The sequence below is a fragment of the Canis lupus genome, chromosome 4 (assembly GCF_003254725.2).
Source record: "Canis lupus dingo isolate Sandy chromosome 4, ASM325472v2, whole genome shotgun sequence".
Classification (NCBI taxonomy): domain Eukaryota; kingdom Metazoa; phylum Chordata; class Mammalia; order Carnivora; family Canidae; genus Canis; species Canis lupus.
The window spans coordinates 8,462,745-8,594,807 of NC_064246.1; the positions used below are offsets into that span (position 1 = coordinate 8,462,745).

The following is a 132,063-nucleotide window of genomic DNA, read 5'->3' on the forward strand; positions in this document are numbered from 1 at the left end:
AAGTGTCAGGAACTGGGGTGAGGTGCAGATGAGAAGGAGCATTCCTGCTGTTTTCCTGTGTTGAAAGTAGTAGTTAAATAAGAGAGGGCAGCAAATTGCCTTTGATATGTGGCTCAACTGTTCAGGGAAAGATAAGAACATTGAAAGGGATATAGGACCAGGTGAAGTCTGGTCTTCTACCAGAACCTTTGACCATTAAAGGTTTTCAAGGAGTTGAACCTTGGGTTCTCAACCCTGACCACATTAGAATCACCTGGGGGGGCTTTTAGAAGAATATGGAGCCTGGCTCAAGAACCCCCATCTTCATTCCGATTTAATTAGTAAGGGGTGAGACCTGGGTCTCTGCATGGTTATAGAAGCCCTGCAGGTGATTTTTTTTTAAGATTTTATTTATTTAATCGTGAGAGACTCACACAGAGAAGCAGAGGCAGAGGGAGAAGCAGGCTCCATGCAGGGAGCCTGATGTGGGACTTTATCCGCGGACCTCGGGATCATGCCCTGAGCTGAAGCAGATGCTCAACTGCTGAGCCACCCAGGACTCCTGCAGGTGATTTTTTAAAAATATTTTTTATTCACTTATCTGAGATAGCAAGAGAGAGCATGAGCAGTGGGGTTGGGCAGGGAGAGGGGAAGCAAACCCCCCACTGTGTAGGGAGCCCGACACAGGACTCCATCCCAAGACCAGGGACCTAAGCCAAAGGCAGACAGCTGATTGAACCACCCAGGCCCCCATCCCCTACCCCACAGGTGATTCTAATGCAGATCAAATTGTCATCTAATGTTCAAACTGGCCCATGAAGCAGGCAAGATGGGACAGACATGAGAAACGCAGACTCTCCTACCCCACCTGGACCTACTGACTCACACCCTATGTCTTCACAGGATAGTCCAGTGATTCTTTCACAGGAAGTTCAGAAGGCATTGCTTATATCAGCTCAGTGCCAACACTGTTGCTCTGGAAGGACTGTAGTGTCTCCTTGCCTCCCTGGGCCATGGCCAGGAGACCCAGTCCTCAGATGGGCACCGACAGCTCTGGGAGTGGAGCTTGCAGGGCTGGTTTAGGCTCAGGGGAGCTCCTTAGTTTAGAATGCGTGGCTCCCCTGGGTCCGCTGCCGCTGAGCTCTTCTGGAACCACAACCGTGGACTCATAGTGCCATTGAGTTGTGGGGCTCTTCTCATTATTGCAAGATAGGCTCTCAGAGCTAGAAGTGGAATGAATCAAGGCAAGAAGGGGCTGTGGGGAAGGCTGATAGGATCCTCACCCCGATGGGAAAGTGCCATATATACAGAACCACTGTCGTTTTTAGTATTTGAAATAATGTATAAATTGCCCCAAACTTTCTCTTACTCTAGACATAGTTTACTCTTGTAAATACAGCTTGGCAAGGAATATTAAAATTTCCCAAACCATAAAATGTTTCCACTGCCTTTACAAAGGACCTGCAAATGATGAGAGAATAAATTTACTGAATGTCCTTTATTGTTTCCTGGCATACATCATTACCCCTAAGATAGCAGTGGGACTGTTTTGCGACTCAGTGGCCAGCGGGGGGCCTGGTATGCTATAGGGCAGTCTGAAGTTTCCTGAAACCATGAGCTTCTGTGTAAGGCAATGAATAGGACAGTTAGAGAAATCACCTTTGGCTTGCTATGGCATCTGTGCAGTGAGCCCAGAGTTGTTGATACTTTAAGCCTTGCAATTCACAAATGATGCAGCTCCTCTCATGTCCCTAGTGGAATTCAGAGTCAATTAACCAACCTGACTCCTGGCCTCCATTTTTCTGTAAGTAGAGTGACACCATTCATTCAACTGACATTTATTCTGCACTGTTCTGGGTCACGTTGAGTCAGGCACCAAGAACAAAGCTGCAGAGCCTGAAGAGCTTCTGGTTCTTCCACAAATAGCCTAATGTGTGACCTTAAGTGTTGTGATCAGGGAAGAGCAGGGGCCACTGAGGTCCAGAAGGAGATTTTTTTTAAGATATTATTTATTTATTCATGAGAGGCACACAGAGAGGCAGAGACAGAGGCAGGCTCCTCACAGGGAGCCCAATGTGGGACTTGATCCCACGACTCCAGGATCATCCCCTGAGCCAAATGCAGATGCTTAACCACTAAGCCTCCCAGGCGTCCCTTGAAGGAGATTCAAAAAACACTGGGGATGCCGGAAGAGGGGATATCTGATATCTGAGCGGGCTCTGAAGGGTGAATAATTTTTTTTTAATTAATTTATTTCAGAGAGAGAATTGAGCATGAGAGGGATGAGGGACAGAGGGGGAGAGAGAGAGAGAATCTCAAGCAGACTGCTGAGTGTGGAGCCCAACGTGGGGCTCGATTTCATGACCCTGAGATCATGACCTGAAGATGAATCCAGAGCCAACTTGTTAACTAACCGAGCCACCCAGGCTTCCCTGAAGGGTGAATAAGTTGTTCCAAAAGAAGAGTGAACAGGCAGATGGGATGGCATAAGGTCTCCAAAAACTTATGTAAAACAACGGGTGCTTTCATAAAACGTTTCCTTTTTTTTTTTTTTTTTAAAGATTTTATTCATCCATTCATTAGAGACACAGAGAGAGGCAGAGACACAGGCAGAGGGAGAAGCAGGGGATCCCTGGGTGGCTCAGAGGTTTGGCGCCTGCCTTCAGCCCAGGGCGCAATCCTGGAGTCCCGGGATCGAGTCCCACGTTGGGCTCCCTGCATGGAGCCTGCTTCTCCTTCTGCCCGTGTCTCTCTCTCTCTCTCTCTCTCTCTCATGAATAAATAATAAATAAAATCTTAAAAAAAAAAAACAGAGGGAGAAGCAGGCTCCGCGAAGGAGCCCGACAAGGGACTTGATCCCAGGTCCCCAGAATCACGCCCCAGCACCAAACCACTCAGCCACCCGGGCTGCCCTCATAAAACGTTTCCATCCTGTAATTAGGACACAGGTCAAGTGATCTGTTTATGTGTCAGCAGGTGCTGGGAAATCTGAGGAGATGATCCGCTGTGGCCCCTTGGCCTCACATCACAGTGTGTTATGATTCCATGATGGATTGTACAGCATTTTCTGCAGGATCTTGCACAACGTTTACATGCCCAGGCCTTATTTCTTTCAGAGCCTGTGATTATGGACATGTGCCAGGCATATGGGAGACAGAAAGGCTCTCTAGCAACCAACATCAGGCAAGGTGGCAGCTCAAGTCCATCTTTATGTCTGGAGAAAACTTAGTGATTATAAAAGCTCAAATGTGTCTTGTCTGCTTGTCTTCATGAAAAGATGGTACTTTGAGTTCAGAGAGTTGGATCTTGAGCCCATTCTCCGGAGGTAGTAGAGCTTATGTTGCAAAGAAGGCACCCTGAGGTTCCACCCAAAGGACACCTGATGCTTGCTGGGTCATGGTTTTATGGTTGAAAACACTGCGAGCATGTGGGCCTCCAATCACCTAGTAAGGGTGGACTGGAAGCGTCAACAGCCTGCCCAACATCTTTGTGCTAGCCAAGTGTGATAAGAATGCATGACCTTTCCACTGCACTTCTCTGGCTACCAGTCCATCAAGGACAGGTCCCTAGGTACCCACTTTCCTGTCTGGTTCTCCTGACTCCCTGAAGAATGTACACAAACATTCTAGAGAATGTTGAGCAAAACCTTTATTGAATGTGCTGTGCGATATCAGCAAAACGAAAGCATGAAACAAGTCAGTAAGGAGGAGTTATGGCCCTAGAAAGCCGATGTCAGGGAGGAGAGGACAGAGGCAAGTGCCATCTGGGGAAATACGCATTGTCAACCTTGGGCAGAAGCTCAGAGACCCCCCCCCTCCCCCGGCCCCCGCCACTCCCTGCTTCCCATTATGTCTCCAAGATGGAGAATCTCTAATGAAAGTCCCACAGGAACACAGAAATTGTTTTTGGCAAGTTGGGAAGGCCAGTTTGGGTGGGAGGAGCACTTGTATTAGAAATTGGCGTGGTCAAAGCCACAGTCACCCCATGGCTGGTTGAGAGTGCATCCCAGTTCTCCTCAGAAGGTGTGGCCTAGGGGAAGGGAAGTGAGAACTTAGCCCAGCCTGTTCCAAGACTTAGGGAAGAGAGCACCATACCTTCCATCCCCTTTCTTTCTCCTGCCCTCAGGATGGTAATAAGATGTCAGAGTGGGGCTCTGGGAGAAAGAGTGAAAGGGGAAACCATTAAGATGGGCTCTAAAACATGGTGTGAGAAACAAGAAATTGCCTTTGAAATCCTAGGATTTCACAGGAGTGGGAAGACAACGGGGAGTGGAGGTCGAAGGGCAAGCTGGTGAACCTGCCTATTTGGTGTGTCCCTCTGCAAAGAACCCCAGGAATCTAGATGGAGATGACTTTGGAGATTGAGGACAGTGCTCACTCACCAGACTCAACTAGCAGTGTGTTCCTGGCAGGCCGTGGCCAGCACCATGCCCCACTGGGCTCTGGTCCTCTCCATGGCTGATTCCCACTTGCCCTCCTGGCAGAAGCACCTGGGAAGATAGGTTCAGCTCATTCCCCCCATGGTCACAAGCCATGTGACTGACTCCTCTCAACAAGCTTCTATCAGACACACCCTAGATGACTATCTCATGGATGAATAAGCCATACAGGCTCAGCTACTCCTACCAAAACATTTCCATTGTGTTGGGACCTCAAGTTGGGAGGAGCCTGACAAAAGATGAGAAAGTTGGTTTTAGGGATCCCTGGGTGGCACAGCGGTTTGGCGCCTGCCTTTGGCCCAGGGCGCGATCCTGGAGACCCGGGATCGAATCCCACATTGGGCTCCCGGTGCATGGAGCCTGCTTTTCCCTCTGCCTATGTCTCTGCCTCTCTCTCTCTCTCTGTGTGACTATCATAAATTTAAAAAAAAAAAAAAAAAAAAAAGTTGGTTTTATACCCCCTGCTGCAGACGAAAGAATGGTATAACATCCCAGAGGGCAGGAGACATATTCTAGAACAGCCATGTACCTGGTCATATATTTACTTGTCTTAAAAGGATTGGTATGCTTCATATGCCACCTTTGTTCCAAAAACTACTTAAGGCTACTTTATAAAAATCCACACAACACAATAAAATGCAATTTTTTTAAAGTGGGTTTAGAAATCAGCACAAAGGGAAAACAAGGGAAGGACAGCCAAGAGGAAGCCAGGTATAAAGTCAGCCCAAGAAGCACCTGCTGTGAGAAATGCAAGTAGTCCGATTTGCTAGCAGAACACAAAGGAGGCAGGTTCTGACCTTGCATCCAACTTAAAGCCATGGGTAGATGGTGAATGCTCAGCTCTGAGCAGGTGTTTGACTCCATGTTTCCCTGCCAAGTGTGTCCAAGCAAGGTGACCTCTGGAAAACATGGGAATGAGTCAGAAGAGCATTCTTTAAAAGTTTGCAAGGGAATCTTGAGAGTTACATGGATCCACTCCCAGCCAAGGTAGGAGTCTCCTCCATCACATGCATCCAGTCATGGAGCTTCTGCTGTAGCAGCTCTGAAACCAGAAGATGTTGCAAGGTACCTTCCAGAGAGTTCCTTGTAAGGCCCTGATGTCTGCCTTCCCTTTGATGAAGTTGCAGATAAACGGTTCTGCTTCACAGGAGAGTCCTGTTCAAATTTGAGAGGGTGAGTGTATTTGTGTGTGTGTGTGTGTGTGTGTGTATGTTAGGTGGAGGGGGCTGCTCTTAGCCAGATGATTTTGTGGTAGGCTGAAAATTGGCCCCCTCAAAATATCTGGCCCAAAGATATCATCTCTGGAACTTATAGATGTTACTTAATTTTGAAAAGGCCTTTTATAAAAAATGTGATTAAGTTAAGGATCTTGAGATCACCAGATTATCCCTGATTATCCAAGTGGGTCCTAAGTGCTATCACAAATGGCCTTATAAGAGAAAGCAGGCTAATTGACACGCACAGAGGAGGAGGTGATGTGGAGCTGGAAGAGATTGAGAGAGCTGGAGAGCTGTAGCTATAAGCCTTGGAATGGCAGCAGCCGCTGCCAAAAGCTGAAAGAGGCGAGGAATGCATGCCCCCCTAGAACGTCTGGAGGGAGCATGGCCCTGCCAACACCTTGGTTTTGACCCAGTGAAACTGATTCTGGACTTTGTGCCTCTAGATTTGTGAGAGAATGTGTTGTTTTAAGCCACCAAGCTTAATTTGTTACAGCAGCCACCGGAAACTACCACAAATTTCTGGGCACTGTTATGTTCTTCTCTGCCTTTTTTATTTATCTGTGTCGTGCCGGGACATCATCATTCAATGTGCTGGCTGAACACACTGTGCTAACCCTTCCAACATATTCAGATACATTTCCTGCTGGGCTCTTAGAAACAATTTAGTTGACAGGCATCTTCTATGGTTAATATGAGGATAAAATGACTTATTAATTATAAAGCCCTTAAAATAGTACCTGACTCAAAGTAAATATATATAAAAAAATATATATATATACATACACACACACACACACACACACACACACATAAGAAGTCATATATATCATACATATATAGTGCCTGGCTCACAGTATGTATAAATATTTGTCAAATGGAATAAGTGAATAGGATAAATAAATAGAATCCTGTTTTGGGTCCTGGGGTTCTTGCTTTTGTACTGCTTTTCCGCTGTTGACTCTTCAGGAGCCAGAGACCATTTTAAATTTAGTCTGGTTAATAACATTTCCCTTGAGAATATGTTCCCAATTTTGTAATGAAAGGTTATGGGTAGATGTGTTAGATACCAGAAAGAGACAATCCAAGCTTTAGGGCTCACAGCTGTTCCACTGAGAAAAGTCTGCAGTGAAATGCTCATTTCTTTCTACAGCTTCTTCCCTTGGAAACAAAGGACTAATATTTAAATCTAGTCCTGTTCCTGTGAGTTCTGTATTTAAAAACAAACAAAACAAAACCCAACCTCTCTTCTATTTAAAGAACAGTAAATAACCCTTCTCTCAACAAGGACAGGTGGGTAGACCCAGGGCTGCTCTGTTAGGTGGGGGTGGAGACCAGCACAGCCCCAGCACCCTTTCCTCCCCCTTCAGACTAGGAATAGAGGCCAGGGTTTTAATCCTGATTATGTCAGTGTCTACTTGTGTGACCTTGAGCAAATCCCTTTATCCATCTAAGCTTCATTTTTTTACATAGAAGACTGTGATTTTTAAAAACATCTTTAACTTTTCTGATTGATGCCTTTTTGTCCTGTAAATATCTAAAAAAAAAAAAAACAAAAAGAAAGAAAGAAAAAGAAACTTTGGGCTCTTTGTCCCAACTTGGTTCAAAGTGCTTCAAACACTCTGATGGTAATCTTTTGACAAAAGACCACTTACCTATTTTCTGCGTGCCTTATTAGTTTATGATGTGCTCTCGTACCCTGGGCACTTTTTCTTCTCTGTTTCTGGGTGGCGTTGAAAACTCCCCGGCAGCAGTGGACTCTGTCAGAATAGCCACTGTGTGATCATAATGGATCAGACCTTATGAGGCAGGTTGTCTGCAATCGCTTGAGTTGCATATGCTTTTCAATGAAAGTGGGGATATCTGAAAGTTATTTGTCTGAAAGATTTTATTTCAGAGATAGCAAGTTGGGGAGGGGCAGAGAGAGAATCTCAAGCAGACTCCCCGCTGAGCACGGTGCCAATGCATGGCTCCATCCCACTAATCATGAGATTATGACCTGAGGTGACCTGACACTCAACTGAGCCATGTAGGCGCCCCTGAAAGTGATTTAATTTTCATAGCTTCCAGAGGATTTTCATATAAATACCCTATGGTGTTAGAGCATATCTTGATTTCACAGGGGAGGAGAGATGGCTTGGAAATCATAGACATCTTTCTAAAACACCAAGCACCACCGATACCTTGTAACTTCCCAGTATAACTGACTAGTTCTGCTGTCTCAGAAACCATTATTTAAACAAACTTTTAAAAGAAGTCAGGGGAAAATCTAACAGCTGTAAAATGTAGGTGGTGGGTATATGGGTTTTCCCTGTAGAATCCTTGCAACTTTTTGTACCTTTGAAATTTTTTTTTAAAGATTTTATTTATTTATTCATGAGAGGCAGAGAGGGAGAGAGAGAGAGAGAGAGAGAGAGAGAGAGAGAGAGAGAGAGAGAGAGGCTGAGACACAGGCAGAGGGAGAAGCAGACTCCATGCAGGGAGCCTGATGTGGGACTTGATCCTAGGTCTCCAGGATCATGCTCTGGGTGGAAGGCAGGTGCTAAACCGCTGAGCCACCCAGGAATCCCCCTTTGAAATTTTTCATAAAAAAATTTGAAAAATGCTCAGGGAAGGATGAACCCTGTAGGAGTGGAGTATAGGGCGGGGGAGAACTAATCACTCCTTCAAATGCACCTACTGTGCACCCATGTGCAGCCTCTCTGCTCTGTTCCTGGAGTCTTGGCTCAACTCAAGGAGGGATGTAATAAACTACACACTGAAGGGACACTTAAGAGCAGAGTTGGATCAGATAGGTCTCCTCTGTAGTCCTTTACCATACCTTGCCCAGCCCTTAGCTAACTCATGTTCACGGACACTAAGGAAAGGGGTTTCTGACACTTGTTTATTTATTTAAAGATTTTATTTATTTATTCATGAGAGACACAGAAAGAGAGGCAGAGGGAGAAGCAGGCTCCCTGTAGGGCACCTGATACAGGACCTAATCCCAGGATCCCTGGGATCATGACATCAGCCAAAGGGAGACACTCAACCATTGAGCCACCCAGGCCTCCCTCTGACACTGGTTTTATATATATATATATAATTTTTTATTTATTTTTATTTTTAAAGATTTTATTTGTTCATGAAAGACAGAGAGAGAGAGAGAGGCAGAGGGAGAAGCAGAGGGAGAAGGCAGAGGGAGAAGCAGGCTCCACACAGGGAGCCTGATGTGGGACTCGATCCCAGGACACCATGATTACACCGCGGGCTGAAGGCAGGCGCTAAACCACTGAGCCACCCAAGGATCCCCATTGACACTGGTTTTAAAAAAAGTTAGCAGATACTTTTTCAGGTGCTCAAGAAAAGAATGGGATGTATTGTATATGGGTTAAATTAGTATGGGGCACCTAGGTGGCTCGGTTGAGCATTTGACTCTTGATGTCAGCTCAGGTCATGAACTCAGGGTTGTGAATTCAAGCCCTGCACTGGGCTCCACGCTGAATGTGGAGACTACTTAAGAAATAAACAAATAAAAATAAATTACAAAACCGGTGCTATTTATCTTCACTTATCTGAGTTGCTGGTCAAAGATTAGAGAAGCTGTGATCATATGGTCATTTTTTCTAACACTTATTTTTTAACTCATTCTTTTTGGTTGTATGCCTTTAAACCATGTTTTGCTCCCTCTTTCCATTTACTGGCTCCATCCTGTGGGTATTCTGCTATGTCATTCCAATTGGTTTTGTTTTTTATTTTGGATCCTGACATTGTGTTGGCTTCACGATCCTTGAGATGTTAACAATTCCTGAGACCCTTCCTTATCCGACCTTACATGGCTTCCTGATTATCATTTTTAAAACTCCCAGTACCCAAACTCCATCCAGGTATACAGGATACTCAGTTCCCTGCACACGTGTTACACCCTCTGCCCTCTAGGACTTGGCATGGGTGTGTGGTTTTCTCCCTCCAGGGACACTGGAAAGATCCTTTCCTTTCCTCTTCCTTTCTGAGGACCTTCTGGACTTCTAAGACCAGAACAAGTGTTCCTACTCTGCATCTCCCTTGATTCCAATGTTACTCCTTAACAGCACTTATCACCCTACACTGCCATTACCCTCTCATGTTTGCAAATCTATTGTTGCTCTGTAAACTTTTTTTTAAAGATTTATTTATTTATTTATTTTAGGTGGGGGAGAAGGAGACAGAGGAGAGAGGGAAAGAGAGGAGAGAGCAAGCAAGTGTGGGAAAGAGGGGCAAAGGGAGAGAGAGAATCTCAAGTGGGCTCCACACCCAGCATGGATGGAGTCCAAAGTGGGGCTGGATCTCCTGAGATCATGACCTGAGTTGAAATCAAGAGTTGGACACCCCACCAACTGAGCCACCCAAGTGCTCCACTGCTCCATAAACTTTAAGAAGGCCATTCACCACTGCGTCCATGCTGACACACATACTACGGGCTCAGTAATTTCTGCTGCATGAATAAGTGAATGAAATGGGGAGAGAGAAAAGGGAAGGTGCTACGTATCAATTTATCCAGTATTGGCTTTATCGAGATGGAGTTTACCCTTATAAAGTAGACAATTCACTGGTTTTAGTTATTTATTTTTGGATCAGCCATTTCTAAAGAGTAACTCAGTCACAGGGGAAAACATTGAAATTTATAAAAAATTTACAAAAGCTTAGTTTATTCTGACTTTATTAAGAGAAAAATGTTTCTGTTGTAAGAACATAAAATACTGTTTTAAATATATTAAGAGCCAATAACTTAACATTTAAATTAAAAAGATATAAGCAGCTGAGTGAAGTAAGTCAGTCGGAGAAGGACAAACATTATATGTTCTCATTCATTTGGGGAATATAAATAATAGTGAAAGGGAATATAAGGGAAGGGAGAAGAAATGTGTAGGAAATATCAGAAAGGGAGACAGAACGTAAAGACTGCTAACTCTGGGAAACGAACTAGGGGTGGTAGAAGGGGAGGAGGGCGGGGGGTGGGAGTGAATGGGTGACGGGCACTGGGTGTTATTCTGTATGTTAGTAAATTGAACACCAATAAAAAATAAATTAAAAAAAAAAAAAGATATAAGCATGTCAAAATAATGAAACAAAGGTCTTATTATGTGCGAGTCTTGCATTCATGCTCTTCCCTCAGTTCAAATGCTTACCTGAAGGGGTCTACTTGCTGGAGTCTACACTTGCGGGCGGGGGGGGGGGGCGCACCTCACTCCCTAAGGCAGTGTCCCTGTGTCTGTGTGCATATATATGTGGTTTAGTGGTCTCTTATATGGGGGGGTGGGGGTGTGTGTGTCATAGTGATGGGGGTTTCCAATGCCATAACCATCGCTTTCTTTTTCAGGAAGTGTATCCAAATCTTTGCCTCATTTTGCTCAACACAAATGAGGAGCTTGCTTTGTACTTTATGTCTTCTCTTCTTCGGACGCAGTTGGTCATGCCACAAATAATAAAGAATCCAACTGTGGATAATAAAAGAAGTATTTAGAGTGGCACATTCTGCTGAAAATCATTCAACAAATCCGTATTTGGGCAGGCCCTGTGCTATGGGAAATACGTATTTCCTCACATATACTTCCAGTCTCTTCCAGAACCAATCTGTTTACCAGGCTGGGGGAGTCAGGGATAAACACATAGGATGTGAATATAAGACATGGACGATATAAAACACGAGGTAACATAAATGAGCAGAATGGTTTTCAAATGGTTGTGACAGATGATTTTGTTCTCCTGGACAGAAATTACGACTGATAACTCGACAACTAGAAGCACCCGTGGAAGTCGGGGCAAAGTGGTGCTGACACAGTCTAAGGAGAGCCTGGACATGTCCGCTGTGGTGTTGAACTGGGCTCTGGGAGGCCAGTGGGAGTGAGTGCACAGACTCGAGGTTTTGGAAAGTTTTCCTTTCATGGAGAAACAAAGAGGACTGGCTGTGTGTGATGAGGTGGAGAACAGGCCACTCTAGGCCCTGGGGAGAGCATAAGACATATTTGGAAATGAAGAGAAGACCTTAGTAGAGGATGTGGATAGCAACGTGATGGTAGAGAGGGAATTAGAACTGGGATACTGAGGCCCACAAGTAAGCAAAGAGAAAACTAAAAGACGTTCCTCAGGAAGAGACTAGAGACTAGAAACTCCTGTGTCAGCAGTAAGGCAGATGAAAAATTTGGAGGGACTTCAGAAGTGATGCTTTATGAAGATTTAGGTGGCATCAGTCTCTGGGCGGAAAGCTGTGCGGAGGCTGTTATAAACCTTTAGGCAGGAGACAAGAGCTGCCTGAGGTCTGAGTGATAAGGAATGTTTCTAGAGAAAAGCATCAGGAAAGGATTATGTTTGGGTGGGTAGAGGGGGGTGAAGTGGAGCTGGACTTCAGAGGTAACGGCACGGTCATGCAGCACCGCCTGGAAGGCAGTGGAAGGGCGCAATGCCTGGGCTGAGCTGGAGATGCTGGTCTAGGAGGCCTACGTCCTGGGAGAAAGAAGGTCCATGCTGTGGCACTGCCATCACGCTGAGTGCGTGAACAGCAAGAGAGAAGAGGAGGGCTGAGGACGAGTCAAACTAAATGATCTGACAGACCAGGCAGCCTGTTTTAGGACAAGGGGTTCTGAGTTAGCTTCCAGAGCTAAGCTAAGGGAGGAGGACTCTAATGGAGAGCTGGCAACCAGCTTCCCTTGGAGTTTTAGGAACACAGTTTCAGGAGACTATAGGAGAAAGAATGTTTTATGAAGAAGGAAGGTGGTGAAACAGGCTGGGACCAACAGTTCTAGAACAGATAGCTGTACGTGTATGTTTGCAAAGGGGAAGGAGCCACATAATAGAGTGAATAATGAAGGTGCAGTGTCTGAAGACCTGAAAATGAAGAGCAATGACCCAGCATTAGGGGAGCCTGAGGCCACAGGACCTACAGGAGGCCACAGGAGGTTCAGAGCTGGGCTGTTTCTCTGCTGCTTCTGTGCTTTCCTCCCCACCTGCACACCTCTTGAGTCTGCTCCAGAAGCCTACAGCCAACATAGGCTGTGGCCCAGGAGTCTGACTGTGACCAGAGGGAGGAGGACACTTACAGGGAGGAAGATGAGCACAAGTCCAGGACAGGAGGGAGGGAAGAAGGAAAGACCAAAGGATTTCTGGATTGAAAGAGGAAGGGAGCTCAAGGAATTTATAAGGGGCTCAACTCTCAGCAAAGTGAAGGCAGACATGGGAGGAAGGAGCATGGAAAGTTCCAGAACAGTGCGATGGGAGGTTCACTGGAGGTGACCACGGAGGCAGAGGAGCAACGCCGAGGTCTAGTTGAGGCTCTGCAGCTCTGGACTCGGGGAAAACAGATGCTGAGATTCACCCAAATGGCTCTAATAAGGCATGTCTGGTAAAAGGGCAAGAAGCTGATGGTTTTAAGGGACTAATGGTGATGAATCCACAGCTGCCTACATGTGTCGGTATGGTTAAACGAGAGGCAAATGGAGGTTGAGGAGGTCAGGGGACTGGAGGTGAAAAGGCAGCCTAGAGCAGAGATGGTGGAGGGAGGCAGCAAAATGCCATGACTGGGGGGTGGAGGGTCCAGATGCCAAGGGGGCAGAGTTCAGAGTCTGAGGTCTCAGTACGAGTGGTGTGGAGTGCAGGTATTGGGGAGGTAGAGAACAGGGCCCCTAGAAGCAACACAACACAGAGTGGATGTCCTTGAGGTGACAAAGAATGAAAAGGAAGGACCCTGAGATGTGCACTACAGTCCTTGCATGGGACGCAGGTGACCCAAAGGCAATCGGGTGGGGAGTGTGGCATGTAAGGGCATCTTATTTTACAATGACCTTTGTCTCCGAGAAGGATGCCTATCTGAATGTGTGAACATTAAGAGGCTTTTACCTTTTCAAAAGTCTTGAGATTTATAGATGGCACAATCACTTCCCATATCCCATTCCATTCTCTGGAAGAGGTAGACCATGGTGCTTTCCATCAGTAAGCCACCCAAGATGGCCAGAAAGGAGAGCTTCCGGCTGATATTCAGGGTCACTGGAAAAGAAAGGTAGCTAATAAGTTCTTGAGTGTTTAATTGATATCAGCATGTAAATTCTGTGGCATCATGAATGGAACTGTCTTATAAAGTTGTTTTTAGAGAGTCTCTATTTGTTCGTATTAGCCTGTGCTGATATCTTCTCCCACGGTTTCATCTCTAGAAAGAAACAAAGTGTGTTCTTATAACAAAAACACTAGGCTTCTCCTGAAATCAAGACACAGATTTCCATGGAGAAAATAAAAAATAAATTCTAAGGTTGTAAAGAGGTTAGCAGGAAAAAAACCAGAGATTTCTCAGTTTTACAGCTTATAAGATGAGAAGTATTTGGATAAAAGGTACCAGGTTAAGAGGCTCATTTAAAATAACCCTTCTCACAATGGATGGGAAAAATGAAGGGCTGCTCATCCCTTTGTTGTAGAGCAGGTTCTGTGCTTCCTGGCTTGACAACTTGTAGGCTGGGTACATTTGGACAAGTCATTCACAAAGTGGAGGTAATAATGACTCCCCTACCAACCTTGCAAGATGGAGATAATGCACATGAAAGCATCCCAAAGACTAAAAAATAATATGTCATTACTTTGAGCAAATATGGACTCTGTGTTATGTATAAGGCACTAGAGAAATGTCAGGCATTGTTATTATTCTATGAAGAATTCCAGTGTTTTAACAGGGTTTATAAAACTGTGTTGGAGAAATAGGACTTCAGGCTTGTATGTGGGGTGAAAGCTGAAAAGACAAGAATAAAAGATAAACATACCTCTAATTGCCTGAAAATTTGATGTAAGGACAAATACTTTAATGAGTCGGAGGCACAGGGGCGTGTAGTCATGCTCCCAAATGACAGCTGGAATGAGCAAGAGCTTTCCATAGCTGGATAATAATAATGCTTTCAGCAGCAAAGTGAAGTTGGGTTTTTTTTTCGCTGTCATTGGTCGTTCTATCCACAGGAAAGTAAAAATGCCAATAAAAAAGGCAGTTTGTTCTAAGGAGGAAATGGAAAACAGAAATATGAATGTTGCTATCTAAACCGTCTCTCTCTAAAAACATATAAACCACAATTCTGAAATACAACTTATTAGCTGTCTTCATGAGAACTGTTTCATCAAGATCAAATTTTCTTCCCCCCACCATTACCCCTCCTTCTTTTTAAATAAATAAGTCCCTGCCTGTTGTGTCAAATCCTGCTGGTGTGATTGCAGAAACATATTTCAGCAGTTCACTCATGAAGTATTTCATGGACCACTGTAGTCATCAGTTCTCTGAAGTTCTTTCTAGGAAGTAAGGTTCTATTTAAACATCTTCAGTGTTTGAGATCTCCACAGAAAGACTAAAACAGGAGTAAAGAGGAGGTTTTTAAGTCTGAAAGATGGGACCCACCCTAAAGATTACATATGAAGGTGTTTTTCTTTGTTCATTCATCCACTATTTACTGAATGCCTATTATCTACATATTTTGAATCTTGTTAACAAAACTGGAAACTTCCTTATTCATTTTAACAAACCTTCTGAGTGCAATTCCTTAACCTTCCAGAAAGTATTCACAATCTGAGTCCAGACCAGAAGAAGCCACAGTTCTACTGGCTTCACAGAAAAGAGCACAGTCTGTTCTGTTCCTATTAACTAGGAATTTAACATTTCTTTCAGCTGTGATATTATGTGTATTAAGATGGTTAGTCCTCTGATTACCCGACTGCGTATGTTTTGAGTGGTCTGTCCCAAATTCTGTTTTTCCCCATAAGCTGTGTTATTCAGGTTTCTATAGAACTAGGTTTTTTTCTGGAACTTATATATCAAATTATAGGAGAGACAACTGTATTTTTCCTAAAATGTTGTATAACCAAATAGAGCCAAACTAAAAGGTTCCAAACATAGTTGATTAGAATCAATAATTTTGGATGGCTGACCTACATGACATTTGATATATCCCTCAGGGAAGATATCCCATCTCCCTGCAAAATAACTCAAGGACTTGTCAACTGCAAGGATCTGATTAAATAGGCAGATTTTATAGTCTGGATTTGGACAAAAAAAAAAAAAAAAAAAAAAAGCAACAACCTTAACAATCTAGCAATAGTGAGCTGCCTCCTGTCACTGGAGATACTCAAAGCTAGATCATGTTGCAGAACTGAGAGGATTTCTCTCATGGGATAGAGGGCGGACTAGATAACCTCCACATCTTCCTAATTCAGAACTCAAGAGATGTATGCATCTGCACCAGCCCTCGGGCTCTGCACAATCTTTCCCAGGACAGATATCACGGAGCCTCTACTCCTGAGGCTTTCACTGATCAGATGGCTCAGCGGGACCTGCTACCTGCCTACAGGGTGCTGCATGGAGAAAACTCTAGGTGGGGATTCCAGAGAGCCACCGGTCTCTGGAATAGAGACTAACACTAGAGATAACACTAAACTGTTGCGGGACTTTGGGGAAATCACTTGCTTCCCCATGATCTGGGGACTCCAGGATCATGCCCTGGGCCAAAGGCAGGTGCTAAACCACTGAGCCACCCAGGGATACCCTCAAGGATGTTTTTAATATTATTATGTGAATCTGGAAATTCTTAGTATATAAATTTTATTTTATTTACTAATTTTAAAAAAGATGTTATTTTTATGAAACCTCTACACTCAACATGGGGGGTTGAAGTCACAACCCTGAGATCAAGAGTCACTTACTCTCCCGACTGAGCCAGCCAGGAGCTCCAGGATATAAATTTTAAAACCTTAGAACTGCATGAGAGGATGAAGGGAGTAAGAGCAGAAAGAGAAGAAAATGGGATAAAAGAAGACACAGTTCAGAAACATGACACTGCAGTGGACTGGAGACTTGATATTACTATAGTAATATTTCCTTATCATCAAGGAGTTTTAGGGCAGCCCAGGTGGCTCAGCGGTTTGGCGCCGCCTTCAGCCCAGGGCCTGATCCTGGAGACCCAGGATGGAGTCCCACAACAGGCTCCCAGCATGGAGCCTGCTTGTCTCTGTGCCTCTCTCTCTCTCCCCCTCTGTGTGTGTCTCTCATGAACAAATAAATAAATAAATAAAATCTTAAAAAAAAGGAGTTTTAGAGGCAGAGAAGCACGGAAGCCAGTAAGTAAGGAAATAGTCACATAAATCTGTACAATTCTGACCTAAGTCACAAACTGGAATTGTGAAGAAAAGCAATTCCTGGAACACCTGGGTGGCTCAATGGTTGAGTGTCTGCCTTCAGCTCAGGGCGTGATCCCTCAGTCCTGGGATCGAGTCCCATATTGGGCTCCCTGCATGAAGCCTGCTTCTCCCTCTGTCTCTGCCTGCCTCTCTCTCTGTGTCTCTCATGGATAAATAAATAAAAATATTAAAAAAAAAAGAAAGAAAAGCAAGGAATTTAGGGGCAGTAGCCACTTTCCCTGTATGAAGTCAGATAAATAAGAAGTGTTCCCTCTTAAACAGATTGCATCAGTTCAACACAATTAGCACAATACATTGCATAATGTCTAACAATTATCAATCTGTTTTAAAAATAGGACCTAGGGAATCTTTAAATTATACAATCAAGAAATTAAATTGAGGAATTTTATCAACAATATTATATATACCTCAAAACACTAACTCTCTACTCTGCTAAATATAGTCATTTCCATAACACATGTGTGGTAACAAATAAAAAAGTAAGAAAGCAGATAATTTAGACATATTCACCTAGTAGGTTAGTGATAGAACTGAACATTTAGTCTCAAGTCTGGTATTAACCCCCTCTTCTTGCCAATGATTAAGACTACCCACCTTACCTCTAATCAGAATAGTGGTTACTAGTTAACTAAGAATAGAAAGCATAGCTTTTTCCTACCTAGAGAAGCAATTGCAAACATTCTATAGAAATCCCATTCCTTGGCATATCTGATGAAGTCATTAGGATCAGTGTTCTGGTTTGAATCTTGAAGCTGCCACCATCTCAGGTATGCTTCACAAAGCAAACAAAATATGCAGAGTTTTCCATGCATCTGGTGGTCAAAAAGACAATGCCATGCATTGGGTAAAGAAACAATTATATGTAATACCAAATAGGCACAGATATAGCTAAGTATTTGTGGTTTTGAAGAACCTCCCATCTCATAGCTTTTTAAATTCAGAGCTGCCCAATTAAGTGTATAATTGTGTTGTCTGTATACCAGTGGTTCTTCATCAGCAATGTCCATCAGAATCACATGGGGGAGATTTTTCACACGGCAAATGTCTAGGCCCCAATCCTGATTAAGAATCTTTGGAAGTAATCCTAGACATGCAATTTTGAAACAGTTTTGTGGGGAAGGAGGATTCTGATGTATACCCCTAGTTAAGAATCACTGCTTTAAATAGTAGTTCACTCGTCTCTATATTTTCAGCATCTGTCCTATACACAGAACCAAGCACAGAATTTATGTGACTCATGATAGGTGGAAGCAGCAATAAGAATAGAATTAACCTGAAGATTCTATCATACCTCACAGGAAACTATTAGTCTGAACACAAATTTTTAAAAAAGGGCCCTATGCCCAATGAATATAAATTAATATATCAAAGAGCAATTAAAAGGTAGAAAATCCATTGCAAGTTCTAAAGAGTCTGAAATTTTGGCAAAAATAGAAAGTACCAGGCAACAAGAATTGGCTTTTTATTTATGTATTTATTTATTTACATTTTTATTTCGTTATTTTTAAGTAGGCTCCATGCCCAGTGTGGAGCCCAATGTGGGGCTCAAACTTGCAACCTGGAGATTAAGACATGAGCTGAGATCAAGAGTCAGATGCTTAACTGACTGAGCCACCCAGGAATCCTAAGAATTGGCTTTTTTTTTTTTTTTTTTTGAGAATTGGCTTTTTAAAACACATTACTCTAATGGGGCATCTGGGTAGCTTAGTCAGTTAGGCGTCAGACTCTTGATTTTGGCTCAGGTCATGATTTTAGGGTCCTGGGATTTGAGCCCTGCATCAGGCTCTGTGCTCAATGTGCTCGGCTCCAGCATGCTGGAGATTATCTCCTTCTTCCCCCCATTCCAACCCCTCGCCCCCAGAGCACACATGCATGTACTTTCTTTCTCAAATAAATAAAACCTTTTTTAAAAAAATTTTTTTAAATTACTCCATGGGTTGAACTTTCTATATCAATAGAAAGTGGGGAAAAGAAAGTGTGTGCAAATGCAATATAGCCCAGGAATAGGTATCAGTGTGGACTTCTGAGAGGTTCTTCTAGTTGGCACACTGGTTCTCCCGGCTCCACTCTGGAATTACCCAGGGAGTTTTAAGAAATACTAATCCTGAAACCATCCCCAAAGATTCTGATTTAACTGATTTTGGGTGAGGCCTCAGCTTGGAAGGATTAACTGCCACTCCCTCCCTCTCTTCCAGGTGATTCTAATGTATACCAAAGTTTGGGAATCAATGCTCTAGCAATTTAAAAACTGCCCTGGTTATATGACTTAAGGGTGGAGGGAAGGAATTTCCTTAGTAGAATATGAAATGCAATAAACTGTTTAAAAATATTTCTCTTTTAAAGTTTGCTTACTTCCTCAGTATAATTCTCTCCCTACTTTGATATATTTAAGTTTATTGTTAGAAATAATTGGTGTCTTTTTCAAAAGGTAGCCTACTAAAAGGCAATCCAGATTATGATTTGTCAGTTTCCTTCTAGTTACCATATTCATGAATACTCACTAAATATTGTGTACCTGTTTATCAATGTCTGTTATTTCTAGAAACTTCCAGACTTGTTGGGATAAAAGACCCATCCTCATTAGAATTTCTTTTAAAATAACGTTCTTTAATTCTGCTCAAAATTATTATTCTTTAAAAATGTAAAAGCATCAAAAAGTGAAATTAGAAAATAAAAAAAATTATCACAACTTACGTTTATTTTAGTATTGAAAAGAATATGCCTGTAGGCCTGGGCTTTGCATAAAATAGCATTAATCAAGATGATAACAGGATCATACTCGATATACTTGTCTACAGGTTTCTGGCAGGATTTCTGAAATAATGTGAGATTATATTAGAACAAGCAAATTCATACATTCTGAAATCTTAAAGGATTTCAAACTAGAGAGTCTATTTTGAACTTGTATAGCAATAAGGACATATCAGCATTTACTTAAGTTAACTTCTCAGATACAAAACGTTTACCTATAAGAAGCCCTGGTTTCAGAAATGACTATCATCTTCTAGGCTAGAGATAGTAATCTCTTAATCTCATATGTAAGAAGCTAAAACGATATTTGATTTAAAGACTGATTTTAGGTAGGAAAGTATCCCAGAAAATCCTACTTTCAATTTGTAGGAATTGTTATAAAATAAATAAATAAAAAATGAATAAAGTACTTTCATTGAGAAATTGTTCCCTGTTGGCTGGATGGCCAATTTTGTGGTTCTCGAAATGTGATCTGAAGAAAGGGCTTGAGAAAAGTAACCCTATGCCCAGAGTTTCTGAGAGCTAAAAGCAGGTAAAGAGTGTAGCACAATGTCAACAATCTGGGGGTGGCAGATACCTAGAGAAGCTTGTTTTTTTCCTTCAATAACATCCAGACTATGGAAAGAAAATGTCTTTCTCTGTGACAGTGAAGACACTGGAGGATCCTGAGCTGTACATAAGGACGTGGGTTGGTCAGCTTGGTTCTAGGCTAGCGAAGTAAGACTTTTGGGTTCTCAGTGACTCCTATGAAATTGTCTTTTTTTTTTTTTTGGACACATGTGATTACAATGCTATCAAATCCCAACACCATCGGAACATATAAACACAGGTGTGCAGGAACAAGCTCATCAGAAATGAGACATTTGAAACAGTTTTGGTTACAAAAGTTGCATCAAGGCTACTCTTCTAATGGCTACAATTCAAACATAAACATTTTGAAACTTTGAGAAGATAAAATGAAAATAGAAGTGATAGATATGCAAACATACTGGGATGGTCTAAAACTACATCAAAATGCTAGGAAAAAAATGAAGTGTGCTGAAAAACATTAACCCTGCACTCCAAATGTAATGAAAAAAATCACTTCCAACTTAAAGTGTTTCTCCATTCATGTCATCTACAAGAAATGGGTATGTTTTTGTGTCATCAAGTGAACCAATGAAGGGAGATGTGCTATTATCTCAAATTTAAATCCACCTAATGAAGCTGAGGCATAAGAGGTTAATAATTTTGCAGTTTCTCAGCTGAGTGAAGAGTAAACAGGGTGTAAACAGAAACAGAAGCCACAGAATCAGAAACACATGATAAAGAGCTGTTTTCTGGACACCTCCCTGGGCTACCTGTGTGGAAAAACACTTCCTCTCTACAAACAACACTGCAACACTAGAGATGCTGCTTCATTGTAAAATGAAGCTGCTGGCTGGTCAAGGGTCTTTTCTCTGTCCTTTAAAAGTTCCCTAAAACCCATCTCATGACACTGCAAGTCTATGCCAGGATTCAGGCAATTTTTAGAAGGAAGTAGGCAGAAACCAGCACCGGGAGACACAGCAGGCCAGATTTTCCCCTGCAATCACTTGTCTGACAAATATGTTTGGAGTGCTACAACATTCATTAGAACAGCTCTCTTTGCTTAGCCGTTTTTATGGACCAGGCACTTTCAAGGTGTTAGATTCACTCTGAGAAATAAGTCTCTATCCTTCAGGACTTTATAATTTAGAAGAGGAAGGTGAGTAAGCCTGCACCTGTAAGCGGCCGCTTATATCACCCTGTATAATGGAATGAACACGGGGTGACACGAACCTAAATAGAAGTGGCTTCTGGCCTCATGTGCTGTTACCTGCAATGCCCATCTTCCCTTTCCTAGCATTCTGAGTATTTTATAAACATTGAGAATTCATTAGAGTCTGCTGGTTCCCTACCAGTTTCAGGCTAATTTTTCCTTGTTCTTCTTCAATTATTCACTTTTTCCTTGAGTGCTTCTTTCACCTTAAATGTAAGGAGGGAAACCATATACAAATGTAGCAAAACATTTTAGTGGCAGATGGCAACATTTAGATATGTTTTCTGATTTTGGCAAAATTGTTCCACTTACTAGACAAATATCCTGAAAGAGAAAGTTGTCCTCTAAGAAATCCCTACAGCACGGGTACCATGTATACCCCAGAAACTCCTAACTTCTACCACTTTTATCTCACCGTGGATATAGATTACTTTCTGCTGTTATGTTCTTCAGTTCTCTAGTGAATCATATCTCTTTTAGAATATAAACTGGCCAATATTCTGTGGATGTTCTTTCTGCTTCTTCCTCCCCATTATCTCTAGGGCTATCCTCTTCCCCACTCATTCTCAAACCTGTTTCATTTTAGCTCTACAATAAGCAAACACATATCTTGAAAGTGGAACCCCCTACATTTTAAAATCCTAAAGGGCAGGACAGTGTCTTATTCATCTTTGCATCCAGCATCTAAGGGTAGAAGCTGAATACTGTAGTATATGAACAGACTCGAAGTTTAGGAGAATCTCAAGGGAGTCTTGATTTGTTATCATTGTGAATTTATCAAATATGAGCATATAAAATAGTCTAGGCAGTACAGAATATCAAAAGTACTATATCTTTACACATAATTATACTAAACTAAAGCTGGATGAGAAGGAGTGGCTAAAAGCAAAGGACATACTTCCATTAGATGGAGAAAAATTAGGGAAACACAGAGGGGCAAAAAAAAAAAAAAAGAAAAGAAAAAGAAACACAGAGGGGCAAGTGGGAAGGAATGGCAATGGAAAAACAGGAAGAGCAAAGAGAAAGAGAAGGGAGATTCGGCTGAGAAATACAGGGAGGAGATCAGGCTGAGTGTACTGCTGACTCCAAATACACCAGCTAAGAGACAATGTATGAGTTACCAGCTTATAGAAACTTTGGCTATTTTTTCAAAACATATAGCCTGACGTCTATAAACTTTTTACTTTTTACTCTCATCACTTGGGAGAACCTTCATAAAATTATTTTACAATTTAATTTTCTTTTTTTAATTTATTTACAATTTAATTTTCTGAGTCTAGCATCAACTAAATGATTTTACCTGACTAATGCCACTATGCATATTAGTATGTGTTATCATGATAAAAATGAGGATATTACACACTCAATGTCATCAGGGAATGTCTGTGTACAATAATGTACTGTTGCACCCTTCAATATTCCAAACAGAATTCTAGAGAAGCCAGCATCTGATGATTAGAAGGATTTTGTTAAATGCCAATGATTTAAAAAAATAAAGATTCATTTATATCATTAAAGATAACTAATTTAACTGCAGAGACAGTTACAGCTTTATTCACAGTTATGTGGCTGTCATCTCTAAGATTGATCATTTAATTGGGCCAGTCCAGAAGTCGTTATTTTTAGATGGCATATCTTTTACTGTTCTCTCCCTTGTACCAGGTTGGCCAAGGATATGACCATTTAAAAACCTAAGAATGGTTCATTCATCTAGCAAATATTTATTGTGTACTTATTACTATGTGTCAGGCATGTCTTGGGTGAGCCAGCTATATTAACAAATAAATTATACATACTCTTTGTCCTTGTATGGCTTATATTCCAGTGGGGGGAGACAGGTAATAAATAACATATAAGCCAACTGTAAAGACTATTCAAAGATGACAGGTGCTCTGGGAAAGATGCAGCAGGGAGAGGTGATACGGTGGTACACCAGACTAAGTAGGGGGAATCATTAATAGGGTGGTCAGAGTAGGCCTCTCTGAGATGTTAAAAATAATTGAAGGAAGTGAGGGAGGAATTAGCCATGTTAGACACAGTGCAAAAGTCCTAAGGAAGGAAACTGGTTTAAGAACTATCAGGAGGCAATGGAATTGCAGTAGAGTAAGGGAAAAGTAGCAGGAGACTACACAGGCCTTACAGCCAGTGCAACTCTGAGTGAGATGGAAAATCACTGGAAGGTTTGAGAAAGCGAATGACATGATCTAACTTACATTTTAAAAGCCACAGTTTGGCTACTGTGTAAGGAGGCTGAAGAGGTGCAGGGGTGACATAGTTTAAGAATTAGGATAATAGGGATCCCTGGGTGGCGCAGCGGTTTAGCGCCTGCCTTTGGCCCAGGGCGCTAACCTGGAGACCTAGGATCGAATCCCACGTCGGGCTCCCAGTGCATGGAGCCTGCTTCTCCCTCTGCCTATGTCTCTGCCTCTCTCTCTCTCTGTGTGTGTGACTATCATAAATAAAAATTAAAAAAAAAAAAAAGAATTAGGATAATAATCCAAGTGAGACATGATGACAGCATGAATCATGGTTGTAGAGGTGGCAGAAAGCAGTGGATTCTGAACATAATCTGAAGACAGGGCTGACAAAATCTGTCAAGCAAACAAGGAATGTGGAAGAGGAATCAAGTATAACTCCAAGGTATTTTGGACAGGAACTAAAATACTAAAGTTACCATTAACTGTGAAAGTTAGATGTAACTATAAAAATCCAATTGGAGAGATCAGGTAGGTAGCTGGATACTTGTGTCTGGAGTTGAAGGAAGAGGTTCAGGCTAGAGGTTTAAGTTTGGGAACTGTCAACGTTTAGATGGAATTTAAAGCCATGAACCAGAATGAGCTCCTCAAAGGAGAGTGTGTAGACAGACAGAGGCCCAAGAACTTAGGGAGACTTAGGGTACTCCATGTCTAAGAGGTTGAGGCAGGTGAGGCAGGACCAGAAATGAGATTGAGAAGAATAGCCAGTAAGATAAAACCAGAAGAGTCTGGTGTCCTGGCAAACGCACACAGTGTTTCCAGAGGGAAGTAGTAAGGTCAAATGCTGCTGACAGTTCACTGAGAATGGACTATGGGATTTAGCAAAGTAGACGTCAGTGATCACGATCTTAAGAACAGTTTCTAGTGAAATGGTGGGTGGGGAGAAAGCGTGTCTGAAGTTGATTCAAGAGAAAGTAGTAAAGGAAATAAACGAGTACAAATATCTCTTAAAGGACGTTGCTGTCAAAGGGAAGGGAAATGAGGAGGAGCTAAAGGAGCCAGTGAGATGAAGAGTGTGTGTGTGTGTTTTTTTTTAACTTAAAGAAAGACTTAGTACATACACTGGTGATAATGATCCAGAGGAGAGCAGAAGAGTATTGCTGCAGGGATGTCCCTAAGTAAATGGAAAAGGATGGGTGGGATCTAGTTGCACAAGGGCACACTGATTTTAGATTTGTGGACAGCTCATCCACTCTAACAGGAGGGAAGGAAGACAGAGTGTATGATAACGGGTGGTAGTACTAGGTTTCTGTGTTTGCAAAGCTTATGGAAGTTCTCTCTCTTTCTCTCTCTTGTTTTTTAGCAAAGCAGGGTATGGGAAACCTGAGAGGTTTGTCGGGATGGTTCATCAGATTGGGAACATGAATAGATTAGTAAAATGTAACTGATGGCCAGATGGCATCAAGGGCTACATGAGGTTAGTGGTCATGAATTTAGATGTTTTTTCCTCAGGGTGAGGAGACAGATCAGACAGTGTGTGGGATTTAATCAGAGTTGAAATTTTGCCAAGTGAGGGAAACCACTTGAGAGAGGAACAGTGATTATGTCAGTTGACAACAGATTAAATAGGTACACATTCATGCTTTGTCTACTCTCATAATATTACAGGCCATTTTTTTTTAAAGATTTATTTATTTATTCATGATAGACACAGAGAGAGGGAGAGACACAGGCAGAGGGAGAAGCAGGGTCCATGCAGGGAGCCTGACGTGGGACTCGATCCCGGGACTCCAGGACCACACCCTGGGCCAAAGGCAGGCGCCAAACCGCTGAGCCACCCAGGGATCCCCAGGCCATGTTTTTCTCACGAAGATCATTATTAGAAAATCGTCAGGAGATCAGAAATGGGACAAAAACGGACTGACTGCCTATTACACGGCAGGTTCTTTGCTAATACCTCCAGAAGAACCTCCAATTTTGGGACCTTTTAAATATCAAATTATTCTCTATAGACTACGAACGTACTGAAAGCAATATCTTCATTCATTTTTGGGTTTCGTATCACCAAACGTCAAGCTTAGTGCTCTGCACACAACACATACTGTGGATTCAATAACCACAAAGGATGAAACCTGAAATTCAGGAAAATTTGATACAGGTTATGGACCATAAGGATGACAATGTTTATCTATGAAAGGGAGAATGTCTAAGACCTAAAAAGCCTGGGCGTGAACTCCAATGTCAACATAATCTTCGAGGATCCGTTCGCAGCGTTAAGTCTCACCAGCAAACCGCCGTGGGATGGTGAGTTTTCACTATAGGTAGCCGTGTAAAAGCTCCACTGATCCCGGACAGGTATGCCAAGCATCGAGCTGAGGACTATATTGGAGGACCCTGAAACTCGTTGATTTTTACTGTCCTAAAAAGCTGCTATATAGATCCCATCGCCTCCCACGGCCCCCAGATCCCGCAGCGCCATTTTCCGCCCAAGGACACCCCACAGCTGACAACTCACGCAGATGGTTATCTTCAGCACTCCGTGGTTATAGTCTCGGTACAACTCCTTGGCCTCCTGGTTGCATTCGATGCACCTGTACTGGCAGGGCGCCGAGGCAGCAGTAGGCGCTGCTGCAACCCCTTCCGCATTCCCCTTGCCCGCGGCCACCCCTTCTGGGTTCCCCTTGCCCGGCCGTAGCCCACTCCGCCCACCCGTGCCCATTTCCACGCAACTGCACCCGAGAACTTCCGATTCAGTGGCGGGGCGGGTGCGTGGGGGCGGCGGGGAACGTCAGAAATCAGACCGGAAAGCCTGTCCCCTGCGGTGCTTGCTGGGATTCGTAGTCTCAGTCCCAGAGAGGGAGCTCGCGGCGGGCCGAGCTGGGACTACAACTACCAGCAGGCAACGCCACGCCCCCTCCCCGCCCCCTTGCCACGGCCCACCTGCCCGCCGCGGGTTCAGGCCGAGAGGCCGCAGCGTGCGGCGAGGGCCGCCGCACATGCGCCTTGAGGAAAGATGGCACCTGCCGGCTGCTGCTGCTGCTACTGCTGCTGGGGCGGCGCTGTGGCCGCCGCGGACGCCGTCCGGCGCGTCCTGGTGCTGCTGCTGCTGGGGGTCCTGTCCGCCGGGCCGCGCCCGGCCGCCCTGGCCACCGAGCACTACTCGCCGCTGTCCCTGCTCAAGCAGGAGCTGCAGCACCGGCAGCAGCAGGAGGCCCCGGCAGGCGGCGGCTGCAGCCCGCAGTCCGGGGACTGGGGAGACCAGTACTCGGTCGAGTGTGGCGGTGAGTGGGCGGCGGCGGCGGCGGCGGCGGGCGGGCGTGCGGGGCGGCGGGGCCGTGGGGACTGCGGGCGGGCCCGGGCCTCGCCGCCGCCAGCCGCCAGCCGCCAGCCGCCGCGCGGCGTGTGTTCCCGCGGGAGCCGGCCCCGCCGGGTGTCACGCTGGGGCCGCTTCCCGCCGCTCGCACCCGCGCCGCTGCGCGCCCTCCTGTCGTACCGCCGTGGCGAGGGTGGCGAATGGGGAAAAGGGCTGACAGCGTGTCCCTGCGGCCAGAGCGGCCTCTCCGGAGGCCTGCCGACTGCTGGAAGGGTGGAAGAGGAGATGGCCAGTGGCCGGTGCCCGCCCCGGGCCCCGAGGGTGCGGGGGCGGCGAGGGAGGGGCCGACGGACCAAGGAGGACGCGCCCGCGGTGGGGCCGGTGCCGGACAGCGGACGCCGGGAAATCAGGTGTTCTGACCTCCCGGGTTGCTGTCTTGTATTACACGCGACCTCTAAAGATCTGCTGCCTGAGGGAAACGAGGGAACACAAGAGCGAGCCCATTTGATCTGCTCGTTGACCTCTTGCTTCCAGTTATCGAAGACGGACCTGTGACCTGGCCTGTGCCTCCCAGAGGGCAGGAGGGGCTCCGCAGGCCTCGGGCCCGCGCGTCAGAGCTGCGTGTGCATCGGCTCGAGGATCGAGGGTCGCGGATCGCGGATCGAGGGTCGCGGATCGAGGGTCGCGGCGCGCCCAGTCACGGGGGTGGGCGCTGTTGCCGTCAGTCTAGGAAATCATGGCAGACGCCTCAGGAGCAGAGTACGCGTCCGCAGTTTCTTTTGTTTTGTTTTGAGATTCTCCGGTGGGTCTCTCGCCCTTCAAATCCCTCCCCTTCCTTTCCCCTTCCCGTCCTTTTCCTCTTCCCCCGAATTCCCTGAAGGCGTTGCTTAGCTGGGTCTGCCTAACTCAAACTCACCAGAAGCTGGCTGGTTCCTTCTAGGGCCTGACAGCAGCGTTCTCTACTATTGTGTGACTCGGAAGACAGATGCAATGTCAAAGATTAGCACACTCTGATTTCCTTTAAGCACAATCTGACTGCCTTAAGGAAGTCTCACCCGCTGGAGGGTATGTGACTTCTTTATTTCGTGGTAGGCCTTGGCTAGTAACGGTGTAAAAAACATGGCCTGCGTTGCAGGGTGGGAAGGGATCGGCTTTTACCCCTGACGCCCTCTGTGACTCTCTGAACACGTTGATTGCTTGTCTTTGCAAAATTGCCTCCTCTAAATTGGAAGACACTGTTACCTAATTACAGGGTTTCATTTTCTTCACAAGAATGCTGTGAGGAAAGTGAGAATAGCCAGCACATAGGGAGTGCTTGCTGTATGCCAGATGATGTCGTAAGAACTTTAGGTTGCTTAGCCTCTTCTCTTAAATCTGTCGGCACACCAGCCACTACTTCATTGAGTGGTAACTCCTTTTCCTCAGATGGGGAAACAGACACAGAGAAATCACCCCAACTTTGTCTTAGACCCCCAGTACTTACAGGTAGGAAACCACATTTCTAGTATTTGCCAGCCTGTGGTACGTTATTATGTAAATCTTCATTTGCCTTTTCCTCCTGTAGTCGTGTGATGCTCACTGGCTCAGGGAGACCCAGATTCTAGGCAATGGAAGATACAGATAAATTTCTTTCTTCTTTTTTTTTTTTTTTTAAATTATTTATTCATGAGAGACACAGAGAATGAGGCAGGGACGTAGGCAGAGGGAGAAGCAGGCTCCCCATGGGGGAGACCCCGATGCAAGACTTGATCCCAGGACCCGGGAATCACGGCCAGAGCCAAAGGCAGACGCTCAACCATTGAGCCAGCCAGGCGTCCCTACAGATTGATTTCTAGTATGAAATTGATTGATATTCTTGACCTAGGTGGATCATTTCACTGTGTGACATCAGGCTTCTGCCAGTGTTTGACTCCGTATTTGAGCCAACTCTGACCTGTCTCCTGCTTTTCCTCTAGATCATAAAGGTTTTCATGAACTAAGTGTTTGGAGAAATTCTTCTGTCCGTTCTACCAATTCCCTCATACGTGGAAACCATCATCTAGTATTCTCTGCTTCAGAGGTTGAACACTATATTATGAGGTTTTAAGCATAATTTATTCAAATGTTTCAAATTTTTATTTATCTCCCCCACGTAGTACTTATTTTCTTAGTTTGGAATTACAAGTGTGCTGTTACAAATGTGTGGCCTGAGTCTTTGAGCCAGCCGCCCCTGGGCCAACAGGAATGTCCCGTAGCTGCTGACAGGTGCGAAAGTGGCTTGGCTGCTGCTGCTGTCAGCCCCAGTTAATCATTCTCAAAAGCAACTGCTTACGCTACTTGACACTCCAGCTGTTTCTCTTAGCTTTACTGGCTGCGGTATGTGACAGAAGCCATCTCTATCGTGGTAGCGACTCCCAAAGTGTCTCTCATTTCTCTCTCCTCGTCTTGGACAAGTAGGTAGAAGCCGGGCGCTATGAAACCTGCCCCGGTTCCCTCACTGTCCTAAGAAGAACGGATGTAGGAACAAATTCAGGCTTTACAACTAATCGTATCGTAGCTCATGTTCTGAATCCAGAATCCCCTTCTGATCAACATAAGGGCCAAGATAAGTGCCAGGAAGTAGATCACGCCAGTTCTTCAGAGCCTCACCATCTGTTAATCGTATCCTCATCCCTTGCTGACCTTTCCAGCCACAAGCCTGTCCATATCAAGCCAGTCCCTATCCAGGAGACAGATACAGAAGCCACTTTTCAGAAGTCTTCCCACAGCTTTTGGATTCTAAGTCTCCACACCTTTGGATGGCTGCGTGTGTATTCTCTTAAGACAGAACCCCTGGTGATTATAGAACCAAAGACAACAGCTGGTGGGAGGGGAGCCTGTAGGTCTGAACACAGCACTGGCAATGACTGATTGTGCTGTGTGGACCACCATCACATGGAATCCAGTGCCCCGAGAGCAGCCTCATGCTCAGTGGGCTGAGCCCCACTGAGGTCCAGCTGTAGACACAAGCATGCATGACCCAGGCGCCAGGGCTGACTGACTTTGCCAGGCCGCCTTCAGCTTTCTTCTCCAGCACAGGTTTTACCTTTTATTTGAAAGGCATGTATAACCACAGATGTCAGATCATCTCTGTTTTCCTGTGGGAAAAATAATTTACTTTTTTGTTTGTTTGTTTGTTTGTTTTTAGGATGCTTTACTGCACCTAGTACTTTGGACTATTGAGCTAGAATGGATCTGTCCTTTCACAGGAAAGCCATCTGTGAGCCTACTACTTGCTACTCAGTATTCTGGGCCTTGGGGATATAGCACAGCTGGCTGACTTGCCCTAGTGAAGTCTGCGTTCTGGTGGGGGAAGAGATCAGTGTTTAGTAGGCCTACAGATAGGTGCCTTGAAGAGTAAAAAGTGCTGTGCTACTTTGCAAGGGGGCCAGGGAAGGCCTCTGGTAAAGTGGCATGAACAGAGCCCTGGACAGAGTGAGCTTTGGAGAGATCTTAGAGATGTCTTAATTTGACACCCCAGTGTTGTAGATCTAGTGAATTAAAGTCTAGATAAGCTGAACCCTGTCTGTTGATTGAAGACTTCATCTCTCTCTCTTCTCTTCCTGCGAAAGCTAACTGTATCTCATTCAAAGGTGGTATTCATCTGGTATTAAATACATCTACGTGTTCTTACAAACTAAGATGTAATAGTTCAAACGTGTACTTCTTGTAATTGTTTCAAAATACTTTTGGTTTTCCTTCTTTGAAAATATAGTACTTATAAGAACAATGATTCTGATTTTTTTTTCTTTTTATTGCCCTTTTTTTAAAAAAGATTTTATTTATTTATTCATGAGAGAGAGAGAGAGAGAGAGGCAGAGACATAGGCAGAGGGAGGAGAAGCAGGCTCCATGCAGGGAGCCTGCTCCAGGACTTGATCCTAGGACCCCAGGATCACGCCCTGAGCCAAAGGCAGACGCTTAACCACTGAGCCACCCAGGCATCCCTTTACTGCAGACTTTTGTCTGCTCCTAAGTGAGGTAGTCCTTGTACTTTGTGTCTTTATGGTACTTTACGGTACTTTTGAAATGGCCACCTTCATCTAGCTGGCAGCTTTAGCACTGCCTATATGCTTAATGCCTCAATCAAGTCAGTGATTAATTTACAATCTGAAATAATTTTCTTTAGTGTATTGAAATTAATAATCCAAGATTTGAGCTTATTCTCCCACAGTTCTTTGTGAAGAAAAGAGCAGTTGTGTCTGATTTGGGAGGTGTTAACTGCCAGAAAATTAAGGAAGTAGTTACAAACCTAACTGTATTTTTGACAGCCAGTAAGACTTGAAGATTGTCAATATATCTTTCTTAATGGAGGAATCAGTTATATAAATATGTGACATAGATCTTACAGCTCACCGCACTTAAATCGTTGCTGTGCCTTAGAGGTGGCAGGGAATCGGTAGAGGGACATTTTATAATGAGAGTTATTTCCTTTTTTATTCTGGCTATGAGGAAGTTAAGGACCAAATGTTATGCTCAGTCACGGTAACTGTGGTAACCCTATTATATTTGCTTGATCCTTTTTCCCTAAGCCTTGATTTTCTGTGTGTGTTAACACATATCGTTTTGTGGCAGATCTCTTCCAACCTTCTTTAAGGTACACGCAAGTAAATTTGCTAGCTTATTTAGAGTGCAGAGACTGAGGCATAGAGTGATAAAGAGATTTATTTTTCTCCCCCAGCCATGGCCACTGTGGCATTGCCTGAAGGATCCTTGCCTCTTTTGCTTCCTGAACAGCATCTTTCAGAAAATTTTTGGTTTAGGAGTTGCGTTTTGTAGCATGAACCCTATGTTGATGATGGCTGTGGTATTTGCATACTCCTTAACTTTCTCAAGTAGATCTGTTGTTATTAAGAATTACATTTACCTTTTAAAAGACCCGTACCCTGGTAGACTTGTTCAGCTTTGGTTAGTGAGGGTTTGTTTTCTTCCTCCCTCTGGATGAAAGATATATGGCCTCGGTTTTAGAACCTACCTTGGGAGGAACTTGCCTACAGGAAGTGGGAGAGCGCTTTGTGTATACAGACTTTTCAGGAAGTTAGTTCTACAGCGTGTAGACATGGCTTGGCTTCATTGCGCTCCCTAAATACTTGGCCAACTGACATAGTTTTGAAGCTTCCCCTTTTCACAGTGTGGTGTTTTAAAGAGATCATCTTATCCTTTTGTTTGGGCTTGTTACCTTACAGATAGAATAAATGCAAAATTTACTACAGTGGCATAATCTTAATACTTTTCATTTTGGCTTAATGCTTTCTAACATTTTCCTTCTGTTTTTTATTTTTACCTTTTACTGAAATGTGACATAGATGCAGAAAAATGTATCGCTTACTTCTTGACTTTTCACAAACTGAACAACCTAACTAGAAAGAACCCCAAATACATAACTGCTATCTGTTTTTAAGCTTGCTAATAAAGTCTTATTCCATGTTACCGTAGTATCATTTGGAGATAATTTTGTATGACTATTTCTGGCTTAGTTACCAGCACAGTGGATTTGCTCCACTCAGGTGATGATGTTCCTTGTGTCGACACTCAGAAGTCCTGGGTCAGATGATCCACCTCTTCTGCATGGAAGAGCAGTTGAGTACTCTTCCAACCTTTTTCCACCTGTGTTTGGGGTGTTCCAAATGACTCTGGTGGTGCCTGGGTGGCTCAGTTGGTTGATTGTCTACCTTCGGCCCAAGTCATGATCTCAGGGTCCTGGGATCAAGCCCCATGTGGGGCTCCTTGCTTGGTGGGGAGTCTGCTTCTCCCTCTCCCTCTCCCTTTCCCCTTGCATGTACTATCTCTCAAATAAATAAATCTAAAAAGTGATTCTGTTCCCTTTTCACTAAGGGTTTCACATTATCACCTAGATGAGCTTCAGCTTTTCCAGTAGAACTGATGATATTTGAAAGCATGTGTAGGTATATGAGAAAGTGTTCAGCTCTTAAGAGGATGTGCCACTTTGAGCATCTGATGTGTGTTCAGTCCATGCTACAACCCCAGGCTGTGAGTAGCCTTTGCAGCTAAGGCTGGCTGCTCACTTTGCTGGCTCTAGCACCCCCCAACCCCTGGTTCTGTTCTGGATCAGTGCCACATCATTTGCTTTCCTGCCTCTCTTTCTATTCTGTGCAGCTGACCAGCTCCTTTTCTTTTGGTTTTATACATTTTTTATATGTGCTTATACTTTTGTGTGGGTTAGTACAGCTTTGATCAGATTATATTCATGCTTGGTTATAAAGCCATTCTGCCTCTTTAAGATGGCTTTTCAGATCTTTGTTCTAATGGATTAATTATATGTTGACTTTATAATCTCATTTCCAGTGGGCAGCCTTTATTTTCAAGTTGTTTTATGATAACTTACACATCTCAGATACAGATGAATAATATTTTGTTAAAACAAAAGAAGCATATGAATTCAGAGGAGGAGAACTTTTCCTCCTATTACTTTTCCTGCTATTACATTCTAAAAGAAACTTACCACTTGGGACCATCCACCACCTTGTGATGTACAAGGTCCTCGACAGTGGTTGTCTTACAAATGCAGAAATTGATGAAAGCAGAGGCAGTATAATTGATCCTGCCTAACGGCTACTTGGCCTTCAGGCAGCTCCTCCAGCCACAGTGATGCTTGTTGCTTTTCCCAGGTCACCCTACACCTAGGACTAGGCTTGCCTGACTTCCAAGTGCTAACCCATCCATGGGGAAAGCCCAGTCATCCTTGTTTTCAGGTGAACTTGGCACACTTTTATAACTGGTGGTCAAGTGGTGAGTGTAGCCAGCTGCTGTTAAGCTCCTTATAAAACATCTTCCTTTAGGAATTGGCTCTGGGTTTGCTGTTAGCAAGGTTTCAGTCATTTTTACCTGCAGACGTGAACATATGGCAAATAGATGGTACTTCCCAAACCACTGTCTCCTCTCCTTACTATGAGGTTGATTTGATTGAGAAGGAAACAATCAGAGAACTTCCACGCTTCCCCACCATCATAGAAACAACCTACCTGCAGCTCTGGGGATAGCTTTTGCTTCCAGGGTGGGGTTGTGGGAGCCACACTGAGTGTAGCACTCTTCCTGTGCGGGAGATCTCATTCCCTCTCGCCTCCCATCAGTATACAAATGGCTGTAGTAGCTCCTGTCCTGAAAAAACTAGTAACAAAGACGGGACCACACATCCGTCCATCCGCCTCTCATCTCTGGTTCCTTTACAACAGAATTCCTCAAAGGAGATGTTTCTAGGCTCTGTCTCCACATTGCCAATTCTTTCTTGAACCTACTGCGGTCAGCTCCTTATGTCTCTACCAAAACCGATCTTAAAATCAGCTGTCTGTGGGGTTTGGGAGGACAGGAAAGAAGTTTGATGGCATTGTTCTACATAAACAATCTCTTGTTAGGACCCAGCATTGGCAAAATGAGTGGTGACAAGTGGACCATGCATCTCTATTGGTGTGGTGTCCTAGAGCAAGGATGTGGCAAGTCTCAGCTTTGCAGTTTGTCTTGTGACCGTAAACACATCCATTAACACTGAGCTCATTTCCCCATGCGTGTGATAAGCCTAAGATATGTTCTACCTGCCTCAAAGAATGGAAGACCAAAGGAAGGAGTGTTGTGAGAGCATTTTGAAAGCTGTAAAGTGCTATGAAAACCAAAATAATGTTAAGGAAAGAAGGAAGAAGAAATGAACAGAGTGTGCCTGGTTGGCTCAGTTGGTTAAGCATCTGCTTTTGGCTCAGGTCATGATCTCAGGGTCCTAAGCAGGGGGAGTCTGCTTCTCCCATTTCCTCTGCCCCTCCCCCCATATACATGCTCTCAAATAAATAATCTTAAAAAAATAAATGAATAAGAAAACCCTCCAATAGTTTTAATATAGATATGTGTACAGTGAACCCTCAAACGATGTGGAGGTTAAGGGCACCAATCCCCCCACACACCATAAAAAAAATCCGTGTACAACTTCTGATTCCCCCAGAACTTACTACTAGCCTACTGTTGACCAGAACAGATAGTTGATGAACACGTTTTGATATTCTGTATTATATACTGTATTCTTAGAATAAAATAAGCCAGAGAAAAGGAAATGTATTAAGAAGATCATAAGGAAGCGGAAGTACATTTACAGTAGTATACCATATTTATGTTAAAAATCTGCGTGTAAGAGCACCCACACAGTTCAAACCCCTGTAGTTCAAGGATCAACCCTACTAACATTTAACAACCATTTCCTGTGAATTGTGGGCAGTATATCTTCTCATAAAAGCCCTAGGAGGGTATGAGGTGGTAGTTGTTCCTGTTTTACAAATGAGGAAACAAGCTAAGAGGTACAAAAGGATTTGCGCAAAGTCAGCCAGCCAGTGAGGCATCTGATGGGGGGTCAGACTGGCTCCGTGTCCCGCGCTCTCAACTGCTCTCTTGCTTTGCCTCCATACTAATTGTTCTTCCTCTGACTTCACGTTTAATTAGATTTCACTATAAAAGCTGGTTCTTTGAAAATACTGTCTAAAGTTTAGACAATTATCTAGCAAGACTCATGAAAAATGAAAAATATTTGACATTAGGGATAAGGGAGTATAATGGAAAATGAAAATCGTTGTAATAACTATAGCTTTATGGCAAAGATGTAAAACAAATGTTCTTCAAGTAGTTCTTTTTTTTTTTTTTCAAAGGTTTTGTTTATTCATGAGAGAAGCAGAGAGAGAAGCAGAGACACAGGCAGAGAAAGAAGCAGGCTCCCTCTGGGGAGCCTGATGCGGGACCCAGTCTTGGGACTCTGGGACCATGCCCTGAGCCGAAGGCAGACGCTCAACCACTGAGTCACCCAGGTGCCCCTGATAGTTCTTTAGAAAAGACTTGGTAAATTACCAACTTGGTTTATCCTCCTCCTCTTGAATGTCTTGCCCCCACCAGGGTCAGCTCTTTCTTCTCCTTAGACTTAAGCTTCCTGAGCTGTCATTGAAATCCTGCCTCCATCCCCTGTTTACTCATCTATTGTAAGTTAATGATTATCAAATTCATATCTGTAGCTCTTATCTTTCTCTGGAATTTCCTAACTACAGGCAAGACAGCTTCTAGTTTAGTGTCTCCCAAGCACTTGGCTCTTGACTGGATTCTAAAACCATTCTTCCCCTTAAACTTTCCATTTCCGTTCATGGCACTGCAGCTTCTGTCACTACACAAACTGGAAGCCAGTGCTTTTGTCCTCTGTCCATGCCAAAGTTTTCTCAAAATCCTGTCCTTTTTACTTATGTACCTATTTAGAGTCTGACCCTTCCTTTTAACCCAGTAGTCTCTGTCTTTGTTTGGACTTTTGCTGTGGTCTCCCAGGTGGCTTCCCTGTTCTCGTCTTATGGCTCTTCTCTCCTCACACGACTGACCGTGATCCTTCTTTTGCTTCAACCTTTGGTGGCTTCTTAGTATCAAGGAAGACAGGGAATGAATGACCTGGACACCAAGCTTGAGCAACAAGAAAAGGAAATAAGGGAAATTGGAAGCAGTGCCTAGAACAAAGTCAGAATAAGTGAATTAGAAACAGAGGAACAGTGGAATCAATGAATAGATCCAAGAGTTGGTTCTTTAAAAAAGAGTAAGGTAAATAAGTCTGCTAAGGGTAACCCCTAACTAGGAAAGCAGAAACAAATGTATGTTAGGAATGAGGGATTGTGTGGACAATTGTAGAGGCCATTAGAATTAAGACATAAATGTGGACAAATCCCTACTAATAAGATTAAAAATATGGATCAATCAATAAATGCCCAGGAAAAAAAATTGCCCAGGAAGATGATCCAGAAGAAAAAGATGAGATTCTGTATTGTGTTTTGAGACTATTTCTGTAGTAACTAAATTTTTCTTGCAGGGCTCCTGCGTGGCTCAGTCTGCTTTCAGCTCAGGTCATGATCTTGGGATCCTGGGATTAAGACCTGGAGCTCCCTGCTCATTGGGGAATCTGCTTCTCCTTCTGCCTCCCCGCACCCACTCCACTCATGCTTTTTATATCTCTCTCAAATAAATAAATAAAATCTTTAAAAAATATAAAATAGGGACATCTTGGTGGCTCAGTCAGTTAAGTGTCTGCCTTCAGCTCAGGTTGTGATCTCAGGGTCCTGGGATCAAGCCCTGTGTTGGGCTCCCTGCTCAGTGGGAAGCCTACTTTTCCCCCTCCCTCTGCAGCTCATCTTCCTTGTGGGTGTGTGTTCTCTCTCTCTCTCTCTCTCTCTCTCTCTGTCAAATAAATAAATAAAACCTTTAAAAAATAAAAAATAAAAAATAATCTTATTTGTATTATCTGAGCAAAGAGGAAAACAGAAGCTATTCCTAATTCTATGGAAACTTATACCATCTAAATACAGATAGTTGGGTTGTTTATTTTTTTATTTATTTATTTTTTTTATAAAGTGGGTTTTTTTTTTAAATTTTTATTTATTTATGATAGTCACACAGAGAGAGAGAGAGAGGCAGAGACACAGACAGAGGGAGAAGCAGGCTCCATGCTCCGGGAGCCCGATGTGGGATTTGATCCCGGGTCCCCAGGATCGCGCCCTGGGCCAAAGGCAGGCGCTAAACCGCTGCGCCACCCAGGGATCCCAGTTGGGTTGTTTATATAAGATAAAGCCATAGTGAGCTAAACAATTTTAGATTGAAGAACAAATTTAACCTTCTGTTCAAGACAACCCTGTGTGTGACTATAACAAACTGTTTTTCTTTCACAGACCCTACCAAACCAGGAAAAAACACTGATGCCAGAATTTAATATAGTTGTGAGGGCAGGGGTGGGAAGAAAGCTATAAAATAGTTATAAAAATCCTAAGTAAAATATTAATAAGCTGAAGCCAGCAACCAGTTAAAGTAATGATGTGCCTTGGTCAATTAGAATTTATATGAGAAGTACATAGATGGTTTGACTTTTTAAAAAAATGTAATTAATCACCTTAATAAGTCAAAGGAGAAAAATCATATGATTATTTTTTTTTTCATATGATTATTATAAGGACATTTCCAAAAGCACTTGTAAAGTTCAGCCAGCTTTCCTGACTTAAAATTTTTGGTTTTTGGTAAAGCAAAGAATAGGAGAACCCTTCCTTTGTTTTTGTTTTTTTAAAGATTTTATTTATTTATTCATGGCAGACACAGAGAGAGAGAGGCAGAGACACAGGCAGAGGAAGAAGCAGGCTCCATGCAAGGAGCCCGATGTGGGACTCGATCCCAGGTCTCCAGGATCACACCCCAGGCTGAAGGCGGCACTAAACCACTGGGCCACCGGGGCTGCCCAGAACCCTTCCTTTGTATGGTAAAATACATCAATATTAACCCATAGCCATATAGAGCATCTTCCCACTGGATGCTTATAAATGTTAAATAAAAATCTTACCAAAACGAGGAAATTCTGGATCATTAAATGAAGTATTAATATCTGGAATAAGCAGTACTAGTATTGAGTACTTTCTTTTGATGTTTTATCTAGTAAAATAAGATGTTAAATGAGTATAAATATTAAGAAGACCTTGATATTGTTACGTTTAAATGACACAATTATCCACCGGATAAATGAAAACATTAATAGAGCTGTTAAGAATTCAGTTATGTAGATAGGTAAAATATTCAGCTCTAGCCAGTTAAGGCAGAAGATTTACAATATGCTGTCTTTCTGCCTGGACCACTCTGCCTGTCTCCCTGTCTGCTGGCTGCCCATGGACCTTCACCTTTAAAATCTGAAACCTTCCTTAGGTCTCCCTTTACTCTGTCTGGGTCAGATCTAGAACCAGACTGCCTGGGCTCAATCCCACCTCCACTGCTCTGCTAGAGGGTGCCATGGACAAATTACTCAGCCTTTTTGCCTCAGGTTCCTTGTCTTTAAAATGGGGATTAGAAGTGTGCCTGTACCCTGTTAACTCTGTCAGGATGAGCTGATGCTACTATTCAAGTCCTTAGGAAACTGTCTCTACTGCTTCCCTTGACCATTCTGTAGTTTGTAAGTTCTCTAAGTTGCTGTGATGACATTTCTGTGTGATTTTGATTCCTGTTGGTTTCCCTCATTGAACTATAATCTTTATATAGAAGGACTGGGGTCATTTCTAGTGTTGAAGACCATAGTAGATGCTCAACAAATATGTGCTGAAACAATGATTATCCAGCAATTTTCTTTTTAATCACAACAAATTTGAATGTGTAAATTCTATAGAAAAATTGTAAAATTTCACATAGGTTAATAAAAGACATGAATAAGATTAAATTTTGTAAAGAAGGCAAATACTCCTCCACTCACTAATCTACAGTTTTAACAGTTCTAATAAAAATCATTGGGGGTTACCTAGATGGCTCAGTAAGTTAAGCATCTGACTCTTGATCTCAGTTCAGGTCTTGATCTCAGAGTTGTGAGTTCAAGCCCCACGTTGGGCTCCACACTGGGTGTGGAGCCTACTTAAAAAGAAAAAGTCATAGAGAGACTTTTCTGTTTTGGAACCTTAACAAAATGATGGAAGCTTATATGAAAGAAGAATGTTGATCCAAAGCCAAGAAACTTTTGAAAAAAAAATAAGACTTTGCTTTACATTAAAATGTATGCATTTATTATTATTTTTTTAAGATTTTATTTACGAGAGAGACAGAGGCAGAGGGAGAAGCAGGCTCCATGCAGGGAGCCCAATGTGGGACTCAATCTCAGAACTCCAGAATCACACCCAAGCAGAAGGCAGACACCAAACCACTGAGCCACCCAGGTGTCCCAAAATGTATGCATTTATTAAAGGGGTATAATATTGAAACAGTATGATACTATTCAAGTCAGATTAAGCAGATCATTATAAGGGATTAGTCTAGAAACAACAACAAATACAGGTTTATTGTAGAGAATTAAAAATTTAAAGATATTAAAATATCAATCTCACTAAGTTTAAACAATGCAGAAGGAAATTAGTCATGGGGGAAGTGCTTATATTGTTACATTAAAAGGGCAAGTTACAAAGTAGTGTATCACCTTCCATTCTCATAACCTAATGATAACAATGGTAGCAAACATCTTTTAGCTGCTTCTCCCTGCTAGAAACTGTACCAAATACTTTACTTTTATCTCCTTGTTTAGTTAGATCTTCTTGTGTTATCAACCACTCTTAAGCGGAATACTTTCATTGACCCTGTTTTACAAATGAAGAAACCAAAGATTGATGAGGCTGGGTCAGTTGGTCAAAGAGCTGGTAAATACTGGTAGATGACAGGAATTCAAACCTAAGCCATCTGATTTCAGAATTGTCAACCTTAATTACATTAATTACACCAAGACTTTCACAGTGATTCTCAATGTGTGGAAGTATTCAAAGTGACTTTTATTGGGGCACCTGAGTGGCTCAGTTGGTTAAGCATCTGCCTTTGGCTCAGGTCATGATCTCAGGTCTTGGGATCGAGCCCCAGGTTGGTCTCCTTGCTTGGCGGGGAGTTTGCTTCTTCCTCTCCCACTGCCCCTTCCCCCTGCTTATGCTCTCTCTCTCTCTCGCTTACTCTCTCTCACATAAATAAATGAAATCTTAAAAAAAATTTTTTTTATTTATGTTTTGTGATTTTTCTATGTTTTCTGGACTGAATATGAATTACTATTGTAATTTTTAAATATCAGTGTCCATGTAGATTGGACAGTCATCTGTCAGAGCTATTGTAGTTATATATGAATAATCTCAAAGATTCCTTTCCAAAAAAAGTCTGGAAACAGACCCTGGTGACTGTAATGTGAAGGTGGTGTTCAAATTGATAAGTCAATAAGTGGTCCTGAGATAACTGGAAAATAGGCATTCTTCTCTTTATCTTAGGCCAGAAGAGATCAAATCACGTAAAAATTAGCAAAGGAAACACATAATTTACAAAAGAAGAGATACAAATGGCCAATAAGCCAAAAGTTTGGTCTTGTGAGTGCTATTTTCAGATTAGGAAGAGATAAAAACAATACTCTGAGCAGAGGGAAACAGACTGTCCTCTACACTGGTAGGTAGGAATGAAACTATTACCTATTGGGTGGGAAATGGGGCAGCATATATGAAAGGTCTTTTTTTTTTTTTTTTTTTAAGATTTTATTCATGAGAGACAGAGAGAGAGAGGCAGAGACATAGGCAGAGGGAGAAGCAGGCTTCCCACAAGGAGCCTGATGCTGCACTTGATCCCGGACCTCAGGATCACACCCTGAGCCAAAGGTAGATGCTCAATCGCTGAGCCACCCAGGCATCCTGAAAGGTCTTACCATCATTTACACCCTCTGCCTCAGCAATTATATTTGTTAGGATTCAATTTAATTGCCAAATTGGGGGAATTTGCAAAAATACAGGTCAAGCATACTTCTGAAATGCTGTATCAAGAGATATTAAGAGAGAAAGGACATCTTAATTGCCCAAAGATAGGGGTATGGCTAAGTTTCATGGAAGGGAACGCTGTGCAGCTCCTAAAATTATACAGATGGATATTTATTGAAACTGCAATGAATTCCACTAAATGGTTAAGCCCACTAAATGGAGGGATCGTTAGAAGAAGGGCACGTGTATACAACGCTTAACTGCAGTGCTTAGCATATGTTGTCAGATACTAGCTTTAAAAAGAAATAGGTTATAAATTATTATATACCCAGCTACCTACCAACAACCATTACTGGTTCTTGACTCTTGTCAGACTAAAGCCTTTCTCTTGGTTCCCAGACTCCCCAGTCTGAACACTCACTTCCCAATCTTGTATTTTCCATTTTCCAACACCAACTCCTTCCAGCCAGGGTTGTCCGCTTACTGCCCCTTTGCATTTTATCTTTGTACTTCTATATACAGACTCATGCCACCTGGAATACCCGTACCCTTTCTGTACCCAGTCCAAATCTACCCACCCTTTTAACCCGCTTGTGCCTTATGAAATTTAACCTTTCCAACTTCAGTAATTGCCCCCATCTGGGGCCTTTTTGGTATATCAGGTCTGGTCTCCAGTTGTTAAGACAGACACAAGTGAGAATTTATCTCAGTCAGTTCTCATGGCCTCTTGAATGTAATTTGATGCTCTTTAATGACTGCTGAATTATATCATACCTTTAAAAATAATTATTGAGGAGCGCTTGGCTGGCTCAGTGGGTAGCACATGGAACTCTCAGTCTCAAGGTTGTGAGTTCAAGCCCTGCTTTGGGCATGGAGCCTACTTAAAAAAATAAATAAAAATAATTTATTGAGACAAAATTCGCATAACGTAAAATGATCTGTTTTCCAGTGAACAGTTCAGTGGCATGGAGTACAGTCACAGTGTCTTACAACTACCCTAAAACATTTCCATTACTCCAAAGTCAGCTCCCTTACCCACTTGGCAGTGTCTCCTCCTTCCTCCTCCAGCCACCAACGTGTATTCTGTTTCCTTGGATTTATGTATTATGGTTATTTTGTATCCGTGGAATCATACAATGGGTGACCTTTTGTGTCTGGCTTTTTCACTTTCGTTGGAGGTTCTTACACATTATTTGTATTTTGGGAGTTCTTTCACATTGTGATATCAGTATTTCATTCTTTTTTAAAGTTTATCTTTAATATTTGAGTATTTCCAAATATAGGCAAGCATTTCAGATGTAGCTTAGAGTGAATTCTCCCAATTTTGAAATTCTTTTAGTTAGCTAAAATATAGATGTAGATTTATTATTGCAGGAGGAAAGTGTTGACTAATTCATGGTGATTGTGGTCCTTCTTTTTTTTTAAGGCTGAATAATATTCCACTGTATGTATACACCAAGTTTGTCTATCATCTATTGATGGACATTTGAACTGTTTCCACTGTTTGGTTAAATAGTGCTTCTGTGAAGATGCATGTATGCATACTTGTTTGAGTCCCTGTTTTTAGTTCTTTGGGGTATATACCCGGGAATGGAATAGTGGGACTGTATGGTAATTCTGTGTTTAACTTTTTGATGAACCAGTAAACTGCTTTCCGTAGTGGCCTCACCACTTTACATCTTCATCAGCAATGCACAAGCGTTCTAATTTCTCTACATCCTTGCCAACACTTGTGGTTTCCCATTTTTGGAAAAAATATAGCCATCCTTGCGGGCACAATGTGATGTCTTATTATGGTTAAATTTGCAGTCCCTAATGAACAATGGTGGAAAGCATCTTTTCATGTACTCAGTGGCTATTTTTTGTATCTTTGGAGAATTGCCTATTCCAATTCTTTGCCCATTTTTTAATTGGGTTGTCTTTTTGTTGAAATCAAGAGATATTTGTATGTTTTGGATACTAGACCCTTAGTATTATACCTTCTTCTTCTTCTTTTTTTTTTTAAGATTATAGTTTTAAGTAATCTCTATACCCAACGTGGTGTTTGAACCTACAACCCTAGAGTTGTGCACTCTACCAGCTGAGCCAGCCTGTCACCCCTGGCCTATCTTTTAACATTAGATTTCCCTGGTTGACTTTGTTCTCCCCTTTATGATCTTTTTTTAAAAATCCATAGTAAATGCTGCCAGGTAGGAGATGTCTAACACAGGGATCTTAACAACTACTCTATTAATGACTGGTTATGAGGATATTTGGAAACCACAGAATGTTACACAGCTTCGAAGAGAAGGGTAGGATGACCCTTTTAGTGTTTCTTGCTTTGTCCTTATTTTGGTTTTGTGGATTCTTAACATTATAATTCATAGTTAGACACCTAAGAGGCATAAATTTAAGGTGAGGTGAATAACCAGGAATGTTTGCTTTTCAGAGTCCTCCTTTTTGAACTTCCATGACTCAGACTGCGAACCCAAAGGACCACCACCCTGTGACTCATTGCTTTCCCTCAACACTGAAAAGATTCTGGTATGCATCTTCTATACAACCTAAAGAACAATAATACTGGTTTCAAAAGGCGAAGGTCACTTCTATTTATCAACTAGGAGTTGGTTCTAGTTGGTTCTACTTGGATAAGATAAAGATAAGTCAAAAAAAAAAAAGATAAAGATAAGTCATCTGGTATTTAGTCACACTGAATTATTATGACTTGTGAATTGGATGGTAGATCATTCTAGGTCTCATCCTTTTTACTTTTAAGTTCTAATGAATAAAGGGAGATCATGGCTGAACGTTATTTCTGGAAACCTAATGTATTTGAAGGTAGAATATGATCTTATTTTTCCAGCCTTGCCTATGTGGATATCTTTTATGTTTTTAGTTATCGATACCAGCTAAGCTGTATAGGAGACCTCTCTACTCTGGGGATGAGTACCTGGTGCTGTGTAACATCCGACTCTGCCTACCCATGTCAGATGTCAGCACCTATGATCCTCCAGCCTTGCTACCTTAAGGTGGAGGGCTCTGTTTTTTGTTCACACTTAATACTCTGAAGCTGTGTTGTTCTTTCAGTGCCCAGCATTAACATACTGTTTCTCCAGATTTTTTCCTTCAACATCCATATAGATATTGTTTGCTTCTTCCATTTAAAATTTCCCCTTAGGATACTCTTTCTTCTTCAGAGAAAGCTTTGCCTTTCCATATAAGAACTACTGAAAAAAAGTAGAAATTGCAAGCTAAAGAATGATCAACAGATTTTACCTCATTCACTGCATAGCAGTCAACTTGTTATATGGAAAAACTTGAATTAGACCAAACCAGAATGGGCTATCTTGTAAAGTAGTGAGTTGACCATCACTAAAAACACTGAAGTAGAAATTGGGCAATCCCCCCCACCTTGGATACGCAATTATTAGATTCTTAGAATTATTAGGGACCTACCTTCTTATGGCTAGGAATTCAAATATTTTCTATGTGTTGCATTTCTAGTTTAGGATGGCACTAGCTAGTAACCTATGGGAGAAAGCTCACCAATCCTGACCTATCATTTTCCCTAGGTTGAAAATATGGGAGTTTGACTCTTCATTTCTTCATTAATTCTCCAGATATTTATTTTGCACCTATAATGTGCCAGGGGTTTGCTAAGTCAATACTGGGACTACCACAGTGAGCCAGCTAACCTTAGTCCCTGTGCTCGTGACTCCTAGTCACTAACCAGATAATTACACAGATAAATGTAAAGTATAGGGAAAGGTCAACATAATCTCCCTTAAGTTAGGGGGATCCGTTAGGACAGCTGTCAGGAATTGAAATGTAATTAGGGACATGAAGGTTGGGGCGGAGTTTGTCAACCAGTGAAGTGGGGCTGTGTACAAAAACTTCCTGGGTCGGAGCTGCTCATTGCTGTCCACAAAGGACATCTATAGATGTGGTATTAAAAGTGGGAAAGACTCTTTTTAATCAAGAAATTAATTTGTCCATACTGTACTTTCTTGCCCATGCTATATTTCCTATTTCTAGTAAAATAAAAAACACTTAGCTCAGATATGCTCTTCAGTATACTCTTGATGCTGTTTGGTAAATGATTTCTTTTTATGGGGTTTCATTTTTATTCTCTTCCGGTATCTTTCTGCCCAAAGGCTTGGCAAATGAGAGACTCTCATTGAATACTGGATGAAATAATATTTTTTAAAGTACTAAAAGCATTATACATAGACTGCTTTTCTTGGCTCTAAGCAATTTATTAAGCAGAAAAATCTTTTGCATCTGCCCGCTTGTCTGTGACTGACAAAGAGGAAACACTTGTGTGGTAACACCCAGGTGTACCTACTGTGATGCTCTCACGTATTGTTAAGTCTGCTGCTGCTTAAAGATGTCCCTCAAGGATGCCGCTCTAAGGCTTCCCATCGCTGTGTGGCAGCTCCAGCTATAGAGCAAAATGAGAAAGAACTAACAGAGTTTCTCTCTAGTCATCAGGATGTTAGTGGAAGAAACCAAGTGTTAAACATTCCCACAGTAGTAGAATTTTCAGATGTTACATTTTGTCTGGAGTCCTGAGTGGAATGAAGTGAGCATTCATCCTGACATGGGATGCCCTCCTGGCCTATAGTTTTTACATGTGTTTTAACTCTAGAGATAGCTTATTCTTGACCTGTTTTGTTTATTTATTTTTTAATTTAAATACAATTGATTAATATAAAGCATATTATTAGTTTCAGAGGTAGAGTTCAGTGATTCATCGGTTGCATACAACACCCGGTGCTCATCACATCACATGCCCTCCTCTATGCCCATCACTCAGTTATCCCATGCCCCACCCTACTCCCCTCCAGCGACCCTCAGTTTGTTTTGTATAGTTAAGAGTCTCTTACGGCTTGTCTCCCTCTCTGATCTCATCCTGACCTGTTTTATAGGCAAACTAAATACCACGCTATATCTGAACGTCAGTCTAGATTTTGAGAGTATAGGGACTCTAAGTGGAAATGCCTTGTTTTTGTTATTTGAGTTGGTGAAGCCTGAGGGGCTGCAGTTCATTATTGCTAATGAACACCAATCGTTAGCTTAATACCACCTATAGTAGTTGGAGGAGCATCTCATGTAAAATTATTTGCTAATATATGCCTATAGGCGTCTGTACATTTTTTAAAAAGAGGAACTCAGTTAATTAGGATGTCATGGGGTTCTAATCCTGTGGTTTTGCCAAAAGCCACAAATCTTTACTCTCTACTATCTTAGCTTTTGCTGTGTCTGTATGTGTACAAGTTTTAATCATGTCTTAGGTGAATCTAGTATGAAGTAAACGTTTTAACATGTATCCCATAACTAAGTGTATCACAATTTAGCATTGACAGTTAAATCTTCTGGTGAAGTGACAGCTGTAGTATCAGACATGATTTGTCTCTAAAACATTACAGAGCTGTCATTATATAGAGTAGACCAGTACTGCCTATAAAATCACTCGGGTACTAAGCTAACTTTTTACTTTGCTTTCCCATGGTTTCCTCTTTTGTTTTAGGTTTCCTGCCAAATGTGCATGTGTCTGTATAATTTCTTCATAGGCAAATCTTCTGCCGTAAGTGGGAGGGAGATATTCATCATCTGCTGTACTTTTTTTTTTTTTTTTTTTTTTTTTACTAGTATGTCTTCTTTCTTGGTCAGATTTTGTTGGTCCTCTGGTGACGTCATCTCTGTACAACTTGTAGCTCTTATTTCTAAAATATTTTTAGTTTCAAAAGCAACATTCTGTCTTCTATCCTCATTGGAGGACTAATGGTCAGAATGTGGTCTTCACAACATGAATAAGGTCATTAAATAGTTTCTGAAAACATGGAGGGAGCGTGAAGCACCAGCAGGATGAATCCCTATGGAAGCGAAAAAAAGTTTTTAGAAAGAGAACAGTGGGGCACCTGGGTGGCTCAGCTGGTTAAGCACCCCACTCTTGGTTTCGGTTCAGGTCATGCATGATCTCATGGTCATGGGATTGAGCTTCAAGTCAGGCTCTGCATTCAACACAGAGTCTGCATAAGTTTCTCTGCCCCTCCCTCTTAGTTGTGTCCATCTTCCGCACTCCCCCTCATTCTCTCTCTTGCTCACTCTCTCAAATCAATCAAAAAGAAAAAAAAAAAAAAGAACCACTAATGATAAGAGAGGAGACATCAGACCACAAGCTATGTGCTTGAAGTACACAGTTGGTATTTATTAAAGTGAATCTTATCTTCCACATAAATCAAATGGAGCTTTAATTTTTTTAAAATGCAGGTCTTCGTTGTAGGCTTTGTCTTTGTTTGTGATAAGCTAAAATGTATGTTTCTCTGTTTCTGTTTCAGAGCCAGGCCAAGTCTATTGCAGAACAAAAGAGATTCCCATTTGCTACTGATAATGACAGCACAAATGAAGAGCTAGGTGAGATTTGGGTCGGGAATAAGAGGGTACTTCTGGGGTATTTGCCTAGGATTTATGATTCAATGCCGAGTAGGCAGGCAGGGTGGTGAGGGAGAAAGAACACAGACACTGGCTCTGCCGACATAAGTGGTGTGATCTTGGTGTGATCAAGATCATAGGGATCTTGTGATAAGTGGTGTGATCTTGGGTAGGGCATTCAACTCTCATGCAGGTCCATGCGTTCTATGTCAATACAATATGAAATAGAGAAAATACTGGCTCTGGAGGGAGTGATGGGTAAGGACCTCTGTGTTTCTTTGGAAATTAACAATTAGGATAATGAGTCCTTAGGAGCGGTTATCATTCATTATAATGAAAAGGTTACTGGTGCTGTCATTGAATAGGAATAACAAAGTGAAAGCAGAGGAGACTCATGCCTCCTGTAATCTTCTGTGTAATAAAATAGCTAGGCTTAAGCTAATTTTACTGTGAGGCCACTCAGTTATTGTTGGGTCTAAGCACGGGGGTGTAGAAGTGTTTAGTTCTTTCAGATCTGCAGATGGGTCTTGCATTTGGCTTGTTGGTGGCATGTTTTCAAATAGGCTGGTTCTGCCAGTGTCTGACATGCTCTAAGTGTGTCTTGCTCATTGTCGGGTCAGCTTACAGTTGAAAGAGTGGAAACAAAATTGAATGCAGGACTGAACATGGCAGCTAGACACACTTCACAGAAGCAGGTGCTCCTGCCCAGTGCCTGGTGGCCTGAAGCACCTTTGGAAATTTTTTTCTATCTAATTTCCATATAATTATTTCATCTTTTCTGTGGCCATATGCATTTTCTATTAAAACAGAGCACCTTGGGGCACCCCGCTGGCTCAGTTGATAGAGCACATGATTCCTGATCTCGCGATCTTGAGTTCAAGTCCCATGTTGGGCCTAGAGCTTACTTTAAAAAAAAAAAATACTGAGCTCCTTTGGCTCCTTTGCTCTGTTAGTGCAGGTAATTAAGAGCTGACAATTTTGAAAGTATTAATCACTTTTTTTTAAAGATTTTATTTATTTATTCATGAGAGACACAGAGAGAGGCAGAGACATAGGCAGAGGGAGAAATAGGCTCCCTGGGAGCCCAATGTGGGACTTGATCCGAGGACCCCAGGATCATGCCTTGAGCCAAAGGCAGACACTCAACCACTCAACCCAGGCATCCCCATTAATCACTTTTTGGTGCTATTCTGAGTAGGCCTTGAGAATTAATTACCTGTTAAGAAATCAGATTTGGTCTTTTCTGAGGTCCTTGGACTCTGGTCAGCCCCATATTCATTTATTAAGTAAATGAATGTGCCAGGCATGTTCTGTGCACTAAGACTAATCCTACTAGACCTCAAGGCCCTGAGCTGGCTTAGGATCTTTCATATCACAGTATTTTTTTTTTTTTTTTTTTTTTTTTTGAAAGAGTGGCTTCTGTCAACACACACGTTGCTGAGAGATGTGGAATTGCTGGAGTAATGATTTCTTTGAGAATTCTGGTGTTTTCTTTTATGTCCTTAGGCTGCCAGAACAAAATTTAGATCCTTGTAGCTATTTATAATTTTGCAAGATTTGGATTTTTTTTCCATGGATACTTTTGGATTTTTCTCAAAAAAAGTGTTTAATTTTAGATAGAAAGATTTGAGAATTGCATTTGATTTTATTTAAGTGGAGTTCAACAGCCTGGCTATGGAGAACAATTTAAACATGTTCCTGAGTACAGTAATATTTATCCCTTAAAACTGTGTTTGTTTTTGTGGATCACTTATTCATTTGTTCATTCAACAGATATTTACTGATTATGGGGGAGAGAAATAGGAAATTCTAAAAATTTAGAACTGCAAAGAATGTAAGAAGATATTCTAGAACTTGTTAAGCAAGACCCAGAGAGTAATGAGAGGTGGCTGAGGTCCCGATGATCATACCACTGGTGGGTGGCAGAGCCAGAACCCAAGGCCAGATCTTGGCTTTCTGGTATATCACCATTATCCCACATTCAAAGAAGACATATACCATTCAATGGTGTATCACCATTATCCCACATTCATAACCAGAAGTTTATGTTTCTGTCCCTGTTCATGTAATTATCCAGGAATTCAAACCACTTTTGCAGGCCAGCCCAGTACACAGCAGTTTCGGTACAGCCTTGATTTATTTCAGGGTAGTGTATTAGGGTGGGCCCCAGAGTAGGCAGCCTGGATCCTTTCTCTGACCGCACATAGTCTTCAGACAGTTTGTTTAACTGCACTATGTTTCATCTCCTTTTCTTTGAATGGGGATAATAATTGTACCTGCTTCATTGCAACTGAGGAGTAAATGAGTTAATATGTGGAAATGTATGGAGTCCCCCATGCACATACCTATCGCTATTGTTTTACTGCTAATACTCCTAACCACCCCCACCCCAAAGGTGTCTCTTGCTCATCTTGTTATTTGATGCATCTAAATGGTGTCCTTTCTTATTATTTGGAATATGAGTTTGACCTTAATTTATCTTTTCAAAGAAATTATGACAAAAGCAGCCCTCTTTATTTTAATGAATGCTCCCAAAACTGTTGTCTTATTATGACATTTGGTGCTTTTGAAGTTTACTCTTCTCAGGTTAGTGAAAGGACGCCCTAAGTCTCTTTCCACATTGAATGTTTTTGCTACTTTTAACTGTCAGGAAATTTAAGCTCTTCACAGCAGTAAAAGTTTTAGTTGTCTGTCTCGTTGAATACCTTTTAGGTCCTAGGATTGGAGCATTGCAATAAAACTTTTTTGCAAAGAAATCTGATCAAAATAGTATTGCAAAAAAAAAATTAGTATTGCATTGAATGAGGAATACAGTTTTTTCAGGGGCAATGGATATTTAGGGGAGTTAGGACAAATTTTATAGATGAAATGTAATTTAGATTATCAATAGCTTACTGCATTTTGGACAGGTGAAAAAACTTAGTCCAAATATTGCCAGGTATTAAGAGGTTGTCATGGCTCTAATTTCAAAATACCAGTTACCAACACAATTTGATCAGAAACGATGTATTCATCTTTAGTGTATACTTTGAGTAGTGTTTTTTTGTTTTGTTTTCTTTTTTGAGTAGTGTTTTGACTGTATTTTGAATAGAAGAGGTAGGGAAAAGACCACTGTTGCATTGCACTGGTGTGAATTAAGCATTCTATTAATATATGTTAATTAGAGCATCTGCTTTTGTTCTTACTTGGTAACTGGCAGTAAGTTCAGCACCCCCCAGGAATTGAGGTTTGTGATGCCATTTGGGTATTTCTCATAACTTTTACAGTAAAATCACATTGCCATGTTATGTGGGTTTTATTCAGGCTAATTACTAGCTCTTTTGATGTATCGATTTGAAACATCATAAAGGTTATTTGTGTTTGAAAGTGAGTGATGGGCCTAGAAAAAGATAATTACTTCTGGTAGGCAATGTTTTATAGATGGCTTTAATAATTTAAATATAGAGAGCACTTAGAAGATTGATAGTAGGTGAATTCAAGTACATCTTATTAACTTCCAGGTTTTCTTTCACTGCTTCTGGTCCTCGGAGCTGCCTTTTAGGATCAGCAAAGAATTTAGTTACTGATTCTACTCTGAGATCTTTCATTCTTTCCTTTAATATTTTTGTATTTTGTTTCATAGCGATTGCTTATGTGTTGATTGGCAGTGGACTCTATGATGAAGCGATAAGACATTTTTCAACAATGCTTCAGGTAATTTTTCTTCTGAATTATGTAACTTGAAGTTGGTAGTCACAACAAAAATATGGACTTGTGTGTAGCTAAAGTGCTGCAAGAATACATTGATTTTAGGATCATGTGGGGAAGTAAAGGAAGTCAGCCCTGAATGAGCACTCTCTTGGTGGAGGCCTTGAAACGATGCTCTCATTTCATCTTCGCAGTACTAATTTTATTTTAAATGTGGAAAATGAGATCAAAGGAGGTCAAGCAATTTGCTCACAGTCTCCCCACTGTTAGCTGGAAAAGATGGGACTGAAATGCATTTTAAAAGAAAAAAAACTAGCTTCAGTTCACTTTCCTTTCTACTGTGCTATCTTCTATAAGATGTGGGTGCTGGAAATTCTCGGACGTCTACATGTTTACTTTCTGTGCAGGATCTTCATGGTTCCACTCATGGATTTGTTTCTCACTTCAAAATTGAATTGTGAGACTCTAGTTTTTTGATTGATGGCTGCATTAAAATATGGTGTAGATAAAAGGTTTAAGCAAACATCTAAGATTGTGAGGATAATATCATTGGCTTTATATCCTGTATCTTTGACTGCATTCTTGTAGATGCTGACCATTATTGATTGTCAATGTGTCTGTCCGGTAGAGTATAGTGAAGAAATGTACTCTTTAGAGTTAAAGATGCCCATGTTCTAACCTTCTCTGCTGCTTGCTAGCAAGTTATTTTACCTCCTGGCTTATGGAGATAATAACCATAACCTCCAAAAATATTCTTGTTAGGCTTAAATGAAATATTCTCCAAAATACTTAGTACCCAGTGCCTGGCACGTAGTAAGAGCTCAGTTAATCTTAGCTACTCAAAGCACCATTCTAACATAGTCATATTCATAGAACAAACAGATAATTTACAACCCAGCAGGTAAACTTAATTTTAAAATATTAATTTTGAAATTGCTCTACTTTTTTTTCTTTTTTAAACATAGAATTAATTATATTGACAATTCTGTCTTCATTCTCAAAAAAATCGCTGAGATATTTTTAGTTGTTAAATGCCTCGGATCCAAGCAGTTGTGTGTTTGGGTGCTCATATGGAATGACATTCTGCAGTGGCATTTAAAGGATAGATTATTAGTAGTTTTAAACATCACCTTTCTGTTAGTCATTGTAGTATTTAAAAAGGTAAGCAAGCAATTCATAGTTAACACTTGGCCCTGGTGTGGAAGGGAGGTTTTGGTACATTTATAGGAGAAATGTCAGTTTATGTATGGTAACTAATAGTGGAAAACAGTGAGTGCTTGCAGATATATGTATTATCAGTTCATTCAACTTTTTGAAAAATATTATTACTGTTGTAGTTGAAGGCAATTATAACTGTTAAGGAAAAAACTTCAAATAATAAAAAATGTCCTAATTCTGCCACTCTCTCATTATTGAAGTTTTTTGCTTATGACCTTTTCAAAGTATGCCTTTATGTTTTATAATCTGAATATGTGTACTATTTTGTATTTATCACTGAATTTTATACTGTAAATGTCTTTCAGTATCTCTCTGTAATCTTAAGCTTTTAATGGCTCTATACCGTTCCTCCTGTTGTCCATTTATGGTTGTAATACTTCTTTCCCTCGCAACTGCATTCAGAAAGTAGGTCAAAATTTCTCTTTGTGCCCAGAAAAGGTCTCAGTGTTGAAATTTGATAGAGCATTTTCATCAATCTACAGTACAATGGGTTGCTTTCAACTGGGAAATTTTTCTTTGAGAATGTGTGGTTTATAAGGTAGGGCTCCTTTTCTGGTGATTCAAACTGTCGATGGGGCAGGAACAAGATGGGGAGCAGCAGAAGTTCAAATATTCCTGGTCCACAGAAGACAGAACTGGGTGACCATTTATTGCATAATTATATATAGGAACAAGAGTGCCCTTGGCTTTCTTGCTGGTCTTTTCTTGGTGATTCCTGTCTTCTCTGCCTTTATTTTGGTGCTTCCCAGCCTTTTCACATCATGACACAGGTGGAAAATCCTGTTTGCATGACACACTGGAGTCAACAGGAGCAAATTTAGAGGCATCTGGATTGAGCTCGGTGAAAATTCATCACATTTTCTTCATCTTACGTAACTATGATAAATACAGAAGATACTGATAAAAAAGATGCTAAAATTCTTTTCTAAAATTGTAATAAGAAACTCAGTCCCATTTTTCTAGGTGAAACTTTTCCATATTAGGTTTAATGTTTGAAAGTGATGCACATGATTCCTACTTAAGAGCTTTTCGTTGATTTCTTCAAATTCTTAATAGCCTGTCTCATCAAGAAACTGCACAAGCAGGTGGTAGCAAGTATCTAAAGAAGAGTTGCTGCTCTTTCTCCAATTGACCAAAACTTCTTTTCTTACCATGAATCCGAATTTGCAGAAGCCAGTCTCTGCAAATACAAAAAATTGTATTTTTTAAAAAGATTTTATTCATTTATTCATGGGAGAGAAGCACACAGAGAAGCACACACACACAGAGAAGCAGAGGCAGAGGGAGAAGCAGACTCCCTACAGAGCAGGGAGCCCAGTGCGGGGCTTGATCATAGGACCCTGAGATTATGACCTGAGCACAAGGCAGATGGTTCACTGAGCCACAGCGTCCCTTCAAATTGTATTTTAAAAGCATGATCTTTCTTTAAATGCTCTTCCTTTTCTTTTATTGGCAAATGCAGTGGAATGGTTTCTTGCAGTAATGACATTGGTTTTTATCCCAGTCATATTTTTCCATGGCCTGGGTTCAGGAGGGTGGTTTGCTCACCCTCCTGCTGTATGGATGCCACCCTGCCACTGAAACCTTTCCCTCTTCGCATTAGAACTGGCCTGAGTATCGTTGCAGAACCATGTTTGTCCATACCTGCTGCTGAGTGTTCACCTGTTCCTTGTAGGACCCTCCACACATGCAGAAACTCTGTATTTGTAGGCCAGCCATCATTCTCTAGCAAACCTGCAATGGCCACTATTGGCACACAGACTTTTCGGGGTTTTTGAATTCATAAATGCTTGACAAAACTTTTCTTTTGCACAGCCTGGGAACTCCAGTATGCAGCAGCAGAGTGTGGAATCAGATTCCATTCATAGAAAGCTGAAAACAAATGGGACAATGAGGGCTTGGATTGTATTAGAGTCCCCAAGATTGTTTAATGTGAAATCGATGTCAAGCTTTTATGCCTGCCTTTTGTCTCAGCTATACCACAAGAAGCAAACTTAGACGATATTTCCAAGGTCTCTGTAGTTGTGAGGTGTTTAAGTAGTTATTGAACTATGGGATATTTGGTACATTTATAAAGGAAAAATATGCTCCTCAAGCATAAGGGTTTCTAAATGAACACAGTTTCAAAGCTTCCTATATCTGTTGGATTACACTGAAAACTCTTGATTTAAAAGCTTGTGCATTAGTGTTGTCTCTACAGCAGTGTCCTTGCTTATGTGTCAGCACATCGAGGACAGTGTTCTAGAGAAGTGGAACCATTCCCTGGCTTCTGTGCTGCTTTGGTTCCATGCAGGACTCAGTAACATAAGTGCTGCAAAAATCGAAGGAGGCCTTTGTTACAAAGTGTGTGACTTTGAGCTCATCTGAGTTGGGTAGAACTGAATTCATAAAAATGTTTGTTTCTTATTTTACATTAGCAGACAAAATGCGAAACATGCCTCTGCATACGATTTGTAAACATCCTTTGCATAAGTAGGTTTGTGGGTCTGCCACTTGCACAAAACTGAATCCTTATTACATTTCAGTGCAGTGATTTTTTTTGACTCATTTGCCTTCAATCCAGGGACTTTTGAGTTTTAATAAAGATGCCAGCCTTGGGGTGGAAAATGAGATATTTGTAAAATTTAAAGTTACAATATAAATGGTATGTAATTAGGATGGTAAATGAGACCTTTTTGGATTTAAACAGATTGGTGTCTTGGGAATTGAGACATCGAGGTGTACATGATTCCAGTAAGGTAACTGTCCTGTGATACCATGATTTTGCATTTGCATAAAGTAAATAATATTGGAAGATTGAAATTCTGCTTTCATTTAAATCATTTAAATGAATAAAATTACTTGATAAACTGTAAATATTATTACTTATATACTCAAAAATATTTTGAAAAATGGATAATCTGAGCCCAGTTTGCTTTTTGAAATAGACATTGGCATTTATTTGAAAATATAATTCATCATGACATTTCATAAAGAGTTTTGACTTCTTTTAGAGTTTAACATCCAAAGCCAGTGATAGATAAAATAAAATAATAGAGCTGTATCGATCAAAAGTAATAAAATCCGTCATTTAAATTTAGGAACCCTACTAGATTATAACTGAGGTAACAACCACAAGGATCCATTACAGATTCACATACTTAAGTTTTCTGTATTCAATTTATTCTTTCTTTTTAGAATTTTTTTTCAGCAGCACGAAAGGATGTGTTGTTACCATTGTTGTAAATAATAGATTGTATTACTTTTCTTGACTGATACCATTTGTTATCTGTCACTGGCAGAGCAGAAGGTCACTGCTGTGGTCATGATGAAATTATGTGGGGGATCCAGAGAGAGAGCCAGGGAGGCACTGCATGTAGGACCATTGTAATGCTCTCTGCCAGTGGGGGCTGCACATTAAATCCTCAAAGCCAAAATAATGATGACCGAATTCAGGAAGTTGTCAGTGTTCAGATTTTAACTGTTGCAAACTTTTGAATGGCTGTTTTTTTAAAGTTTTAACATTTTTAATTGCTATAAACATGTTACAACTGTGATAGCTGGTGGCCCCACCTAAAGCCACTCCTGTGGCACATCTATCATACAGCTTTGCCTTATGGAACCATGGATCTGGCTTTTTACCAATGATCACCCCATTGTTTCTACCCAGGTCGTTTGCTTTTGTCCCTATAAGAACAGGCCAGGCCAGGCCAAGCTGACTTTGATCTGATAGTCTTTTATTTATTTATTTATTTATTTATTTATTTATTTATTTATTTCAGATTTATTTATTTATTTGAGAAAGAGCACAAGCAGGGGGAGCAGCAGGCAGAGGGAGAGGGAGAAACAAGTTTCCCATTGAGCAGGGAGCCCAACATAGGGCTCTATCCAGGACCCTGGGATCATGACCTGAGTCAAAGTCAGGTGCTTAACCAACTTAGCCACCCAGGTGCCCCAAATCTGTTAGTCTTTAATATGCATTAAGATCTTAGCTGCCTAGGAAATGGCCAGTGTTTGTTGCTAACTAATAACTGTTACATGTTAAGACTTAGTTGTCAGGCACAGTGCTAGGTGCCACAGAGCCACACATGACAAGATACTCCTTTGATATTATGTTCCTGTGGGTGATAAGTGTGCAAAATGCAAAACAATGCAAAAAAATTAGAGATAAATAAATGCAAAAAAAAATCCAAAATAATAAGAGAATTACTTTAATGGAATTATATCCATTAAGAAGTTTCAACTCAACTGCATGCTCTCCCCTGATCCCTCCACATACCCCTCCTCATAACTGGGGGTCCCTAGTCATGTTCCACTGTTGCCAGATCAGAGGGTGGCATCCTCTCCAAGGGAATGCATGAGTTCACCTACTCCTCACATGTGTATGCTACTTATTTCACCACTAACTCTATCTGGATACCTCCCAAGTACCTCTGGCATCCATCTGCTTCTCCTGGCTCTGCTCAAACCACAGCCAAGCCACTACTGTCTGCCAGATGACTGGTGCATCCATGGTTTCCTGGCTTCTCACCTCACACCCTCCACACATGCGCACACCATCTATGCATGTACATTTTAAACAACACACATGCTTTGCTGTTGCTTTTAGGTTGAAGATGAAAATCCTTACTAACGTCCCTGCCTCCAGCCTCACCTTGGAGCAGATGCTATGCTCCCTGCTGGCCTTGGAGCCTCCTTTGCCTGGACCAGCTGCTCTGAGATTCCCTCACCCCCCTCACACATTTCAGCCCAGATGCTTCTCCCTCAGGGAAGCCTTCCTAACCATGTCTAGTCTTTATGCATTTTCCAAAAGCACCATTTACTACTCTGGCACTTACTGAAGATGTAACTATATTTGTGATTCTTTGGCTATGCCCCAAGAAGGCAAGAGTCTTGTGTTGTTTGTTTGTTTGTTTGTTTGTTTTTTAAGAGTCTTGGTTTTGTCTTGGAGCAAAAACCAAGACAGAGTCTTGCCTTCTGTCTTGGTTTTTGCTTACTACAGTATTCCTAGCATGTGTAACCAGACATGGCTAATAGCTGACCCTAATAAGTAAATTATTTGTTGACTAAGTGACTAATGTCCATGCAGCATATAGTAGGAACTGAGGCTTATTGATTTTCCAGGGGAGTCTGGAAAGGAGCCAGAAGAGAGGTAGTGTTTGAGCTGAGGCAGTAGTTGGCTGTTCCAGGCAGATGGGCTAGCATTTGCAATGCCCTGAGCTTGGGAGAGTATCTTGTATCTAGGAACTGTGAAGTAGTGCTCACTTCTAGAGTGTGAATTATGGGTGGAAAGTGCAAAGAGATGAGACTGAGAAATGATCAGTATTTTTCTACAAAAGCATTTAGATGTTATTTCATAGTTTTTCCAGTTGAGAGTTGTTACCTTTTGTACTGCCTGACTCTGATTGACAAGTGAAGGCTAGCACTTCTTTCAAAAAGGAAATACACTAGAGTGGAAAATAGGTTTCATTGTAAATAGTAAGACTAGGTTTGACTTAGTGTAACTTTTATTTCTGACACTCATATGTGTATGTACATGATTGTTATGTGCATATGCATGTGTGTACTGGGTTACAACATGAAATGCATTTTACCATGTTTTAGAGTAATAGATATGTTTGAATGGGGCTGTTGGAGGTGTTGGGGAGCCAAGGAATAATTTCAGCCAAGTGACATGATCAAACTCCATTGTTAGGTAACTAACTCTTAGTGCCAGTCTGGAGACTAGATGGGAGAAACAAGAATGTGGTTAAGTGGGTTACTGTTGGGTAAGTGAGTGAGAGAGGTGTCACCCAGGGAGATGAGACTGCCTAAGTAGGCGTGTTGCTGGGGAGATAAGGATGACCCTCTACCCCCAAGTGGCTGGCCCTGGCCACAGAGTGTATGGAGATGCCACTTTGGTAAACGAACTATTTATTTATATACACTTTTTCCCAATTTGCCCCTTGGTTATCATAATTTATTTTTTTCCAGTTTTAGAAGGAGAACTTCTTAAATAGTCTATTTGGAGATGTTACAAATCTGAGAGTAGGTGTTCCTCTCCCTGGTGAATGTTCTCACAGGGGAAGAGCCGTGGGGTCATTTCCCCCTGCCCCAGCCTGGACCAGGTGCTATTCTGTGCCCTGTTCTGTCTCTTGGCAGGTGGTATTGCTATGGAAACACATGTAGTCAGCCTTAACTTTATTTCTTCTTTGGGTAGCTGTTTTTCCTATCCTCCTCTCCCTCTCTACCTATATCCCTCTCCCTCCAAAATACTTGCTCTGCCCTTTTTTTTTTTTCTCCAAACCAGGAAGGATATTTAAATGTCAAAAGTGTTATCTCTGAGTGACAGAATGATAGGGTGCACTGTATTTTATTTTTTGTGTTTTTCTTCATTTTCTAAATTTTCTGTAATTTATAACAAGTATTCCAACTATTTGAATAATTTTTAAATTTATAATAAAAATTTCTCTTTTCTATAATGCATATTACTTAAAACATCTTTTTGCTGATTGCGAATGCATGTGTGTTTGTTTTAAGCCATGAAAAGGAATATTGCAGTATAGTAAGCATAATAGGAACATATCTAGTAATCCCACTCCCAAGAGCAAATTACTGTTAATGTTTTGGAGTGCTTTTTTCTGTGCACTATTGACCCACACAATCATATATAAATATTATTTATAAAAGCAACTGCCATTCCTCTGTAGTTCTATTAACTTGACTTTTTTTCCATTTAGTGAATAGCATGAGCGTTTCATGTCAGCTATGTATAAGTCATAAATCACAACTCCAAACAGAACTGTGTGGAGCCAGGAAAATGACTTAAATGAGCAAAGTGCATTGCTGTGATGTAGAGGTGACGTAGGGTGGGTTTCCAGTAAACTGATGAATGCACAGCTTTCATTTAAAGAGGTAGCCAGAACTTAGCTCTAGTTTTTTTTTTTTTTTCATGCAAGAAGGTAAAAATTTAGGCTTATCTTTGTTACATAGTTTGATTTTTCAAGAGAAGTTGGAGATCTGTAATTGAATTTTTCCAATTTTTGTACACCATGAGCTGCTCTGCTGGTGGGGTTGGGGCCAATGATGCCTCAGTTTGCCACTTGATACAGGTGTACCGGATTCTGTTTCGTCTTTCATTTTTCCAATATATGGCATCTTCTCCTTTATTTTTTTCTCATTTACTCATCGTTGAAGTTGATGTATCTTTTTCTGCAAAACAGGGAGATTCCCTATCTCAGATTTGAAACTGAATGGTAGATTAGTCTATAAAATGCCTCATCTGGTACTGTTCTGTTACATTCTTTTTTTGAAAAAAGATTTTATTTTTTAATTCATGAGAGATACAGAGAGAGAGGCAGAGACATAGGCAGAGGGAGAATCAGGTTGAAGGCAGACACTCAACTGCTGAGCCACCCAGGTGCCCAGTTCTGTTAGATTATTTAGCCATGTTAAGAGTTTCACCCCAGACGTTAGAGCCAGAGGCTGTTTACTCTTCTTTCTTAAGTGTAGGGGAAGGATTCAGAGAAGAAGCAGAAATTGCAAAGGCTAAATGTAGAAGAGAGGTGGTTCAGGAGGTGGGATGCTTCATACCACTGACCTGTTTGGGGACATAGTGGTGGGGCAGCAGACCCCTGTCCTTGGGCCTGAGGGCAGTTTCATCTAGTCCACCTGGGGTGGCTTGCAGAAAGCACCTGGTTCCCATTCTGACACATAGTGTGAAGGACTGCATTAACCCCAACAGACTGTGGAGCAGACTCATTTCTTGTTGCTCGATGGGGCTGGCACTGAGAGGTTCTTCCCTTTTCAGAAAATTTCATGACTGTGAGGGGGACACACGAGGAAGAGGCACTCCTCAGTGCTTCCTTCCTAACCATTTATCCCTGAGCCTATGTGTCCTTTGTGAGGCATGATCGCAGATGCTGCTGATCATAGAATTGTTGGGAGGATCGTGTTTTAAGTGAGATGAGTATGCAACAAACTAGCACAGGGCTCCCTACTGTTGGTTCTCTTTATTATTTTTTTAATGGAAAATTCTTATGTGAGGTCTCATTCAAATGAGCTTGGAGAACACAGACTCTTCTGGTTGGGGATGGAATGTGGACGTATGTGTGTTGGTGGCATAAAGTAGAGCTTGTCACTTGTGACATTAACGTGCTTGAAGCAGAAACTGATTTTTTGTTTTGTTTTGTTTTGTTTATAGTTTTTGACGTGTTTCTGTTTTGGTCTGACTAGGAGGAGCCTGATCTGGTTAGTGCAATTTATGGCCGAGGGATAGCCTATGGAAAGAAGGGACTACATGTGAGTATGGAATAGCTACTCTTGCCATAGTGCCTACACGACCTGACCTGGACCAGGGTTCATTGAGCTCTGATGGACACGCAGTGGTGTCACCACGCCAGTTCTCACATGAGAAAATGGCAGTAGAGAATTACTCAAGATCACATGGCCAGAAAGGGGGCTCGGGGGCTGGGAATCTCTACCTAGGGCTTCTGGAAGTCAATCTTGCCACGCTTTCTACTTCAAAAGGACAGCCTTTGGCAACCTAAACTTTATTTCGTGATGAGCTGGACATAGATCAAGGAAAGTATGAGACTTTGAATTCCTAGGAACTATTCATTGGTTAAGATGGATTCTAGGTATCCATAGCACAGTAAGACTTAGAATTTGAGTTTCTTTCATAACTTTTAAAGGTTGAATAAAGGAACCAAAAGGTGTTCTTTGGTAAAATTTATTTTTATTTGTTATCATATTATTATACTTTCCCCAGATAAGTATATTGTCATAACCCTAGTCCTCTGATTTCTCTGGGGGAATACAGAGAGAAAGTTATAATACATACATTTTATTTATTTATTTATTTTAAGATTTTTACTTCTTTATTAGAGAGAGCAAACACAGGTGGGTGGAGGGGCAGAGGGAGAAGCAGACTTCCCACTGAGCAGGAGCCCAACTCAGGGCTTGATCCCAGGACTCTGGAATCATGACCTGAGTCGAAGGCAGACACTTAACAGATTGAACCACCCAGGCACCCCAATATAGTAAATATTTTTTACCCAACAAGGCACCATGTATAAAAATGAAGATTTTCCTGAGATTATATAGTAAATAAAAAACAGTTTAAAGTTCAGATCTCCATATTTTCAGTCTAGAGTATTATACATGAACTTTCCTATGGTTTTATTGTATATTAGAAATACTCAAATAAAATGATGATTGAGGGAGAAGCATCACTTCTGTGTCTTTGCCAGTTTAAAAAATTGTACTAATCAGATGCTGGCCTATTGGGAGAAATTTTTATGCTATTTGTATACTTCTGAGACAAAGAGGACTGAGAATGAGCTCAGATATGGAGATTACAGAGATGTTTAGGAAGGAAACAGTATTACATGGCAGCATCAGTAAATGACAGAAGTTGCTCTAGGAAAGGTCAGAGATAAACTTCTTCCTAATTCTCATCTCTTTTAATTTTACATGAAATTTGCTTGCATCTTTAATGTGTTTTTATGTAAAAGTAACATGCTTTGTTTTTAATATAAGAATAACATGCACATTTTAAAGAGAACTTACCTAGGCTTGCTAAAGTATAGGCATGTGGGCTTAGGGATTTTGATTGACACTGATTTGGCCCCCTGCTGTCCCACATTGCCCCTGGTCAGCATCGTTCTGCATGCTGGTATACATCCACATCCTCATCCCTCGAAATTCATTGATTCAGTGTTTAAGTAGGTTAAATTTAGAGAATGTCCTACCATCAAAGGGAACTTGTGGTATGTTGTTAGGTCTATTGGGCTGTTGTTGGGCAGGTAGACTGGAAGTGAGTTAAATTATTATAACTTATTTAAACCAGCAGATCTTTTGTACAGAAGTGAAGTTCATATTTATTTCTAAATACATAGTTATATCATTACTAAATTATTAGTTTTTCAGAAAAACTATTCAACCTGGTTTTAAGTAACAGTGTATCTCATACTGAGCTAATGCCTTTTCAAGGACATTAAGAATGCTGAGCTTGCTCTGTTCGAACTGAGCCGAGTAATTACCTTGGAACCAGATCGTCCAGAGGTATTTGAACAGCGAGCAGAAGTGAGTGTGGTTTTCTTTTTCCCTCTGTCATTATTGGACTAGTTGAATCTCAGATTTTTTTTTTTACTATTATCTTATTACTTGTAAATTTTAAAGCTCCCTTATACCTGTTGTGTTTTCCTCTATAGGTACTGAATGCCTTTAAACATGATTGAAATTACTGTAAAACTATGGCTGAGTGATACTCCTGATTTAACATTTAATAGTAATATTTAGTATTAAAATATGTGGTGATGGCATGTACTACAATTAGTGTTCACTGAAAAATATATCACACATCATGTTTACTATGTATATATATGACATACTTCAGCAAAACTGTATGATGATATGGTCAAAATGAAATTTATAACCATAACAAGTGTGCGCGAGCATGCGCACGTGTGTGTGTGTGTGTGTGTGTGTGTGTGTACACGCCTCTGTGTGTGTGCGCATGTGCACATACGTTTACATACAGTTCTTGTGAGATGTACTTATCTACTTGGAGACATAGATCAGGTAAGGCTTACCACAGCCAGTCCTTGGAAGAACTTAGGACTTGAAGTGGAGACAGAGGTAATGTGATGACAGTATTAGTGACAGTAAGAGGAGGCGCTTCTTCAGGAGCAGAAAAGTGTGCCTGTGGGCGGCAGGTGTGGGAGTGTATGTGGAAGCCTCACATGTGGTGCCACTAGAGCCAATCAGCCCACCTCTTGGGGGACCAGATGGAGAATGGTGTTCAGATCAGAGAAAGGTGTGTGGAGATGCATTCCTTTTAATGTTTTTGAATGAAACGGGTTCATCTTATCATTTTCTTAATATGATAATGAACTGCCCATATTTCATTTTATTCATTTAACCACATTAAATGCTTTAGAATTTGTTAACTTATTCAATCTGGAGAAAACTTAACTTTTAATCATCTGACATAGTGGGATTTCATAGTTCATCTAAAGGAAAGTGACTTTGCTTCCCCCTCTCTTGTGTGGGAGAAAACTTAGAAGTAAAGAAGACACTAAATGTTTTAATAATTTAAAAACTGTATTTGTGGTGTTTATATTCTCAAAAGTATAGTCTCTAAAATTATAGTTCAGTTTCTTGCAGTGAATTTTATGTTTTATTGGGAATTTGGGTTTCTGAATGAAAATCTTTCTCAATTAATGATATAATCCATTATCCCTTGTCTATTTTAGAATATAACTTAATAAGGATTAAGTGATTATAATTTGTTCATTACTGCATGAGAACCTTGTTGGTATCTAGGGTGAACATTTGGTGGCCAGTTTGGTGATATCTGCTCTGGGGAAGGGGTACTGATACTTTTTCCTTCTATTACTCTGATGTTATGTTAAAATGTTATGTTAAAGCAGGAACGTAAGTGTACATAGAAAGAAAACTTATTAAGCTGCTGTAGAAGATTCGTGTATCTTATAAAAAGCTAATTGTGTACCCAAAAATTATATTGGTAATCTGAAAAGTAATTTTTGATGATCTTAAATGTATATGGTAATATTCCCCCTTTCTGGCATTATTGGGCAATAATATCACTAGAAAGTGATTTTTTCCAGCTTAATTGTAGCATATCATTTATATGTCCCAGGAATTATTTAATGAGAAATCTTTCTCTTTGTACTTGCTGAAATAGTCTATATTTAATGAACATAATTTTAACCTTTTTTAGTTACTCAGGTCATTATTATGCATGTTGATTATTGTGCTGGGGTGTGATAATTCAATTATGTACCTAGGGCTTAATAAACTAGGTAGGGATGTTCTGCCTTTCAAAATATAACCCCAGACTGCTATGCTTTTTGAATTTTCAGGTATATATTCCATAATTCATTTCTTTCCTTTTTCTGAGCTGCCATTTTTGCCACTGGTGATGTGCCTGCCTGAATTCTCTTTCTTTTGTTGGTTTTAAGTTCCTGCAGAGTAGGAAACCACATAGTAGAACCTGATGGAAATAGTAGAACCTGATGGAACCTGACCTATATCATGAGAACAAACTTAACCCTAATTTCGGGACATTTACTCAGGGTGAAATGCTTCATCTCGATTGCATGAGTACTGAAACCCATTTTAGATTTTCTTATGTCTTTTTGATGTACTTTTGCATTCTGAACTATCTTCTGTGTTGTCATTGTCACCTGCACAAGCTGATTGCTGGATCTCAAGGGCTTCCCAAACAAGCTAGCAGATGTGTGTTCTTCTGTTCTGTAGATCATGACCGATGAGCTGAGAGTTAACACAAAGGGACTCACAAGATACCTGAAGTCTTAGAGATTGTCAACCAGCACTAAAGACAATGGAGGGCTCTAATCTGTGTCCAAAAATTTCTCTATTTAAAATGGTTCAAAGTTATCTTTCAGATTAACTTTGAAATGCTGAATTTTGTTTTGAAAGATAACGATAGGTTGAGGGAAAAAGAATGGTCCCATTTCAAGCAAAGCAATATCTATTGTAACCCAGAATGTGGAATCATGCTTTTGGTTCATCAGCCTCCCTGTTGGCTGGACAAAGGCTAATGGCCCCTCAGCCTATCGACTTTGAACCTCGCTGTGTAGTATGCGGGGTCAGGGATTCTTGTCTGCCAAGGGAGCAATCTTGTGAGTAGAGTGTGATGAAATGGAATTGAAGAGTCAAAAGCATTGGCAGTCTTGGGGTTGATCACTGGAAGATTTCTTCCCTAATTACATTTTTGGGTTTATAGATTCTTTCCCCTCTGGGACGAATTAATGAAGCAGTGAATGATCTCACCAAAGCTATCCAGCTTCAGCCCTCAGCACGGCTGTACAGACACCGGGGGACCCTGTACTTCATATCAGAGGTGAGTTGTTTTTGTTTGGACACATTCTCTTTTGTGATGATGAAGATGTTCACTTTTCTGTTTACTTTGGAAAGCTACCCTTTGACAGATTTGGGTTTGGGGCTATATAATAAATGTTTGTGGTACAAGACAGTTACAAAAGCACTTTCTTTAGCTGAATTTGAACCTAGTGGAGAACTGTTAAGTCCCAAGAGTACATTTTCTTGCTTGAGCTGTCAGCAGTAGCTAATTCTAGATTTGGGGAAAAAAGAAAGAGAGAACAAAAGAGAAATTTGGTTCATTGACTATATACTTCAGCCTTTTCTGCACATGTCAGCATCAGGAAGCGGGTGTGCATGTTATCAACGTGATTGTTAAACTAAAAGGCACAGTTTGAATTTCCTTGGGTGTCAGACTCAAGAGCCATAACCAGAATTAACATGACTTCCCAGACTGTAGCTTCTCTATGTATGACTCAGATCCGGCAAGGTTATCTTTTACCATCATGATATGTATGATTGCCACAGTTATTTTTGTGGATTGATGTAATTGCAAAAGAAAATAGGTTTGAAAAAAAATCTCAGCATGACACATTTTAAGGTTGACTATGGCATAATTATTTTAGAAGTATTCAGTATAATAAGATGCTAGTACCAGAAAATAATTTGTAAAGTTTTCTCTAACAGATTATGACCTTGATACTATTTTTTACAAATAATTTTTTTGCAGTTGAAACAGTCTATTTAAATTAAACCTTTGGGGCTTTCCCATCAATTTCTAAGAAAATTAGCTGTTTTCAACAAACAGGATAAAAATTTAGTTGTTATTTATGGATATGAAATGTTCCCTTTAAAGCCCAAAAGGGCACAGAATGAATTGAGGGTTTTTTTTCTCTCTACCAATCGGAAGTGAGAAATGTCCAAATGTCTAATGAATACTACTTTACTTTTTTCTCCTGCTCTCCTTTTTGTAGGACTATGCAACAGCCCACGAAGACTTCCAGCAGTCCTTAGAACTGAACAAAAACCAGCCTATAGCTATGCTATACAAAGGTCTAACTTTCTTTCACAGAGGACTTTTGAAGGTGAAAGTGTTGTGCACTATGTATACAGTATTGTGATTCTGCTTTTCTCTCACGGGCGGGAGGCTTTAGTGGGGTTTCGTGTGGCGTGTTTTAAAATGACATCTCACGTGTCCATCTAATTGGTTTATTTTAGAAAGGAGTTTTAGTCAACATACTTATTGAGCTCCTACTATGTGGTAGGTCCTTGGAGGAAGGTGCAGGCCGAGAAATGATAAAGGGTTAGTGAGAAGGAGGAAAAGAATCTTTCACACTTGACACTGAGAAAGGATACAGTTTGCAAAGTGTCTTCCACATATAATTTATCATATGGTAAATACACTATAAGAGGTAATATGAACAAAGTGCTTTGGCAACAGAGATAAGAAAGATTCACCTAAACTGCCGCATTAGAGAAGGTTCCAGAGAGCAAGTGGACCTTGTCCAGGGCCTTGCAGGTGGAGTGGACTGGGGGCAGCAAGCTACTTCAGGCTGATAGGAAAAGCATGAGTGCTGGCCTAGAACATGGACATACAGCCAGTTTGTGGCGTAGCAAATGGTTGGGTCTGAGCGTAGGGGAGGTGAACTGGCAAGTCTGCCCAGGGGAGGTCCCGTAATGTCCAGAGTGCTATGCTGAGCATCTTGACTTTAATTTATAGGCCCAGAGGAGCTGCAAAATCTAGATTTGGGAGAAGGTATGTCACTGAGACCAAATCTGCCCATTTAGGAAGTGGATTCTGACATGCCAGTAGCTGGGGAAGTTAGGGGCAGAGGACCTTTGGGAGACATTAGCAGCACTCCTGATCAGAGCGGGAGACCTGATCGGGCCCCTGGGGGCTGCAGGAGCAGGTCTGGAGATATTTCTCCAACAGGCCCGTTGCTGCTGCCTCATGGAGCCTGCTATTAGCAGGGAAAGAACCAGAGGAAATAGGAAACCTGTCGTCCAAGCTGACTGACATGTGGGGTTGGCAGTGTCATCTCCAGCCTGTCTCTGCCTCTTGCCCTTGGTCCAGTGCTGAGTGTGCTGAGGACCTAATGTGCAGCAGCCTTCTCTGGGGGGTGGGAACCCAGCTGGGACCTCACAGTGGTGTCCTGTGTATCCATAGCTGGCACAGGGTCAGAGCTCTAGTGTAGGACCCACCCAAACCATCTGATTGAAAAGTGGGCTGGCCTGAGAGTCAGCCTGTGTTGATGAAAAACACTTCAGGCTGACTAGGAGGTCATGAGAGTCTTCACAGACAGGTGGTTCTCCACTTGAACTTTGGAAGCTGGGAAGAATTTCAATAGTACGTGGCAGGGAAGGGTACTCTGGATGAGCGAGCATGCATTTTATTATAGAAAGTAGTTCGAGGATGATGCATATACTCTTGGAGGGTTGGGACAGTATATCTTTAAAAAGGCCTAGGTTGTAAATCCCCAGTGTTAGGGGCAGTGCTCATCATATAGTAGGTGCTCAGTAAGTATTAGTTGAATATGTGAAGTTCAAGGACAGAGCATTGGATTTGGAATTGGAAGGCCTTGGCTTGAGCTTCTGCTCTGAATCCTGCAAACTGTGCCACTGGCCAAGTTACTCATGCTTTTCAGCCACTCCTTCTCTATCTGTCATGTAGAGATGACTCTGTTGTCCGCCTCTTGAAGGGTTTGTGAAGGCGTTGTGAGGATTCCATAAAATAACGTGTGTGAAAAGTACTTTAGGAGCTGTGAGCATGGATCAGATCTTAATTATTACAGATTGTGTTACATATGAACATTTAATTTAATCTCCATTTCATAGACTAGAAAAAATAACTCCCATCCACTAAACACCAAACCAAACCAGAAAGAATTGTGCAGGTTTCCTTTCGAACTGTCCTTCCTGCAAGTATGTGGAGGGTGGTCCTCCTGGAGACTCTTACCCCAGTGGTCAGACCGGCAGCCATAGATGTGGAGAACAGTTATTTAAAATGTGTTTTGAGCAGCTGCCAGATGGGCTTTTCCAGCTTATCTTGTATCTGCCCCACTCCTCTCACCTTCTGTCAGTCACCTTAAATTTAAAAATTCAAAAATCACCATACTGTATTCCAAGTCTATCCCAAGAATATCTCATGGAGGAAAACAAAGGTTTGAAATGGAAAAAATACTGGCAATCAGTACTGAGAGGTTAAAAAAATTTTTTAAAGTAAACAAATGCAAATAGAAGATTTCACTGTGGATTCTAAAACCAGGTTTAGGAATGTGGGTAGGGCTCTTTGTGTTACTTTGAAATGAGAATTTTTCAGAAAAGAGCTGTAACAGGGACGCCACATTCACATGGGACAAGCGCTGAAATTCAGTTGGATTTATTCCAAATCCATGTGATGAGAACCTTAGATGCAGTGCTTTTATTCTATGAGGAGAAGCCCCTCCCTGAACCAATCTTGCCAAATTATTTGGAGCTTTTTCCTCTTCACTGTGCTCATAAACCCAGCATCAACATGTGTAATAGATGGGAACTTTTTCTTTGCATTTTTGTAGATCTGCTGTCCGAGGAGGTCAGAGTGTTTACGTATTGTCTCATTCATCCCAACGGCATCCCCATGAAGTATAGAAGGAGCAGAGGGTGTCCCAGTTACACAGATTGGAAAACTGAGTCAGTGGTGACATGCCTTCATTAAATTAATGAACTTAGATTAGATATCTTTATTTCTCTTGTTAACTGTAGAGACAAAGTATTACTGGACCAATGAATTTTAGTTACATTATGTCCTAAAGCCGGTCTCTAGGTCAACAGCAATGTAGAAATTAATTAAGCAAGTGGTTTGCTTATTTGCTTTATGATGTAATACATTAGAAATTATTTAGGTAATATTACATGACAAATGTGCAACTGTCCAATCTGGTAGATAGAGCAGACATTTTGGATTTCCCCTGGGAAAATACAGCGAAAACTTATCTGTGATGTAAGGATATTTCAAAAATTGTATATCCGAAGCACTTTTTTTTTTTTTTTTTTTTTTTTGTCAGCCACTTTGAGGAGTTCCCTGAGGCTATTCTCTTCGTTATAAAAAATGAGGGAAGCCCGAGAGACAGCCGCCTGCCACTGGCCAGGACAATGGTGGCATAAAGGTGGCGATGTTTGCACTTTCTGTGCTGACGAACTCACAGCCAGTTCATGTGCTTAGAGATTGGTTCATTCAAACATAGTTTCTTTGTTCCCAGTGGCTTCAGATCTTGATTCTGCTATGTCCCCCTCTTTGGCAGAATGAGGTAGAGAGCTGTGCTTAGACAGGAACCCCGAAACCAAAGACTCTTAAAAGCTGAAGAGAAATCAGACTTTGAAGAACTGTGGCATCCCAGCGTGCTGTAAGTGCAGTGGGCAGCAGATGTGTCCTGGGCATCTCCCCTAGATATCCACAAACCCCCCCAGACCCACCATGCCCTGGCTGGGCTCCTGACCTCCTCCCACCCCTGCCCTACCCCACAGCTATCCCCCCCTACTTCCTTACGTTGGTCCAAGCTCTTGCCTTCTACCCAGGCTCTTCAGCTTCCAAGCTTCCCCCTCCCTCCTTCCTTATTCCCCAGACCCATGCTGGCAGGTTCTTAGTTGGCCTTTAAGGATATCTCCTGAGTTTGACCCTTTTTTTCTGTCAGACAGAAACACTGTCTCAGTTTGAGGTTCTGTTATCTCTTGCCTGGACCTCTGCAGCCACCTCCTTGATGGGCTCCGCTCCCTCCCGTGTCCCGCCCAGCTGCTCTGTTGTAGCTTGTGGCAGTCATCTTCAAAGGATCAGTGTTGTGAGGTCCTGCACCTCCTCCTCGCAGCCCCCAGTCCTCACTGCTGGCTGGGTAATGCTGTGACTGCAGGAGCATGGCAGAGCCCTTCCCCCTCTGGCCCCAGCTCTCCACACCAGCCTGGTCCCCGTCCTCGTCCTTTCCTTCCCCTCTCTGCACCTGTACTCCTGCCCTCCCACCTTCCCCACCACTGCTGAGTACCCTGCCACTGTGCACCACCATCCCCCGTCCAAGTGCCCCCTTTCTTTGCAAAATTCCTTCTCGTTCTCCCAGGCCTAGCTCCATTGCCACTTCCTCTGTGAAGCCTCTCCTCGTGTCACAGGCTCAGTTAGTTGTTCCCTTCTCTCTATTCCCAGAGACTTTCACTTTATCTCTGTTGTAGCTCTTAGTTTGTGTCCCAATAACCTGGTTAAGTGATTGGCTTTCCGACTAGACTTGAGTTCTTCGAGGGTGGAGAGAATGATTACTCCTCTTTGTATCCCCTGTATGTCACACTGCCCTGGCACATAGTAGGCGCTCAATACATGTTTGTTGAATTACAAATATAGTTGTGAAAATCGCAAAAGATTGAGACTATGCCAGGGCCAGAAGCCTAATTAAGAGTTACAATTTATCTGTTCTCATCCTTCTACCAAACAGTGCACATCCAGTGGGCTTGCCTCTTTTAGAGTCTTCTAGAGTTTGAAAGCCAGCCCCTCTACCCTGCTACCTGCTACAGAGAAAATCAAACAGGCAATGGATGATTTTTTGAAAAGAATTAGGATTATGTGCCTTTAAAATCATTAAATATTTATTGAGTGCCTACCATGTGCAAGGCATAGGACCTCTTTAGTAGTTTTTTGCTATGAATTATCTAATCAGATATGAAATATATAGAAGTTTTAAAGTCTTTCTCATTAAAGTCATTAGAGCTCATGCTACTCTGTGGCCATTAACTAGAGTAAGACACATCTTTTCCTTGGGAAAAGTGTGAAATGTCTTTATAATTTTTTATTATGGTAAATAATCAAGTCATAATGAAAATTACATTGAATACAGCTTAAGACTAGGGTGTTTATTGTGAAGCAGAACGGTACATTTTATTAACAGTTTATAGAGGATTCCACAGTGGCCAGGTGCATTGTGTGTTCCCTAAGGGCTCCTCCCTAAAGCATAGCATCTGTGCCATCTTACTCTGCTAGCTGCAGACCTGGAGTCGTGCTGGCAGAGGCTGTGCCCCAAATGCCCCAATCTCAAGGTTTCTGTCTTATTTTGTTTTACTGTTTCTTTTTCCTGTAGATCATGGGCATCCTTCCGATAGTCAGTCTGGGAGCCTTGTTGCTTTTTTTATGAACAATGTCACTGGCTTGCCTTTTTTGTCTCTCTTGTTGGCTCAGTTTAAATCCTGCTAGTTATGATCATTTAAGATTATTTCACACAGCTAGTAAACTTTTATTCCATGAGACCTTTATCAATTAAAGAAATGATGTTGACATGAGGGTGATATCATTAGTAACCAAAGCCCTAATGAAATAGGTAGTGAGAAGCTATTTTCCCATTCTGAAAGAGAGAAACTTTTAAGGCTCTGTCATTGTTCATAGCAATGCATTTGTTTACTGTTGAAATTAAATCCTCCTGACTCATAGTTTGTCATACTCTCTACTTCTCTCTTTTTTTGAAGTCCTCATATTAAAAAAAAGAAAATCACTCCGAGACCATGTGTAATATATTTTTAAATCCTTTAGTGATTTAAGTGAAATTAAATTTTAACAGGTATGCAAATGACATAATTTTCTGTATGCTTTTTTCAGGAAGCTATTGAATCCTTCAAAGAAGCCTTGAAGCAGAAAGTTGATTTTATTGATGCGTATAAAAGCCTGGGACAGGCCTATAGGTAAGAAAAGCAATAGTAGTTGGGGTAGAAGAGAGGGTGTAGAGTGGGGAGACAAGAGAGCCTCACGTAGTAGTGATACTTTAAAAGAAATTGAATTTTTAACCAAAAAGAAATTGTCATTCTGAATCACATAGGCATTTATAAGCTTGTTGAGACCTTCTCTGGAATACAGAAAGAACCATGTATCAGAGGATATCATGATATATATTTTTACCCCTCTAAACAACTTCACTTCATATATATTGGTCTAGAAATGTTACTTCTTCTAGGGTTATTGTTTTGAATAGTGGCATTATAAGCTATTGAATCATAGAAACTGCTGCTTTTCTAGGCAGTAATTAAGGTTAATTCCCACATCACTGTGATTGTTTGAAGATTCCTAGATAAAGGGATGGAAAATTATGTTACATCCCTATCATCAATATGATTAATTATGATATAGCTACAATGCATCTCCACCAGGATTGAGAAGCTGTGCCTACCCCCTGGTGTCCTGACCCCATGCATTACCCTGACCAGTAGTAGAGCTGCTCTGACTTTTGGCTTTCAAAAATCTTTATGCTCTGATCTGAAAAAGAAATTGCATGACATGAAAGAAGGGGCTTGGGATTTGAGAGTCAGGAGACTTGGTTTTAGTTCTGAATTGTCCATCCTACACTTGTGTGTCTATAACTTCCCTGAGCTTCAGGGTTCTCCCTTACAAGGTACTATAAAAGTTAGAAAGGAGACAGTAACAGAAATCCCCTTCAGAGCACTGTTAGGTGCCTCAGTCAGGAAGGACTGAATTCAAGAGCTTATTTATCTGACGTGGTGGAGAAGATCTTTTACACTAACTTGAAAGTGTCTTTGTATTCCTTCTGGGTTTAAATGACAATGTTTACCTTTGCTGTCCCACAGAATTGTTGGGGACATACATTGAAAACAGATTTGAAAGCACCCAGAGTAATTGGTAAAGTGCTATATAAATGTAAGTGAGTGTTATATTATTTAAAAATATTCGTTATTTATAGAAAATTGACACATGGGACATTTTGAAGGTGCTTTTATTATTTATAAAAATATAATATGTAAAAGAAGGCTAGTAGTAATCATCTCCACTCTGCAATGATCACAACTCTAAAATATACTTTTTTTTTGGAATTTTAAATTATGAAACGATTTATCAGATTTTAAGTGAAGTAACTTCTGGATAGAAAAAAAATGCAATTTTAAGCCTATGAATGTGATTCAGAATGAGGAACCTGTGTATGATTGTGACCTACATACTTTTTTTTACCCCAATGGAGAGACATGGTTTTATCTAAGTACTAAAATTAACACATCGTTTTTTAGGGGTTGGAGCTCATCATGAATTGGAGAAAAGGATTTGAATAAACACTTGCCTTTGGAAATCAATAAATTCATTTTCCCCAAAGAATTTCAAGGGCTAATAATCTGGTAAAATTCAGGAAAAGTAAGTAGAGTATGTAGCTGTGAAGTACTAAGATAGACAAGGGACCATCCATATCTAGGTATCTGACTCACAGATGGGACTGTAATTCTGAGGCTGACTTACTCCATGTGTTCACTGAAATATTCTGCACTGTGTTCATAACTGTTGTTAAATACCTAGAGAACTGGGCAATTTTGAAGCTGCCACTGAGAGCTTCCAGAAGGCACTGTTGCTCAACCAAAATCATGTGCAGACCCTACAGCTCCGGGGAATGATGCTTTATCACCATGGCAGCCTACAGGAAGCCCTTAAGAACTTCAAGGTGGGCATCCACATGTGAGAAATACCGTAACAGTTCTCAGAATGCTCAACAAAGTTTAGTGGGATGAATAGGGAGGAGGACCAAGAACAGTGTTTAAACCATAACAAAAAGAGAGGAGAAAAACCACTGCCCTGCCTTATAGACAATTTTACAGAGCATATATTTGGTTTGATTTAGCCTGGAGGGAAAACTTTTCCAACTCCAGACCAAAGAATAAAGCACTTAAAAGTCACCTGTGACTGTACTGATACTAATAGAGCATTTCCTCCTTCTGCATGTCAGCGGTGTCTGCAGCTCGAGCCCTATAACGAGGTGTGCCAGTACATGAAAGGACTCAGCCATGTTGCCATGGGACAGTTTTATGAAGGCATAAAAGCACAGACCAAAGTCATGCTAAATGATCCTCTCCCAGGCCAGAAGGCTAGCCCAGAGTATCTGAAAGTGAAATATCTCCGAGGTAAGTCACAAAAATTGCTCAATCATTGAATTTTTTAAAAATATTTTATTTATTTATTTGAGAATGAGGGTAAATGAGAAGAGAGCATGAGCAGGGGGAGGGAAAGGGAGAAACAGACTCCCTGCTGGGCAGGGAGCCCAATGTGGGACTCCATCCCTGGACTCCAGGATCATGACCTAAGCCAGAGGCATACGCTTAACTGGCTGAGCCACCCAGGTGCCCCTATCATTAGATATTTTATGATACTTTTTTATTTATTTTATGATACTTTTTTGTACTAAGTTTTTTAAATCTGGTGTATATTTTATACTTATAGTACATCTTTATGCTTACATTATGCTTTATGCTTTAGATGTTAAATTTTCATTGGAAATTCTTAATTTGAGGTTATGTTTCATAAAATTTAAACTTGGAAAAGTTAATTCATATATGTGAGTTGTTCCAAACATACTGACATTTTCTAATAATTGAATCAAATACCAGTTTTTATGTTCAGATTAATAAAATTTAAAATATGGTTTCTTGGTCACACTGGCCATATTGTATTCCTTTGTTTAGAGAGAGAGAGAGCATGCAAGCATGAGCAGTGGGGGAGGGAGCAGAGGGAGAGAGAATCTCAAGCAGGCTCCACATCAGCATGGAGCCCAACACGGGGCATTCGATCTCACCCTGAGACCATGAGCTGAGCCAAAATCAGGAGTTGGATGCTTAACTGAGCCACCCAGGCACTCTACACATTGGCCACATGTTAAGTATTCACTAGCCAGGTGGCTAGGGGCTGGCCTACTGGACAGCATAGCTCCTCATTCTAAATTACAATTTCCTCTTGTTTCCTGGTTTAGTAGAACATGTGAGCTGTGGATTGAAAGAGGGGTACTCCATATCCTGTATTTTTCTACCCTGCTTCTGTAGAAGATAAGCAGTAGTCTGTCAGTTGATGAAATCATATACATGGTCAGTTGGTTTGTATCAGTTGATAGAGAACCAGGATCTGTCTGACACTGAACTTGGATTCTCAGACTCTGCGAGAAAAAAAAAGCGAGGTCTTTGGTGTTGTTCATGGAAAGATGATTAAAGCTTAGCCAAAGTGGACCCAGATTGACTGGCTTATGTTTGATCCTGGTACCCTGAGTTACCCTGTATCATATAATAGTGACTTACTATAATTTGGAATCTCCATTTAGAATTCTTGGAATTAACAATTTGCTACAAAGTATTTCTATGGCAGTCAGCAATAAAAATGATTTCTTTAGCAATATTTGGTTGTGTCAGATCTCATCTCCCATCTGCAGAGTATTCTCGGTATCTTCACGCACACCTTGATACTCCTCTTACGGAATATAACGTTGATGTGGATCTGCCTGGAAGCTTTAAAGACCACTGGGCTAAAAATCTGCCTTTCCTCATAGAAGACTATGAAGAGCAACCAGGGTTGCAACCCCATATAAAGTAAGTGCTTTAAATGAAAATGACTTTTTTTTTTTTTTTTTTTTTTTTTTTTTTTTTTACTATAAGCTCATCATGAGAACTCTTGCTCAATAAATGGCTTCCTATCCATGTTTCTCAGGAATTTATTTCTGGATTTGTTATGTCTGCAGATATTTATTTTAGTTTATAAGGTACCTTGAAACTTACCTTGGATACCATTTTTCCTTCTACCTTGACCTTCCCTGATAATTTTATGCAACCTTCAGACTTCAAATGTACTTATTGGCAGTTGTTGATATGCATTACTATTACCATGTTACTCTTAAAACAGATTATTTAAAACCAAAAGTTTGAAATTACAGTGCTGGCCAACTACTGCATTATGGCTGAAGGGCTATCCCATTACAAAACAATTAGATATAGAATAGAAATTAATTCCTGGAAGTCTAGCGATGCCTTAAAAATTAAGAAAAATCTGTAAAAATCACAAAGAATACAGGTGTTAGAAAACATGAGAGATAGAAGATGTGAAAGATGGACGAATGTCTAGCATATATCTAATTGAAATCCTGGGAAGAGAGAATGGAGGAGAGAGGTAATTTTTGAAGACATAAAGGCTAACAGTTTCCCAGAATTAAGGAAACATAAATCCACAGATTTTTTTCGAAAAGCAAGTTAAATGGCAAGAAATCCATATCCAGACACATCATAAGTAACAGTAGAACAACACATAAGGAGAAAAAATTTGTTAAACAGAAAGAAAAATCCTATCACCTACTTAAGGTCAATAATTGGACTGACTGTAAGCCTCTCAACATCAAAATGGCAACAACTATCTTTTGTGAATGAACATCAAATAAGTATATAGTCAGATAATCAAAAACTGAATTAATCACCACCTGCCATTCACTAAAAAACATTTAAGGCATGTGATTAAAGAAAAAGGCAATTGACCTTAGGCAAGATTTGAGATACAACAAGGAATGATGAGAAAAGGAAAATGGTAAGCATGATAAATTGGTAAGTCTAAATAAGCACTGTTTATATAAAATAATATCTGATTTGGGGGCTTTATGAAAAGGACAGAAATAAAATACTAGGCATAATAGCAAGCAAGTTAAGGGAAAGCAAGAATTAAATATTCTAAGGGAATTGGGGTTAAATATTGTGTTAAAGCTTTAAATTATACACAAATATTTAAAATATCTAGGGTGGGTACTAAAAGTTAGAAACAAAGTGTACAGCTTCTATATTAGTAGAAAGGTCAAAACAAAACAAAAAAATTAAATCAACTGGAAAAGGGAGGGCAGGTGGTTGCCATTAAAAAGGTGGAACAGGGATCCCTGGGTGGCGCAGCGGTTTGGCGCCTGCCTTTGGCCCAGGGCGCGATCCTGGAGACCCGGGATCGAATCCCACATCGGGTTCCTGGTGCATGGAGCCTGCTTCTCCCTCTGCCTATGTCTCTGCCTCTCTCTCTCTCTCTCTCTCTCTCTCTGTGACTATCATAAATAAATAAAAATTAAAAAAAAAAAAGACCCTGCTTTCAGTTCTTTAAAATAAAATTAAATAAAATTAAATAAAATTAAATAAAATTAAAAAAAGGTGGAACAAATAAAAAGAAAAAATAAGAATAGGTTGAAATAATCCAGATATATTAATAATGACAGTATATATAAATGGACTAAATTTCAAAAGACAGACACAATTGGATTGGAATGTTTTAGAAATCCAGTTAAATGCTTTTCACAAGGGTCATAAGGACACAAAGATTGAAAGTAAGGGAATAGAAAAAGTTCCACTTGGGAAACACTAAAAGAATCCTGATATAGGTATATTAATAGATTTAAAATTATTACATTTATTTTTATTTTTTAAAGATTTTGTTTATTATCTGAGAGAGTGAGCTCAAGAGAGCATGAACAGGGGGAGGGGCAGAGAGGGAGACTTTTTTTTTTTAATAATAAATTTATTTTTTATTGGTGTTCAATTTGCCAACATACAAAATAACACCCAGTACTCATCCGTCAAGTGCCCAGAGGGAGACTCTTAAGCAGACTCTGAGCTGAATGCAGACCCCAACTCAGGGCTTAATCTCACAACCTGAGAACATGTCCTGAACTGAAACTAAGAGTCAGATGCTCAACTGACTGAGCCACCCAGGCATCCCTAAAATTTTTTTAAATTACTGGGAACAAAGGTTATTACTACATAGGACAGGGGTTTAAATCAGGTAGTTACAAATCTAAACTTATATACACCTAGTAAAATAACTTTAAAAATTGATAGAAATTCACAGAGAAATCAATAAATTCACTATCCTAATGAGAGATTCTAATTTTTAGTAAGTCAAACACAAAAATAACTAGTAAAGATTTAGACTATTTGAACAACATAATTAACAAACTTGATATATTAGTCTACTCTAGAGCTATGTACCCCATAATCCAAGAATACATATTCTTTTCAGGTATATCTTTGGTCATTTATAAAGAATGACCACTGCTATGCATATTTAAATACATTTCAAATAATTGGTATCATATTTGACTGAAGTATGATTAAATATACTTTTTTTTTTTTAATTTCATTCATTTATTCAGGAGAGACAGAGAGAGGCAGAGACACAGGCAGAGGGAGAAGCAGGCTCCATGCAGGGAGCCCAATGTGGGACTCGATCCCAGGACCCCAGGGTCATGCCCTGGGCTAAAAGGCAGGCGCTAAACCGCTGAGCCACCCAAGGATCCCCAATTAAACATACTTTTAAGGGAAAAAAAATCCTCCTTATTTGGAAATTAAAAAGCACACATATTGAAGTGCAGATTAAAGATGAAATCCACAGTGGAAATTTGAATATACTTTAAAAATGAAAAAACATGAAAACTCCACATACCAATACTTGTGGAATGCAGTGAGACCAATATTGTAAAAAGTTGTACTAGAAAAAAAGCAAGTCAATAGATAGGTATAAAAATTAAGGAGTAGGAAAAACAACAAAGAAAGCAGAAAGAAGGAAAAATAAGACCGAAGAGAGAAATTAATGAATATTAGATATAAAACAGACTTCTGTCACAAACTTTTGTCTTTTTTTTTATGACAAATTTCTGGTGAGATTGATTTTTTTTCATGAAAATAACTAAAAAACTCAAACTATTAGAAATGTTCAAAAGAGATATAACCACAAATGAGTAGGGCTATCCCATTACAAAACAATTAGATATAGAATAGAAATTAATTCCTGGAAGTCTTAAAATGCTGAGCATGCCATGAAAATTTACATGCAAATTTATTTATTTTTTAAATGGACATCTTTTTTTTTTTAAGATTTTATTTATTCATCAGAGATACAGAGAGAGAGAGGCAGAGACACAGGCAGAGGGAGAAGCAGGCCCAGCAGGGAGCCTAACGTGGGACTTGATCCCAAGACTCCAGGATTAAGCCCTGGACTGAAGGCAGGCGCTAAACCGCTGAGCCACCCAGGGAACCCCGCATGCAAATAACTTTAAACACAAAAAAATAAATGGACTAATTAGAAAATTATAATTTATCAAAGTGTGAGAAAAAGTAAAAAGCCTGGATAATTCTATAATCATTAAAGATATAGAATTGGTATTTAAAAATATCCCCACTTACCCACACACACCAAAATCACCATGCCCAAGTGGTATCACAGAAGTGTTCTGTCAAACTTTCAGGGCAATAGAAGGTAGTATTTCCAAATCATTTTGTGAAGCCAATATAACCATGATACCAAACCTGATGGTTGTACCTGAAAGGAACATTAGAGGCCTTTCTTATTCTCTTAAGTGTGAGCATAAGAATACTAAATGAAATCCAAATTCATCTGTATAAGAAAGGTAATATCATACCAAATTGGGTTTTTCCTAGGAATGAAAAGGTGATCTAACTTCAGAAAATGTATAAATATAATTGCCAGTTGACAGATTAAAGGGGAAAAACCACATTAATTATGCCAACAAATACAGAAAAACCAGTAGAAAAAAGATAACCATTCATACTTTAAAACTCTTAGCAAACTGGAAAACCAAAGTACAGTAGTGTCCCCTTATGTGTAGGGAACATGTCCCCAGATGCCCAGTGGATACCTGAGCACGGATAGTACTAAACCCTGTGTGCTGGCCCTTGAATGACAAGGGTTTGAACTGCTGAGATCCACTTTTATGTGGATGTTTTTTGGATAAATACCATATAGTATTAGAAATATATTTTCTTTTCCTATGATTTTCTGAATGTTTTCTGTAGCTCAGTTTATTCTAACACAGTATACAATACATATTCAAAGAATGTGTTAACTTTTTATTATTATTAAAAATCCAGTCAGCAGTAGGTTGTTAGTAGTCAAGTTTTGGGGGGATTAAGAGTTATACATAGATTTTCAACTGCAGGATGGTAGAGGTCCCATGCTTTCACCACAAACATTGTTTGGGCCAGCTGCAACATGTCTTTTCCTGAAATGCGCTGAAGTGTGACTTATAAAGTAGGCGCAGTAAGAGTTTAACAATGGTAACTAATAATAAAATAGAACAGTTATGACAATATACATAATAGATATGTGCACTTTAAAACGTATTGTTTATTTAATATTTTTGGACTGCAGAGGACCCCAGGCAACTGAAATTGCAAAAAGCACACCATGGATGGGGGTGGGGACTGCTGTATTTCCTCAGCCTGATAAATGGTAACTCTCAGAAACCTGTGGCAAACATCATTTTAATGAAGTGTTAGATATAATCACATTAAAATCAGGAGCAATAAATAAATAAATAAAAATAAAAATCAGGAGCAAGACCAAAAGCCTGAAATCATCGCTTCTTTTCAGCAGTGAAATAGAGGTTCTAGGCAATGCATAACAGAAGAAAAAGAAATCAAAGTTATATAGATTTGCAGATCACATGACTTTTTTTTACAAAAAAAATTCAAGATTTACAAACAAATTATAAGAAGTATGTTTAGCAAGGTGGTTGATTATAATTAATTTACTTATAAAATTTTTTGTGTTTCTGTATGCTAGCAACAAGCAAAAATTGCTATTTGTAATAGCAATAAGTATTTATTAGGAGTATATCTTACAAATAATGCACAAATAATGTGCAAAGCCTGTATGGAAATCATTACAAAATTTTATTGAAAGTTACTAAGTTACTAAGAGTAACAAGTAAGTTACTTGTTTTCAAGTAGAAATACTGTGTTTAAGAATAAGAAGTTTAATAATATCGATGAGTCAGTTCTTTGCAAATTTTTTTTTAAAGATGTTATGTATTTGTTCAAAGAGACACACAGAGAGAGGCAGAAACATAGGCAGAAGGAGAAGTAGGCTCCCTATGGGGAGCCCGATGCTGGACTCAATCCCAGGACCCTGGGATCATGACCTGAGCTGAAGGCAGATGCTCAACCACTGAGCCACCCAGTGCCCTGGTTCTCTGCAAATTAATTATAGATTCATTAAAATGCCATTCCAAATCTCAAAAGTTTTTTGAGGAGTTTGATAAGCTAATTCTATCAATTGTGTAGAAGAACAAAGGACCAAGAGTAATCAAGATACTCCTGAAGATGATGTCCAGGCTTGGAGAGGAAGGTTCTTTTATTCTACCAGAAAACAAGATATAACATAGTAATGAAGATGGATTGGTATTGGTTCAGAGATGCCCATGTGGACCAAAGAAGCACAGTAAAGAGCTAAGAAGCATTATCTGGAGAACCTAGATAAATGGCTGACATGATCCCCATGGATCAGAGGGGAACTTATCTAGTGAGAGTGCTACAATTAGGTTGTCATATGGATAAAAATTGAATTGATTTTTATGATGGTGTAGATGTGATCCAGTTCCAGATGGATGAAAATCTTAAATATGAATGGCAAATTTGTTTACATTTTAAGAGAAAATAGAAGTGAATAGTTTCATGATTTTAAGATAGAAAAGGATATTTTTAAAGATTCATTTATTATTTTAGAAAGAGAGCATGTGGGCATGAGTAGGGGAAGGGGCAGAAAGAGAGGGAGAGGGAGAAGGAGAGAAGCAGACTCCCTACTGAGTGCAGAGCCTGACGGGGGCCTGGATCTCAGGACCCTGAAGTCACCACCCTGAGCCAAAATCAAGAGTTGGATGCCAACCGACTGAGCCACCCAGGGTCCCTCAGGTGGAAAAGACTTTCTTAAGACACACAGAGTGTAGACCTTAGACTGGTAAATTGGACTGTGTTGAACCTATGAATTGCTGTTTGACAAAAGACACCATAAACAGTGAAAAAAGATAAGTCCGAACTATGAAAAGGTACTTGCAACCTGATTAAATACCCAAAGTTAGTATCCACTATTTATGAAAAATTTCTACGAATTTGAAAAGAGAAGTGAAACAACCAGGAGAAAATTGTGCAAAGGACATGAACAACAGAAAGCATGAATGGCAAATAAACATAGAAAAAGATGCTTCAGCTCATAAATACACCTGACTACATTTTTCACCCACGAGATGAGCAAATATTATAAAGTCTGATAATAGTAATGTTGACCAGAAGCAGGGGTCAAGGAAGATTTTTATATGCTTTGGATGAGAGTTGAAATCGCTATAAACACTTTGGCCAGCAGTTTGTCACAATCTTGTAAAATTAAACATTTGTACATTCCACAGTCTTAAAAGTCTACCACTGTGTATATATCTAGTAGGAAACCTGGTACTTGTGTGCATGTCCAACAGGAGGTCTGTACTAGTTGATAGTAGTACTTGTTCAAACGGAAAACTGGAAATCATCCCAAAAGGCCATGAACAGAAGAGTGAATAAAAGTGATACCAGCACATGGTGGGATATTACAAGCAAACAATCCATGCAACAATGTGGGTTAATTGTAAAATAAAAAGTTGAGTAAAAACAGCAAGTCAGTAAACTACAGTATCTATTTTTCCCATAAAGTTCATAAGCAAAACTACAGAATATATTCTTTAGGGACACACACATGGAACCTAATTTTTAAAAAGAAAAGGAATCATACACAAAATTCAAAATAAGTTGTCTCGCTGGGAGTCAAGAGGATGATAGGATGGGGAAGGCAGCATACAAATAGAATGACATAATTGTTCTAGTTCTCAAATTGGGTAGTGAGGTTGTAGGCTCTTGTGTGTATCAATTATTATATAATCAGAAGTATTAAAAGAAAATTGATTGGTGAAAGAGGTTATACATATTCTCTGCCACCCCTTTTTAGAGGATTATCTATATGCAGAAAAGCATTAATATGGCAGGCCTACACTGCTTTCCCTAGAACAATCTGCTGGTCCCTGGGTGGTATCTGGGAACTTGGATTTCAGGAGCGTTGCACCATTCCCACAGGTGATGAGTGGCTCACTGTACCTAAGCTGATTATACAAACAACGTGGTCTTTGCTAAACACCTACTTCCTTCTGGGTATCTGGAATTTGGGTTCTCGCCAGCTAGAGGCTACTTACATGATCAAGCCCTTGATAAAATCCCTGAGCAATGAGTGTCTAATGAGCTTCCCTGTTTAGCAGCATTTCACTTGGGGGGAGTTCATCCTGTGCGTTTCTCCCAAGAGAGGACCCTTGGAAGCTTGCGCCTGGTTTCCTCTGGACTTTGCCCTGTGAGCTTTTTTCCCCTTTGATGACTGCTTGTGTCCTTTTGCTATAATAAGTCACAGCCATGAGTACAGCTGTGCAGAGTCCTGTGAGTCTTCCTAGTGAATTACTGAACCGGAGGGTGATCTTGGGGACCTGTACACAACCTATAACTTAAAATTGGAAATGTTAAAAAAAAAAAAAATTGGAAATGTTGTTAGGTAGTCTTCAAATAGGTTGGCAGCTAAACAATTCCTGGTAGTCCCCTAGGCCATTTCTAAGTATGCTTGGTATCACACAAATTGGGGCAAGGGTAGGGGATAGACAGGGCAGAGATTTGGTTGCTTGTTTATAAAGATAGTCCATGCAGGTTATGTATTCTGGGGAAGTCTATAAAGCAAATAATGGTCATAGGTGCCTTCTGAATAGCACTCTAGTTACCACTGTTACTCACAAGCATATGATAATAATTGTGCACACACATTCATGAAGACTCCATCTTTCAATTTGTGTGGTTGGATACCAAGCACTAAAGTAAAGATTCTGTGGTCATAGGTTTCTGGATTCATTTTCCAGTGGAGGAAGTGACTGCTTTTCAGGTGAAATTGGATTACCAGACATCTGTTGTAAAAGTCCTTACCATATGTATAATGTTTCTTCCAGAGATGTGTTACACCAGAATTTTGAGAGTTATAAGCCCGAGGTACAAGAGCTGATCTGTGTAGCTGATCGTCTGGGATCACTGATGCAATATGAAACACCTGGTTTCCTGCCAAACAAGAGAATACACAGAGGTATTCTGAAACTGTCTGAAAATGGAAATATTTCTGACATAAGAGCAAGGATTGCCAAACCATGTTGGGCTTTGTAAAAAAATTATTTGTGCTGACTCAAAATCTCTATTTGATCAGGACAAAAATGTAGAGATTCATTCACGGTGAATTCTGAAAGAAGACTGCCCCAGCATGGTTTTTGTGCTGTTGCTATCATATAGGTGTAGAACATGGGTCTTCAGTCATCACTGTGGATCAGTTTATCCACGGGAGAGGTTTGCTTAGTGTGGGAGTAAGGGAGAATTTAAACCTCCAGTTGCTTTGTTAGGAGGCGGAGCTGGGAGGAGACAACTTTGGGGGTGCTTCTAGTTTCCACAGGAGATTTTAGTTTTATTAGGACCATCACGATTGTAATGGATCTCTGGTCTTGTTGAATCACCAATACTTAGGATTCTTTCTTTCTACAATGACTGTGGAGTTATCACCGAGACTCTGTAAAGTGGGTGAAAATCAGTTCCTCTGACATGTACTTACCAACTCTTGTTTTTCCAATATCTCCTTCTTTTAGCCATGGGTTTGGCAGCGTTAGAGGTCATGCAAGCTGTACAGCGTACATGGACCAATTCGAAAGTTCGAATGAATGGGAAAACACGGCTAATGCAGTGGAGAGACATGTTTGACATTGCAGTAAAGTGGAGACGGTACTAATCTTTAAGTGAAAATAAACTAGAAGCCTTATCATTGTAAAACAGTAGAAACCTTCTCTAGTTATCAGGTTTTTGAATAGTATAGTTGATGTGCAGTATTACATGAGTTTCAGGTGTGCAGCATAAAGATCCGATGAGTCTGTACATTATGCCATGCTCACACAAGTGTAGCTACCATCTGTCCCACACATAGTGTTACAGCATCCCTAACTGTGGTCCTTGTGCTGTGCCTTCCATCCCCGTGACTTATTTTCATAACTGAAAGCCTGTACTTCCCACTTAGTTAACAGGTTTTGAGTCCTGTTTTGTTCACTAACAGTAGGCCTTATAAGTTACATTTTCCTGTCTTCAGTTTGTCAGAAATTGCGGGCATTATTATTCTTTGAAATTACTCAAGTAGGGAAGCCTGGGTGGCTCAGCAGTTGAGCGTCTGCTTTCGGCTCAGGGTGTGATCCGGGGGTCCTGGGATCATTTCCAGTATCCGGCTCCCTGCAGGAGCCTGCCTCTCCTTCTGCCTATGTCTCTGCTTCTCTCTCTGTATCTCTCATGAATAAATAAAATCTTAAAAAAAAAAAAAAGAAATACACTCAACTAATATTTATTAAATATAGGGATTGAGTGCTATCAAATTTCCAAGCATATTTTTAAATGAAGTGTTTGGGCAAAAGCAGTCTCTTTGAAAGAGTATGTCATGATCCATGGTACCTTCAAATGAACTTTGGTGTACCAGTCCTTTGACATTGGAGTGTGTGCCCACCTAACCAGCTATAGTTTAGTGGGGGAAACCATTGATATTCATTTATATGGGATAAATACTGCCCTTCTAGTAAACCTGTATGGACTTACTACTTGGTCCAATTAGTAGTACTTGGTCTATTTGGAATCTGCAGGGTGGTGTTGCATATTTTTAGATGTAACGGACTGAGCAACGGCTTTCTCCTCGTTTTTACAAAGACTTCTCATGTTTTATTGTTCATGCTTTTGAATGTTTATAGGTTTTATAAGGTCTTTGTCTTTAACAAGCTCTGTTTTACAGAATTGCTGACCCAGACCAGCCAGTGTTGTGGTTAGATCAGATGCCAGCACGAAGCCTTAGCAGAGGTTTTAACAACCACATCAATTTAATCAGGTAGGAACCTTTTGTGCATCTTTCCCATTTTCACAGGAGTTTATTCTAAATAGGTCATGGAGACCATGAGCAACCCTTGCTCCTTTCCTGGTGACCTTTTGGCAAAGGTATACACAGATCAGCTCTGCACCTGCAGGATCCTGCCTACGTTCTTCTCAGCTAATCCGGTTGCACGAAGAAATAAATACAGTACAGGCCATCCTCCTTCTCCTGGCTCTTCTCTCAATGACAGCTCAGTTGGAGGAAAGACTGCAGATATTTGCTTAGGATGTCAGTCTTTAAAGCGTCCTAAAAATATCACAGGAAGTAATTATATGGAGAACGTTACATTTACCATAATATCCTGAGAGTGTTGCATGGCCCAAAGAATTCTTGAACAGGTGGGGGTAGGGCTCCCCTATCCCATCTCCAAAACCCCAACATACAGAGGATTTCGTTCAGTAACACTTTGGTAGCTAAGCCTTTCCGAAAGGGTGAACCAGGTTAATGGGAGAGCTTCTGCTTTGTCCAGAAGCTGTGCAAATTAGGGACATGGACTTAGCCACCTTCATGTGCTTAGCCACCCTCTAAATAAATAATGAGAAAATATTAAAGAAAATCAGCTTCAAAAAAAAAAAAGAAAAGAAAATCAGCTTCAAGTGGAGCCATGAATTTAGTTGTATTTATTTTTATTTTTTTTTTTTTTTGAAGATTTTATTTATTCATGAGAGACACAGAGGGAGAGAGAGAGAGGCGGAGACACAGGCAGAGGGAGAAGCAGGCTCCTTGTAGGGAGCCTGATGTGGGACTTGATCCCGGGTCCCCAGGATCATGCCCTGAGCTAAAGGCGGCACTAAACCGCTGAGCCACCTGGGCTGCCCATGGATTTAGTTTTAGATAAAATTTACAAATGTGTCATGTGTAAATTGCTTCTATATCCAGAAGCCTGAATCAAAATATCATTTATTACAGCTCTGACATTTAAGTTTAATGGAAATGTCATTTATACATTTCTTTATGTTTTAGAAAATAAATTTCTTTTCTTCTTGTGACTTGTGTGTTCCTGTTTCTTACAGAATAATTTGTGACATTTATAAGGTAGACTCAGCTGGCTTTAGTTGAAGGCCACTGTCTAGTGATGTAGCTTACTAAAGACAGACTGGTGAACTGTTATGTATTGTGTTCAGAGTAATGGTGGTCATGTGTACAGGATGCCAGGGGGACACAGAAGAGTGGTGTCCAATCTAGCTTTTAGGTGATGCTTGAACTGTTTGGGAGGATGGGAAGTGGAGAGGTGGATGAGGTGTGGACCCACAGGTGAGTCAGGCGTGGTCAGGAAAGTATGACTCATTCATTACGACTCGTGATTAGTTTGCAATTAAAGGAGTATCAGAAATTGAGCCTTGAAAGACAGGCAGGGACCAAAATATAAATAACTTTGTATCCCACTTAAGGCTTTTTTGTCCACCCCCCCCCCCCCAAGGATGATGGCGAGCTGTTCAGAGATCATTCAGAGATCGTAAGCAGAAAAATGACAGAGCAGATTTGCACCTTCAGATGATCACTTTGGCTGTAGGTGGCAGAATAGGTGAGAGGGTGGTGACTCTGGAGGGAAGGGAAATGGCTGGAAAGTTGTGTAATAATTCAGGTGAATGAGTGGCAGATCTGGAGAGCTTTGTGGAAGTGAGCGGGAGGGGACGAGACGGATACTGAGGATGTTGAGTCAGGGACACTGGTGGTGGGTTGGAAATCGGGGAGAGCATGGGGAATCAAGGGAGGCGGTCCTCTGGCTCAGGTGCCTGGTCCTTCCAACAGCCTGGGTGACAGTAGGACAGAAGGTAGGTGGCCATGTTGGTGATGGAGCCGGGGGTGGTGCAGGGTACAGAAGTGACTTCCTGTTCACAATTATGGACTTGAGGTGACTCTAGTGAATCCAGGGAGTGATGCCCAGGGAGCAACTGGGTGCATACGTGTTAGACACATGTCAGTTGGATGTGTACATCAATCAGCATGTTGGCTATACATGAAGTTTTGGGAGAGAGTTTTAAAACTCAGAGGTGGGGATAGAAATGTGGGTGAAATAATATTTAGAGTGGGCAGAGGAGATGAAGGCTGTGTGTGAGCTAGTCTACAAGGAGGACTGGTAGCAGATCATGCTATGGGAAGAAATCAAGGGCAAGGAGAAAAAGTGAAAAAATTCATAAAAGGAAATTACTATAAAAGTCTGAATATCATATAAGTACTTGAGGATTTTTCTTCCCATTTTGGCATCTCCAAGGCTGAATTTGGTGTTTCCTACCAGAAAAAGCTACAAAAGCTGACGAGCAATCTTGCTGAGACAGTTCTTTGCTTGTTCCATTCATTGGTTGCAAACAGGCAAATTTTGCAAACCTTTTTGCTAACGTTATTCTCATGGCTCTCTCTGGTTTCGGATATATTCCTTTGTAAAAAGATTCTTAATTCTTTTTTCTTCCAGGGGTCAGGTGATTAACATGAGATACCTGGAATATTTTGAGAAGATCCTTCATTTTATTAAAGATAGAATTCTTGTTTATCATGGGTAATCCTTCAATTTTCTTTTTCATAGTAACGACTAGCTTTGATACATTTTACATTAGTTATATTTGCGAAACTTGAAAACTAAGCCTACTGAAAGACTAAACAAGGTACATCAAGTATTTATAGTGTTTAGAATCACAAAGCCTATAAAACCTTCCAGTAATGACAACCTTTTAATCTTACAATATTGTGACTTTTCTCATCTCTTTACTCTAAAAAGTAGGAGGCATTTCTTTGAGTTTCTTTATTAGGAATTTCAGCCATAATGTTCATTCTCCCTGACCTGAAAGGCCATATGATAGAGATATAATACTGAAAAACAATGGGGGAAAAAGATTTCTGAATAGATAGTTATCTACAAGTAAATGTAAAGTTGGCATAAAAACCTAACAGGGTACTTCCATTTGAGCAACTTTAGAAAAGAAAAAAAAATTCACTTCTAATTTCAGAGATAGCATAGGAGAATCAAGCTTTTGTGGCCAATCTAAGAGCCATACATGTATATACAAACATAGGCTAACAATCCCTTCTGCTTTTCCCTGTTTCACCTTCCAGATGGGCTGTTACCTGTTTTCTTAATTCTTATATGCAGCTCTAAATTCATTAAGATCAAACCATCCCATTGTCTAGAAACTTTTGGTCTGGCCCACCATTTGAATATTGAGCTCATAATTGAGGATGATGTATTTAAATTAAAGGAAATAGCAGTTAATGTAATTAACTATTACATTTCTCTATTAATTTTAGTTGCCATCTCCCTCTCTGTCTCTCTCTTTTTAAGAGCTAATAATCCTAAAGGATTGTTGGAAGTTAGAGAAGCTCTGGAAAAGGTACACAAAGTAGAAGACCTTCTTCCAATTATGAAGGTAAGTTTATCATCCAAATTCTCTGAGGTGTTTTTAGGAAAAAACAAAGAAACCAGAGCACTTTTTAAAAAGAACTCATAACTGTTAAATGCATGTTTATTAATATTATGCTATAAGTATTTCATTACAACTCCAGAAAGGACACACTATAGATGAAAGACCACCTAAGATAAGGTTCATATCCTGGGACAAAGGCAGTTTCTAAATAGATCATCCTAACAGAGAAAAAAACACAAGCCTGAAAGGATTAAATGGATCTGCTAGTGATTTGACTGCCTGCCAAAACAAAACTCAATACCCTTGAAAGGAAGGAAACATGATCTAGATTTCTTAATTATTTGATAAATGAAGAAGCAGGAAAACGTGACTAACCTTTGAAAAATAAAAGCAGTTTAGACCCCAAGGTGATCCAGAAGTTGGGATTAGCTTTTTTTTTTTAAAAATTTACTTGAGAGAGAGAAAGAGCATGCCCGAGAGAGCCTGAGCAGTCAGGAAGAGCAGAAAAAGAGGGAGAAGCAGGCTCCCCACCGAGAAGGGAGCCTGAAGCAGGGCTTGATTCCAGGACCCCGAGATCATGACCTGAGCTGAAGGCAGACGCTTAACCAACTGAGCCCTGGAATTAGCTCTTTTAAGTCTTTGCTTCAAAACATGTTCAAGGCCTTAAAGGAAAACATGAATACAATGAAGAAGAATCTCAGCAGGGACACGGAAACTATAGAAAAACCAAAAGAAGATTGGAGGACCCAAAAGTCAGTGGTCTCAGATTCAAACTGGTAATCAGCTTACAAAACATAATCCAGCATTTGGTTCATTTAGCAGGATGCTGAACAGAGAACAAGGCTTTGTGGCATCCACAGTCTCATCGTGAGGCCCAGTAGGGACCCAGGTGGGGGTCCCGCCCCCTTTATCTACATGGCGAATGAAGTCAAAGTTGGGTTTTGTACATGGCCCAAGGTTCGTGTGCCAGTTCTCAGCTTTCCTTGCCCAGAGGCTGTCTTCCAGATCAAGAAATTTTACAAGAGTCTGCCATCATTTCTCAGGGGAGGCCAGCAGTGTAACACTACTCAGTAACAAAACAGAGAAAGGGGACGGCTACACACAGCAACCCGGATGAACCTCAGAAACATGATGGTGAGCAAAGGAAGCCACATACGAAAGAGTATGATTCCATTTATAAGAAGTTTGATCTATGGGGATAGATGTTGGAACAATGATGGTTTATGAGGAGTGAGATTTACCTTAATGGAGTAGGAGGAAACTTTCTAGAATGATGGCAATACATTGTATCTTTATGAAATAAATGGGTACATGGGTGTGTATATTTGTCAAAATGCATTGACTTATACATGTGAAGTTCATTGTATGTAAATTTTATCTCAATAGAAAGTACATAAGTTAATTTCCTGAGAGATTTGAGCCAGTATCATATGATAGACAGATAAAAGCAATAGAAAAGAAATATAATTCTCATAAATTAAAAAAAACTCAGATAGTTAGACTAGTACATTAAAGACAGCTGAATATCAAATATATATGAGCTAGAAGATCAAACCAATAAATTCTTTCAGAATGTAGTATGTAAAAAGACAAATATAAACTATGAGTGACAATGAACACAGAAGATAAAGAATGGACCTATCTAATAGAAATCCTGAAAGGAGAGAAGGAAGATAAGCACAGCAATTAATCGACAAGACAGGGAAGGAAAGCTTGTAGAGAGCTGAAAAGATCAGTTTGGGGCCCCCTGCATGTTCAGCATGATGTTCAACATTGACACCTGGACCCATTCTGATAGAATTCTGGAACTTCACAATCAGCGAAAGACAATTATCACATGATCTCACTCATATGCAGAACTTAAGAAACAAAACAGAGGATCATAGAGGAAAAGAAGAAAAAAATAAAACAAGTTAAAATCAGAGAGGGAGACAAACCATAAGAGACTCTTAATAATAGGAGATAAACTGAGGGTTGCTGGAGGGGAGGGGGCAGGAGGATGGGTGATGGACATTAAAAAAAGAATAAATTAAAAAATAAAATTTTCAAAAGAAAAAAATTGGGGGACTTCAAGGTTAAAGAGAGTTCCTCAGAATAATTAGACATAGAATTGCCTATGACCCAACAACTCCACTTCAACAACTCCACTTCTAGTTGAACACAACTCTGTGTTCAAAAGAATTGAAAGCAGTGACTTGAAAAGATTGTTTATACACCCATGTTCATGGCAGCATTGTTCATAGTAGCCAAGAGGTAGAAGCAACTCAAGTGTCCATTAATGGATGAATGAGTAAATAATATGTGTTCTAGCTGTACAATGGAATATTCAGTCTTGAGAAGGAAGGAAATTGTGATACATGCTATAATGTGGATGAAGTTTGAGGACATTATATTGCATAAAATAAGCCAGTTGCAAAAGGACAAATACCCTATGATTCCACTCATGAGGTATCTAGAGAGTAAAATTCATAGAGACAAAAGGTAAAATGGTGGCTGCCAGGGGTTGGCGGGAGAGAAAATGGGGAGTTGGTGTTTAATGGGGGGCGAAGATTCTATTTGGGAAGTTCTGTGGATGAATGGTGGTGATGGTTGCAAACAATGTGAATGTACTTAATGCCATTCCCAAATGGTTAAAGTGGCAAATTTATGTTATGTATATTTTAATACACACAAAGATAAAAAGAACATCTTCAAGCTTCCAGAAAAGAGTACTAAGCAAGGAGAATTCTATGGATGTCCCAATTCCCTCCAGCAATAATGGATTCCAGAAGACAATGAAGGGAAATTTATTTGAACCCACTGTTCCAGTGTTCAGGTGTGAGGGTCAAATAAAAACAGTTTCAAACAGTCATTTAGGAATTTCATCAAGCCTAGATTTTCTGTCAAAATGATTAAAGGACATATGTACTTTCACAAAATAAGCCCAAGAAAGAAGAAAACATCAGATATAAGAAATCGTGGTGAACAAATAAGCCAATGAAATGAATTCCTGTAGTCAAAAAAATATAGATATCTGCAATTAAAGTACTAGATAATATCAACATTAGAAGTTGAAGGAAGTAGAGAAAGGAAGTAAAACTGTTACCAAGGTATTCGTTTTTTCCATGAGAGAATACAATCACTGACTAACCCATGATATTGAAAAGACATGTTTAAATATCTATATTAAAAATTTGAAGGCAAACACTGCAAGAACAGAGATAAGACGTATAATCTTCTAAATCCCTAGAAGGGAAGGAAAGGCATAAAGACAACAAAGTCAGTTTAACTCAAAAAGGAGGAAAAAAGAGGAGGGCGGGTAAGAAATGCACATAATGGCAGTGACAAGTCAGTGTGGCATTATAATTGATCCCGTAGTGAAGGATGGAGGATTTCAGATTGGTGTTTTAAAGTCCAGCTACGTGCTGTTTATAGGAGACAATGCCTAACAAGATAACATTTAAAAAGTGGAGGGAGAAAAAGTATACCAGGCAAATGCTAATGGAAGGAAATGTGCGTGTGGCAATGTTAATATCAGAAACAGCGTAATTCAAGATCAAGGAGACTTAGGGGAACAGAAATTACATTGTTTAAAAGTGTAATCCATTAAGTTTTAATTTTATGAATATTTTATCTACCCAGGAATATAACTACTCAAAGATTTGCCAACAGCAGGTGGATTTTATTTTTTCCACTTAATGGTTTGAACTTTAACATAAAACTTGAATCAGTGTTCTCCTTGTAGCTATAGTAGAGAGGTTTGATTTACATCAAGTAAAATTTTAAAAGTTGGTAGGCCCAGAGCCTATCCATTTCTAAGGAATAACCAAGAAACATCATGTCATGAACAAAGCAGTGAGCTAGTACTCTGTACGCCAGAGTCCACTTCTGCCTCACTGGACTTGAGTGAGTTCTTACCTGGTCAAGATTCCAGGCTCCTGTCTGCTAGGAGCAGTGATTCTGGCCAGACCTCACCTTGGGGTTATCGGAGTGTCTGATGAACTGATGGCGTGGTTCTCAACTTCCTCCAAACCACTCTGATATTAACTCAGTAACCGTGTTCAGATGCCCCTTTCCTGGTGCACTCAAATGAAATTAACAGAGACTATATCTTACCTACTCAAATTATTTAAAACATCACAATCGGGCAGCCCAGGTGGCTCGGGGGTGTTGTGCTGCCTTTGGTCGGGTGTGATCCCGGAGACCCAGGATCGAGTCCCACGTCAGGCTCCCTGCATGGAGCCTGCTTCTCCCTCTGCCTGTATCTCTGCCTCTCTGTGTGTGTGTCTCTATGAATAAATAAATAAAATCTTTAAAAAAATTTTTTTAAATAAAACATCACCATCGTGCTATAAAGGAGGTCTGTTAGGTAGCCCAGTGTGTTGTTCAGGACGTCAGCATTCAGGCATGTCTTCACAGGAAGCCATAACAAAGTAGCTGGTTGTTTACACCTGCTCGTAAAGTTGTGTTGAACCTGACAGCTACAAATGCAGCCCCACATCTGTGCGTTATTTGCTGGCTCTGGTATCGTGAGCCACAGTGTTGGTGGCGGAAGGGGTTTTTGAAATAGTAAACTTCCACACAATGCCAAATGCCCTCTTTCCTCAGTTGGACATGCTATTTGCCATCATGGAAAATTCAGTGTGTATTAAAACTATGTAGTTCAAGCCCTATGTTGGGTGTAGAGATTACTTAAATAAAGAAAAAAATTAAAAAAAAAAAACCCAGCTCTTAAAATATTTAGTGTCCAAGTGTGAAATGGAATCTGGCCCAGGTAATTATTACATTATAAACAGGTTCTTTATCGACATGGAAGTCCAGGGGAGCATTGGAAGTCAATCGCATGATGTGTGGCTGTCCCCTGCACGATGGGACATCTAGTGTTCTCCACGGAACCCCCCTTGCTGTAGCCACCAGACTCTCCCACAAATTCCCCAGATGCCCCATAGAGGGCAGACCGCTCCACTGTGGGCCATTGGACAGACCATCGAGAACGAACACTTGCCCACATCTCAGTTTTTAATGTTTCTCTTTCTTATTGATATTTTGGGCATTACATTTAATCTGTTTGGTAGAAGGCCAAATCAGCGTAGGGGGTTTTTAAGGTTTTATGGATGTCTTTGTTTTAAAAGAAAAGCATAGTGGACTCCAAGCCTGTGTTGCTGGGAGTACAGCAGAGTCGCCAAGCATTGCCCGCCTGGGGCCAACCTCCTGGGGTGAAGTCACTTTCTGTCCCACTGTGGGGTGAACATGCCTGCTCCTCTGCAGCACTAGACACCTAGCTTTCACCCGGGGTTATGGGCATATTTGTATTTTTAAAAGGCATGCAGAGAAGTATATAAATACCTTTGGTTTTAAAGTGTTTGGTGGAATGTGATGCCATGACAGCTTCCTCTGAAATACACTTTTGGTGAAAAGCCAAGTTAAAATACAGCTGACCCTTGGACAACATGAGTTTGAACTGTGTGGGTCCACATGTATGTGAATTCTTCTCAATAAATACAGTACAGTCCTGTAAATGTATCTTCCTTGTGATTTCTTAACCTTTTATTTTCTCTAACTTACTTTATTGTAAGAATACAGGTGTAGAATACAACATACAAAATATGTATTCAACCTTTTATGTTATCAGTAAGCCTAGTCAGCAGCAGGCTTAGCAGTTGAGTTTTTGGGGAGTCCAAAGTTATATACGGATTTTTGACTGTGATGGGGGGGTTTGCTACCCCTTATGTTGTTCAAGGTCAACTATATACACTGTATATCTCAGCTCCCCTTGAGGCAGCTTATTAGCAAATAATGTGACTGGAGGTCATGAAGGCCTGGGTTCACATTCCCATGCCGCCACTCCCTGCTCAGTAACTTGGGCCAGGACCTCCCCTCCTGGCTGGGCCCCTCACCTGTAGGATGGAGACTATGCCTTCTCTTCCTGGTATGTGTGAGCATCAGATGAGCTGTAACACATGTCTTCCTCTAAAAGCCCTTTCTTCATGAAAGATATTCCTGTTCCAATTCCTGATGCTGACTGTAATCACCTGTGTCTCATGTCCACTCATTCCCGGTCCTCCTCTGGATCGTTCGTGACCACCTGCTGGGTCTTACTGGTTTTAGACAACCTTTCCCCCCCCGTAGTGGCTTATGTGACAAACAGCCTCCTGTTTTATCTTTGGTTTTCTTATTCAAGTCTATCAGTCCTTTAAAAAAAAAAAAAAAAAAGATTGGCAACACTAAATAACTGAATCTGAGGAGGATTTTTTTCCGGAGTAATGACAAAATCTATTTATTGACATTTTGGTTTTGTTAAAAATATTTTAAAAAGCTGGCATCTGAAACTGCCTTCATACTTATCACCCCGAAGGCCATTCCTTGGCTTTATGTAATTCCTTTTCTGTGGTCTGCAGAGTTGGTGGATGTGTGTGTATGTTTGAAATTCTTCAGTTGACAAATACAATTCTGAGTACTTTTCAGAACAAATCAGACTGCCTTGAAGGAGCATGAGCGTGAGCACAAGGCGTTTTTTAAGTTACAGGATTTGGAGTACAGCCATTCTGCCAAGAATCCGAGGTGCTGCCAATTAAGATGAACAGGAGAAAAACCCAAAGGGTACTCTTAGGAGTGATCCTGCTGAGTGTGGGGCCTTGGGGACAGGCAGAGGCATCCCCTGTCACTGTAGAGGGAGGTGTGCCTGGTCATGGCCTTTTGCATCAGGAACTTCTGTGACCCTTTCTAAAAACATGGAAGGCAGAGTCAGCACTACAAAAAAGTGTTTGGGGGTTTACAGTGAATTACACACTAGTAATGTGAATTTTTTTTCCCTGAAAGCAGTTTAATACTAAAACAAAGGATGGGTTCACGGTGAACACAAAAGTTCCCAGCCTCAAAGATCAAGGGAAGGAATACGATGGATTCACAATCACAATTACAGGAGACAAGTATGTATGCTTCCTAAGTGTGGGCGTAAAGGCAGGCTGGTGTCAGAAAGTGTCCGTGTGCCTGATGTTGCCATGGGAGATGAGACCTACCTGGCTTTTGTTTTATCCTGAGATGAAAATTATCAAGGTCTAGTGTGAAGCTATAACCAGTTATTTTGTTCATGTGATTTTTAGAATATTATGCCAGCAAATACATGTTCTGACCAAGCCGGATCTAACAGCTTTCTAGATATTAAGTATAGTATCTAATGTGAAAAGCGTTCTTCTGTTCTTAAAGTTCCTTGTGAGTGACACTTAGTGATAAAATGAAAAAAGATGAGAGATTAGCAGATTGAAGGCCATTGTAAGAGTTTTTAAATACAAGTTTTAATATGAGAGTAGTGCAGCCTTTTATTATGAACAATTTAGAATACACAAGCAAAGATTTTTAAAAATCATTAAGTTGCTTTCTTTAAAAACTAAGGTTATGCTCCACACCTTGTTTTGTAACCTGTTTCTTTTGTATCTTACCATTACTTCACCATGAACATTTTCTCCTATTTTTGTAAGCATTTGTGGTGATTGCATAGTATTCCATTTTGTGGATGTTGTAGAGGTTCTCCTACTAATTGTTTGTTATTGACCATTTAGAGTATTTCCATTTTTCACTTTATAAATAGCCCCACAGTGACTGTTTTTATTACCCAGTCTAATTCCTATGTGAACCCCAGGCTTCTTGTAGGAGCCTCGTATCCCTTGAATTTGGGGTGGGTTACCTTGCACTTCCCCCACGTGGAGCCCTCCCCACCGCACATGATCCTCAGTTGCTTGGCCTGCAGGGCATCATGATTTCTGCAGTGGGACCTCCAGCTGATTTCTGCCAGCTCCATCGTAGGCTATGACTTGCCCTCCCCCAACGGCTCTGCCTTCTGGGCTCCAGCTTTCTCGGGTGCTTTTAGTCTCAAGCCACAGGAGTCTCTTTGTCCAGTTCTCTGTGAAAACCTACACCGACCTCCCTGAGTAGGCACCAGCGTAGCAGCTTCCAGATCTGGTGACTTATGACCTGCTTATGAGATCTAGAGCTCCTCAGATGAAATCTCCAGGCAGAAGGGATGGCTGTGTGAGAGAGTATGGAAAGTTCCTTCCCCTGAAACATGGCTTCTTTCCTCCATGGTCCCACTGTATCCATCACCTCTAGCTCTAAGCTCTAACTCCTCATGTCTCCATCCGCAGTTGCCTGATGGCTTACCAGTGTTTTGTCAGTGTCCCAGAGACTCCGTTCCACTGGGTGTTAAACTCCCCAGTCCATACCCTCTATTGCCAGTGGCTACCAGGATCAGCTCCCCTGCCAGGCCCTCAAGGCCTTTGGTAATATGGCCTCCTGCAACATTTCCTGCTTTCCCAAACTGTTTTCCTGCCAGAGTTTGGCCTGTTAATTCAGTGGGTTGCCTGTTCCCCCAAGATCACCTCCCACCTCCTGTTTCTTAGTCTCTCTCACTCCCACCCCAATTTTCATATCAGGCCTTTTCCCCTGTGAAATGCATTTCCTGTTGTCTTCCATGTCTTCCAAATTAGACCTGATCTTCTGGTGAACGTTGACGAGCTGTGTGATCGCTCTGCTAATGGTCTTATAATAATTCATAGCTTCAATTCTCCCTCCCTCAGTAACTGCTGTGGGAAATACTCTAAATGGTCAATAACAAACAATTAGTAGGAGAACCTCTACAATATCCATAAAATGGAATACAATGCAAATAATTCTTCATGGGATCTAAGAACTATTTATTTCTATAATAAATGCCTGTTGCATCAAATTTGTCTCCGTAGAGCCTGGCATGGAGCTAGCGTGCAGCAGAAGCTTAAAAAAACACAGTGGAGTCCCTGACCTTTCTCTGCACATGGTTCTGGCTCCTGATCTTCAAACATAATAGGGTGGCTATCTAGAAAGTATTTACTACGCATTCATTGTTGACTGCGTGTAGTTTTCTTTCTGTAGAAGCTTGAACTCCTATAATACATACATATGGTTAGACCAAACAAAATATCATATTTTATGAAAATCTTGCCTACTTACAGAACACGCCTCAATCTGTCTGCAGTTATAGTAAGGTAGGACATGTTCTCAGGTGTATCTTGTGCCACATCAGCATACCAGTGCCTTTCTTTTTTTTCTTTACTCTCCATGTCTGGCTTTTGGAATTGTATATTATGTGCCTTTGACACACATTGTTGTATTTTTAGGATTGGCAACATACTGTTCTCTGTGGAAACGCAAACCACAGAAGAAAGAACACAGTTCTATCATGCTGAGATAGACGCACTTTATAAAGACCTCACAGCGAAAGGAAAAGTACTGATTCTTTCATCAGAATTTGGGGTAGGTTTTTGTTTTTTTCCATTTTATCCGTGCTTCCTGTGCAGGATTCTCCTGCAACCTTTTCAAAACGCCCTACCCGTTCACGGGTATTACACATCTTATGCTTGAGATTGGCTTTCACTGATGACCTACAAGTAGTTCTTTTTAAAAGTCTTGTAGAAACACTCCTGTGTTTAATAATGATAGTATTTGAGAAAGGGAAATGACACATGTACATAGTGACTGTGTCATATGGTTAAGTCTGAGCTCTGTCAGGATTGAAGTGAAAATATTGGTCCATCGTGACAGAGGCCTGTGTGACACTTAGTGGGCCTTTGCTGCCTGTGACTCTTCCCTCCATGTCCCACCCCAACTCGAGGGAGCTCCTTGGGGGCAGGACCTGGCCTGTCACCTTTGTGGCAGCAGCTGCCACTGTGCTTGAGAGTATTGTGGGCATTCCACCCGCATTCGGGAGTGGATGCCCAAGGCCCCTGGGAAGTCATTTCCTTTCTATTGCGTCTAATCAGTTCTGAACCTATAATTAAGCATCCAGGTTTTTACATAATTAAGTATATCTATCACCTAAATCTCAGTGCACAGGGTGTGCTTATCAGAATCTTGGGAAACCATATTAGGTACTAAACAGTATAAAGATACATTTATTTATTTGAGAGCAAGAGGGAGGGGAAGGAGGAGCAGAGAGAGAATCCCCAGCATACTCCCCACTGAGCATGGAGCCCAACACAGGCCTCCATCCCATGACCTCGAGATCACGACCTGAGCTGAAGCCAAGAGTCGGTCACTTAGCCGACTGAGCCACCCAGGTACCCCTGAAAAGGTTTCAGTTTTAAAACAGCTTAGAAACTATTGCTCTAAACCGAACTGTATATATACCCTTTCATTAGGAAAAAATGGTAGCATGGAGTATGAAATATCCAAGAATGTGAAAGTAGCTTCCGTAGGAGACACATGAAATAATCCTCTTCCTGAGGTGAATGATTCTTATGTCTTGTCACCTCATAAAAAAACAGTTTATAACCTAGTAAACTCACGAGCATGTTTTTTTTTCTAGGAGGCTGATGCTGTTTGCAATTTAATCTTATCCTTAGTTTATTACTTTTATAATTTAATGCCACTCTCTCGAGGATCCAGGTGAGTGATAGCCTATAATTTGAAAGTTTTTACATTGAAAAATATGTTCTCTTTTGCTTGCACTGCTTGTTGTGGCTGTGAGTACAAGTAATCGCAAGAAACTTCTTTTGTTTTTTGTTTTTTTTTTTTTTTTTCAAAATCCCCCCAGATATGATGTCCTTGACCTACCACACCATGAAAAGAATTATGAAAGATTGTTCTAAGATAGTGTGCTTACACTTTACAGGCTGGGGATTCATTCATTCAGCACAAATGTCTTGAGGGCCTACTATGTGCGTGTGCATGCACTGCACTCACTATATTTTAGGTTCTAATATTCCCTCCCCTCTACTCCTCTTCCCCCCAATTTTTTGTCCATCACTTGACCTCCACGCACCAGCCATTCTGTACTATCTTTACTATTGTGAGTCAATTCTTGCTATTTACAAATCCATCAGGAAGGAGCTTCTTAGGTGTCATTAAAACCTGGGTTTCTGTCTCTTCTCTGTTACCCAGGACGATGTGCAGTAGATCATGGAAGCAGCATACGCTGTTGCTGGCATATACTTGAATTTAAGATGTTTGGGCTAAAATAATATACTTGAATGTTCTTATCTTTAACACTTTAAAAGTGAAACTCTTCTAAATGTGATAGTAAATTTTACTCTATCAAAAACGTGTGGATACAAGCTAGGAGCATAGATATTGTAATACCAGCATAACTGTTACTAGTGTGTGCGCTGAATATATGCTGTGCCTACATCCTCCGCCTGCCTCCTGTATCAAGCACTGGCGCAGGCGCTCTGCAGATACCCAGCAGTGGTCCATTCGTCCTGGCGGCAGCCCTGCTGGCTCCTGGCGACATAGGAAGGAGGCGATATGGAAAGTATAGCTCTCATCACCAGCCCTCTTCCCCTCACAGCCTGCATCTGTCCAGCCTCTGATCCTGTTGGTTCTGCCTCTCTCGTGCTCACAGCTACCGCCATATCTCAGACCCTCATCACCCCGTGCCTTTGTGACTTGTCTTCATGCTTCCAGGATTTTCTTCTTCTCCTCTCTGCCTCGGTTCTTTTTTTAATTCCAGTATAGTTAATATACAGTGTTATATTGACTTCAGGTGTACACTATAGAGGTTCAGCATCTGCCCTGGTTCTTTATACCTGCTGGCTCAGGTGCAAGCCTAGTGGCCCCAGGCACAGTGCCCATCCATGTCCTGTCCTGGTTTGTCTTGGCTTCATCACCACCCTCCTTTTTAAAAAAAAAAAAAAAGATTTTATTTATTTATTCATGAGACACGCAGAGAGAGAGGCAGAGACATAGGCAGAGGGAGAAGCAGGCTCCTGCAGGGAGTCCAATGTGGGACTCGATCCCAGGACCCTGGGATCACAACCTGAGCCAAAGGCAGATGCTTAACCAACTAAGCCACCCAGGTACCCTACCACCCTCCTTTATCTGCCCTTTTACTACCCTGTGGAGCTTCTCAAAATCCACCCACCCCCCACCCCTCCAGGGCACCTCTGTGCCTTTCCTCATACCTTCGTGTCCACATGGGCTCTCCTTCCATGCCAGCCATCTCCCTGCCTTCCCCTCTGCCTCCCTGGACCCTGCCCCAGGGCCCTGAAGATGCAGTGTGCGTCACCCCCACCCCCACCCCCCTCCCACCCTGGCCTCTGCGGTGTCTTCTCCAAGGGCGACTCCTGGGCTTGACTCGCTGCACCTGGAGGCTTTCTTTGCTATCTACACCCAGGGTGCCTTGCCCAGGGTCACGCGCAGCCGGTGTGTAATAGTTATGTCAGAAGCCAAGAGTGAGTCTGTTATATGCCAGGAAGGAAACTTATATCTTTAATTTTCGGGTCAGTCTGTAGCACCTTCTGAGAATGTATTCTGCTTTTCTTTTTTGAGAGCCAAAGTTTTTGTTTTTGTTTTAAAGATTTTATTTATTTATTTATGACAGACACACACACAACAGAGGCAGAGACATAGGCAGAGGGAGAAGCAGACTCCATGCAGGGAGTCTGACGTGGGACTCAATCCCTCGACTCCAGGATCACGCCCTGGGCTGAAGGCGGTGCTAAACCGCTGAGCCACCCGGGCTGCCCGGGAACCAAAGTTTTTAATACTTAAACAGCAAGATAAATATGTTTGTGTTACAAAGTATATTGTATGGATGCATTTTGAAAGCCAAGCCTCGTGAAGTTGCTGGAATAGAAGCAGACACATCTTCCAATTGATGATTTCATAAGAAGAGAAAAACCAAGTAGGAAGAACTCCTAATTAAAAGAAACACCTTTTTTTCCTCAGGAAAATAGTATATTCTGGATCACATTTACTCTTAAAATAGTGAATCTATAGGGATCCCTGCGTGGCGCAGCGGTTTAGCACCTGCCTTTGGCCCAGGGTGTGATCCTGGAGACCCAGGATCGAGTCCCATGTCGGGCTCCCAGTGCATGGAGCCTGCTTCTGTCTCTGCCTATCTCTCTCTCTCTCTCTCTCTCTCTCTCTCTGTGACTATCATAAATAAATAAAAATTTAAAAAAAATAGTGAATCTATAAACATATTTATTAGTAGTAAATAGTAAATATTTTTAAGACATGAAAATATTTTTTAGCTTAATTTCTAAAGAGTCCTTAAAAGATGAAAATTTCATCTTTTATGTTAGAACATAGTGAGCTTTTCACTTGATCCATGTTCATAGACCAGGACTGACTGGTAACTGTTCTTTATTTACATAGTGTAATAGCTTACTCCGTGATCGTGGGAGCATTGATGGCAAGTGGAAAAGAAGTAGCAGGAAAGATCCCCAAAGGGAAGGTATGTTGAAGCTGGTAAGGCAGATGGTTAGCTATGTGCTTAAATCCCAGCCCTCAGATTGTTGTGTTAAGATGCAGAAGTTAAACAGATTTAAAAGTGCCTCTCTCTCCCCCATGTTAATTACATCCCTAAATCTCTTTCTTTTTCAGTTAGTTGACTTTGAAGCTATGACAGCCCCTGGTTCAGAGGCCTTTAGCAAAATAGCCAAAAGCTGGATGAACCTAAAAAGGTAACTACTTGGTGATGATCAATAAAAGGATGAGGGAGGTATGTGGGGGGCTTCGTGCTTCTTTTGGAGCTGTGTGGTACTGGGAGTACACTGCCTTTCGTGAGCTCTTACTCTCCAAGGAATGTAATCCAGTTTTCCAAGGCTAAGATGTTCTGCTGTTGTGCAAGACCCTTGAAAGGCTGAGTCTACAGATTAAAAATTAAGAAAAAATAAAAAGCAAGGAAATTGGTTTGTGGAAGAAAAGTTACACAGGTCTTATTTGTATAATCATGTATTCATCTCTCTCGGTTAATTTACTCTTTCCCAACTCTTAGGCTCAGTATTCAGGAAGGAATTTGAAAACTGTAAGCTGGACCCATTTTAGACTTACTCTGAGTGGGAGCGCATTTTTACTGCTCAGTAGATTTTGAGATGGTGGCACTTCATTGTGATGTAGGCGAGGGACCTGTGTGAGTGCGTAAACACTAAGTAGACATCATCCCCAGCAGCTACCCTCAGAAGTCTAGCACACTCTGCTCTTTCCTGGCTCTTGTCTCTAGGAAATTTGGATGAAATTAAACCTGTAGATGCTTTAACAGTTAACAAAAAACAAGCAGATGTCACTGGCCTTCTGTATTCTTGTTCCTCCTCTGTGTTTTACCTATCATGACCCCATCCAATTTTGCCTTTCCCATCTATTGGACACAGCAGCCACCCTACAAATTGCTGGGTCATTTGTGCTCTTTTTAAATCAGAGGAAGTCTGAGTGCAAGTGCACTCTTGCAATGTGCAGGTGTGTATCAGCTTTGTAATGATCACTTCGAACCATTACACCGCATCCCAGTATATTCTCACTTCAGGATTACTGGCTCATGCATGTGTTAGTAATAGGGCCACTAGGTCAAACAGCTTGCTTCTGTCTCTTCCATAGTTTTGCAGTGTGAACCTTTCAACAGTTCCATGAGGAATGAATAAAAAACTGCCTCCCGTTATCCGGTGTCACGTCGCATGGCCCTCTAGCATGATCTCTTTCTGTGCTCAGGGTCTCTCTGTGAGGGAAGAAGACTGTCCCTGGTAGTGAGGTCAGAGAAAGGACCATAGCCCATAAGCAGCAAGGCTGGCCTGGACCCTGTGTCTCTGATTCAGGTCTAGTGTGCACCCCAATAGGACATGTGTGCATATTGTCATGTGGACCACAGAGATTAATTTTCCTTTCTGAAGACTCTGGCTGAACTAGCCAGCAGCTCCTTATGTGATCCTCCAGACATCAAGTACCCTGCCACAGAAGCATTCGTTCTGTTCATAGCTCCTCGCTGCCTTTGTAAAGTTGTCTCACAGCATACATATGGGGTCCTTGGAAAGAGACTATTAAAATAGGAATAATGCCTTTTTCATAAAATTGTGTTAATTTTCATGTTCCTTCTTTGTGTTTTTCTTTTCCAGTATTTCACCTTCCTATAAGATGCTCCCATCTGTGTCAGAGACGTTCCCAACATTAAGATCAATGATTGAGGTGCTAAACACTGACTCCTCTCCACGTTGTCTTAAGAAACTCTAGTTACGCTGTGGTATTTATATAAGTAAAGGGCCGGACCTCTTGCTTCTTAAGTTATTTTTTAAAACATGGAATTATAAAAAAAACTAGGTCCTTTATTACTTTTGATACCAATTTTTGATAGGAATTGAATACTTGAAATCATTTTCTTTACTTTTTTGAACCATAACAAGAATCATGAAAGAGGTTTTTTTGGGGAAAAAAGTTCTAAGTTGGGGTAGGAAAGTGTGTAGTAACCAGTGGCCTTGTTGGTTTCCACTTACAAAGCCCTACAACTCCTTCCTCACAGCAAAAATGTTGACTTCAAAAACCAAAAATTAATCATTAAAAGGGACAAAACCAACAACAAAACAGAAGTGTTTTCATCCCTTGAAAGGTTTGGATATTTTTCAAAGACCTTTTTATGCACATTGTGATAGGGCATTGTGTTTCTCATTCACATAATCTTCACGAGTGGGTTTTTTGTTGTATTTGAACGATGGAAGATTTGTCAGCTGTCATCACGTGCCACAGAGTTCACCGCCAGGAACATTTGTTTTGAATGATGCAGACAGTATTTGCCAGTGACCCAAACATTGAATTATTGAACAATGGTTTTTTTTTTTTCTCTGTGTTGGAAAAAATAAACGAGGGGTGATTTCTATAAATCACCAGTTTTTGACACTGGATTATGTATGTTTTTATTTTGTGAACTAGTTTACTTTCAGGTGTAAGAACATCCAGAAAATTATTAATTATTTTTTCCCCAAGACCGGGTAAATGACAGTGAGTTAAATGGGTTCATTAAATTGTTACCATTTCCTTTTTTAAAATTTTATTTATTCAAGTAATCTCTACACCCAACATGGGGCTCGAACTCATGACCCCTGAGATCAAGAGTCACATGCTCTTCTGACTGAGCCAGCCAGGTCCCCCAAATTGTTGCCGTTTCCAAATCATTTTCATTTTTCTTCAGTTTTTGTTAAAGAATTAAACTATTCACTGCTTTCTGCTGTTTAGTTTTTGTCTTGAAATCTCACGTTAGGATAACACATCTGTGCCTCAGGGCGTTGGTGCTCGTGGGGAGTTTTACAACACTGGATGTGAGCAGTTATCTGTTAGAACATGGCCGTTTGATCAAGATGACCTGCCATTTGGACACCTGCCCATCCAAGTACTGGCATGTGCTTCACAATAGCCACCAAGTGTGGCTCCTGTTCTTGTCTCATAGGAGGAAAGGGAATAATGATCCCAGTTGTCAGGCACACCCCCATCTTATGAACAGATTTCACACCCACAGCTCAGTTTTCTCCTGAGACTAGTATTGTGCTCACCAAGGACAAGGGTCCGTTTTCATTTTACAGGTGAAATGAAAAGAGTTGAGATCTGAGAGGGCACTGATTCTCTAAAGACACCGAGCTGTTAATGCCCTGGTGCTGATTGCAGCCAGTCCTGTCTGAGCCCAGGACCTGCCCTGCCCCACTGTGGTCTCCAGGACCAAAGATTCAATTTTTGGGCTTAAGACGGGAAGAATACATAACATGGCACCGTGCTAAGTCTCTGGGTATCGGTTACATTTCTTTGTGCTCTCCCCTTTCTGCTTTTGACTAAACTGCTCTACCTGAAGACTTTTGAAACCACAAAAGAGCTGTATCCAGAGATGTGCAGGATTGCAAATCAATAAGGGAATTGCCCTCTTTTTTTTTTTTTTTTTTTTTTTTTAAGATGTTACTTATTTATTAAAGAGAAAGACAAGCAATGGGGAGGGACAGAGAGAGAGGGAGAAGCAGACTCCCCGCTGAGCAGGAAGCCTGATGATGGATTCAGTCCCAGGACTTTGAGATCATGCCCTGGGCTGAAGGCAGATGCTTAACCAACGGAGCTACCCAGGCACCTGCTATCCTTCTTTTGTTGTTGTTGTTGTTCTTTTTTTTTGTAAGATTTATTTATGTATTTTAGAGAGAGTACACATGCATGAGTGGGGTGAGAGACAGAGGAGAGAAACTTCAAGCAAATCCCCTGCTGAGTGCAGAGCCCCACGCATGCCAGGAGGGATCTCACGACCCATCGGATCACGACCTAGGCCAACACCAAGAGTCAGACACTTAACTGGCTGAGCCACTCAGACACCTGCTGACTTTTCTAAAATATGACAATATGTCTAAGCCCCAGAATTAGAACGTATTTTTCTTGAAATTTGGTTTATCAACTCCAAATTCCTACATTTCAATTTTTATTTAGATAGCCCAGTTTCTCCTCATTCAGATACGGTGATTATCACATCATCAGAAGTACCAACATGCTAAATTCTGTGACTTCAAGATGTTTTGAGAAAACATTCCATCTTCTGCCCTGAGTCCCAAAATACTCAGGCCAAGTTGACTGTGGTCTGAACAAAATACTACATGTAATTCTGTTTGGTGGCCAAGAAGGTACTAACTACTGGTGCTCCCATTCCCATCTTTCAGGGCTCTTATCACAAGATTTGGAATGCATTTTTATATCAAGATATTTAAAGTCCTCCTATCACCTCTTCAATTAAATTGAAAAATTGCACCTAAAACTCAGAGTTCCCTTGTACAAGTTATTCTCTGTTTAAAGCTGTTTTCAAAAACATACATTTCTTTTGTAAAACAAAAGGGGACACCTGGGTGGGTTAGGGGTTGAGCGTCTGCCTTTGGCTCAGGGCATGAATCTGGAGTTCCAGGATCAAGTCCCACATCGGGCTTCTTGTATGGAGCCTGCTTCTCCCTCTGCCTGTGTCTCTGCCTCTCTATCTCTCTCTGTTTCTCTCATGAATAAGTAAATAAAATCTTTAAAAAAAAAATAGAATTTGGTTTGCTTTTATCTTTAAAATTTCCTATCAAAACCTTTTGATCAAAAAAAATAAAATAAAAATAAAATAAAAAAAACCTTTTGATCATTCTGAGGAAATAAGACCACCATGTTTTGTTTTGTTTTGTTTTGTTTTGTTTTGATCTGTGTTTGGTTTTTTTCCTTGTTAGCTACTGTTACCCTTTTATTTTCTGGCATAGAGTTAAGGCCCTCCTGATAGGTGGGTGGCATCCTCAGCCTCCTTGCCCTCCAGCTCCATGAAGAAGAACTGGAAACTCCAAGTTTGCGGTGCATCTCCACCTTGGTCAAATGTAAGCAGGTTGGTCCAACTATGTGCATGCATGTTGGTTCTCTCATCCTACAGCTATTACCAACAGAGGGCCATCAGATAACTCATTTGCCTCCTACTTGTTCTTAGAATCCCTTTATCCACTAGAGAATTTGAAACGTGTTAGGGGGGATCATGGATTAGTCCAGAATGGTCTCCAGGAATCCAGCTCTTTTCCTGGAGGGCCAACCAATCCATTGGCAAGGCAACTCTTCTCTCCCTCCTACAAAACTCTGTCCCCCATCTCTCCCTTCTTCCTTGGCTGTTTTACTGCCTTTCCAGATTCTCTTGCTGAACCACTTCTGTAGTCTCTGGCTTGTCTTCCTGCAGCTGCACTTAAATCCCTTCCAGCCTCTCCTTGCCCTCAGATGAAACCCAGTCTGCTCCCATAGCCCATATCATGTGGCCTCTCTGTGTTCTCCAGCCTCACTTCTTACTACTCCCCTCATCCATATGTTCTAGCCACACTCTCCTCCTCTTCCTCTTTTTTTTTTTTTTTTTTAAGTTTACTTCTTTAAGTAATCTTTATATCCAATGTGGGGCTTGAACTCACAGCCCCAAGATCAAGAGTCACATGTTCCTTTGACTGAGCCAGTCTCGCACCACGTTTGTACCTGGGGCCGCATTTGTACCAGGGATTCACTGAGGATTTTTCTTAACCTGCTGTCTAATAAAACTTTCTGCGATGGTAGGAATGTTCTGTATTTGCCTTGTCCAGTATGGTAGCCACCAGCCACATATGGCCACTGAGCACTTGAAAGAGAGCCAGTATGACTGAGGAATTGAGTGTAATTCAGTTTTAATTAATTTACATTTAGATAACCACATGTACCTGATGGCTTTTATATGGCATAGCACAGCCTAGAGAGACCCTAGTTAGACTTTAAGGTTTTTTTCCACAGAAATGTTTCCAAATGATATTCTCTGGTGGTAATTATTATGAACTTAATGTTTACAGTCTTGTCTGTGTAGGTGAGCTCTATTTGTAAAATTGCTCCAGAGAATGAAAATATGCAAACTTTCCAAAGACTTAAAAAAGATCTTCCAGATAAAACTTCATAAAGTAGGGATTGTATGTGGAACTTTTCTGATATCTTTTGGTAATTTAGAAATAGGGAAAGGAGATTTTTGTGGATCGGGCCAGAGAGTAACACTGGCCCAGACCAGATTTGGCTGAATTTGTGAACATAGCTTAAACATCCTTAATAGAGCTAGTTCCTTGCCTGGAAGTCTGTCCCTTTCCTACCCTTCCCCATTTCATAAATGGCACCCTACTATCCAGTGGCTCCAGCCAGAAATCCAGGTGTCCTCCTTGGGCCTACACTGGCTCTTCCCTAGTTTCCCAGTCACCACCTGGTTCATCATCACATCCAGCATAATATTTTTTAAAGATTTTATTTATTCATGAGAGAGAGAGAGAGGCAGAGACCGGCAGAGGGAGAAGCAGGCTCTATGCAGGGAGCCCGACATGGGACTCAATCCCAGGTCTCCAGGATCATGCCCTGGGCCGAAGGTGGCGCTAAACCGCTGAGCCACCCGGGATGTCCACATCCAGCATAATTTACCTCTCAAAGTACCCCACATAGATTCATGTCTAGCCATCGTTGCAGTCACCTCTCAGTCCACACTGCTTGAATTTACATTAACTAAAATTAAATAAAATCAGGGGTGCTGGGCTGGCTCAGTCAGAACATGTGACTCTTAGTCTTAGAATCATGACTGCTAGTCCCATGTTGGATGTAGAGATTACTTTTTTAAAAATTAAAAGTAAATGCTTGTTTCTCAAGTGCTACCTCCATTTCAAGTGCTCAGTAGCCACATGTGGCTGATGGCTACCTTAATGGAAAGGAGAGATGCAGAAAATTGCTATCATCACAGAAAGTTCTATTGGATGGTACTATTCCTGTCTTCAGAGTTACAGTATCACCACACTTCTGTCAGTAAATAGAATGGGAGTCTCTATGGTTTTAAGAAAGAGTCCAGGCATATACCGCCTGTTCCCCTTCCTCTTTGTAGCTGCTGGCCGCCAGCTCTCCAGAGCCCTGGTGCCCACCAGGCACCGTGCTGAGCATGCAGGACTCAGCTAAACTGTCCAATCCCTGTGGAGGTTCCCCTGTTGGCCATTGTTTCTCTGTTTCTGGGTGCCAAACTGGGATTGCTCCTTCTCTATGAGATGTGCACCTTCACTATGAGGCCTGCTGCCATCCTTCCTGGGGAGACTAAAACTAGATGCTTCCGTGTGCAGGGGGAGGGGCCTTTTGGAACTAGCAAATTTTGAACACTTAGGTACCCAGGGTGGCATTTTTCCTAGAGTTGTACGTTATTGGATTATTTAATCCTCTCAAAAACCCCATGAGGCCTGTTTTGTGCCAGTTCCAGACTGTCAATAACCAATGTTATAGTTGGACCAGCCCTTGTGGTTCTTACTGTGATTGCCAGGTGCCCTTCAGCAATAACCACTGAGAAACTTTGAAAAAATAGGGTTTCTTACTTACAGGACCTGGAAATTACACAGCATACCTGGAGCCACACAACAAGGGGCCTGGGAGGAGAGTAAGAGAGCAAGGACCTGGAGTTGAGGATGGGAGGACCTAGGGTCTCCTGTGCTCACTCTTTATTGGTGAATTTAAAACATACGGAATTTGGGCAGCCCGGGTGGCTCAGCGGTTTAGTGCCGCCTTCAGCCCAGGGCCTGATCCTGGAGACCCGGGATCGAGTCCCATGTCGGGCTCCCGGTGCATGGAGCCTGCTTCTCCCTCTGCCTGTGTCTCTGCCTCTCTCTCTCTGTGTCTCTCATGAATAAATAAATAAAATATTTAAAAAAAAAAAAAGGAATTTAAAAGCATAGGAAGAGAAAAAAAAAATAAATGGCCCAAATGATAAGTTACAGAAATCAACCAAGACCTCTAACACAAAGGAGCCTCCTTAGGAGAAGGTGGCCTGTCTCTATCTAGTTGTGTGGCTGGCAAAGTATTTATTCAGATAGTCCTCTTTGAAGTGGATACCTGAGCAATCAAAACTTAAGTCAGGCACTTGTATTATAAAAAAAGAGAAAACCCAGCTCAGTGCTTACACTAAGGGAAGCATTACTGTTATCCCCACTTTGAGGGCTCATGGAGGGAAGCAACTTACCCATCACAGCTCTTGAATTTGCCACCTAGTGAGCACTCAGGAGGGCGGTTGGGAAGGGGGCTGGTAGGGATCAACCCCAACATCTTTTACCTTAATCTCTAAGAATAGTACATTTACTAAGTCAATCAGGCAACGTAGAAATGCTTTCAGCCATCCATCGGGTAGAAATGCCACCACAATATCAGAGGGTTTCCCAGTGGTAGCCCATCAGGAGACAACATAGATTGGCTTATTATTTAATTCAACTCTAGAGATCACATAAGAATGGGCAAATTTGTCAAGGTTTATCATCTCAACAAAGACTAGGAATTTTTGCTTATTAGGATCAGAATTTAAAATAATACATCTCTGTCCAAAAATAGAATCTGAATCAATGAATCTTTTAATTAGTAGGCTTTAGTCTAGGACATTTTTAACAGGCAAATTAAGTCCTAAATTACTGGTTTGGTGTAGAAGTAACTTCTAAAGCAAAGCAACTTTTTGCTTCAGGCAAATGTGTATATGTTAAATATCCACCCATTCAACAAGGTTTTTTTTTTTTTCCCACAAAGGTTTTAAATGATGCATACAAATACGTAAAACACCAAAGAATAATACGAGTGAGGGAACAATTAACCCTATTAAAATGTATAATTAAATATGTATTATATACACGCCTTGTTATGCTTATGGCACCTGAACTAGTTTCTCAAGGTCACACAAGTAGGGCTGACAAGGCTGGTGGCAGTCCTCAATAAACGGCACCATCTCTCATCCCATTGCACAAAAACTCCTGACAAATATTGCCCTCCACCTCCACTCTGCCCCAGTCATGGGCCTTCTCTTTTTCAGGCTAAGTAGTCCCTATATTGCTCTTTACCCTTTTCTCTCTACTTCTAACTCCTCTTCCTATTTCTTAAGATGAAATATTGATACATTACAATAATAGTCCAGATGTAGCATGGCCAGCGCAGGTTGAAAAGGAGCTGTCCTTTTCTTTTTTAACAATTTAAATTGGAGTACAACATGCATATTAAAAATGCACATGTAAGTTTACACGTTGATGAAATGTTGCAAACCCAATGCATCTTTATAACCATCTAGACGAAGAAGCAGGACATCACTAGCACCTAGAAATTGATATACACCTCTGTATTTATGCATACATGTATATGTATCATAAATTCCATATAAATATAACAGGCTACAAGTAGCTCTTTAAAAAAATATTTTGTACTTTTTTTTAAGGTTTTATTTGAGAGAGGAGAGAGAGAGCGAGAGTGAGAGCGCACAAGCAGGGAGAGGGGCAGAAGGAGAAGTGGGGATCCTGATGCAGGGCTTGATCCTAGGATCGATCCTAAGATCACCACTGGAGCCGAAGGCAGACTCCGGACCAACTGAGCCACGTAGGCACCTTGTTTTTTTGTTTTTTTAAAGATATTTTATTTACTTATTTGACAGAGAGAGAGTGTGTGTGTGCATAAGCAGGGGAAGCTGCAGCCGGAGAAGGAGAAGCAGATTCCCCACTGAGCAGGGAGCCCGATGTGGGGCTCAACCCTGGGACCCTGGGATCATGACCCAACAGATGCTCAACTGACTGAGCCACCCAGGTGCCCCAACAAGCTCTTTTTTTTTTTTTTAATTTTTTTTCTTTATTTATTTATGATAGTCACAGAGAGAGAGAGAGAGAGAGAGAGAGAGAGAGAGAGGCAGAGACACAGGCAGAGGGAGAAGCAGGCTCCATGCACCGGGAGCCCGACGTGGGATTCGATCCCGGGTCTCCAGGATCGCGCCCTGGGCCAAAGGCAGGCGCCAAACCGCTGCGCCACCCAGGGATCCCTCAACAAGCTCTTTAAGGCAGTTTTATCACACTATTGACCAAGTCCTTTAAAAACTTCTGACCTAAGGCTTCCTAGCTGTGACTATTTGTTTAATAAAGCTTTGCCAGTTGATCATTTTATCTCCATAAAGCATCATCATATTAACATTGGTCCATCTTTCTTACAGCTGTTGTAATGTAATTGTTCATTACATTGCAGAGTCTGGCTGACATCCAGTACGTTATCTACCCTTTTAGTTTTGTGTCAGCAGTAAGTGATTTCTTACTGGGATTAATGCAATAAGAAAATGTATATGTTCTCTCAGACTTATTCCAGACTTTATGCCTCCAAAGCACTTTTTCAACAGTTCTCCTATCATAACACAATTGACATTCTATTTCTGCTTGTGACTTTAAAAATTTATTGTCAATGAACATTTGCATCTTAAGTGCCTTTAGGTAAATAGTAAAATCTCGACTTTTGTAATTCATTTAGTATCAACATTTTCATTAAAAAAAATCTTCATCCATCCATCCCCATGCTACTTGACCCCTCTAATTTCTGTATCTTGGGTCAGAGTAACCGATACCTGAATATTGGTAATGCATAAGCACAGTACAGCTGTAGGTCACCTGGTAAACTCAGCCTGGTGCAGCCTGAGCCACCTTGAGCTTCCCAACATCCTGTGCACCTGAAGAGACCAGAAAGTATTGAGATTACGCCCTGGTACCTTGCTCTTAGAACTTTTTGAGCAAAATGTTTCAGATAAAAGAGAAAAACTGTCTTGTTACATTCTTCCCTTCACATAGTATGAATGCAATGGATATTTCCATGGGGAGGTATCTTTTCCGAGTGGTGCCCAGAGTTTTTCTGTGCCTGACTCCAGAGGCTCTTGTGAATTGCATGCCATTTGTAACAGCTGCTTGAAGTAACTAGTAAGATATGAAAGTCTAGGCATGACTTACAGGGAGCACGATTCCAGTTCTTTTTTTTTTTTTTTTTCACGATTCCAGTTCTTCACCCTAGCAACTAGATGGCCCTTGATTGCTGGAGCTGCACATTTTTATATTTAAAATTGAAGTTATATCTCAAAACCAAATGAAAAATTCAGCTTTAAAGTTTGATTTTAAATTTAATATTTATGAGCTATAATTTATTGCCTTTATTTTTTTATTAGATAATACTGAACATTTTAGTAGCAAATATTTTGTTTAAAACATTTTTCCATTGAATTTCACATTTTATGAAAATATATTCAAATTTTGTATATGTTGACTTCAATTACATCTTACTTTTAAAAATCCTTTAGATTATTAAAGCACAAATTAAGTGAAAATCCTAAATATAACATTAAGTGATTTTGCTGAAATTAAGGCAAGAAATTAATTTTATGGAATTAATATGATTTGTGAATCATGCATATCTTTATTACTCAGGTGGACTTCTCAGTCTATGGGAGCATCCAGACATGTGTAATCATGATTAAATTCAACTGTCTTTGGTATTTTGCCAACTTTTGAATATGTAACACCTGTAGCCTTACATATATTTATCCATCTTTGTCATTATAAAAACGTATTCAGAGAGGAGGACAAAACATATTCTGACAATGGATTTATAATTTCCATGTATTGAGATATGCAGGCTTTCTTTCATAATCTTGCTTCGGGCCCTCACAACGTTAAGGTGAGCTGCAGGGGCCTGTCTCTGTCACCGGCTGTCTGCAGACCTGTGCTCCCCACTTGCTGGGTGCAAGGCTACCACAGGTATTTGCTTCCAGGGCCCACAGACAGGCCCTTGCTCTCCGTTCTAGGCCAGGAATTTCAGGGAGAGGACTCTGATTGGGCCAGCTTAGGTCAGGTGACCACTTAGACTCATCAGTGAACGCAGATCATCCCGTGATAACCTTGCAGCAACAACATAGAGGGGGTGTCCCAGCAGTGTCTGGGTTGACCTTCCCCAACATGTCCAATGCACTTTGCTAGAATGTGGTCTTGTTCAGCAGACCTCTCTTTTTAGTAGTTTTGAGCCATACATTTAATAATGTTTCTTATTGAACCGCCTGGGTGGCTCAGCGGTTGAGCGCCTGCCTTTGGCCCAGGGCGTGAACCCAGAGACCTGGAATCAAGTCCCACGTCGGGCTCCCTGCATGGAGCCTGCTTCTCTCTCTGCCTATGTCTCTGCCTCTCTCTCTCTCTCTGTGTCTCTCATGAATAAATAAATCTTTTTTTTTTTTTAAAGTAACATTTCTTATTGAATGTAATTTCCGGAGGTAAAGCATTTTACACCTAGGTTACAAGAAGGATGGCTATCCAACCCAGTTTTCTGGGAACAGTCTCAATTTATGCCTGTTGTCTCACTAATTATTAATAGTGTTCCTTTTCATTCATGGGTATTCTGGTTCAGGTGATAGTTCATATTATGGCCCTAATTATAGTGACTTCATGTTTGGTAGTATGAAAGTTAATTTATATTTCTGTTTTGCCCACATGTCACCTTCCTCTTGGCCATCATTTGGTCCAAGCAACTGCTAGAGGCCAAACAGTGTCCTAGATGCTGGAGATATAGTTGAGTAAGACAGAAACCCTGTCCTGAAGGGACTCATGGTTCTACCAGGAGAGAGAACACAAATTAGATCATTATAATACAGCCTAAGAAATCTGGTGGGAACAGAGGGTGGGGGAGTAGCTCTGCCTGAGAAAACTGACAAAGACCCCATAGGGGATGACACATTTGACCAGATGACATGAATGTCCACATGGCTGATTTGGCATATTGGGATATACCTCTTATTTTTATCAACTACATAATCCAAAACCATGAAGTTTCATCATTGCTCAGATGATTGCTGATGTAAGAATCACAACCAGGATGCCTTTCCGACAATGAATGGGGCCACCTCATCCCCAAGGCCAGTCTTGGAGTAGGCAACTCAAATGCATGTAGTTAAGAGAGCAAAGGGATGTATTTGTGCCACACATAGGACCACCAGAATGTCCTTAAGTCTCTGCCAGAATACAGAGTCAGAATCCCCTGAGGCTGGTCTAGAACGATGCGAAGTTTTCAGTTGACAGACCTGGGTTTGGAAGCTAGCACAGCTGCCTACCATCAAGCAAATCACTTTATCTCCCTAGCCTTAATTTATCTGGAAAATACAACTGTGAAACCAAATAATCCACAATGTTTCTTCCAGCTTTAAAATTTCTGTTTATTGTATACCGAGCGAACTACAAATCCTTAAATCAAATTATCTCTAATTAATTAGCTAATTCAAGAAGATAATTCTAGAACAATCAGAGCCAATTTAAAATGGTTTCTCTTTTCTATATGCATTTGGTGTAGCCACAAAGGCTTTTGCACTGATAAACACCTTTATCAAAGGGCTTTTGCAGTTTGAATCCTGTATGGAAGATGTAGGGAAAGCCCATTGTAGAATGATATAGTTCTGACTTTTGCTTTCCTTAAACCAGCCTGTACTGGGCATAAGGGCCGGAAATAATGTCACAGTCTAAACTTTGCTTTTTTTCCCTCCCTCCTCAGAGTAGACAAGCAAAACTCTAGCACTCTCACGAGAGCCTTTCAAATCCTTCTCTCTGTCCTTAAGGTCAGGAGTTGGAGGCAAAGCATGTGGATCTGACTCATTGCTTTGTACTCCTTGATCCCTCCAGAAGCACAATAAAAGGAAAGCTATTGCTGCCGAGCTACTTCCTCTTGTTGGTAGAGCTATTATCTGCTTTGTCTGGGGTTTCTTTCTCCTTGATCTTTCTGTCTCCCTGCCCCCATATACCTATACCTATATCTATGTCTGTATCTATAGATCTCTCTCTCTCTCTCTCCCACAATCTCAGCAGCAGCCCTTGCCATACCCAAAAGGTAACCTTGCTCCTCAGTTTTGAGATCATATGGCCTGAACATATTTTTACTACACATATGTGTTTCTCTACTATTTCTTCTACTATTTCTTTTTGCTTAGGGCTGTATCTGTAGCAATTTGCACCATTAGAAGATAGTTCCTATAGAACCATGCTTTCCATGATACACCTTGGTCCCTATAGCTCACTACCTATTCACCTTTCTTCATCATAGATGTAGACCATTAATTTTTATCTAGGAAAAAACCATTGGTGACTACAGCAAAAAGATGGTTCTCAGATCATCACACAGGAGACAAGGGACATGATGTCTACCTAACACAAATGAGGAAGAGCATATGCCATGAAAACCTTTTTCTGTGCTCCTTTCTCAGTTTGTGCATGTCTTTCCAATACAAGAAAAAGAAACAAGATAGGACATGGACACTGCTTTCAAAAGTTTGTCTGTCTCTAGTTCATTCATTCATCCCATCCATCCAACAACAAATGTTCATTGAGAACTCACCATAAGTGCCAGGCACTGAGCTAAGTGCTGGGGAACAAAAACAAAAAAGACACAATTTCTGCCCACTCATAGCCACATTAATAATATAGACAAGTAAATAATAATACTACCTCCAAAATTGTTGAGCATTTACTATTTGGCAGGCACTGTGCTAAGCACTTGCTTGTATTATCTCATTAGTCCTTATGTGAGGCATTCAGAGTGCGACATCAAGTAACACCTATGGAAAAATGGAAGCAGAGAGAACATAAGATCCCACCGCCCCAGATGATGGAGCTGGGATTTGAACCTTGGCAGACTGAGCCAGAGCCTGTGTCTTTACAAACTTCAATAGTCATCTCTGTAGGAAATCAGTGATTATGATCAAACGAAGGAGGGCAATGACAGAGGGTGAAAGGTGACACTAACCTCTTGAAATACATCTTCAAGAGTGGATTCATAGTAGGGTTCAACGGGATGCCCTTCAGAGCAAGGGGGCGCTCTTATTTCGAGTATAGACAAATGATTCAGTCCATGCCCTAACAGACACTTCTGGTCTTAATTTAGTTTGGTGCTGGAGCATTAAACATAAACTAGTTTTAAGGCCCTGGGAAAAGGCATCCACCAACTGGCTAACTTTGGGCACTACAGAGATTCCCTGTTTGTAAAATGCAAGTGGTCCTGGGTAGGTGTCCCTTGGCCCAGAAGAGCTGCTGAGGAATCTCTCTTTTTAAAAGGAACATGAGGGGGCACCTGGGTGGCTCAGTGGTTGCACATCTGCCTTTGGTTCAGGGTGTGAACCCTGGGTTCTGGGATCAAGTTCCGCATCAGGCTCTCCACGGAGAGCCTGCTTGTTACTCTGCCTATGTCTCTGCCTCTCTCTGTGTCTCTCATGAGTAAATAAATAAAATCTTAAAAAAAAAATTAAAAGGAACATGAGGAAAGCAGCCTGAGTTGTAGGGTCCAGCCACACCCTGATTAGTAGATAAGGTTCTTTCCTTTATTATTCTTCACTTTGACTTGGTATAAAGTCAGAGTGTCTAGCTACTAAACAAACAGCTGTTTGGAAACCATGAAAAGCAAGATGGCAAGTGAAAATCAGCAAGTCATGGAAGGTTTGACTGTGAGGACTTGTGAAGAAGGGGGTTGTAACATCTACAGTCTGTACTGTGGGTGTGGCTGTGAAATGCTCTGCAGAAACCTGCCTGAGCTTTATTGCATTCTGGTCCTTCTCTGGAGAGACTCACTTACCAGGAAGCCAGGATTTAACATTTAGCAGCTAAAATGAGTTCAGATGACAGAAACGAGCCCATAAGTCTTTGCCTCATGACAATGGGCTCAGATTACTACAATTTACAGGAATAGTTCTCTGCTTCAAATTAGTTGGGAAAATGACCCTAGCCTCAGCCTCTCACAAGGAAATTTCCACTTGTACTGAGTCCTGTGCCTACGCATGTCAACCATGATTACAGCCTGCATCCCTGTGAATGCAATTTAAGGCTCTGTTGATACTCTGCAGATGGATATGTTTGCTTCTTTCCCTCTTCTAGCACTTAATATTAAACAGTGGACTTGCTTCCTAGAAAGAACTATCTCCAACGAAGATCCTCCATGCCAAAATTCAAGAAACTCACAGGTAGATGTGACTTTTCTGGAGGAAAGCCTTGCAAGAGGTACCCTTAAAAATGTTTACTCCTGGGACACCTGGGTGGCTCAGCGGTTGGGTGGCTGCCTTCAGCTCAGGTCATGATCCTGGAATCCAGGATTGAGTTCTGCCTCAGGCTCCTGCGAGGAGCTTGCTTCTCCCTCTGCCTGTGTCTCTGCCTCTCTCTCTGTGTCTCTCATGAATAAATAAATAAATCTTTAAAAAAAATGTTTACTCCTTTATCATTACAGAGAATATTTTGAAGGGTAAGAAATAGAAGCCTGTTCAAGCTAACTTAGGACAAAGGGAAGAATTTCTTACAAGGACACGGTTCCGTCCTTGTGTTTCCTACTGCCACGCCTCAGAAAAGGACCGGAAGTGAGGGCCACTGTAGAGAAGGAGGTTTATGTTCTCTCCTTCAGATCACATTTTTTTTTTAAGATTTTATTTATTTGTTAATGAGAGACAGAGAGAGAGAGAAGCAGAGACATAGGCAGGGGGAGAAGCAGGCTCCCTGGAGGGAGCCTGATGCAGGACTGGATCAGGCCCTGAGCTGAAGGCAGACGCTCAATCACTGAGCCACCCAGATACCACATGTCCTAGAATATTTAACAAAATTAGAAAAATGTTCTTAACATTCTTGAGTGAAAGGGGCAAGTTACAGAGTAAGATTTATTTTTATTATGTAATAAAAATAACTATTATATAATGAAAATAATTTTACTAATATTTGTAGTTTGCATACATAAGCATGGAGGAAAGACTAGTGTACAAAATAGAATCTTTATGTAGTTATATTGTATTTTCTCTATTTTTAAAATATTTTTATGTTGGAATGCATTATTTTTATTATCAAAGTTAATTTTTATTTATTTATTTTTTAATTTTATTTTATTTATTTTATTTTTTTTTCAAAGTTAATTTTTAAACTAAATTTTAAACTATGATCAAAGTTAATTTTAAGTGACAAATTAAGTAAGTAAAATTACCTGAAATGGAGAGGAAAAAAATTCATATTACTGAATCAGATATTTTATAATTTACAAACTCTTAAAAATAAATGTAATACAGTTTACCTAAAAAAGAGTAAGTGGCTCTTTAGGACTCCTTCCAGGAAATAATTAACTGCTTTAAAATTTTGTAATGTCCCATTTAAATGCTTCCTTTATAGTCAAGATTTTGAAAAAGCTCCCAGCCTGAAGTCACCTTATTTCAGAAATCAGCTGAAAAGCTTTGTCTATAGTATTCAAGGCATAATCTTAACATCACGTGCAAGTCAGAAATAATAATTCTAATGATAGGTATTACTGAAAAATGTGGGCAGGTCAGAAAGAGAAACATATCTGAGGGTAAAAGGACAATCACATTGTCCCACATAAACCACTGGCTTTTCTTTCTTTTTGGTTAAGTGAGAGAAACATCCAGAGACTTTCTTAGTCAATGAGCACTAACAGAATGGTTGAGTTAGATGGATCCTTCTCCCATAACTGGCATTTGAAGCTTCAAAAAGACTAAAGCCATTGATGGAAGCAACCTCCAGGAGGTTTTGGTATGGATTTTACTAGGAGTCTGGGGGATGTGATCAAATCTGAACAAGTCAGAAAAGTGTCATCACGAGTTACAAAAGTATGTTTATCAAATCTCAGATGAGACTAGTGTGTCAGACCACGTTCTGTTCCCCAATCCCATGAGGGCAGAGCTGCTGGAAGATCAGGGAGGACTTCAAGAAGCCCACCTCACCAGCCAAACAAGGTAAAATGTCCAAATGCTGTCACTTACTCCCCAGTCTGCTAGTTCTAGAGCGTGCATCAACATCAGTTTCAGATGGTCTCTTGTTTCCATCTTTGCCTCTGATTTGATGCCTTCTCTTACTCTGTCCATGGTCCTAGTGTTGCCCTGGCTTCTGTTCTCTTTTTGGGGTGCCTTTTCTTGCTTCCCTAGTCTGACTGCTTGATCTTGGGCTTAATTCAGTAAGAAGACATAGTTATAACACAAAATGACAGTGACAGTAAACACACACACACACACACACACACACAAAAAAAAAAAAAAAACATAAAAAGTGCAGTGGGGAAACCAAAAGGACCTAATTATTTCCTCCTGAAGTGGATTGCTGGGAGCTGACTACCTTGTTAGGTAGGATGGAAGGAACTTCCCAGAAGAAAAATTGGGAGAAAAGAACCAGAGATGAGAAGGTACATGGCATCCTTTGGACGGCTTGCAGATGGAGTTGGAGAGGCAGCATAGAGCAGAAGGCATTGGAGAGTCTTGCAGTTGCTAAAGGTAGATCTTAAAGCATGGGAAGGACATGATTAGATTCATTTAAAAAGAAGGTTCAGCTGCATCACCAAGCATTATTGAAAGAGCAGGTTCCCCTGGCCCCTGGCCCTGACTCCCTTTTTGCAACCTTGGCCCTCTCATGCCCGGTCAGATCCTTAACAGGGACTACATTCTTCCATGGTTTTTGTCTTAGGCCTTTCCTTGTCCCACATCTGTTCTTGTGATTTTAAGCCTCATCTTGATGCAATTTCTGGTGCTAACTTTCCTGTCAACCTTAGCCTTATGTTTCCAGGTGGCTACTAACTCTGCACACCTGCATACACTCCCAGTCCCTCAAACTTAATGTGTGTGTAGCCAAACTCTTCAGACCCTTCCCCCAACACTCAGTTCCTCCCCCTGACTCTTTGTTTCTGCCCTTTGTCCCACCATTCTCCATGTTATCTGAGCTCAGAGCTTGCTGGCTGTTACTTCCACTTTTCCTTGGCCCTCACTTTCAACCCATTTTCAAGTCTGTTGAGATTTCTGTGTGATTTTTGACATCTGTACCTTCCCAGAACAACTGTAACCATCCTTTCTGAGACCCTCCTCACCTCCACGATTCTGTTATAGGAACAACAGTGTCCCAAGTCTCAGTGGCTCTCCTGGATTCTGGTTAAGTTTCTATTTTGTCTGGATTATAGAGTGTCACATATAAGGTTGATACTGATCATGGTCCAAATTATTTTTGAAAGTCCCTTAGGAAGATGCTATATTGAACTCTGACAAACCATCTCTCCAAAGATCCAACAACAATAATAATGAAGCTTTTTTCTTTTTTTAAAGAAGGCTCCATGCCCAATGTGGAGCACAATGTGGGGCTTGAATGCACACTTTTGAAGTCAAAATCTGAGCTGAAATCAAGAGTCAGATGCTGAGGCACCTGAGTGGCTCAGTGGTTGAGCATTTGCCTTTGGCTCAGGTCATGATCCCAGGGTCTTGGGATTCAGTCCTGCATCGAGCTCCCCACAGGGAGCCTGCTTCTCCCTCTGCCTATCCCTCTGCCTCTTTCTCTGTGTCTCTCATGAATAAATAAATAAAATCTTAAAAAAGAAAAAAGAGTCAGGTGCTTAACAAAATGAGCCACCCAGGTGCCCCCACCCTACCCCACAAAACAGTAATGAAACACAACTTTTTTCTTCTAACATGGGAATAGATTATAATTTCTTCTAACACTATATAATGTATTTGGCTTATATTCAGAACTCATTTTAGGAGGGCAAATATATTTTTTAAGCATTCCTTTTGTGAAAGGTGAACAAGAAATAAATGAAACTGTAGAAGAGGAAAAATAATTTTCCCTCTACCCTTCTTGGTTCTTGGCTGAGACCCCTGTAATAAAAGACAGACTGACAAGAAAAAAACCAGATAGGTTTATTGACATGTATACCTCAAGTATACATGGAAGATAGGAAAAAATGAATAATACTCTTAGGTGGCTTAGAACTCTGGCTTAAATACCATCTTCAACTAAAGAAAAAAAAGGTGCAGGGGAGGAGCATTTTGAGAGGTTACTAGGAAAAGCACAGAAGTCCATAGTAAGATTTGTTATACAGATCTGAATCTATACTTTCTCCATGATAAGGGTTTAACGTTGTCTCGGGGGATTAGCCGTTATCTTTCCTCATAGGAGAGGGAAAAGGGATGCCTTTGTAAATTGATGTCCTGCTTCTTGGCAAGTAGAGGGAGGCCAGGGAACTTTTCCTATATTGAGTTCTTTTCGATTGCCTTCATCTCAAAATAATCCTTATGCCAAAATGGCTTTTTGAGGGTTGGCGTAGTCTAACATCCTTCAAGATTAGCCAAGAGCATAGCTGATTCATAGTTCTCTCATGCTCACTCTGGTCACAGGCTTATGGAAAAGATGGTGTGTAACTTCTCCCATATTGGCTCTGTCCTTTAGATTCTTAAAAAAATATTTGCTGAGTATCTATAATTCAATAGGTGTGAATTAAGCACAGATTTTGCTGGCATGGCTCAGATGGATGGGCCAGTGTGTCCCATGCCTGCACAAGAGGCTTCTCACAGTGCTGGTCAGAGCTGGATGGGCAGGGAAGGTACCAGGGGTCCACCACCCTGTGCCACCAATTTAGGTAAACTCCAAGGATTCCAAAACTTCTAAATTCAAACTTGGCCTTCTAGGTCTTTGTGAAGGTATATTTTTCAAGTTAAGAGTATATATAATATAAATAAAATAAATAAAATATATAGTGTATCTAATATGATGTATTTTCTATGTAATAAATACATAATTTTTAATATATAATTTTTTGTTACCCTGAGTAATAACTTTTAACTATTTGGACATGGTAGATGATCCTCTCTATGCTCTGGCCCCCATGAATATTAGGGTGGCTGGCTCTAGGTAGCATGTTTTCCTGAATTGGAGGGAGAAACAGCAGTGGGGGCTTTAGTGCACAATCACACAGCACAAACATCTTCAAATTGTGGTCAGGAAGCACTGTGGCTGTTCTCACTGTCTCTCTTTCTCCACATCTTCCAGGTTCTTCTGGTTCTCTCTCCTAGACCCTTTTACACTGCAAGGAAACCCCAAATGCTCCCAATTTTGCTAGGCAGAGAATTTAGATATTTGCATGGCACTCTGCTTTTTCAATCCTTGCTACTCACAGAGGCTCACAGGTCCTCAGCATCCACATCAGCTCCAAGCTGATTTCCATTTCGGTGGAAATGCAGACTCTCAGCTGCCTGAGTAACAACATTTACTATTCCTTGGAACCCTAGGGGACACATTTGGAAAACGCTGGAGGAGAGGCCGTCGATCCTATGATAATCCTGAAGCAGAGAAGATGATGTGACATGAGAGGAGACAGCAGGAGTCTGGGCCCTGGGCAGGAATAAGGCAATAAGGAGGAATGGTGAGAAAGGCCGAAATAAATACAGGATGGCAGCACAGCAACACAATCCTGAGAGAAGTGTTCCCATAGGAACCAGGGCCAGAGAGATGTCTCTTTCTCATCCAGGAGGGGAGTTTAGGGAGGCAAGGGTTGGGGGAGCCCCAAGGCTGGACACTTAGGTGGCTGAGTATGACAGCCAGTGGTGTGGAGGCAAGAACCTTAGCTCTTAGGGACGGAGGGCGAGAGGAGATGACAAGAACCTGGAAATGGTGAGAAAATGGAACAAAGTAAATAAGGGAATGGAGAGAAATTCAGACCACTTGGAAACAGATAGGAGATGTTGCAGACACATTTGAATGGTAAAGGAACCAGAGTGCCAGCCAAGCAGCCCCGGTGCTTCTCAGGATGCAGAGGAGAATCCTGGGCAGAGGGAGAGAATGCAGCCTGTGTCCAAGCAAAACCAGAGCCGGCCAGTAGTTAAAGCAGTAACAACAGATCTTATTCAAGGCTATCGCAACAGGGAGAGAGCTCTCAGCATGGAACCAGCGCAGTTCTGAATACAGAATGGGCGAGTGGGCATTTCCAGCCAAGGAGCAGGTGGGGGTCAGTGGGTGGAAGTTACCTAAAGGAAACATCAGGGGTCTGCCTGAACAGATTTCACAGGATTATTGCTGAAGATGATCCCGGGTGATCCAGTGTCACCCAGCGGGGGGGTGTCACGAGGCACCCGACTAGATATTGAGGGCAGGGGGTTCGGGTTAAACTGACTCAGCAGGGTTCTTGCTGAAACTGGATTTTGCCATGCATAGACAAGCCTGGGAGAAGGTTCAGGAGCTTGATGAAAGCTTGGTCAAGCAAACAGTCTTTGTCATCTGGAGGCAGAGACAGAGCTTTGGTCCCTCACAAGGTATAAATGCCTGGCCCTCCCAAAATAACCCTGTGCACCCCATACCTCTGCCCACACCAGGCTGCATGCCCATGGTGTGCATCTGTCCCCCTGGGCCCAGTCCCCTGAGCCATCAGAGGTGCCCCAGCTAGGCCACAGAGGGCCTTCCTCCCTTGCCAGCCTTCCTGCACTCTCCATGTGAGGAAGATAGGACAGGCTCCACAGCAGAAGGCTGTGCTCTGTGAGGTGGGTGCCACCCAAGGACCTCTCTGGGGGCCCTGCCCCTTGCTTAAAGCTCTTTTTTCTCTTTATTTTAGAGATAAGATGTATGTGAGCTGGGTTGGGGGCACTGGGTAGAGTGAGACAGAGAGAGAAGCTCAAGCAGACTCCCTGCTGAGCCCGGAGCCTGACGTGGGGCTTGATTCCAGGATCCTGAGATCGTGACCTGAGCTGAAATCAAGAGTTGGACGCTTAACTGACTGAGCCACCCCAGCGCCCCTTCCCTTGCCAAAGGTTCTGAGCCCAGGCCACCTCTTGGACCCCTGAGGCCTCTCCCTTCCACATAGCTCCTCTGCTCTGGCCTCCCTCCCTTGCGATGGGCAGCCCTCCTCCTTCCCCTCCTCAGAAATCTGCCTCCCTTCCTTCCCACTCTCCCCTCCCAGGATCCCAGTCTCCTGGACTGCTTGCTCCTCTACCCTTTGGAGCCACTTTATAGCTCACCTAGAATCTTTAAAGCCTATCTGAAAGCTGCTCCCCCACTTCCTCGAGTGGGGGAGTTAGAGGCAGGGGCAGGGGCTCTCTTCTTGTAAACAAACACAAGCCATACAGCCACATCTCTCTGTTCCTGGCATGGAGCCGAATTCCCTGAGCCTGATAGCAATTAGCACTTACTATGTACCAGGTACTCTTTTAAGGACTTTATACGCATGGTTTCTCTCTTTTAACCCAAATAACAAACTTTCTGAAGTAGTTGCTTCAGAGTCATTATCCTCCCTGAAGGCATATAGGAACTGAGGCATGGGGACACCTGGGTGGCTCAGTGGTTGAGCATCTGCCTTCTGCTCAGGTCATGATCCTGGGGTCCTAGGATCAAGTTCCACATCGGGCTCCCTGCCGGAAGCCTGCATCTCCCTCTGCCTAGGTCTTTGCCTCTCTCTGTGTGAATAAATAAATAAAATCTTTTTTTAAAAAAGAGAGAAACTGAGGCACAGAGAGGGAACTGTCTGTGTCACACCATGGTCGCAGTGATGCAAGGATTGGAATGCAGGTGGTCTGGCTCAGGAGCTCACACCCCGCCTCCGCCTCTGTGGAGCTGCTTTCCCTCCCCGGCCACCTCCCCACCGGAGGGAAGGCCACACAGCCTTCTAGCCCGGGGAAGGATTGCCACCAAGGACGGGCAGCTACAAAAGCACCAGCCGAACAAGGGCCATTTGTCTTTCTCAACACATTTAAAACTCCTAGAAAAAGCAGAAAAGTTGATAACCGAGAGGCTTTGGGTTTATAGTACCAGGCTCCTTGTGTATAGATGGGAAAGAGAGGAATTTTTGTTTTGTTCTGTTTCTGAAGCTTAGCGCTGAATGTTATGAGGCAACACTTTGTGTGGAGAGCTCATGCTACAAGCCTGAGCCCTGTCTGACATGCTTGTGGCTTGTGGTTAAGGCTCGGTCGCCCCAGGAGGAGGTGGTGGCGGGAGGCAGAGCACCTGGGAGAAGGAAGCTCTGCTTTCTCTCACCAGACTGTGGAGACCCACTGGGGCTTCGGGGAACGTCAAAGCACCCGCTCATGCTCTGCTGGCTTATTCTTTGGAGTGGGAGCTTGGGGAACGTCCTGCAGTCTCCCCCAAGGCGGTGAGGTCCTAAGCCATGTGGACAGAGTCCACCCCTTCCTTAGGCTGTATCTCCCCCTGAGCCTTGATGAATGTGGAAGAAGAGACTCGTCTAACTAACACTTACGAGAAAGCAGGGAGCTGGCGCCCAGAGCCAGGGCTACAGAACCAGGCCCAGTGACTAGGGTGGGGACACTTTGGCTCCATAGTGGGTGGGTGTTGGGGGCAAACAACAGTGTGCCAGATTCCTGGTCTGCACAGACTCATGCAGAGACTTTGGACACATGCTTGACCTTCTAGGGCTTCCCTGTGCTCCCACGTAAAATCCTTTCTTTGCAGGGATGCTATGAGCAAGCGCAGTAAAAATTCAGAAGATGTGTATTTCCTTCATATGCCTTCTGGGTATTTTGTCTGTATGCTTTTCATTTTCTGTCTTGCCTATTCAGTGATAAGCTTGGTAAGGACAGGGTCTCAGGCACTGCTGTTTTCCAGTGACCAGCACGGTGTCTGGTGCATAGTGAGTGAGCGGGTGAGCGCCTGAATGAGCATCAAGGAACATGCTGTGTTGGCACACTAGCTTGAGATCCCCATCTCATCACTGTAATCTGGCTTGAGCAAGTCACTTTTCACTATCTATACTTGTTTTCCCAACCATTAAGTGAGGGAAATGTAACTTCCTTCTTCTTTCTTTTTTTTTTTTTTTTAAGATTTTTAAATTTTATTTATTCATGAGGGACCTGATCCCAGAACCCCAGGATCATGACCTGAGCCAAAGGCAATGCTCAACCACTGAGCCACCCAGGTGCCCCAACTTCCTTCTTAATAGGAGTGCTGACACGTCTACAGCACTCAGAGCTTCTTCGATGAAAGTTTCTACTAAACAGATAGGATTAGCTTCAGGAAGTTCTATGACTCTGCCCTCACGTATACGATACACCGAAAGCCTGGCTTTTACTCTTTGTGAATGGTTTAGAAAGGAATGCAGAGATTGTACAGAGTCAATGCCATCCAGTTATTGGTTATTAATGTAGGAACATAACTAATATGTCTGAAATGTAGCTTTCCTGACCACTCTTTCTCTATTTTATGGTGTTTTCAACACAGTTTAATCAGAACTGTCCATATTTCTAGGTCTCCAGTGCAACACTTTTTCTAGGGACCCAAAGGGGCTCCACCATACCCAGTGGACAGGAAGTTTGCATTGGCCATGTGTAGGGCAATAGTCTGGAGGTACCACCAGCAGGGAGAAGGGACAAAGAGGTGGGTGGAGAGGCAACTTAGGGACAGCTCATGCACAGGTGGGCAGAGAGCCACCTTGTGACCAATATGGCCTCCTTGGAGTCTCTTGGCTATCCCTGGAGCCACTTGACCATTGTCTTTATGTAGCAGTCAACACCAATTGTATGCTTTCTACTGTGCTGGTGGCCAGGGATGCCACAGCCACCAGTATAGAGAAAAGGGGATGTGGTGACCGTCAGTAGAATTTGGATGAGTGGACATGAGGAATAAGAGCTTTCTAACCCTAAATGAAACCTTTAAAAAAAAAAAAGAAAAGAAAAGAAAGAAAAGAAAAGAAAAGAAAAGAAAGAAAAGAAAAGAAAAGAAAAGAAAAGAAAAGAAAAGAAAAAGAAAAGAAAAGAACACTTGGGTGGCTCAGGGTTGAGCATCTGCCTTTGGTTCAGGTTGTGGTCCCGGAGTCTGGAGATTGAATCTCATACCGGGCTCCCTACGGGGAGCCTGCTTCTCCCTCTGCCTGTCTCTCTGCCTCTCTCTCTGTACCCCTCATGAATAAATAAATCTTAAAAAAAAATTTGAGCTTTCTAACTGGATGGACTGATGGGCACAGAGCTGGAAGGGAGGATGGACCCGCCTGAGGCTTTGGTGATGGGCTGGGAAGGAGAGAGGCCAGTGAAGCCCAGAGAGAATTTAGGCTTAAGGGATAACAAAAAGGGAGATGCCCAAGCAGAGGGTTTGTGAATAGGGAGGAGGCTGGCAGAGGGGTACGCAGGGTGGTTGTCAGGGAGTGGCATGGACTTCGGAAGACCAACCAGGCCAGGATGGATGGTAAGACCTGGCGTTGTGTGGTGGCAGTGGTAGAAAAGGACAAGAGAGATTTTTGAAGAGCATTACAAACATGATACAACTTGTTTCTTGCATAGTCCTAGAGGAAGAAGTGGTGAGCTAGACCAGGACACAAAATTTGAAGACCACATTATTGGCCATATTTCCCCCTCCATCCACCTCTCATTTAAAAAGTATTTATTAAGGGCTTCCCTTGGGCATTGCCCAGTGATTTTCATTCACTCAGACAGGAGCCCTCGGGAGAGGTGCAAGCTACCCTTCCTTCTAGTCTTTTGTTAGGCAAACAACAGATTCCCTGACACCAGAACACATAGTTCATATTTTCAGTGTTCTGTATCATCTCACATCTGGAGTTGTGAATGACTCACGGCATTTGCCAATTTTAATGTATCTATATTTCCACAGAATTTAAATCAATATTTTCACAGAAATTAAAACATAAAATACAATCTCAGAAACTTAACAGACAATGGTTTTTACTTTTCCATATTTGTTTCCATTTTTTATAGCATCTCAGTATTTTGATGGCATTTCAGGTTCAAGGGAATCAAGGACATAGATTCCATCCCAGCAGGGACAGTATAGTGAAAATATTATGATAACCAGAAGTCTGTCTTTTTTATTGTATACAGTTTTGACCAAGTCCCTGAGCTCTGGCTGCTGATGAGAGAGGTACAGGAACAAACAGACTGTGTCTTCTGCCAAGCAGAGAGCTCTAGTGGATTCCACTAAACTCCCCAAGACAGCTGGCATGACCATCTACAGTGACCATCTACATTCACAAGCTAAGAGTCAGGAACCCACTTAACAAACGTCATGGGGGCAGCCTGAAGAGAGGAACAGAAGGCAGGAACATGCATTCCACATCAAGGAGTGCTTAGAAGTCAAGAACAGTTTAGAGGAGTGAGGGAGTCCCTTGACTTCTCAGTCAATAGAGTGTTGCCCATTTTTTCACACCCTCCTCTCCAGCAGCTACTTTTATCTGCCCCCCCCATTCTCTTTCCCTCTAGCTATATTTATACACTCTTATTAAACCAAAGACTTGATATGAATTTGAAGTCTTTTTTCAGATGGCTGCCTCCTCCCTCACGTAGTGAAGATGGCAACAAGAGAGGCACGCGATCTCCCATCTTCTTATGAAGGCAAGATACCATCATGGGGGCCCACCATCATGACCTACTCACCTCCCAAGGGTCCTACCTCCAAGTGCCAGACACTGGGGATTAGGGATTCAACACATGAACTTGGTAGTGGCCTGTATAATGCCAAAAATGTTGATATCGTTCTTCCTGAGACACTGAAGTCCATCTGAGATCAAGCTATAAAGGAGATGAACTGTCTCTTTTGTGTTTACCTATTTCTTTTGAATGTAGGCAATCATGAGGACTTCATGGAGAAGGGGGCATTTGAGCTAGGTCTTAAGGATGAGATTTCTGTTTTTGGAGATAGTAGGGTGAGAATTTCAGATCAAGGGAAAAAAGACTGAATAATTGCTTCTAGACTTATTTAGATTTTTAGAGAGGGCTAAAAATCTCAGAGGATTTTATATAGGTAAGTTTTCAGGCAGGCAGAAGGGTTTTGGTGTTGTTTTCAGAAGGCCTTTTAGCATTTTTCACAGAGCAGTTAAGCCGGTTGTCTTTGTTACACAAAGTTATGATGTCAACAGAGGAAAATCCACTTTTAAGCCTCATGCAGGTCATATGGCTTTGCCCAGAGAAGATGACTGTGTTCTTGAGGGTGTAGGGAGTGCCTCACACCTGCCTGGACTTGGTGACAGACCATGGCTGTCTCAGCAAAAGCTCTCCCTTGGACTGGAAAAAGAACCCCACCTCTCATTTTCTGCCAAGAGAAGATTTGTAAATTCATCTCCTTCTCTTTCCCTTCTTTCTCCCTTGTCTTAGACATGAATGCTGCTCTTCAATGGCCAGGGTACCAGTCTTCTAAATAAACCAGGCTCAATCTGGCCCATTTCCCATTCTTTCCGGATGTGGGAGTGAACAGCACAGAACTATCCTCTTGCAGGGCAGCAGCTGGAATAACCAGTAACAGATGTGGGAATGAATCATCGTGCTCAGGGAGCCTGCCTGCATCCAAGCTGAAAGCATCTGTAAGGAACGCAGGCTTTATCTACCAGTACACTGCCCGGTCATGTCATCCAAAGGATCCCTTCCCCAAATGGTCATCTCTTTGCCACTGTGTCTGGAATTTCACCATTAGGTTTGGCAACCAACTTGCAAAATGTTACAGCTGGTCAATCAACTCTTAGAAGCAGGACTATAACGCTTGCCCTGTGGTTTTCCAGTACCTTGCCAGGTATCTCCATGGGGAGAGTCGGCACACAAATTACTTGTTTGGGACAACAAATTCATTCAACGGACATTTATACACAACATTCAGCTGTGTAGGGAGTACTTTGGGATGGGCAACAGAAAGGAGCCCTGCCCTCACCCTCAACTAAGATCCAAGTCCTGAAATAGCCATACATAAACACCAAGGGACCTTCCATGTAGGTATGTAGGTAAATATGACAAATATAGCCATATATATATGGGACATATATATATACACACACATAAAAAACCCATCTGCCCACCCCGATCCCCAATTTCAGTCAAGTCTTCTGTCAGAGTGCTTTAATTCCTGAGTTTCTTCTTATAATCTGGAAGAAGTTTTCTTTGAATTATCCCTGTTTAGCCAGATCCTGTATTTTCCATACTTAGGCTAATGTCCCTGGTTTATCTCATATCATATTTAGATTATGACTTCTCTGGCAATAAGTTATATTTAATCTGAAATATACTTAATCAGGTTGTGCTTTTTTAAAAGCAACATTTATTTTTGCAACTGCTTAGAAAACCACATGTGGGGCAGCCCGGGTGGCTCACCGGTTTAGCACCACCTTCGGCCCAGGGCCTGACCCTGGAGACCTGGGATCGAGTCCCACGTCGAGCTCCCTGCGTGGAGCCTGCTTCTCCCTCTGCCTGTGTCTCTGCCTCTCTCTCTCTCTGTGTCTCATGAATAACTAAATAAAATCTTAAAAAAGAAAAGAAAAGAAAACCACATGGTTTTCTAAGAAAACCATTTCTTAATAACACAGAAACTTTCCTATGTGAATTTCAAAGCAAGCTAGGGAATGTTAGTTAAATTTCCAGAAAATATCTTTAAACATGACCCATACCTATTACAAAAACAGGATTAGAGTGATAATAATGCAAACGGTGTAACATTCATTTATTTATTCATGATTCAATCTACAAAGAGTCACTGAGCACTTACTTTGAAAGGCATTCTCGTTCCCAGCAGTAAACAAGACAGGTAAGGTACTGTGCATTCAGGTTAGTGTACCGAGCATATACATAAGCATCGATTTAAATAGAGAATAATAATATCAAACTCTTCTCAACCTGGTGGCTTCATAAATTGTCCTTCATACTATGCAACCCAGGCTATTATCTGGTGGCTTTTCCCACTGCTTCAATATATTATGCTGATAACATTATCAAGAGCAGTATCTTTTCTTGTAGATCTTGCCACATTCATGGCATCCCCAAAATATTTTCTTAGGATTTCTGGGCCAGAATATGAAAGGCTATCTCACACGTAAAACAAGTTATTTCTAGGACTGTGTTCCGAATTGTCTGTTACTTTAGAGGCAAAGACCCTAAGTAAAAGCTGAAATGCAAACGTTTTGTTCTAAGAGTGGACATTCTCATCTGAGACCTGTTACAGTGTTGTTCAAAACAGCCTGATAGGAAAGCAAATGAAGGGCTTTGTCCCCACTTTTGTGGTCTGGGACACAGCTCAAGGTGACGAACCTGGCCCCACTATTGTTGGGGTGTGGTTTCTCTGCCTACCAGAACTTTCAGCCCCCCTTGAGTTTGTTTGCTGAGAGTTCTTGTGATTTT

At 41.3% G+C, this 132,063-nt stretch overlaps 2 protein-coding genes across 15 annotated transcripts; one reads left to right on the top strand and one right to left on the bottom strand.

Annotated features, from left to right (window-relative positions):
• Positions 1-10,295: 10,295 nt before the first annotated feature.
• ARV1 (ARV1 homolog, fatty acid homeostasis modulator) lies at positions 10,296-26,435 on the bottom strand. The gene is made up of 6 exons (XM_025448667.3): positions 26,048-26,435; positions 19,501-19,620; positions 17,465-17,618; positions 14,394-14,618; positions 13,486-13,632; positions 10,296-11,090 (listed from the first exon to the last, which is right to left on the bottom strand). The coding sequence occupies exons 1-5, from the start codon at positions 26,249-26,251 to the stop codon at positions 13,490-13,492; spliced, it is 846 nt and encodes a 281-aa protein (XP_025304452.1). The 5' UTR covers positions 26,252-26,435; the 3' UTR covers positions 10,296-11,090; positions 13,486-13,489.
• A 26-nt stretch (positions 26,436-26,461) lies between these two features.
• Positions 26,462-106,896, top strand: TTC13 (tetratricopeptide repeat domain 13). 14 transcript variants are annotated; one of them, XM_035715524.2, is made up of 25 exons: positions 26,489-26,813; positions 27,380-27,604; positions 43,534-43,628; positions 47,426-47,501; positions 51,142-51,212; positions 60,618-60,683; positions 62,376-62,468; positions 65,158-65,274; positions 66,227-66,337; positions 71,854-71,936; positions 73,549-73,690; positions 73,973-74,147; positions 75,440-75,596; positions 83,825-83,955; positions 84,503-84,635; positions 85,678-85,770; positions 88,226-88,309; positions 89,090-89,174; positions 95,970-96,079; positions 98,300-98,435; positions 99,487-99,566; positions 102,279-102,357; positions 102,507-102,586; positions 104,009-104,078; positions 106,059-106,896. In XM_035715524.2, exons 1-25 carry the CDS (start codon positions 26,546-26,548, stop codon positions 106,206-106,208), a joined length of 2,910 nt encoding a protein of 969 aa, XP_035571417.1. In that variant the 5' UTR covers positions 26,489-26,545; the 3' UTR covers positions 106,209-106,896. The 14 variants fall into 14 exon arrangements, 12 of the variants coding, with proteins under 12 accessions (XP_048964893.1, XP_035571422.1, XP_025304447.1 ...); XM_035715525.2 differs by having other exon boundaries at positions 95,973-96,079; XM_035715529.2 differs by lacking the exon at positions 27,380-27,604 and having other exon boundaries at positions 26,471-26,813; positions 106,059-106,895.
• Positions 106,897-132,063: the final 25,167 nt, after the last annotated feature.

What these genes read in the sequence shown, in the direction of transcription:
- ARV1 (XM_025448667.3), bottom strand. Translation starts at nt 26,251, where the DNA reads ATGGGCACGGGTGGGCGGAGTGGGCTACGGCCGGGCAAGGGGAACCCA. An exon ending in TGCTGAAGATAACCATCTGC is followed by an intron (nt 19,621 to 26,047) that starts GTGAGTTGTCAG and finishes ACATTATTTCAG; the next exon opens with AAATCCTGCCAGAAACCTGT. An exon ending in AAATTTTCAGGCAATTAGAG is followed by an intron (nt 13,633 to 14,393) that starts GTATGTTTATCT and finishes TTTCTTTTCCAG; the next exon opens with TGACCCTGAATATCAGCCGG.
- TTC13 (XM_035715524.2), top strand. Translation starts at nt 26,546, where the DNA reads ATGGCACCTGCCGGCTGCTGCTGCTGCTACTGCTGCTGGGGCGGCGCT. An exon ending in AAGCCCTTAAGAACTTCAAG is followed by an intron (nt 73,691 to 73,972) that starts GTGGGCATCCAC and finishes TCTGCATGTCAG; the next exon opens with CGGTGTCTGCAGCTCGAGCC. An exon ending in ATTGCAGTAAAGTGGAGACG is followed by an intron (nt 84,636 to 85,677) that starts GTACTAATCTTT and finishes TCTGTTTTACAG; the next exon opens with AATTGCTGACCCAGACCAGC.